This window comes from Drosophila novamexicana, unplaced genomic scaffold (genome assembly GCF_003285875.2).
Source record: "Drosophila novamexicana strain 15010-1031.04,08,12 unplaced genomic scaffold, DnovRS2.1 tig00000121-arrow-pilon, whole genome shotgun sequence".
NCBI lineage: Eukaryota > Metazoa > Arthropoda > Insecta > Diptera > Drosophilidae > Drosophila > Drosophila novamexicana.
This window is the reverse complement of record NW_020824773.1, coordinates 2,757,663-2,890,887: the sequence shown is the minus strand read 5'-3', so window position 1 is coordinate 2,890,887 and position 133,225 is coordinate 2,757,663. Positions and strand designations below refer to the sequence as shown.

At 41.1% G+C, this 133,225-nt stretch overlaps 27 protein-coding genes, 2 long non-coding RNA genes and 1 other non-coding gene across 44 annotated transcripts; 11 read left to right on the top strand and 19 right to left on the bottom strand.

Annotated features, from left to right (window-relative positions):
- The first annotated feature begins 21,173 nt into the window (after positions 1–21,173).
- On the top strand, positions 21,174–23,433 carry LOC115757907. Its single transcript, XR_004017378.1, has 3 exons — positions 21,174–21,897; positions 21,972–22,303; positions 22,865–23,433. It is a non-coding gene; the product is annotated as an uncharacterized LOC115757907 (long non-coding RNA).
- A 12,707-nt stretch (positions 23,434–36,140) lies between these two features.
- Positions 36,141–37,049, top strand: LOC115758013 (zinc finger HIT domain-containing protein 3). Of its 3 annotated transcripts, none has more exons than XM_030698512.1 (3): positions 36,141–36,467; positions 36,520–36,684; positions 36,745–36,826. In XM_030698512.1, exons 1-3 carry the CDS (start codon positions 36,403–36,405, stop codon positions 36,752–36,754), a joined length of 240 nt encoding a protein of 79 aa, XP_030554372.1. In that variant the 5' UTR covers positions 36,141–36,402; the 3' UTR covers positions 36,755–36,826. The 3 variants fall into 3 exon arrangements, with proteins under 3 accessions (XP_030554372.1, XP_030554370.1, XP_030554371.1); XM_030698510.1 differs by having other exon boundaries at positions 36,142–36,467; positions 36,520–36,689; positions 36,745–37,049; XM_030698511.1 differs by lacking the exon at positions 36,141–36,467 and having other exon boundaries at positions 36,602–36,684; positions 36,745–37,049.
- A 3-nt stretch (positions 37,050–37,052) lies between these two features.
- On the bottom strand, positions 37,053–37,534 carry LOC115758014 (COP9 signalosome complex subunit 9 homolog). The gene is made up of 2 exons (XM_030698513.1): positions 37,376–37,534; positions 37,053–37,295 (listed from the first exon to the last, which is right to left on the bottom strand). The coding sequence occupies exons 1-2, from the start codon at positions 37,451–37,453 to the stop codon at positions 37,140–37,142; spliced, it is 234 nt and encodes a 77-aa protein (XP_030554373.1). The 5' UTR covers positions 37,454–37,534; the 3' UTR covers positions 37,053–37,139.
- Positions 37,535–37,599: 65 nt separating this feature from the next.
- On the top strand, positions 37,600–38,238 carry LOC115758012 (UPF0587 protein GA18326). Its single transcript, XM_030698509.1, has 2 exons — positions 37,600–37,889; positions 37,944–38,238. The coding sequence occupies exons 1-2, from the start codon at positions 37,640–37,642 to the stop codon at positions 38,180–38,182; spliced, it is 489 nt and encodes a 162-aa protein (XP_030554369.1). The 5' UTR covers positions 37,600–37,639; the 3' UTR covers positions 38,183–38,238.
- A 52-nt stretch (positions 38,239–38,290) lies between these two features.
- LOC115757816 (sterol regulatory element-binding protein cleavage-activating protein) lies at positions 38,291–49,381 on the bottom strand. The gene is made up of 7 exons (XM_030698239.1): positions 48,220–49,381; positions 44,481–44,843; positions 44,219–44,402; positions 39,928–42,217; positions 39,369–39,571; positions 38,957–39,311; positions 38,291–38,900 (listed from the first exon to the last, which is right to left on the bottom strand). Exons 1-7 carry the CDS (start codon positions 48,489–48,491, stop codon positions 38,722–38,724), a joined length of 3,846 nt encoding a protein of 1,281 aa, XP_030554099.1. The 5' UTR covers positions 48,492–49,381; the 3' UTR covers positions 38,291–38,721.
- Positions 49,382–49,664: 283 nt separating this feature from the next.
- Positions 49,665–55,118, bottom strand: LOC115758030 (transmembrane protein 164). Of its 2 annotated transcripts, none has more exons than XM_030698540.1 (5): positions 55,046–55,118; positions 51,045–51,438; positions 50,794–50,986; positions 50,638–50,738; positions 49,665–50,333 (listed from the first exon to the last, which is right to left on the bottom strand). In XM_030698540.1, the coding sequence occupies exons 2-5, from the start codon at positions 51,372–51,374 to the stop codon at positions 50,019–50,021; spliced, it is 939 nt and encodes a 312-aa protein (XP_030554400.1). In that variant the 5' UTR covers positions 51,375–51,438; positions 55,046–55,118; the 3' UTR covers positions 49,665–50,018. The 2 variants fall into 2 exon arrangements, with proteins under 2 accessions (XP_030554400.1, XP_030554399.1); XM_030698539.1 differs by lacking the exon at positions 55,046–55,118 and adding an exon at positions 53,689–53,947.
- A 769-nt stretch (positions 55,119–55,887) lies between these two features.
- LOC115757829 (facilitated trehalose transporter Tret1-2 homolog) lies at positions 55,888–57,875 on the bottom strand. Of its 2 annotated transcripts, XM_030698255.1 has the most exons (3): positions 57,464–57,532; positions 56,488–57,398; positions 55,889–56,204 (listed from the first exon to the last, which is right to left on the bottom strand). In XM_030698255.1, exon 2 carries the CDS (start codon positions 57,341–57,343, stop codon positions 56,525–56,527), a length of 819 nt encoding a protein of 272 aa, XP_030554115.1. In that variant the 5' UTR covers positions 57,344–57,398; positions 57,464–57,532; the 3' UTR covers positions 55,889–56,204; positions 56,488–56,524. The 2 variants fall into 2 exon arrangements, with proteins under 2 accessions (XP_030554114.1, XP_030554115.1); XM_030698254.1 differs by having other exon boundaries at positions 55,888–56,204; positions 56,488–57,875.
- Positions 57,876–58,663: 788 nt separating this feature from the next.
- LOC115757830 (facilitated trehalose transporter Tret1-2 homolog) lies at positions 58,664–61,427 on the bottom strand. 2 transcript variants are annotated; one of them, XM_030698256.1, is made up of 2 exons: positions 60,908–61,427; positions 58,664–60,808 (listed from the first exon to the last, which is right to left on the bottom strand). In XM_030698256.1, the coding sequence occupies exon 2, from the start codon at positions 60,003–60,005 to the stop codon at positions 58,680–58,682; it is 1,326 nt and encodes a 441-aa protein (XP_030554116.1). In that variant the 5' UTR covers positions 60,006–60,808; positions 60,908–61,427; the 3' UTR covers positions 58,664–58,679. The 2 variants fall into 2 exon arrangements, with proteins under 2 accessions (XP_030554116.1, XP_030554117.1); XM_030698257.1 differs by having other exon boundaries at positions 58,664–61,155; positions 61,234–61,427.
- A 527-nt stretch (positions 61,428–61,954) lies between these two features.
- Positions 61,955–63,473, bottom strand: LOC115757857 (facilitated trehalose transporter Tret1-2 homolog). Its single transcript, XM_030698293.1, has one exon. It carries the CDS (start codon positions 63,332–63,334, stop codon positions 62,009–62,011), a length of 1,326 nt encoding a protein of 441 aa, XP_030554153.1. The 5' UTR covers positions 63,335–63,473; the 3' UTR covers positions 61,955–62,008.
- A 331-nt stretch (positions 63,474–63,804) lies between these two features.
- Positions 63,805–65,329, bottom strand: LOC115757856 (facilitated trehalose transporter Tret1-2 homolog). Its single transcript, XM_030698292.1, has one exon. The coding sequence runs from the start codon at positions 65,230–65,232 to the stop codon at positions 63,850–63,852; it is 1,383 nt and encodes a 460-aa protein (XP_030554152.1). The 5' UTR covers positions 65,233–65,329; the 3' UTR covers positions 63,805–63,849.
- Positions 65,330–65,452: 123 nt separating this feature from the next.
- Positions 65,453–65,959, top strand: LOC115757858 (protein CTLA-2-beta). Its single transcript, XM_030698294.1, has 2 exons — positions 65,453–65,569; positions 65,633–65,959. Exons 1-2 carry the CDS (start codon positions 65,531–65,533, stop codon positions 65,828–65,830), a joined length of 237 nt encoding a protein of 78 aa, XP_030554154.1. The 5' UTR covers positions 65,453–65,530; the 3' UTR covers positions 65,831–65,959.
- A 207-nt stretch (positions 65,960–66,166) lies between these two features.
- LOC115757931 (succinate dehydrogenase [ubiquinone] flavoprotein subunit, mitochondrial) lies at positions 66,167–70,592 on the top strand. 2 transcript variants are annotated; one of them, XM_030698397.1, is made up of 6 exons: positions 66,167–66,246; positions 66,375–66,459; positions 68,035–69,441; positions 69,504–69,706; positions 69,771–69,921; positions 69,995–70,592. In XM_030698397.1, exons 2-6 carry the CDS (start codon positions 66,403–66,405, stop codon positions 70,172–70,174), a joined length of 1,998 nt encoding a protein of 665 aa, XP_030554257.1. In that variant the 5' UTR covers positions 66,167–66,246; positions 66,375–66,402; the 3' UTR covers positions 70,175–70,592. The 2 variants fall into 2 exon arrangements, with proteins under 2 accessions (XP_030554257.1, XP_030554259.1); XM_030698399.1 differs by having other exon boundaries at positions 66,236–66,288.
- On the bottom strand, positions 66,480–68,010 carry LOC115757935. The gene is made up of 3 exons (XR_004017382.1): positions 67,685–68,010; positions 67,218–67,311; positions 66,480–67,158 (listed from the first exon to the last, which is right to left on the bottom strand). It is a non-coding gene; the product is annotated as an uncharacterized LOC115757935 (long non-coding RNA).
- Positions 70,194–72,973, bottom strand: LOC115757932 (cytochrome b5 reductase 4). Its single transcript, XM_030698400.1, has 3 exons — positions 72,906–72,973; positions 71,252–72,607; positions 70,194–71,188 (listed from the first exon to the last, which is right to left on the bottom strand). Exons 2-3 carry the CDS (start codon positions 72,577–72,579, stop codon positions 70,885–70,887), a joined length of 1,632 nt encoding a protein of 543 aa, XP_030554260.1. The 5' UTR covers positions 72,580–72,607; positions 72,906–72,973; the 3' UTR covers positions 70,194–70,884.
- Positions 72,877–78,965, top strand: LOC115757933 (fatty-acid amide hydrolase 2-A). 2 transcript variants are annotated; one of them, XM_030698402.1, is made up of 4 exons: positions 72,877–72,965; positions 76,894–77,201; positions 77,263–77,482; positions 77,550–78,965. In XM_030698402.1, the coding sequence occupies exons 2-4, from the start codon at positions 77,001–77,003 to the stop codon at positions 78,731–78,733; spliced, it is 1,605 nt and encodes a 534-aa protein (XP_030554262.1). In that variant the 5' UTR covers positions 72,877–72,965; positions 76,894–77,000; the 3' UTR covers positions 78,734–78,965. The 2 variants fall into 2 exon arrangements, with proteins under 2 accessions (XP_030554262.1, XP_030554261.1); XM_030698401.1 differs by having other exon boundaries at positions 72,924–72,999.
- A 533-nt stretch (positions 78,966–79,498) lies between these two features.
- LOC115757934 (sentrin-specific protease 8-like) lies at positions 79,499–80,535 on the top strand. The gene is made up of 2 exons (XM_030698403.1): positions 79,499–79,741; positions 79,806–80,535. Exons 1-2 carry the CDS (start codon positions 79,643–79,645, stop codon positions 80,343–80,345), a joined length of 639 nt encoding a protein of 212 aa, XP_030554263.1. The 5' UTR covers positions 79,499–79,642; the 3' UTR covers positions 80,346–80,535.
- Positions 80,536–80,871: 336 nt separating this feature from the next.
- LOC115758075 (putative gustatory receptor 59b) lies at positions 80,872–82,269 on the bottom strand. The gene is given in 3 exon segments (XM_030698589.1): positions 80,872–81,036; positions 81,106–81,901; positions 81,903–82,269. Coding segments are annotated over 3 exon segments (1,116 nt in total). The 5' UTR covers positions 82,058–82,269.
- A 517-nt stretch (positions 82,270–82,786) lies between these two features.
- LOC115757947 (sentrin-specific protease 8) lies at positions 82,787–84,524 on the bottom strand. Of its 2 annotated transcripts, none has more exons than XM_030698420.1 (3): positions 84,399–84,524; positions 83,481–83,694; positions 82,787–83,422 (listed from the first exon to the last, which is right to left on the bottom strand). In XM_030698420.1, the coding sequence occupies exons 2-3, from the start codon at positions 83,577–83,579 to the stop codon at positions 82,883–82,885; spliced, it is 639 nt and encodes a 212-aa protein (XP_030554280.1). In that variant the 5' UTR covers positions 83,580–83,694; positions 84,399–84,524; the 3' UTR covers positions 82,787–82,882. The 2 variants fall into 2 exon arrangements, with proteins under 2 accessions (XP_030554280.1, XP_030554279.1); XM_030698419.1 differs by lacking the exon at positions 84,399–84,524 and adding an exon at positions 83,762–83,861.
- Positions 84,525–84,772: 248 nt separating this feature from the next.
- LOC115757949 lies at positions 84,773–85,387 on the top strand. Its single transcript, XM_030698422.1, has 2 exons — positions 84,773–85,029; positions 85,090–85,387. Exons 1-2 carry the CDS (start codon positions 84,847–84,849, stop codon positions 85,369–85,371), a joined length of 465 nt encoding a protein of 154 aa, XP_030554282.1. The 5' UTR covers positions 84,773–84,846; the 3' UTR covers positions 85,372–85,387.
- Positions 85,388–85,455: 68 nt separating this feature from the next.
- On the bottom strand, positions 85,456–86,176 carry LOC115757948. Its single transcript, XM_030698421.1, has 3 exons — positions 85,912–86,176; positions 85,743–85,859; positions 85,456–85,690 (listed from the first exon to the last, which is right to left on the bottom strand). The coding sequence occupies exons 1-3, from the start codon at positions 86,083–86,085 to the stop codon at positions 85,484–85,486; spliced, it is 498 nt and encodes a 165-aa protein (XP_030554281.1). The 5' UTR covers positions 86,086–86,176; the 3' UTR covers positions 85,456–85,483.
- An 84-nt stretch (positions 86,177–86,260) lies between these two features.
- On the bottom strand, positions 86,261–86,332 carry Trnah-gug. Its single transcript has one exon. It is a non-coding gene; the product is annotated as a tRNA-His (tRNA).
- A 141-nt stretch (positions 86,333–86,473) lies between these two features.
- LOC115757895 lies at positions 86,474–87,299 on the bottom strand. The gene is made up of 2 exons (XM_030698340.1): positions 86,779–87,299; positions 86,474–86,720 (listed from the first exon to the last, which is right to left on the bottom strand). The coding sequence occupies exons 1-2, from the start codon at positions 87,265–87,267 to the stop codon at positions 86,553–86,555; spliced, it is 657 nt and encodes a 218-aa protein (XP_030554200.1). The 5' UTR covers positions 87,268–87,299; the 3' UTR covers positions 86,474–86,552.
- A 320-nt stretch (positions 87,300–87,619) lies between these two features.
- LOC115757959 (protein HID1) lies at positions 87,620–91,450 on the top strand. The gene is made up of 2 exons (XM_030698435.1): positions 87,620–89,132; positions 89,192–91,450. The coding sequence occupies exons 1-2, from the start codon at positions 87,833–87,835 to the stop codon at positions 90,493–90,495; spliced, it is 2,604 nt and encodes an 867-aa protein (XP_030554295.1). The 5' UTR covers positions 87,620–87,832; the 3' UTR covers positions 90,496–91,450.
- A 543-nt stretch (positions 91,451–91,993) lies between these two features.
- Positions 91,994–92,855, bottom strand: LOC115757962 (translation initiation factor IF-3, mitochondrial). Its single transcript, XM_030698442.1, has 2 exons — positions 92,496–92,855; positions 91,994–92,437 (listed from the first exon to the last, which is right to left on the bottom strand). The coding sequence occupies exons 1-2, from the start codon at positions 92,834–92,836 to the stop codon at positions 92,014–92,016; spliced, it is 765 nt and encodes a 254-aa protein (XP_030554302.1). The 5' UTR covers positions 92,837–92,855; the 3' UTR covers positions 91,994–92,013.
- Positions 92,856–93,154: 299 nt separating this feature from the next.
- On the bottom strand, positions 93,155–97,036 carry LOC115757963 (spondin-1). The gene is made up of 6 exons (XM_030698443.1): positions 96,839–97,036; positions 95,647–96,041; positions 95,208–95,420; positions 94,898–95,152; positions 94,671–94,842; positions 93,155–94,608 (listed from the first exon to the last, which is right to left on the bottom strand). The coding sequence occupies exons 1-6, from the start codon at positions 97,005–97,007 to the stop codon at positions 93,269–93,271; spliced, it is 2,544 nt and encodes an 847-aa protein (XP_030554303.1). The 5' UTR covers positions 97,008–97,036; the 3' UTR covers positions 93,155–93,268.
- A 777-nt stretch (positions 97,037–97,813) lies between these two features.
- On the bottom strand, positions 97,814–101,735 carry LOC115758074 (spondin-1). Its single transcript, XM_030698588.1, has 6 exons — positions 100,972–101,735; positions 100,518–100,909; positions 99,817–100,029; positions 99,497–99,754; positions 99,274–99,439; positions 97,814–99,216 (listed from the first exon to the last, which is right to left on the bottom strand). Exons 1-6 carry the CDS (start codon positions 101,279–101,281, stop codon positions 97,814–97,816), a joined length of 2,742 nt encoding a protein of 913 aa, XP_030554448.1. The 5' UTR covers positions 101,282–101,735.
- A 239-nt stretch (positions 101,736–101,974) lies between these two features.
- On the bottom strand, positions 101,975–106,483 carry LOC115757958 (spondin-1). Its single transcript, XM_030698434.1, has 7 exons — positions 106,319–106,483; positions 105,003–105,256; positions 104,555–104,943; positions 104,038–104,499; positions 103,807–103,978; positions 103,627–103,748; positions 101,975–103,557 (listed from the first exon to the last, which is right to left on the bottom strand). The coding sequence occupies exons 2-7, from the start codon at positions 105,178–105,180 to the stop codon at positions 102,244–102,246; spliced, it is 2,637 nt and encodes an 878-aa protein (XP_030554294.1). The 5' UTR covers positions 105,181–105,256; positions 106,319–106,483; the 3' UTR covers positions 101,975–102,243.
- A 1,394-nt stretch (positions 106,484–107,877) lies between these two features.
- On the top strand, positions 107,878–111,436 carry LOC115757961 (putative leucine-rich repeat-containing protein DDB_G0290503). Of its 5 annotated transcripts, none has more exons than XM_030698441.1 (11): positions 107,878–108,044; positions 108,122–108,207; positions 108,275–108,677; positions 108,748–108,755; positions 108,840–109,047; positions 109,114–109,274; positions 109,331–109,647; positions 109,705–110,013; positions 110,067–110,355; positions 110,418–110,620; positions 111,150–111,436. In XM_030698441.1, the coding sequence occupies exons 1-11, from the start codon at positions 108,017–108,019 to the stop codon at positions 111,283–111,285; spliced, it is 2,148 nt and encodes a 715-aa protein (XP_030554301.1). In that variant the 5' UTR covers positions 107,878–108,016; the 3' UTR covers positions 111,286–111,436. The 5 variants fall into 5 exon arrangements, with proteins under 5 accessions (XP_030554301.1, XP_030554297.1, XP_030554296.1 ...); XM_030698439.1 differs by adding an exon at positions 110,959–111,070 and having other exon boundaries at positions 107,879–108,044; positions 108,748–109,047; positions 111,150–111,232; XM_030698438.1 differs by adding an exon at positions 110,935–111,070 and having other exon boundaries at positions 107,879–108,044; positions 108,748–109,047; positions 111,150–111,232.
- A 2,975-nt stretch (positions 111,437–114,411) lies between these two features.
- LOC115758073 (sodium-dependent nutrient amino acid transporter 1) lies at positions 114,412–117,818 on the top strand. The gene is made up of 6 exons (XM_030698587.1): positions 114,412–114,507; positions 114,570–114,876; positions 115,167–115,386; positions 115,813–116,187; positions 116,614–117,352; positions 117,409–117,818. The coding sequence occupies exons 1-6, from the start codon at positions 114,412–114,414 to the stop codon at positions 117,550–117,552; spliced, it is 1,881 nt and encodes a 626-aa protein (XP_030554447.1). The 3' UTR covers positions 117,553–117,818.
- A 1,039-nt stretch (positions 117,819–118,857) lies between these two features.
- Positions 118,858–125,098, bottom strand: LOC115757871. 3 transcript variants are annotated; one of them, XM_030698307.1, is made up of 8 exons: positions 124,510–125,098; positions 122,535–122,888; positions 121,644–121,774; positions 121,341–121,584; positions 121,100–121,214; positions 120,499–120,640; positions 120,344–120,417; positions 118,858–119,843 (listed from the first exon to the last, which is right to left on the bottom strand). In XM_030698307.1, exons 1-8 carry the CDS (start codon positions 124,700–124,702, stop codon positions 119,645–119,647), a joined length of 1,452 nt encoding a protein of 483 aa, XP_030554167.1. In that variant the 5' UTR covers positions 124,703–125,098; the 3' UTR covers positions 118,858–119,644. The 3 variants fall into 3 exon arrangements, with proteins under 3 accessions (XP_030554167.1, XP_030554168.1, XP_030554170.1); XM_030698308.1 differs by having other exon boundaries at positions 122,535–122,876; XM_030698310.1 differs by lacking the exon at positions 122,535–122,888 and having other exon boundaries at positions 124,510–125,096.
- Positions 125,099–133,225: the final 8,127 nt, after the last annotated feature.

Here is a 133,225-nt window from a genome sequence, read left to right as displayed (position 1 = left end):
GCCTCTCTCTCTTTGCTTCTCTTTTTGTTTCTCACATTTCTTCCTACTCCATACCTTGCTTGAAAATTTACTTATCACGTTGCTTATCTCTTAGCTTCTCACGTTGCTTCTCTCTTTGCTTCTTACTTTCTTTCTGCACCCATACCCAACGAGTATCTCTCCATGTCAACTGTGAGATACTCACGAACAAACTTATTTTTGATATGCTTCTTTCTCTACTGCTCACTTTTATCTTCGTTAGATTTTCTCTTTGCTTCTCTGTTCAATTTAGGATTTTTTCTTATTTTCTTAGTTTCTTTCTTTACTTCTCACTGTATTGATTACTGTTGCTCCAGATGCTTTTCTTACGTTTCTCACTTATCTTGTCCCTTTTCATTGGCCTTGTCAAAAAACAGTTTTGTTTTTTATAAGCTGCTCTAGAATTTGCTGCAGCTTTAGTTATGATTTAGAGGGTATCTCTTTGTGGTATCAGGGGATTTGTTTAAAGTTCGACCAAAGCTGTTTGGTTATGTGGCGCTACGCTTGTTGGCAATTTAACAAACATATCCGCATTAAGGTTAAAAACTTTTAATTGTTTGCTTGTTGTGACAGCCAAACACACACACATACACACATACACACACACAACACTTTGGGTCACAGCTGCCGCCTTCTTGGCGGCTTTTCACAGTTTGGCCCTGGCCCGAAAAAGGGCGCACTAATTAAAATTCGCGCGCAATTCGCGTTGGTCAACCAGCAACGACAACAACAACAACAACATCAACACAAAAAAGAAGAAGAAGAACAGGAGAAAAACTTTAGCACAAATGTCATTTCTTTTTGGAATGTTCAGGGGTCAGGGGCAGGGGGCAGGGTCAGAGTTCGGGCAGGGCACTTGTATGCTCTGCAAATGCCCAACAGCGTTTTTCGGCCATTTTACGTACTTGGCTTGTTATTAATTTTGCCATTTTGTCCTTTTATTTTTGGTGTTTTTCTTTTGTCTTCGCCTTTATTTTGTTGTTGTTGTTGTTTTTCCTGCTTTTGTTTGCCATTTGAAAGCGGAGTTCAAAATGGAGCTGGCTCCACTCAACTGGACTTGTATGTCACTTGTGCGAATCCTTTGACTACACTTCCAGCTGTTGTTGTTCTTGTTGTTGTCTTTGTTGTTGTTGCAGCACATTCTAATGAAGTTTACCCACAGCAATTGTTTAGCAAACGTGCCTTGGCCTGCGTTAAAGCGATTTTTTGTCAACGCGCGCACAAAAGTCGACTACGTTTTAGAAATGGGTGGGATCGGGTTAGGATGTGGTGAACACTGCTATACCCTAGATACAAAAAAAGGATACAAAAAAAAGGACAAAGGGTTGCAATCAGGTCAAAGTTAATTAAAGAACTTATTGACCTCTTACCTTAAACAGAATCAAAGTTTTAAAGATCGAATCAATATACGATTATCATATTTATCATAATTCATAGAGCTTTTTACATCTTAGGAAATATATAAATTTTGTTGTATAATTTTGGTGCTGTGCGTTGCTTAGTTTGCTTATCAGTCAGCAAGTCTGTCAGTCAATCAGTCAGCCGTTCACTTAATTCGTCAGTCAACTTTGTCAGTCAGTCAATCCAGCAGTTAATCAATCAATCAGTCGGCCAATCATAAAGTCATTAAGTGAACTTGCCAGTCAGTCAGCAGGTCTATCAGTCAGGCAGCCAGTCGGTCAATTAGTTAGTAAGTTAATCAGTCGCAATCATGGCCATTATCGAGTCAATCAGTCGGTCAATCAATCAGCCAGTAAATTAGCCAAGAGGTGAATCAATCAGTTAATCAAAGAGTCAGCCAACTTTATATGCTCTTCTACGATTACAAAATTGTACGAGCCAATCAGTAAGTCATTGAGATAGTTGATCAGTCAGTCGGTCAGTTAATCAATCAGTCAATCAGTGATTCAATCGGATCGATATAGATTGAACGCTATACTCTTCCGCAACCTCGAACTTCTCAATCATGGTACTTAACGATTTTATATTTCATTGTTGCGATATCCTATGGTTCAATACTTTTAACAGGGAAACTCTCAGTCCAATAAACTCCACCAGATTATTGTTATATGTTTGCTCGTGTTGTTGCTGTTGTTGTTGCTATTGTTGGTGTGCATGTCAGTTGGTTTTTCAGTTTGTTTCTTGTTGTCGTAAGCGTTTTTTGTCATGTTCCTGTGCGCAAAGGATCTACTCGCTGCTCGGCCGTGGCTCGAATTTAATAGAATTTAAAGCTGCCAGTGGGGCGTGGCGAGAAGGGGGAGGGGGTGGTTGGGCGACACATTCTGCCAACTTGGCCGTAAAAATAGTGAATTTAGTTTCTGGTTGTCGTTCGGCTGCTTTATGTGCGACAATAAACATGAGCACAGACATAAATGTGTTTTATTTATATTTCACTCGTATTTCGCTTCCATTTCTCTTTTCTAAAACAAGCGAGAGAAAAAAAAAAATATATATATAATTCTTGGAACGAAAAAAAAAGAAGAAATTATATTGTCTACATGGGCAAGAGTTGAGTATAGAAACATTACATAAACACAACAAACCCAATAAAGTGTAAGTAACGACAATGGCCACAATGAAAGGGGTTAAATGGGCGGGGCTTCCAAGGAGGGGGAAAGGGGTAAAGGGGCTTCAGCGAAAATGTACACAAAATATTGGCAGCTTGTTTAAGCTTTTTGGCCAATTTTGCGCATTTGTTTTGCAGCGGCCAAAGAAATTGCTTGTTGCGGTTAGGATTGTTCAGCGCGGAGGGAGGAAAGGGTGGCGAGAACGGGGTGCTGCAATAAGGGGGGTTTGTTTTGGTAAGCATGGTATTAGCACAAAGTTTCATTTATTAAAAAGTTTGTCACGCGGCCACTTTTCAAATGACTGGGCAATTTTTCACGTGACAATTCGCTAGCTGACCCCCCTACCACCCCATCGCTCTCTCTCTCTCTCTCCCTCTCACACGCTCGCTATGTTTTGCTGATTACTTGTCTCTGTCTCTTATGGAGTTGGCAATTAGCAAGCAGTTTGTTGTTGACTTTTCAGCACAATTTGTCTTGGCGCGCCTGCAAGTAGGCAACAAGCCGCAAAACTTCATAAATGACTTGTGTGAGGGAGAGAGATAAATATTGAAAGAGAGAGAGAGTGAGAAAGCACAGCAGAGAGCTTTAAATTGCTTTGCAAATTTTCGCATTTCGAATTTCGCATTTGGCCCAAAAGCAAACTCGTAGCCAAACAGCAGCCCATCCTCCAGAAAATATCCACCTCCATAGCATGCTTTGTGGCATCGCATCGTCACGCACGATTTATCATAATTTTTGTTGTATGCCACTTTAACAGCAGCAACAGCAGCAGCAGCATCAGTTGCGCCACAAACGGCAGCAGCAGCCGCGCACAATGCGGCGTATGAGCGATATTTGTTATTTATGCAAATGAAGTCTGTTGTCCTCTGCATATTTCATATCGAAAACTGCCTCGCACTGACTTTAAAACGTCTATAAGCAAGGTTTATAAACAATACAAAAAAATATAAAAAAATTGAGCAGCCAATAATATTGATACGTTAGAAAAGGGCTTAATGACATGAACACCTTTAAAATAATATAAATATAAATAATTTGAAAAATATATGGTATAAATTGGCAAAGCTCTAGCTTAAAGGAAACGAATTAAATAAATATTGTTAGGACCTGGAAATTTTCAAAGAACCTTAATCAAAAGCTAAGAAGAGATAGTTTATGGCTGCTCGAATAGCTAACTTTAAGCACTTAAAAACTTTTGCTTACACCAAAGTAATTGCGGCCAAGAGAAAAAGGCTTGGACCGCACGTCTATGAAGCCTTAAAGTAACTCTATAAATTCTATAAATTATCCGCAATTTCTTTCGAGTCCAACTAGAAGAAACTTGGCACGGTCTTTAGATTTTGTTACGCATCAAAATTACAACAGTTAGAATATTTTGTATACAGCTGAATTTATTAATATTTTACACAATGCTCTGTGAATTCCAAGTTAAATAAGTATACTAGTTCACAAATACTCTATTAGAGACACAAATATTTGAAATTTAATTTAATTAATTGATATAAAACGATTATTTTTTCTTAAAAAAACATGAATTGAAGAACATGCAACAAATATTTATAAAAAGTTTTTAAGACTTCTAGACGTACTTGTAACGCATTTTATAGGGAATCTCTGGGGCTCATTTATTCGATCAATTTTTTTGCACAAATTTAACAACAAAAGAGTATGTTAACATTTTTCTATTAAAATTTATATACTCCTTGTTCTAGCTATACGTACTTATCACGAGGTTTATAGGGTATAAAGAACACATATCTGCATTTTAAAATTATTGATGAATCTTTAAAAAATAATTTCAATTAAAAAACTTATAATAAAATAGTTTTCCGAAACTCTATACGTACTTATCACGAGGTTTATAGGGTATCTCAGGGCCTCTCATCTTATCTATTTGTTTTTTTTTTTAGGCAGCCAATCAAAAGGCAAATGCAATAAATTTGCACGAGTGCAAAATGCATTTCCAAAGAAGGGCCCTCGACCGTTGAGCGTTAACTGTTAAGAGGGTCGAGGTTCGGGGTTCGAGGTTCGAGGGTCGTGCAACGGTAAAACTCGAACTGTGAACTGTTGGCCAGTTTATGGGGCAGACGAAACAACAACTGAAACTTTGTGTGTTGTTTTCTTTTTGCATTGTTTTTTTTTTCGTGTTTTTTTGGTTTATATTCTGCCTTCTTGTTTGCGCGTCTTTTTAGTTATGTGCTGCAGATGCACTAAAAACTGGCAAAGCAAGACACGAAACGAATGGTGAAAAGCCTTGCCACTTGCCGCTAAATTTTGCGCCTCTACGTGCGACATGCGCCACGCAAATGGCCCAAGAACAACAACAACAGCAACAACAACTGCAGCAACTGTTTCAACAACAACTGCTGCATGCAAAAATGTTTCGGCATATCTGCAGCGCTAAGTGGGTCGCCAGCAGGACACAACGCAGCCGTTTGCAGTTGCAGGCGAAAAAAAAAAAAAAAACACGAACACGAAGTCTCAGCCCTCTGGCCCAGGCCCAGGCCCAGGCCCAGTTCTAGTCCCAGTCACGTTAACCGGGCCCAATCAGCCGTTAAGATGCGACTCTTGCGTTGTCCATTAGCCAAGAAAAGGAAAAAATATTATAAAAAAATAAGTCAAGCGTGCTTTGGTCGACTAGCAGTTACCCTGTTTTCAGGTTAGCTGCCTTGATTAAGATTATAGGAAGTGCGTTCCTGAATAGCTTCGGCGCTTATTGTCCGATCTTTTTGAAATTCTAAGTGCATAAATATGGCATCCAAATGCACCGAGATAACAGATTAAGGTATCCAAAATATGAAATATGTGGGATCTGTGCTTAATCTACGTCGACTTGCATAGAACCTGATCAAATCGACTGGACTATTGATGGTTACTTCTATGGAGTCCATCTGCCTGTTACACCCTTCTCGGCCATTATCAAGGGGCATAGAAAAAATTGGGAAAATCTGTTTTTGACTTTTTCTGCGACAGCTGCTTTGGCTGTTTCTACTGCCACAGTTGCAGTTAGCCCTACCATTGCCCCCGCTTGCACGCTTGCTTCACTTTTTTGTCATATTCCTTTTGCTTCTTTATCAGTTATTGCCCCAACTTCTTCTGCCCCAATTTGACTTACAGCTTCTCTTGGTGCTGCCCTTGCTGCAGGCACTTTCTATACTTCATCTACTCCTATATCTGTTACTGCTGCTCCGCTCTGTTCTATTGATTGTTTTCCCCCTCTTCTGGATCTGTAAGCTTAACTTGTTTGTTAGCTGGTTAGTTAGGTAATGCTCACCTCTAGCCTACCGCTTGATCTTCAACTGTTGCTTCGGGTTTAAACTGTTCCTGATTCAGCTCCTCCTTTGCTGCATCGCATTTACTGATCTGGAAGCTGTGACAATTCCTAATACCTGACCTCCTTTAGGAGATCTTGCTTCAACTTCCACTCCTGCTCTATCCTCCACAGCTGCTCAAGCTTCTAGTCCCTCCCCAGTCCCTACCCCAGTCCAAACGCCAAGTCATGCTCCAACTTCCAGTCTTTCCCAAAACCCACTCTTTCTCCAACTCCCTCTCCTTCCCCAACTTCCATTCTTGCTCCAACTTCTACTCTTGCTCCACATTCACACCTGCTTCTACTGCTTCTCCAGCTCCGATTCCCTTACCTGCTGCCACACCTCCTACTCTCGTAGCTCCAGCAGCTACTACACTCCTTCGTTCTCTTCGACTTCTTTTGGAAGTGTAGCTTCCTTAGCTTCTACTTGCCTTCTGCTCTCGCTGACATCATCAACGTCTCCTGCTGCTCATGCTACAGCTACTCTTTCATCTAATCTGCCTGCTCCTGATGCTTTTGCTTCTTTTACAATAACTTCTTCTGTTTCCACTGATCTATTAGCTGCAATCGTCAGTTCCTTTACCTTTACTCCTCGTTCGCCTTACCACCGACAGGTATTACACTCCCGTTTGCTTGTTCATCTTTGATTTCTCTTGGACCTATGGCTTAATTAGCTTCTTTAGCTTAGTTCTTCGTGCTCCTCTTGCTGACTTTATCAAAATCTCCTGTTGCTCCTGCTGCACCTGACTCTACCGTTTCATCTGCTTGGTCCTCCTTTCACTCCAAATCCTTTTTTTTCCCTTCACCCTTTACGGCTATTACCACTACATCTCCCTGCGCGGACTCTTGTATCTCCTGCATCTTCGACTCCTTCCGCTGCTGCCGCCATATTCTTCCCCCTTCAAGTCCTTTGCATTCTTGCTCTGCCTGCTCCGACAACTCCTCCTGTTGCTTCTGCTGTCTTGTCCTGGTGCTCCGCTTCCTTTACACCTACTGCTGCTGTTGTCCCGCCTTCCTGCACCTACAACTCCCACTGTTATTGCTGCGCCTACTTTTTGCTGGCGCCACATTTTGAGGCACTTGCCGCAACGATTTATCAAGCGAGACGAAGGCGCAGCGCCGCGCAAATTGATTATGCTAATTTCGCTGTTGTTGTTGCCGTTCGCCTCGTAGTATTTTGACCGCACCTCAGCTACCCTTTTCTCCAGCCCCCATTAGCCACATTAATGACTGTCATTATGTAATGGCAGCGACAAGCGACGCGTCCTTGCAGCTCGCAAAGCCCACCTTCCCCTCTCATTCGTTGCTTCTAGCCCGCCGAAACATTAAATTTGCATACTGAAGTCTGGACAAGTTGCGACAGGTCGGGGACAAGTCGGAGACAAGTCCTGAAATTGTCAGTTCAGTTCGGTTCAATTGCTGTTTCGGCTTGTCACACAACTTGCTGACAGTTTTACAGTCACAAATCGCGACGGCCCGTCAATTGTTTGCTTTTGCCTAGACCAGAACAAACAGACAAACAGCCAAAGCAGACAGCCAGAAAAACGGACGGACAAATAGCGGTTAGGTTGGGGTAGTGGATGGACACACAGACAGCCAAAGATGATGACAGCCAGCATTTTGGTTTAATTCTTTTTGCCAGAGCTAAACGTGCGGAGACCACGCCCAGCGACCATCAAACAGCTGCTTTCAACAACAAATAAAACAATTGGCAAAAAGGCCCAATACAAAACAAAAGGGAGCATACATAAATAAGTAAAACTAGACCAAAGCGGCTAAGCCGCACATTGGGTGCCTTTTAATATATTATAAAGTGCTGCAGAGCCTAGAAAAAACGAAAGCAATGGTTCGGCTCACGGTTCGAATCAATGACGCGCTATTGGGTTTGGTTCATGGGCCTGATCTTTTACGTGCAGCAATTCAAGTTATAATTGCGACTCTTTTTCATAACATTTTTGGCTACTTTCAATTTAAATTAAATTAATTCCAATTTAACATATTATGACCAACAATAAATTTATTGATATCTTTTAATTTGAATGGAATTAACTTATTTTAATATTATACAGAAAACTTTCAGCAATGCTGCTCTAAGATAAAAATGTACATATTTAATTTACTGAATAAAAATTAAAAAAAAAAAATTATGAATATATGTTATTGTATTTTTCAATTTAAGTAAAAATTGTATTAATTTGTAATTTAAATTGAATTTGTTTTATATTTTAATGTTATATAAAATTTATTTAATTTTTCATTTATGAATGAAATTTTCATTTTATGATTATTTAATTTGTTATATTTATTAAATTGTTTTTATATATTTTATAATGGGATATTGAGACGTTGCATATTACACGAAAAGCTTATAAGACCCGCCATGAGAGTATTGAGAGGAAGTACGAGGCCGCCCCCCACAAAATTTGGTCTGGGCAAATTAAAAATTTGTGCACAAATATAAAAATTGCGCAAATGTTCTTTATTTTAATTTTTTTTTGTTTTTTTATATTTTAAATGTCGCTTCTGGTTTTGCTGTTATATTTTGAATGTTGCATGCAACAAAAAATGTTGTCAACTTTTATTACAATTCCGCTTTCTGTTGTTGTTGTTTTTGTTGTTGTTGCCGCGTTGACACTTAATTGATGGTGGCAAGCCGTGATTGGTGCCATCGCGCGCTTAGCGCGTTTAGCCAAATGGCGTGTGGGCAGCGGGGGCAGCGGGGGCAGGGTAGTGATTGGGAGGGAGGGAGGGGGGAGGGAGTTTGGCTGGTAGGAAATTGCAGTTAGCTGCAGCGCTATCAAATGAAATTGACGCGAAAATCGTTTTGCCAATTGCAGTTTTAGTTTTGGTCATTAAATTCAGGCCAAGCGCAAAGAGATAAACTCGTAAAATAATTTCTTTTCACACCCTGTTTACATTGAAAATGGCCCAAATAGGGTATAATGGTTATGTGCGAATGTATGTAACAGGCAAAAGCAGACTATGAATATAATCTTGATAAAAAACGATCTGGGTCGGAAGCTACAAAACCACGACTTCACATTTGAAATATTTATTCCCGCATTCTTCTTAGTTCAATATTTATAGATATGCTGAAAATGGTAGGATTTTTTCCTACCATATCTGTATCAACTTTTCAAGAAAATTAACTCCAAAATTTGAAGTATTGGGCTACCATAACTTTCCAGTAATATCTAAGGCACGAAGTCTCAAGTCGCAACATAGATATTTATCGATATGCCGGAGAATCTCCTAATACAGAATACAGATAAAGAATATTACACCTTTTTTTTTGTATATACCATTTTTTGTATAGAAATAATTTTGAACTTTTGTAACAGGTATCTCCTAGTCGAGCACAGCCAAGTGGCGCACTCTTACTTGCTTTTTTGTCGTGGAGTTATATTTTCCGTTTTTTTTTTTTCAGCACAATTAAAAATGCAGTTGTTTTGGATTCTTGTGTGTGTTTTTTTTGTTTTTAATTACAAGTGTAATAAACCAATGCAGACAGTATTCGGCCTAAAGAAATTTATTTTGTTGCAGCTGCTTTGTAGTCAAAGTTCTTAATAAAATTCCAATATATAAAGTCTGATCTAAGCTAAGACAACATTTTATGATAGTTTATTAAAAAAGACTAATAATTAAACAATAATATTCTAATTATAAGGTGGTTAGAATCGGTAATGAATTAATAAAATGACAAATATTAAATATTTTTAATTAATTCTTAACCAGCTAGAAAAGGGCTATAAATTGGTTATACTTGTGTAATAACCCGTTCAAGATTGGGCTGTGAATTGGCTCAAATCGAATTATGAATCGATTACGAAATGGTGATGAGCTTAAGGGATTAGCAATTTTATAAGAGTTTAGACTCGTTTCTCAACCACTTAAAGAAAATAAGAAAAAAGCTGTGATAGCGAGTACGCAGCAGCTGTGTTTTTGAGGCTATGAAACGGTTTTGACTCAATTCTGTATCGGTTATGTATTGAACACGAGCTAGTTGGTCAATGAGCTGTGAGGCTATGAGGAATCGGTTATGTATATCGGTCCTGGGATGACCTAAACGGTTATGAATTGGGCATAAATCGTTTACAGAACGGTTGAGAATCGGTCTTGAAATATTTTTAAGCCAGTTAAAAAGACAAGTTCAGCTGTGAAACGGTTACAGTTTGAACCAGCTATGAATGGCTGTGGAATCATCTATGAATCGGCTAATAGCTGATTCGACAATAAACGGGAACTGAATCAGCTTAAAAGTATTAATACTTAAAGCGCTTATCATTCGTTAATGATGGATTGATAAAGAAACTTCTTGAATTAAGTTTAAAAAATGGTTTTCAACATTTCAAATACTTAGACAACCTTTCAATCCCTTCCAGAGCATAAAATATGACCCACAACAGCAACGACAACGCAACAGTAGCCCATCTACCAGCTAGAACTTAGCTGAGAGTACAACATTTATTTAACATGTAATTCTATCCGTACAAATCGCACACAGCACTCGATTAAGCCCAGAGCTGAACATGCCACATTACGCATACGCAATGTAAGCCCAGTTGAGTAAAAGCAGGAAATCTTATTTAAAGCCAGAGTTCAGGTGATTCGCTCCGACAAAATGAAACGAAAAGAAATCGTAAATCAATGTATGCGTGACCAGATACGAAAGGGCGGCAGCTCGGTTGCCACGGCTGCCACGACGTGGTCAGGTCTGTTCTGGTCTGGTCGGGCCTGGACTCGCATTTCCGGTTACGCCTTTTAAATTATGTTATCATTGAGCGAAATGCAATTAAGAGCCGATAGCCTACGGTGTGTCAATCAACGGCAAATAAAGGCTGGCAGCAATGCACGGCCCTCAATGTTTAAGCAGATAATAAAACAGAGCTGGCCCGGGCCGAAGCTCAGCCTTGGGAGAGGATGCAAGCCGACACGACCAGGCCCAGGCCCAAGTGCAGAGTTATCATTTTGCGGTAACCAGCGACAAGCATACAGACACACACTCGCACTCACACACACTTAACATATCACTAGCAGGCGGGCAGGCGGGTGTTCAGGAGGCAATCCTGCAATCCCGCAATCCTCAGCCGCCCCGGAGTGCACAAATTGACTTTTGCCTGTGCCAATGCAGTTGCCGTTGTCATTTCCTGGATTGCACATGGCAAGGCGACACATGGCGACAACTTACAAGACAGCAGCAACAGCGGCAGCAGCAGCAGCAGCGGCAGGGGCAGGGGCATGCCACACGCCTCACACGCACTCGACTGTAACGTGATAATTTGTCTGACTTGTCGCACACTCGCTTTCACGTCTCACTCAACAAACTGACGATGTCTCCGCTTGTCGCTCATTGTGGCTTTTGGCCGAGATTGCCAGGCAGTCGGCGGCGGCTTACAGTTTTCTCTGTGGCAGCCACGCCCCCCCCCCCCCCCCCCATTCCTCCCCCAACGCCGCCTTTGCCACCTCCTGCACATATCGTTGACATGCCACGTTCGTCTTCTTCTCGTGCTCGTTCTTTGCTGCCATTTCCATTCAGCAAATCTGTCACCTGAGTAACAATTATAGCTGCTGGCATTTTAAGTGTGCGTTTGTGTGTGTATATGTGTGTATGTGTGCGTATCTGTGTGCGAGCTCTTCGTTAACTGCAACACTTGATGGCACTAACTACAGGCAACTGTCTGTGTGTGTGTGTGTGTGTGTGTACACTCGAATCAATCAGTTCGCAGCAGTCAGTTGACTTTCAATTGCAATTTTTGCCATAAATGAAATTTGCTATTTTTATACACTAAAAAAGGGCATTGTCAATTAGTCATGAAGTTTGTAACGCCTAAAAGCAAACGTCAAGAATATATATTGCTGGTCTGTATCAAAATCAGAGTTTATATAGTTGAGGCAGTCTGTCCTTCTCAGTGCAAAACAGCCTCTCAATTTTCTCTAGGCTTTTATATCGATGGATCTTTAAGTTTTGCCTGCTTGCAGATGTTGACCGGATCGAAACACTATATAGTGGACATAGGAATATTCGGTGCAAAGTGAAGTTCATTTATGAACAACTTCTCGGCTCAAATCGCAAAACTTGTCAACCTCCGGCTACTATATCATACAGCTATATAGGTAGACTAGGTCGAATAAATTTTCTTTATTTTTTTTTTAGACATCTTGATTAAAATCTTAACAAATCGGTCAGTGTCGTATACAGTATATAGCATATGGTTGCTGTTGAAACAATCTCATATATGGCTTTTGTATAAAAACATTTCCCAGCCATTTGTAGAGTATTTAAACTTCGGTGTGTCATAGATAAACGTTCTTTCTTGTTTTTCTAATAAATATTTTCCTGGTTCTCTCCCCCTTCTTCTTTCTCCTAATTTATCTCACTCTCTGTCTCTCTCAGCCACCGTCTCTGTCTCCGACTCGCGCTGTCTCTCTCTCTCTCTCTCGCCCTCTATTTTAATCTCTATCTTTATCGTTCCCCCTCAGCAACTTAACTTGAATACAAATTACATAATGAGCACAACACAATTTTCCAGCAACATAACAGACAGAAATATTTAACCTTAAGCAAACCGAAGCTTAAATACTCTTGCCAAGCACTTGAATTCCGTGGAAGCTTTGAATTCAATGATTGATGGATTGATATTCTTGAAGAATATATATACACCTTATAAGGTCTATGATGTTTCACCCAAGGAGTTAAACATGGCTAAGTCGACTCAGATCATTATGCTGATCGATAATACATAACAAATAAAAGCTCTTTGGAAACGATTATCACGAAACTGAAACAACTGAAACAAAAGGCTATAGAAACCACGAGAACTTGTTTTGAATATAGAGAAAATGTGGAGAAGTCAACAGGCTGGAGGGCGCAGGGCAGCTTGTTGGCAGAGTAAAAGCAAGGGAAGTGAAAGGAGAGTGAGAATGAGAGAGAGGGTTAGAGGGAGAGATAGCATAGATCGTATAGCCATAAATCAATTGGTTTTAATGCCTGGTTGGGCACAACAGCAAATCTGAAACCTGAGTGCAAAACCGCAACCCAAAACGCGTTTTCGATCATAAATTATGATGTGACGATGGTCAGAAGGCGGATGCCGGTGGCTGACGGTGGCTGTCGGTGGCTGGTGGCAAGCAGCAAGTGGCAAGTGGCAAGTGGCGCCTAGCTGAAGGCAACACCTCTTGCAACCAGCCGAAGCCAGCCACTGGCCAGAAAACCTAATTAAGCCAGGACGCAAAGCGCACAACCGGAAGTGATGGGGGTTTTCTGGATGGGGCGCCGCCCCATTGTGCCTGGCGCCAGGAAGCGCTCAAGTGTGGCAACAATGGTTAATGCTTAAGTAATTACAATGCCTCGGCGATTAACTATGCAGGGCAACAGGAGCGGATGGCAGCCGGGCTAATGAAGCTGCGCCAACAGGACACAGCGTGCAGCTAATTATCACACATGCAACGTTGAGCTGTCGCCTAGCCGCATGCCACTTGCCGCATGCCACAGTCAAACTAGCCGCCATCTACCACACAAATTGTGGACTCATTTTATGAAAATTTATGTTATGAGCTCATCGATGAATGGCACTTGTTTAGCTGATTGATTGGTGCGCTGCGTGTGGCACATGCCACACGAAATGCTCGAGCTTGTTGCCACAGCTCTGGCTGACAGAGCGCGTCCAAGGATTTTTGTGGCGCAGACTTTGTGACGCGACTCGCTGCCCTCAAAGTGTTTGGCCCATTATTTGTGGCATGCACAACGCACTTCAGACATTTTTATGCTTTATGCCACAGTCAGAGGCGCGACCAAATGTTATTGTTATACCCTGTACTGAAGGATTTTAAGCAGATGTCGGCGTCTTCGAAATATATTTTTTCTATATTCTAAATGGATCAAAATTACTTTAAATTAGCGATAGTTTCAAACATCCAATATTCTTTGGGAATCAAGATCAGATCAAGAATATGGACATATACCATGGGCAGATCTTATTATTTTTACAAAATCGATTAAATTTGCCCAATATCTAAAAATATCGAAGTATATTATCTCAAATTTGATATGTAAGTTCTCCTTATTCAATTACAATCAAAATATGATCATAGATTTTGATCAGATCAAATTTATTTTAAATTATCAATAAATTCAACCATTCCTATCGATAATAGAGCATGAGCATAATCGAGATCAGATCTATTCATTTTGAATAATCGATTTAACTATTTTTCCAAAATTAAGCAAGCTTTTTGAGCCTATCTGTAATGTGATACACTATTCAAGTCCAATTCATGTCAGACAGATCGGACTATGTATAGAAAAATATTTATATATAGAATACAATTTTTTCAAGTATAAACTAGTTTTAAATGTTTGTTGCTGCAGCTTGTTGCTAAGCGCAGGGTATCTTCTAGTTGTTCACTCTCGACTGGCCCACTCCAACTAGTTGTAATTGTTGTTGGTGTTTTTGCTGGCTTGGTAGCTTGGCCAACGCATAAGCCACTTAAGTTTTTGTGGCACACGCGCCTGGAGCCACCATTTTGCGCCTCGGCAAAGTTTTGGGCGTCATCGATGCCAGCGACGCTGCCAAAACGCATTGGCAGCGACGCGGCGTGGCGCAGCGCGGCTTTCTTAGAGGGGTTAGGAGAGAGGTAGGGAGAGTTTGGGCATAGCTTAAGGCAAGAGTCTTTTCTTCTTGCGTTTTGGCCATGGCACATAAATTGCCGGACTGTAAAGCGGCTTAAACGAATTGCCGCTCTGCTGCAGCAACAACTTGGCAGCTCGCACTTGCAACGGACCCGCCCAAACCCCCCCCCCCCCCCCCCCCCTCACCACTCACGAATTTGTTTTTGTTGCTGCCACAAGTTTTGCACAATTTATAAATAGTTTGCTTGGTTTTAAAGTTTACTCATCTTCTCTGTTTTTGGCTCCGTTTACCCGCTGCTTGCAACCATTATCGGGCGCATTGCCGCAAAGTATGCATTGCAACTTGCAACTTGCCACTTGCTGCATGCTACTTGCAACTTTTTGATAGTTTTGGCTACTTCGTTTTTGGGCAAAATTAACAAAGGAATTTCATTGGCAAATTAGATTTTTGGCGCATTGCACTCAAGTTATTTTAACCAACAGCAAGTTTTATAGACTAACTAACTAAGCAACCCTCGCTGGCCGGCAGACTCCATTTATTTTGAGTTTTTCTCTAACTATTGAGACAGCACTTGCAGCTGGAGCAGCTAGGAGCTTTGCTTAAACTAATTGACTATTTGTTAAGAATTTAACTCCTTTTTAAATATAACTTTTGTATGCTTTATATAAAGTTCTGATACATACAAAATAAGTTAATAACAACTGATTTGAAATTAAATGAAGATATTCAGGATTTGCAATTTCCAGAGGTTTTTTATTTAAAAAGAAAATCATTTTTATACTCTTGTAGAGGGTATTATAATGTTGTCATGAATGTGTAACGCATAGAAGGAGACATCTCCGACCCAATTAAGTATATATATTCTAGATCAGCATCAGCAGACGAGTTGATATAGCCTTGTCTTTCTCTCAGGCCCTATATTCGTGTGTCCATCCATCCGTCTATCTGTACGTCCGTCTCTATGCGTTTCTTGTCTCTCAATTTTAAAGCTATCGTCGTGAAACTTTGCAAAGGTTTGTCTTTTTGTTGCAGGCAGGCAATATGTTGAAACCGAACCACTATATCATATAGCTGCCATAGGAACGATCTGCCGAAAGGTACCTTCTTGTCTGGGAAACTTATTTGTTTATCAAGATTTCTTGACGAAACTCGGTGCTTATAACCTATTGCACTATTTTCACTATGCTCCCCGCATATATGCAAAATCGTATATTATCTTTTCATCGGACGAAAAGCAGGTTCTGGTATGAAAAAGTTTATAATGTCCCAAGCCAAAACTGTATTCAATTTTAGCATTGAATTTGACTAATCGAAAAATAAGTTAAGAATCTTCTTCAATATATTTCAATTAAGAAAGGATTAAAATGTCAAATAAAAACAAAATATTTGTAAAAATTTCTTTATTTATTTTCTAAACAATAAAACAGAAAAAAGTCGCAGGAGTATTTAAATCAAGGCTATGGACAACTCTATTGATTTATTTTTTGCAAAATAAATATTTGTGGTAAGAGCCAATGCGGCAACATTTTGCCACTCAATGCCGAATGTGGCGCATGCCACAGACTGTAGCAAGCGAGTGTTGATGCATTTAAAACATGCCGTTTGCGCTTTTGACATATCTGACATGGCGACAAAGCGTCGCCTTGATGATGCACCACCGCCCCTTTTCCTGACTGCAGGCTGCAGGCAGCAGCAAATGGCATGCTTTTAGCATATTTTACATGCCAATCTCTTGGCTGGCGTTGCGGGGCAGCGCGCGGCATTGCGTGGCAATGGTAGTGGTAAGGCAGAGAAGTTGCAATGACTGCATTTATGCACAAGTTGTAAGTAAAAGTTTTCGCACGCAAAACGCAGCCCGTAAAGTAAACACAGTCGACAACTAACTTTTGCCCGAAGGGCGCGCGCTGCGAACTGCGTGGGGTGAGGGGCTGGGCAAAGGTAGGGGGCGGCGGGAGCTTATGGTTGGCCACACGGCCATCTTTTGGCGCTCGGCTTGCGCTCAATTTGCTCATTTTTTGCGCACAATTACTCAGCGCGACTTAAAGTGCAGCATGCTACGTCTTTTGGGCGCTGGCAGGGTTCCACCAGCGTCCAATGTGGCACGTTGCAAGCTGCTGTGGCTGTTGCTGTAGCAGCTGCTGCTGCCCCCTGGCACTGAGTTGGCTTCTTTGAGCTGCTGACTGGGCCACCCGTAAGCCGTCTAAAAGGTGCAAAGTAACTGCCGTAAGCCGCTTGACGTGGCTGCCACCCTGGCTGCCCCTGACCACGCCTCTGCCACAATCAGTCTTTGAAAGCCAAAGCCAAAAAAAAATTGAAAAAAATATGTCTTAGAAGTCACGAAGATTAAATACCCTTGCGGGCAAGGGTATATATGTGTATCGAGTTAAAAAAAAACGTTTGCTTTCAAAGAGTTTACTTTCGGACAGATCGTACCTTTAGCTATATGATATTGTCTTCTGTTATTATTAAGATTTTGGCATGATATTTTGGATTTAGATGTTATATGCATGATATAGTCTGTAATAAATGATCGCTTGGTGTAACTGATAAATCCCAAGTTTGATCGAGATATCTTCAAGAAAAAGAGGTACTTAGCTTGACGCTAAACTTCTTCTGACATCTAAAGCGATGGAGATATCTAAAGCATAAGGAACTATAGTAATATAATCTCGCTCACATCGACAAAGCAGATTTATGACATCCAATAATGCCAATCCAATGTCCTCAAAGCTGAACCCTGGGCACACAGACGCTGTTGTCTATATCACGTCAGCACGTCGTCCCGATCAGCTATATCTATAAAAATATATACTTAATACATTCGTCGATGTCTCCTTTAGAGCGATAAAAACTAAATACCCTCTGCTGATACATGAAAAAGTTGTTGACACTGGCTTGGCGTGAATTACGTGCATATTGTCATTGTCGCTTTGACTTGGCTCACATTGCGTATGCGTAATTCTGAGACTTTGTCTCTGGCCCTGTCGCCATCTCTGTCTTTCGCCTTGTCTTGACTTTCATTGAGTGGCTTTTAATTGGCTGCCAGCGCTTAACCCTTGCCACATAAATCTTACTCACACATGCCACACACACACACAAACGGCCACGTTTCTGCTTCTGGCCAAACGCTAGTCAAATCGCCTTTTAATCTGCCGCATATGCTCGAGCATCAACTGACCAGAGGGTTTAATTCTGACACCCACATCGGACGGGCAGTTTTTCTTCTTTCTTCTATAGCTAGAATAAAAGCGAGGGAAAGAGAGAGAGGGAGAAAAACAGTGTGAAAGAGGACGTAGCAAGTTTTGTTCAAAGTTTTGTCCGCAAGTTTGCCACGTTAATAGATTCAACTGAAGGGTTGTGCATGTGGCTCCGTCTACTCGTCTAATTGAGCACAGTTTAAATGCTCATTTCGGAAATCTCCGAAAACTTATATCAACCAGAAATATTGCTTTTATTTAGTGCAATTTTTGTGCTCACAAAGAGTTTGCAAGTGCGTAAATCTTTAAAAGTTTCGATAGTTATTTAAAACTAAATCTTACTTAACAAAGTCGATTTTTTTTTTTTGAAAACTTTTAATGAGTCAGAAAAATATTATTCATAATTATATTCAGAAATTGTAGGAAAAAAATGCGATTTTCGTAGCGTTAAAACGTTCAGCTGAAAGTTCAAATGTATAAGAGCTGCCTGCTAAAAGCTTTAGAATACGGCGCAAAGAGTTGAGTTTTAAAAACGAATTATTTGAACAGAACTAAAGCAGTAAAATTCTTGAACACTATTTAATGATTCAGACAGTGAAACGTTTAAGAATAACTGTCAAAGAAGAATTGAAAAAAAAAGGAAGTTTAGACCGGAAATTTGTGTGGTTCTTAATTTCTTTATAGACTAGATTACTGACTACTCAAGTCTTCTTTGTCCGTTTATCGCAATCAATACTGTCGATAGAGTAAACGGGGCACTTGCGTTAGTTTTTTAGACTACCTGCCCAAGATTCAAACGTTCTTGCTTGAGCTAAAAGTAACAAAACTATATGCCCGATATTCTTAAACGTTTTACTGGCTGCGCTGAGTAGAAAACCAACGCAATCGATAAGCATTTTGACTTCCTACCCAAGTTTTCAAAGTTATTTTGCTTGCGTGAAACGTGCTATAAGCATTTTATTTCTATTTCTACTTTACGCCATATTCTTCAACGTTTCACTGGCTTCGCTGAGTAGAAACCCAATGGAGTAAACGAGACCTTTGATTTTCCTAATTTAAACATTTTGGACATTTACTTCTTTTTAACTTGACGCTAAACTTCTTCTGACATCTAAAGCGATTTCCAAGCAGGATCAAAGCACTGTCAATGCCGCTGTCAATATCAACTCGCACAACCCGGCACTCCATTATGCTATCCATTTGGCCATAAGGTCTACGCTTCATGGACCGATCCATTGACGCACTTCATTCCAGTCAATGACAAATGACAGCTGACTAATGGTGCGATGGGCATCGGGGGAATGGGTGTCATAAGAAGCAGCATTACAGGCTACATATTGCAATATTGAAAGGTGGGGGAGCGAACAGCGTGTAGTGTGGCTGGGTTAAATTTATGCGCTTGTTTGTTCAAAGTAGCGCACGGCAATTTCAATGGGGCGCCGCAATTGACAGAGTATGGGGCGTAAGGACAACTATTCATTTATCGTCTTATTTATGGGCGCATTTAAGAGACGACAAAGCGGCCAATGGCCAACCGCCTGTCAAGAGCGGTATAACCAACAGTTTACAGTACGATGGCAATTGGCCACTGCGTCCTGTGTGTGTACGGTATCGTCTTCTGTCTTCTCTGCTCGCTAATGGATTGCGGCACACAAATCTTTAAAATTACCCGGTAAAACTTTGAAATTAGACGTGGACGCAGCCAGCGACACAGGCCAACTGGCGTCAGTCTAGCCCAAAAGTCTTGGCTAATTTGTAGTTTCATATTTGATCAAAGGCCAACAAAATACGAGAAGAAATGCTGCAGGCAAATTGCTTTTGACTAAAGGATACCCTGTAAATTGGTGACAAAGTTATAAAATATATATAGACATTTATCTGACTAAATGATACTTTGTAAATTGCAGTACAAGATAATAGATAAATACGAACAGAAAGGAAATTAAATTCTCCAAAGCTCTAGAGCTTGGGAGTTGATATAACAAAAATCTTAACTTATATAGGAAATCATTCATCTTTAAGGCCAATTTGCCTCTGACTGTTACACATGCTGTCGGAATTGAATGCCACCTTTTATACACACATCTTCATTTACAGGGCATAAGAAAACGAGTTGCTATTAGGAACTGATTGCCCAAGTTGCAAGTTGTGGCCAAAAATTTGCTGCACATGTCGCTGGCAATTTGCTATCTACAAAATTGTTTGTGTCTACATACTTAGAGATGCAGCCCAAAACACTAATTGAAGGCCGCACATAAGGCAATCAAATTCAAAGAAAAGTGGGCGTGGCAGCACGTAATGCGCTTGACAATAGCCCAAAAAAATAAAATAAAATAAAAGCAGCCTAGAGATAAAAGCAAAAAAGTATTATTTGCTTGGCAGTAAAATCAGGCATGCGTACACATATATCGATTTAAATATATATATATATATATATATATAAGTATCGAGTTTATGCGCGGAAGATCCGGACAGATCGGGGCTCAGACTCCATTGGCTGACAGGCTATGGGACTTTGTCGAGAGCTCGCACCAAATCGCAAAATCCCAGGCATGTGAGCGCCTAAAAAACGGCTGCGAATAAGTAAAGCAAAGTCCACACACACACACACACACACCAGTCACACACAAACACACGCACACAGTCACACAGCCATTGAGCTCACATGGCAAATGTAACGTAAAACGTAAAATATTCCTGAATGCAATTCCCATGCATACCAACACACACACACACTCAAACACACTCTCAAACACACTCACACACACACACTGGCACACACACATGCACAGTTTTGTGGAAAAAGTCAAACTACAGCATTGCGGATGTTCAGGACATTCAACTGCACTTTGACCCATATTCCATTCCATTTTGTTGCAAATAGCTGCAGCTGCGGACGCACTGCACAAAAACGACCAGCACCAACAACAACAACAACGTCGCCCAAGGCCTGAACATGGCCAACAACCACCAGCTGCTGGCATCGACTCTAGACTCTAGACTCGGGCAGCCCAAACAGCCAGTAAATCGTTTAGCTGCCGGGCTCACGATTTGGTTTGTGAGAACGCACACCGCCCCCCCCCCTCCCCCCATCACCCCTCACTCTGCGCACTCCCTGCTGCAATCCCTTTAGTGTACATTGTTAACGGCAAATATCTTCTTCTAGCTTTTCGCATGATCTGGCCACACTGCGCTGATAGGCCAGTTTAGCGCAACACACATCCAAAAATATTTCTGTCACATTGCAATCGCCTCGAACGCCTCTCCGGGCACAGCGTACATTTTTTGAGGCCCACCTCTTCCGTTCATTTAATCACTTTTGGGTAACATCTTTTTTTGTTGTGAGCTTAAGCCAAAAAAACAAATATTATTTGATTTATGTTGCTTTTTGGGTCCTCGATTAGATTGTAAAATACCTTGAAAAACATATCAAAATATTTTTGCGAAAATCTTGCTAGGAATTTTAGCATATTCTGCATGTCTAAATATTTTGGGCAAATGTTTTAAAAATGTCAAATAAAAAATATCTTATGGTGCCAAGTACTGCAAAGCTGTCATAAAAGTGGGTGAGAGAAGCGAAGCACGCAGGAACACAAGGCTCACAGGGCGGAGTTGTTTTCTGGATTTTGAAAGAAAGAACCCAGCAAGAAGCAGTGATAGAAACGAAGTGAGAAGCAAAGCTCGAAGTGAAGTAAGGAGCAAAGCGAATACAATAAGCAGCGCGAAAAGCAAACAAGAAGCAAAGTGAGAAGTAAGTTAAAAAGCAAAGCGAGAAACAGCAAGAAGAAATTAAGAAGTAATGCAAGAAGCAATATGAGAAGAAAAGCGAGAAGCAAACTGAAAAGCAAAGGGAAAAGCAAAGCATGAAGAAAGTCGATTAGCAAAGCAGCAAGCAAAGTGAGAAGCGCAACGCTAAGTGTAACTCAAAAAGGAACGTAATAATTAACAAAACAAGAAGTGCAAAGAGAATCAAAGAGGAGCAAAAATAAAATGAAGATCGGCAAGCATAGCGAAAGTTGAAGAAAGAAGTAAAGCAAGAAGTTCAAGCAAATAAATGAGAACAAATTTAAATAAAATAAAAGTAAGCCATCAAGAGAAGTGAACAGAGAAGTAACAAAAAGAGGTAAAGCAGAAATCGAAAGGATTCAAAACAAGATGCCTTGTTAAGAAGCGAAGTGAGAAGCGAAACTTGTATTTTTTTATATTAAAATGAATCTTGAGCTTCAACTAATTTTACTAATACCTTAAGCAAATCCTATGTCAAATTAGTTGTGCTTTTCAACCCTTCAAGCATTGATGTCTCCAGTTAGCTGTGTCGATCAACAATTCCGGGTAAACGCAATTCCTAAAGGACACATCGAACCAACTCAATCATATTTCATCAAACAAAGGGCCAAAACGACAAAATGGACGGCAATAAAATAAACAAAAAAAAAAAAACAAAAAATGTTACAAAACGTGGCTGCCGTTTTTGGCCAATTCTAAGGCCCATTTAAAAGCGTTTGGGGAGTGGTCAGACAATTTGGCCAGGCCAGCTGCAAAAACCCAAGGCACAGGTGTGGGCCGCATCCGCAATGCAAGGTAATAAACCAAAAATACGTCAACAACAAAACCACAAAACCAAAAAACACACACAACCACACAAGCACTAACACACACACACACACGCAGAGGGACAGACACACATGTGTGTAAGTGTGTGTGTTTGTGTATGGCAGGTAAACGAGGTAATTTTAATTATGGCCACAATGGAGCCACCCTCAAAATGATGGCCAAATGCCTGACGCGCGCTACTTGGTTCATCAGCATGCCGCCGGCGTGTAGCAGTAGCAGCAGCAGACATTGCCACAGTTGTAAACGGGGAGAGTTTTATACTCTCTGAGAGGGTACTACAAGCTGTTCAAGTTATATATATATACATATACATATATATCTATATCTATATCTATATATTCATCCTGATCTGTGTGCAAAGTAGACTCTCAGCTTTTCATCGTCTCGAAAGTTGCAGGCTCTCAAAGTAACAATTAATCGATAATGTAGTTACTTTCGTTATTCAAGCTATCTTGACCAGCATTAATTATTATTATTATTATTATAAATTTTACACATAATAACATAGCATAAGTTTTCTGTTTCCAGATATCTTTATCAGCAGTTACAAGCACCGCTTTAGTTCCAGTCTTGAAGCCACATGTCTGGAAGGGTATTTAGCATACGACCGGTCGAAGTTAGCCCTTCTCTCTAGTTTTATTTCATTTGTTGGTAATGTTAACGGTAAAGCTATCGACATCGGATTGGCCTCCCAGTCGCTCGTTATGGATGCGCGCCAATTGCTCCGGTTGGACTGCAGCAGACGCAACGCTTTGCCTCTTAGCCAAATTACATAAATTAGTCGCGAGCTCTTTGCTGCTCTTCTTCTGCTATTTTTTTGTTTTTTTTTGTTCTTGTTTTTGGTCTAAATCAAAGCGCTACGAAAATTTAATGGACTCCTGTGTAAAGTTTGTGTTCAAAAGAAACGCACCCAAAAAAAAGGAAATAAAAACCAGGACAGACAACAACAAATGAAACGAAACGTCGAATACGTGATATTTAGGCGAAGTCAAAATAAAATGCAAGGCAACTATAATCCAGTAGTCGACCGGGCGATACCCTGTGGGCAGGTCTATGCTGAAATGGCATTTACGTACATATATTTATCAAAACTTTATCTAAATACTTTTGGCTGTAATTTCTTTTATATTCGAATAAAGTTCGGATACTATGTTCGTATCACACGATCTAGGAAATTCATCCCTACATTATTTGAGTTCAATTCTTAATATGCTTTTATTAATTTTAAGATCTTAAATCAGCTGAATATTTATTTCGTTTCAATAAATAGTGAGAAAAAATTGTTAAATAACTCAATTTAAATCAATATTTTCTTGAAAATTGTTGAAGCCTTGCTCCTCTTGGAATCATTGCATAAGTGTATCGAAATTATCCCATTCATTAGATTAATTTAGGCATATTTATATATGACGATTATTTGTTTAAATAAACCATTTCTTTGATTTGAAATAGTTTTCATATTAGTAAAATATCTTGAAATGTGGAATAGAGTTTTTTTTGTGTCTTCTTTCCACTGCCTGTTACACAGATTAGTACAGGCTTATCACACCCAGTTGTATGTATTTGTGGTCTACAGGGTATAGAAACGAAAAAAAACTTGGTTTTGGTACATTACTGATTTCATTAGAGGCCATGGAACATCGAATGAGTGGGGTTGTCAATGGGGTGTGTGTGTGGGTTTATTTTATGTTTTTTTTTTCATTGCTGAAGGGTAGCTTTGCTTTGGTTTGTTTGGGTTTGGCTGCTTTTTCGGCGGTGCACCACTGCGTATACGTAATGTTGCATTTTTAGTGCTCGTCGCATTCGTCCTGTTACTCGTTGTCTGCGGCTCTTGTTGTACATTTCTGCTGCAGTTTGGGAATTGCTTTGCCCCAGTCCAGAGGCGACCCAACGTAAAGCCTCGCCCCTGGTTTTGTGCATTTTTGCGCATACCTTTGGCAGTTTTTGGCAAAGTCAAAGGTCTGCGCGCCCCCCTCTTTGAACCGCCCTGGGCCACTCTGACCGCTTTCTTGTTGCGTTTCTTTTGCGGTCATAAAATGTAGCCGGGCCCCAAAACGAAATATGGGCCCAGGTCTCGCACATTGCACATCGAAAGAGGTAATTTAATTTATGATGCAGTAAAATTGAAAATCCTCCCGGGCATTGCACACACACACAAGCTGAAGGGGAACAGATAGAGACAGAGGGAGAGTGCGAGCGAGAGCGTAAGGGTGAGCTACAGAATTGGAACTCTGCTTTTGGTGACATGCTGCGCGTCTGTGTGTCCAACGGCCATGGCTGAGCCTGGCACCAGGTAGGCCTGACCAGGCTGACAGTTACAGATGCACAACTTGTTGGCCAGCTTAGTGAGATGAGCCAAGTTATGCATGCGAACGCGTGCCACAGCCGTTTTGATGAGCTGCATAATGCACTGCGCGAAAATCGGTCGAGGTTATGAAATTATCAAAAGCTAAATGGTGTTCTTATGGATTCTACTAGAGCTGATGGCAGAGTTTATCAAGCAGACTTTATATAAGCACGTATGTTACAATTTTGCCAGCTAGCTAATGACCGCATTTAATAAGTATAAGTTATAAAGGGCTTCGAAGAACCCATGTACCCATTTTGCTAGCCTTAGCTTTTGGAATCTTTCAGATGCTTGGGTTCTTAAAGCCCGATGTTGTGGGTACTGTGTGGGACACAACAGGTCTAGTAAGATCTGAGACTAATTTTTAAGTTAAATAACTGCCCAGAGCATATTATTTGGAATGCTTGTCAACTAAATAAGAAAACAGACCCTGAGAATGTGGAGTAAGCTATACTTCTCGTTAACTTACATAAACGGAGACTTAAACAAGACAATAGCTCTTCAGAATTGAACTGCATTGTACAAACATTTTGTAGTTTTTGATACTTATCCTACATCAAAAATAAAGGATCATTACAAAAATAGTAGCTGTGAAAGGCTTATCCATTAAAAGAAAAACAGATACAGCGTAGACTCGATATTGTGCAAAAAAGTAATATCAATTTGGACCCAAATCTAGCTTGAGAGAAATTGATATAAACGTATTTTGGAATGAAGAGCAGATAGCGTAATAAGATTAAGAGACAATATGAATTTGTGTGTTTATGAAGAAATGCCAAGTTTTATTCAAACTTGAATTTCTCGCAGTGCACATTTTGTCAACGCACGAGCAGGCATCGTGGCAGCAACTGGCAGTAACAATAAGAGCAACAGCAACAGCAACAACAACAGCAACAGAAAAAGCTGCATATCTACATAAAATAGCGACATATAGGCACTATATATACATATATATATATATATATGTGCATATATAGAGTAGCTACCGAAAAACTGATAACACACTGGTGAGCCGCATGGGCTGGACACGAGCCGAGGACCTTTATTTTGTTGCTGTTGTTGTTGTTGTTGCAGCGTCTGCAAGTTCCACACGGCGACGCTTGGCCCATGGCTTTGCATATTAAATATGCAACAGCCGCACGCGCTCAGCGCCGCAGACCAGCCCCTCTCCGCCATCCCCTTACCGCTGCACCGTTCCACGCAGCTCAGCCACAACAAGACCCATAAAGCACCTGGAAATGGCTGCCACAACAAAAGCAACAAAAATGCGCCTATCGCAGCCGCTGCACGAGGCATCCAAAAGAATTTACGAGCTGGCAACGTTGGGCAGGACAAGAGTCGCGCAGGTGCAGCGCGGTGCAGGGTGCGGATTGCAGTCGCAGCAGATATGACGTGCATCCAATCATTTTAACGCAAATAAACCACAACAGATGGCGCTGCGTGCGCCTTGTAAGTTGACGCACGAATGCGCCCCAAATACCAAATGCGAAACGAGTAAGCCGCCCTGCGCTAGTCGAGAGCGTACGAGACTAATAGATACCCTGTAGCTGTCGATTGCGGATCAATTTTAGGTGCTTATGCATACCAAAAATCAAGGCAACACAAGTAAAGATGCCTTCCTTTTTTTTAGATTTTGGCAGAGTATAGAAGTAATCAAAGAAAAATATATTCCGAATGAATGTGAGCTTAAGTACAAACCCAACCCGAAATAATGTGTCTCTAGCTCCTTTACTGCCCAGGAACTGCTCTATAAAACATAGCGGTAAACCGATATTTATCGATTTTGGAGACAAATGAGTTGTTATCGAAAATGCGATAATATTGCTTTGAGTATATTTAAAATGTGGTTCAAATAAAGCAGAAAATGTATATAAATAGTGGGAAAAAGGGCGATGATATTGAAAATAATTTCAATAAGGCACTTTTAATTTTCGAGGTGTGCCCAAATTAAACGAAGCTGGAAGTCGATATTAATCGATGCTGGGAATCTGAGCATGGAAGTTCGTATCGTATCGTATCGTTTCGTATCGAAGTATCAAAGTTAGCTATCATAAGTAGGTGCTGGTAATTGACAATGTGTATTTAATTTTTGAAGTCTGTATAGAAAGTTTCTAAGATAATCCCAATCGACAGACGAACAAATTGTCGTCCTGAACTGTAGTACATAAAGTGGATGCCATTAGAGATGCCCACTTGTCCCTGTTACGTACACTGGCATAACTGGAATATAACTCTACTTTTAACAAGCACAGGGTATTAAGAGGTAGGCGCCACACAAAAACTGACAACTGAAAAAAAGGACCTGCAACCAGGACGCAGCTCAGCTTGCGACACAAAAATGGATGCGTGCGTACCGCGTGGCAGCTTATCACAACTACAACAACAACAACACGAGTAACAACAACAACACGAGCAACAACAACGTGGCCGTAAGATGCTCTGGTTTATGCATGCTGCCTGGACCTGCGGTCACTTGTGGCATGCCACGCCACCAGTTTACTTTTGTTTGCGCTGCGGCCCCATCGCTGGCAATTGGAATTTTTGTCGCATTTACCCAAAGTGCAACGGGACACGCGGCGCCGGCAACAGCAGCAACAGCAACAGCAGCAACAGCAACAGCAGCAGCGGCAGCTTGTGGCCAATGTGCTGCAGATAAATCTCATGAAATAATTACACGTGTTACAGTAAATGCTGTTAAATTGCCAGGGCACAGATCGGCCCGCAACACACCCCCGCTCCCACAACCATCCCGCTTCACCCAACCCGCCACGCGCGCTGTTGTCCATGTTGAATGCATTCATGAATGAGTGGACTGCATAAGTGCCACAAGAGCCGCAGCAGCAGCAGCAGCGGCAACCACGCAATGAAAACTACTTGGCTAAGAGAGAGCCGCGTAACGACTGAGAGTGTTTCAATTTGCACAACACACACTCGCACACACACACACAACGCAGAAAGAAAGACAGAGCGAGCGGGCGGGTGTGCCATGGCAAGCCGCAGGACTTATATGCCCAATTGGGGAAAATGATTTTGTGCCACTGCGGCAAAAGAAATAAAATACAAAATTACAAACAAGAAATGAAAAGAAAATAAAAATTAAAAAAGAAAAATTATAATGATACAAATGCAAAAATAAATAAATGCATGACTAATGTTTACCCTGTAAAAATCAAAAAAATTAAAATTAAATTAAATAATTTAATAAAAAAGAACATGACACGCGCCCATCGTTGATAGAAGTCCGCACCTTGCTGCTACACCTCTAATGACTCTAAAACTGTATTTTTCTAAAAATATGACACAGGTTCAGTGGCTTTCAAGCTGTGACTGTAAAACCTTACTACTATGCACTTTTATCTGTTGATAGAAGTCTTCTTAATAAAACTTTAAAGCTGCTGATCCAAAAGCATAACCCAAATCATTCATATTCAAACTGTGACTCTATAACTGTGCCTACTATGCTTTGAACCTGCGAAGCAAATACTTTTCAAGACAGTGAACTTAAAAACTGTTCTTTTAAGACTTGATAATTAAGCGGTTCCTTGCAAGTGGTATTTCTTAAACTTACACCTAAGCGTTCAAATTCAAAATGTGACTCTTAAACTGTGCCAGCCAATCTGTGATTCTAAAAATGTCAGATGCAGACTAAGACTTCAAAACTGTGATTCTAAAACTCTTAATTCAAGACATAAACAAACAAGACAAGACTTACAAACTCAGTTTCTTAAACTTACACCTAACCGTTTATATTCAAACTGTAACAGCTAAGCTGTGACTCTAAAACTGTCACCGTCACTCTTATGCTTTTATCAGTAGACCTTTCAAACTGTGTTTCTTAATCTTTTAACTAAGACACAATCACAATCATACTGCGACTCCTTGACTTTTCTTTACAACAGTTTTATTCACACTCTTATATAACTGTTACTCTAAAACTGTTTGTGGCTCTAAAACTGTGTCAAATATAAAGTTCGCATAGAACAAACATAAACATATAGTATGTACCGAATTTGAATTGCCTAGCTTTGAATGTGTCTGATTACAGGGTATTTAAAGAGACACATAAAGTATGCGCTTATCCTAGTATATAGCCGGCCCATATAATAAATGCGCGTATTTCGTGTGCTTTAAAATAAATTGAAAATCAACTGCGGGCAACGCGAAGCGTCGCGTCGCGTCGCGTCGCTCATTAGCGGTCGACGGCGGGCAAAAGTGTTGCCTGCTTTTTGGCGCAAGTCAATAAAAGCCATTAAAAATTTTAACAGCTGCATTTTCGAGGCATACTTTCTGGCATTCCACCAGCACCAACACCGACACCAACAAAAATAATAATAAAATGCCATTACATTGAACAACACGTGACGGCATAGACATGCCGAACATATTTATCAGCTGTATGTTTAAATATTTATAAAGGCCATTTATGAAAGTTGTTGCACAATAATTTTACAATTTTTTTTTATCAAATTGCGTGTGCATGGCTGAGCACATAGGATATATATATGAAAATAAAAATCAGCTCAATTAGGCAAATGAGAAGCTATATTACAAATTTCCGCACATTAGCTCCTATAGAACTCGAGTTACTTGGGTAGAATAATCGTATATAAATGTTAATTTCTAGAATTAAAATAATAATAATATTTTCTTATGCACAATAAATAAAATTTAACTCAATTAGACAAACTAGAAGCTACATACCAAATTTCTCGACTCTAGCTGTTATAGAGCTCGAGTTACTTGGGTAAAATAATCGTTGATATGTCTAATAGATAGAACTTAATTTAACACACCAAGTTTTCTTACATCAACATATTCAGAGCCCGAATTGATTGGGTTCGTATATACTTTGTCCTAAATAACAACTAATTCTATGGCCCACAATCTGATTTCTTTTGTAGCGTGCTTGATTGATTCTGATTGAATACTCTATAAATCAAAGTCTTTATATTAGATAGATAAGTTAGTTCCGATTTTCAGCTTTAGGTACAAAGGCAAATACTTAAGCGCACTTTAACGACCAGCTGGCGTCCTCAAAAAAGTAGCAAATAAATAAAGAAAAGCGAAGTTGAGAAAAAATAAGTATGAGAGTAGGCAAATCTAGTGGTTCATAATTTATAACGCAATCACGTGCCGCACTCGCTGCCCCTTGCCGTCGCCTTTTGGCCAAGGCAAAGGCGCCAAAAATATGAATACATATATGAATAGAGAGCGACTAAATAATTTGGAAATGATTTACAATATTGCCAGGCACCAGGCACCAGGCACCAGGCACCAGTCACTAGGCAAGGCGTAAAGGGCTGTTCATAAATCTAACGCCATGACGAAAAGATGCACTGCACTGTCGAGAGTCGGGAGGAGACCAAAAATTACAGGCTAGCAATGATGCATGACCGTCAGACAGAGCTCCGGCAAAAGGCTTACAGCTGCGCGTCTATTTGCCGAGTCCTTGACAAAATTCATCATACATAAAAAGTTTATGCCCCGCGGCGCTAATTCATTTATAGTATATCGCCAGTTGAGCCTAATCTAGCGGCAGAAATGATCAAACACCCTTTCCAGGCATACTGCTACTGCTAGGGTTACTGCTACGGCTACTGCTGCTGTTACTGCTACTGCTACTGCGCTGCGATAATTGCAATGGCTGCCATTTCAATTTGCACGCTGCCAGGCGGCTTTGATAGATGGCGCCCACCCGTTGTCCCTAGTCCGTTGTTGTCAAACATTTCGCGCCTTGGCCATTTGTCTCTTTTTTGCTGTTGTTGTTGCTGTTATTCTTGTTGTGAGACTGTTACACTTACAGCCTGGTTGAGTCGCTTTGACATGCAGTTTAGTAACCGTGTTAAAGCACTTAGAACTTATAACTGTAATAGACTCCCGGGTTCATATCATAGCTAAGAGTGGAATGTTTACCTTTAAACTTTAAACTTTAAAAGTTGTGGCCAGGTTTTAAATGGGCAAAAATTCTTTTACAAACACGATATTTCAATTGTTCAGCCCCACAGGTTGTTCCAAATTAAGGCGAGCCGAAAACAGACCTAAAATAAAATGAATTTGATTCTAGATAAACAACAACAACTCTTGAGCTGCCAGATACAACTACCAAAAGACAAACAATAGCAACAAAGATGCTTTTGCAGATTTTCGAAATGTTTTTAATCGAGTATATTTTTGCATACTTCTTTGCTTTGAACTATTGATTTTTTCAGATGGTTCAACTTAGTTTCTCAGTCGTATTTAAAAACTCAGCGCGTATAAATAAAGCTTCAAAAAAAAGTTACTTATTTTCGAAAGGATGTTTTTGTGTTCACGAATGTGAAAACCCAAGTTTGCAAACCAAACTCTAAGGCTGGACATTGTATTAAACCGTAAAGCACAACACATACAATTTTTTTTTTTTTGCTTCAACGTGCTTTTAAATTCGAATCCGGATTCTCTTAGTAACCAGCGATATTTTAAATATGAGATCGAATCGATCGACCCCATTCATATAACAATATTGATGTTTAAAATAATATAGTTTTCGCTGTCCAATGAGATTTACCCAACCCAAACCGTATTCGAATTCGAATTTCGAACTTTTAAGTAGCCCGGAATATTTTAAAAGTTATAACGAACGTATATCCTATTCTAATAACAATAATGACGCTTAAAATAATACTATTTTCGCTGTACATATTTTAAAAATACATAAGATATAGATTAACTGAAGAAAATGTGTATTTTAAGTTGAAGCTCGAACGTTTTAGTAAACAGGAATATTTTAAAAGTTAGATCGATTCCAAAAACAATTGAATTGAAATAATATTGAGAATTTATATAAAATATTTTGAGCTGACCAAATTGGAATACTTTATAAAGATTTGAAATAACGGCACTTAAGAGTTAAGAGCATTAAAAATTCGTATTGCCCCAGTTGCTCAACACTCTTTCTTGTTGTTTTGCTTGGCAATGCGGCGCCTTAATTAAAAAGCTGCACGCCGTTTTGCAGCACTCAGTGCAGTTGGATCAGTTGGATCATAGAAGGGGTTACGGGTCGAAAACAGGGGGGCTTTGCTGGTGCGAATACCGGCAGTAGTTGTATTTATGACTTGGCACGCAGCGCGCAGGCATGATTTACAGTTTATTGAGAGAAACAAAGCGAGCGCCAAGAATTAGCCGCAATGGCTCATCAATCATTTGCTGCAGCGGGGAAAGGGTAACGGGGTGAGAACAGGACGAGGCCGTCGTCGTCGTCGTCGTCGTCGTGGCCCACCTTTTTAGCTGTGATCCTTTTTGGGGCAACGGCACTTGGGCACTTATGACTCGACTGGCTTTATGGCCATATTATGCTTAATAAAGCTGCCTCTTTGTTGTTGTTGTTTTACTGCTGCCTTTTTTCTCTCTGCTCGTTTTTTTTTTTGCCTTTTTTTTTATCTATGCATCGGTTCAGAGTTTTATCTGCGAGTCGCGTCATAATGGAGCACAGCCATTGAGCAGGCGCTCTGCTCTGCCTTGCTCCTGGAGCCGACCGCGTGATTTATGTGATTACTTCAATGCGGCGGCGTTGCGCCAAAAAAAAAAATAGCCAAAAAGAAACAAACAAACGTCCAAAGAAAAACAGAGCAAGAAACATAAAAGTATCACGCATAGAGAGAGGCCCATAGAAAAGCCATTGAGCCATCGTCCAAAATTTAAGTACATAATAATAAACTGGGCGGCGGCGGCCATAAAATGGACATTGACTGCAAACATTTTGCGGTCGAAAATTGTCGTCTGCCAGCAGTTGAGAAATAAATATGCACTTATGCATAAATATTTTTGTTGCCTCAATTTGCAATTAACACTTGTGCCAGGCGACATATTCGCACTCTCTCTAAAAACTATGCCTCTCTCCCTTTCTCTCTCATTTTATTCTCAATATTTTGCAATAGGTTTCTTTGTATTATGTATGTATACAGTAAGGGCCTCTTAAGTCAGAATTATTTCTTCCTATCCTTCCATCTCTAGCTCTATATGTATTTATCTCCTTCTCTATTGGTATATCTAATTGTATCTCTATCTCCATCGCCATCTCAATCGTTATCTAACGCCCATGCCACAGAAATTTCTCAAAATAAGAAATGGTCTCTCTCTCTCTTTTTTTTTCTATCTATGTCCCTCCTCTATCTTACTCTTTCTCCCTCTCTTTTTGTCTTTCTCTCTCTCTATTTTCTCTATCTCTTTCTGTATATCTCTCTTTTCCTCTCCCTCGATCAACTTCTTTATCAATCTTTGATAATCGTTCTCCCCTTCTCATCGTTTCTCTTTATCTCTCAACGGTTTTCACACAAAACTTATCGTCTTTCTTCGTCTCTCTTTCTCTCTCTCTCTCTTTCTCACTCTCTCTCTCTTTCTCTATCATTTCCTATTCTTCATTCTTAATTCTATTCGATTAATGTCTTTTTCAATCTTGGTCCCCTCTTCTTATCGTTTCGCTTTTCCTCTCAACGTTATTGTCTCCCCTAAAGTTTCTTTTCTTCCATTCAACTAATCCTTTTTCTCCTAACGCCTCTTTTACTCGATCTCTAAGTTTTTCTCACTCTCTCCATATCTTTTTCGTAACATATTTGAGTTTATAAAACGTGGAACCGGACCCAACGACGAAGCACTAGTCCCAGCCTTGAGCCGAACCACATTTGCAGACATTATTCATGTTAGTTCATGATCGATCAGAAAATGAATTTTTATAGTAAAACAACAATATGCTGCCATTAGGTTTGCATGATCTGTCAATCTAGCCAATTGCCGAGGCACGCCCAACGCCAACTCCAAAAAAAAAAAAAAAAAAATACACAAAGAAAAGAAGGCAGTCGGAAAAATTGAGAAAAACAAGAAAAGCAACCAAAGCGCAAAGTGCTGCTATCTATTTATATCGCTTTTGGCTTTTGCCAGGCGGGCGCTAAAAAGAAACGCTGAAAACTACTAACGAACGACACCTGGAGGCGCCTCCAGCTGCGGGACCCGCACCTGGTTGGTGGCACTAGCGTGTGCCGCCTTTTTCGCTTCTTGTTGTTTGCATTTGTTGTCCATTTCTTTATTTTTGTTTCACAGTTACGATACATACACCGAAATTGTTGCTGCTGCTGTTGCACGAATGTTGTAAATCAAAAAGTAGGCGAGTCACACGAAGGCTCCTGCCTCTGCTCCTGCTGCTGCTCGCTCAGGTTAAGGCACAGGATTTCAGCTGCAGCTGCAGCGGCACAGGCTCAGGCTCGCAGCGCCTATTTGACTGGCAGGCCGAGCGGATAACGCTGGCAATTATCGCGCTTGTGCTGCACGAACAGCGGAAGCGGCAGAGGCGCCATCATGTTACTACCACCCGCCCCTCCCCACGTCCAACTCACACCCCGCCAGCCAAGCAGCACCCCCCAAAAAAAATAAAATGAAACCAAGCGAGCGAGCCTAGTGCTGCCTTTGGTTCGCTGGCATCTTTTTGTGCGCTGCAATTGTTAACAACAAAAAATACAAAGAAGTAGCACCACCTAATGCCGAAGTTGAAATACCCTCACAGAGCTAAGATTGAATTATGATGTTAAAATGAAGATTTTTCAATTTTTTTTTAAACGATGTGTTAATGTATTTTTGTCAAACTGTAAGTAGTATAATGAAAATAAAAGAGTTTTTATGCTTTAACTCAATTTATATAACTGAAGTATAAGAGATATAGTAGTTCGATCCTAATCATGACTGTCAATGCAAATTTCATTATTATATTTGATTATTCAAACAATACAATTCTCTTGAGATTTGTGTTTAAAATAAATTGCATTTGTTTGCTTTTTCTCCTCTCTATGTCAACTTTTTGATGAGATAGTTCCAATAAGAAAATTATTGCCAAGATGCTTGAAGTATTATATATACTCTAGACTATAGGACCAGACCTCGACTAGCTCATTAACTAAAAATTAGAAAGCTCGCCAAGCAAACAAAATTGTACCCTAAATGAGTCCATTTTATGAATTTGGATGAGATTTCCTTGAACATTATAATTGCTCCAATGGCAGCTATAATATATAGCTTTATGAATATGATAAGAATTTCTAGATATTTTCTTTCAAAGCGTTACATGCTATGTCTCAGATTTATCATACCCGCTGCATTGCTATGGTTTGTTGCTGTAGTTTGTCCCAAAATATGGCCCAAACACCAGCCCTCGCCCCTCCCCGCAGACCCAGGTCCCAGACCAGGCTGTAGCTAGGCAGTCAGTCAGTCATTGAAGTCATTTATTGCCACCAATGTTGCACGTTGTTTTTGCCGAACAACTGTACTAAGTTTTGTGCGCTGCTGGCCGCTTTTTTGTTGCAAGTGTGTGTGTGTGTGTGTGTGTGTTGATAGCGCCTGGCCGAGAGTCCTGACCGTTTCGTGTGCAGGATGTGTTTGCAATTTGTGGACACGCCGACCGTCATTTGATTGCTATTGTTGTTGTTGTTGTTGTTGTTGCCGGTGTCGCCGCAGCCATTGTCGATTTTCTCTGCATTTTATATATTATATTGTTGTAAAGTTTTTATGTTGATTTCAGTCTCTTTTTTAATTATATGCGAATGGCATATGAAAAAGCTTTGAATAAACAACTGTTTTTTGCAGCCAAATGAAGTGGTTGCCAATGTGTTTGCCCCCCAATTTAAAAGCGCCCTGACCTGAGCTCCAAGATTGTAAGCACCCCAAATCCAAAGTTTTTTGCCCATATTCTATTAGACAGCGGCCGACCGCCCCGTTGATAAGCCAACTGTTTGTTTTCTTAGCACCACGCGATGGTTAACGTGCTGGTATCTCGTGCTGATTTTTTGTGTTTTCTTTTTTTTTGTTTGCAATATCATGACATCCATAAAATGTTCCAAGGCAAACATGCCACCGAACACACACTTGGACACATACATATGTGGGCCATTTTCCCACTGACATTTGAGGCGCGAGGTCTCATGAGACAATCAAAATTAAACGACTTTCGGCGTTGACATGCAAGACGCCAAAACAACAAAACCATGCCAATGTGTTCTGAAAAACTTCCAAAAACTTCGCAATTTATGCCATCTTTTGCTTTAGCAAAGATTTGAACCCGAATTTAGCCGTTACAGCAGCAAAGCCTTGCCATATGCGGCAAGCATATTTCTCGCTGGCTAAATATTACTGACTGGCAACGCAGCACACCTATTATTTGATGGGCAACGCGTAAAATAACAAAGTGGCAGCTCTTTGAAATGAGCGCAATTTCACACGACTTTTCACATTTTATCACATGGTTTTTTTTTACAAATAAAACACGTTATACAATAAAGCTGTTACAACTATACACAGTGCCCTATATAATTAAACACACACAAAAGCTTGTACTTACTTTTAGTTTTCTGAGCCTGGAACTCAACGTAATGACTTGCATCTCTCTGCCTTTGCCTTACTTGACACAATTCCGAAACATTTCAGTCGCTTGTCAACTAATTAAACTAATATACAGTAGCTATGAAGCCCGGACACATTGTACTTTTTGTGTTAATAAATTTAATACACTTTGTCTTTAACTTTATTCGACTTTACCGCCGCAAGCTGGAAACTGATAACGCCAATAAAAATGACGGCCTGGGAACCTAAGCAGTTACTCAAGCCGTCAAATAAAAAAGACGTACAAATTATTGCAGCCCTGGCGCGTGGAACAGCTGTTTAAAATTTGTGGCACACGCTATTTTGTTTTGAAAAAATTAATATGGAGTGCGTAAGTTGTGCAAGTATTACAGATAAATACAAATGCAGCAAGTGCTTAGCACCTTAGTAAGTAGCTTGAACAAGATGCAGCGATTGTTATTTATAATTGCCTTTGCAGCTGCTCTGTTAATTGCTACAAGGAACACAAAACACAGCCAGAGTGTACGGAAATTGCTGCAGTCAAACAAGCACCGCAGCCTGCCAAAAACGTGAACGAAGAGGAGCCCACAATATATGCACCATTTAGCACTGAGGATACTGTGCCGCTCGACCGGCTGGAGCAGTTGAGTAAAGTTCTCGGCTTCAGTTACGTATTTCATAATTCTAATAGATGTGCTTGCAGAGAACTCTGAACCATTGCGGCAACTGCTCCATAATCCACATCTGCGTGCGCTGCTTCAGCAAATCGATGTAGCGTATAATGCTAACCTGGCTATGACCGCTGCCATGCAGGAGCCGCTTTTCGTGGAGTTCGCCAACGCTTGTTTGCAGGTGGTGGAGCCCATGACGGAGGCGGAGCGTGCGGAGCGTGCGGAGCTGGAGCTGTGCAGTTGAAAAGTCTGTTGTGTCCACGTCTCGTACATGTATTTAAAATTATGCCATAATATATGTAGTTAAATTTAAGAAAGCGTGTATGTTGACACTTTAATTTATGCACGCGCGCATTGTGTACTATTAACGCGCATTTATTATATAGTAAAGACTAAGCAAATAGACAAATATATATATTTTTATAATCTACTGTTTGGCATTTTCGGCCGCACGCCTCACTTTGGCCCAGTTGTCGTCGTCGTCAAATAGATCATCGAAATCATTATAAAAATCGGCATGGACATGTTTATCATTTGTGGGTGCGGGCAAATGATCCATCATCATGCCTGTAGCGCTTCCCGACTTTAATTATTTGTATAATAAAAATCACTTAATATTTTTTCGTTCTGCAATGTGTACACCAATTCCTTTTCTGAGCTCACCTCTTCCATGTCCATGTAGCCGGCGCCCTCAGAGAACATCTCATCAACAGCTAGCGATGGTTTCATATTTAAATCCATTTGGTTTTGTGCTGTTTTAATATATTTTACTAAAAATTCTGCCCACAATTGTTTATGCTTTGTGGTGTGACAATTAGCAGCGTTGCCAGATTGGGGTCAGTGCTGCATCTGTTACTGTCATCAAATAACGAATGTCTGGCAGCACTGTACGAAACAGCTGTGCATTTTCCGGCTTTTGTTGAAAAAATGGTCCGCGTTGGCTTACAAATCTCAGCTACTCTCGAAAATATCGAAAAATTGGAAACTCATTCCGATTATGCGTTTTTCTTAAAGCTAACCTGCAGCAATTGCGGCGAAACATCGGAGAAATGGCATGATATCACCGAATCGGAGCGTGTGCAGCAGGATTCTCGCAATGCGGCGGGCTTTAATTTCTATATGAAATGCAAAATGTGCGCACGGGAAAACAGCATCGATGTTGTGGAAAAGTCGAACGGTGAGCGGATACTCCAATAAGAAAACGTTTACTAACATATTGCCTCGGTTACAGTGCCTTACACAGCTGAAGATGCGGGCAAATTCAAGACAATTGTGGTTTTCGACTGCCGCGGCGTGGAACCCGTCGAATTTTCACCGCGGACGGGCTGGAAAGTGGTTTCCTCGGAAAATGGTCAGTCGTTTGAGGATGTGGACCTATCCGAAGACGATTGGGTGGAGTACGATCAGAAAAACAAAAACTCGGTGGGCGTTTACGAATTTGCGTCTAAATTCATAAAACTCAAAAAGTAAAATCCAATTTAAGATTTTCATTTTTATGTTAAACTCTATCAATAAAGCATTTGTTAAAAAATAGAAACATTTTCGTTTGATTTGAGAAGCATTTTTCTTGCAGATTTACTTTTCACATAGAAATTTAAGCGTACGTGAGGTCTAATAAATATAGTATATAAAATATAGATAATTTAATATTTAGTCATTTAATGTTAGGCTGAGGCGCTTTAAGACACTATGTATTATGTTATGCAAAAATATATATAGTATACATATTTCTATATATATATATATATATATATACTCCATTTAGCGATATCGTAGTAATTATCAGACATACATATGTATTGTACAATCATAAAATATATAACTATAGTTATGTAGCATAAAGGAATAAACACAACGCCACTGGTGAATAGAGATACAGATCTAATCCCTAAAGTTATAAATTAAATTAATGAATGCGTCAGTTAGATTACATTTTTAGATTAAATCAAACAGAGAGCAAATTGTAACCTCAACTTTAGGATCTACAAATTTAAATTCTTGTCTTCCCTCTAATGACATTTATCGGCCACAATGGGAAAGCGTACGACGCGTATCTCGTTGCCATAGTCGCAGACAACTGAGTCGCAGGCGAGCATCATGAACTTGGGGCACAGCTGCAAATTGGCAAAGTCCAGCTTGACCTCGCGCGCCGGCTGACCCGTGCGCACATCCCACACAATGAGCGAACCTAATGGACAAAACACGAGTTAGCATAAGTAATAAATAGTTTTGGCATTTTCCTACCCATCTTGCTGGTGACCAGCAGCGATGGAGTCAGCATTAACAAGCTCGAATAGGCATTCGAGATTTTAATGGTGGTCAGCAGGTTGCCCTGAAAGCGTTCCCACACGCAGATGCGCTCATCGGTGCCCAGCGAGATGACATAGCTGGGCGCACAGGCCAGGCAGCTGACAGCTCCGTCATGTGCTTGTATATTGTACATGCAGGCGCCCGTAAAAAGATCCCAGACACACAGCAGGCCATCCTGCGAGCCAGAGCCGCCGGTGCCGGGCTGCCAGCGATCAACGAACAGGCAGGTCACAGGACCACAGTGGCCATGTAGGGTGTATTCCACATCTGATTTGTTTAAGCAATACACCTGTAAGCATTGGATAGACATTAAGCTCAGCTTTCTCTTTGATGTACTTTAACGCACCTTAAGCGTATGATCCTGACTGCCCGTGAAGACCATGTCGTTGACCACCTGCATGCAGGTAATTGGCTGCTGGTGTGCCAAACGCACACCCTCCAGCGTTATCTTCATTTCCTCCTTGGTGGTCTTCTGTGCCGCATCCTGTTGACGCTGCTGTTGCTGCATCATCAGCCCTATGCTGCCTGTGGAGCCGGTGCGCACGTGTGCTGTGAAGGACATGAAAAAAACGCTAAGACTAAATATTTATGAGTTGTAGAGTCTACTTTATACAATTCCTGACAATCCCTTATTATACTCTCCACGGGCATAAAAATAACGGCTACTGTTACATTAACAGAGCTTAAAGGTTACAAAAAATTGCGATGGAAATAGCTTAACAGCGCTTCAACATCTGCTCTTGATTAACAGCGCTAGGAGTTAGCTAGTTGGTTAACAGCGTGCTTCATTTACAGCCCGATAACAGACAGGCTAGATTAACAGCGATAACAAAGCTTAGCTTTGATATATCGATTGCTGCACTTTTAATGTTAACATAAGCGGGCTTTTAAATGTTTAAACTTACTGCGTCTATAGGCGGACGTAAAGCCCCAATCGATCTGCTTGCCCTTGTAGTAAGTTTCCAGGCGATAGAAATCCAGCCGTCCATTCAGGCGGGCCACAATAACACGATCGCCGTTCAAATGAATGTGCGTAATGCCCTGATTACGCTTGGCATCCTCCTGATAGGCACACTTTAGCACACCGGCTGGCACCTCCCACAGCTCGACACGCCCATTGGCACAACCAACGGCAATGAGATTATCAAAGTAGTCCAGACACCAGACCGGCGATGTAGGCAGCTTGCGCAACATCGTCAGGCCATCCTGACGTGGATGCTCTATTTGCATATCGCTGCGTCCAATGTTGGCCAGCTGCTGGCCGGTGCGGCCATCCCAGACGCGTATCTGACCCTTGAGACAGCAGCTAATGATGTAGTTCCCATCGCTGGCCAAACACTCGATGCGATGCTTGTGCCCGGCTATTTTAGTGGGCACACCCTCCAGTATGTGTTCGGTTTGCTTGTAGGGCGCCTCCGATTCGTGCCAGCTGGAACGCCATTCGGCATAGTTGCGAGTGCAGATGCAGCGATAGAAGACAACCATCGTGTAGCAGAGCACAAAGATGCTGATGCAGCACAGCAAAATGGCGAAGAAGATTTCCATGGGACTCTTGGGCACTAACGGCGTCCCGCCAGCCATGACCATGGGCGATTCCCGACGTGCATCGTCATCATTGAAGTCCAGAGGATCCAAGGCTGCAGCCAAAGCTTTCCATTGAAAGTTCTGCTGCAGCTGCTCCTGCGGATTGCGCAAGACCGTGGCCAGCTCCGGGGATATGGCATGCGTCAGCCGTATGGTGGGCAGGAGCGTCACATATTGTCCGCTCAGCGAGACATTGTACTGCTTCATAATGGTCGACCAGTGGAAGTTGGACAGAAAATAGTTTAGCTCAAAGTTGGGATAACGCAGACGCATCATCTCCGCCTCCGTCTCATTGATATCGTGCAACGGCTGCTCTGTTGTTGGGGTCACATAGCTGGCCGAGCTGCCCAGACGCTCGCCCGTCGGCTTGAAGCCCTTGAGGAAGCTGCTGACGGCGCCGCGCGTCGCCTGCAAATGACGCTGCAGCTCGTAGGCGGTGCTCATGGTGCCGTTGCTCTGCATGCTGAACAGCTGCTCCAAGCAGCCCGAATTGTACAAGATTGAGCAGATCCACACGATCATCCAGATCATAAAGGCGCGCTGAAAGAAACGTGTGCGCGCCCAGAAATTCACAATCTTAATGCGTTTGGGTATGCGCGCCTCCTGTCCCACATGCGCGGCATGCCCATTGACCATTTGGGCGCGTTCGCCAGCATCCGCAAAGCACAGCTTGGGATGCGATTGGGATCGTTGAAAGGTGCCCGGCACGAAGGGCAACATGGGCGACGGTGCAGCGCCAAAGAAACGGAAATCCTGGCGACTCAACGAACCGGCGCCAGCCTGTCCATTGCCCAGCGTACAACTGAGCATCATCTTGGGCAAGTGCTTGGCCTCCGTGGTGTATTCCGCACGCTTGATATTCATGGCCAGTATGGTGGAGAACAGCAGCATTTGCAGCATAAAGTCCGAGAGCAAGCCGACAATGGCAAACACGCAAAACTCCTGGATAACCGGCACAAAGGTGGCCAGTCCAATGGTCAGAATGGTGATCTCCGTGAGCAACGTCTTGGATATGTGCCAGCCCTCCTTGCTCAAGGCCTGCGCCACGCGTATTTTCACATCGAATGTCTCATCCATAGACACCACGCTCTTGGTTATAACCAGGCTATTCTCCAGGCCCACCAATATGACCAGATACGGGAATATATCCTTCGACTGCAGCGAGATGGTTAGCCCGAAGAAGAAGCACAAGCCGAGCGACATCGCCAGGCTGCCCAACGTGGTCAGCACGCTGCAAAGCGCCAGCAGCACACGCGAACGGAACACATCGATCTTGCGCACCGAGAAGTACACATAGGCAAAGACCAAAATGAATGCCACGGATAGGGGCAGAAATTCCCAGATTTTCAACTCGCCCGGATAGAAGATGTACGTTATGGTCGAGGGCTCCACATCGGCTGTGGCCGGCGCTGGGCTCAGTGGCGGATAAAAGCGCAACAGTTTCTCCTTCAGCGTTTCCAAATACTCCGGATCATTTTTGTTGAGGATCAGTGTCATGGCGTACTGTATAATGCGAGAGCGGGCACGCAAGGGATAACGCTTGAAGCCAGTATCCTGCATGGGCAGTCCGAATAACATTTCCGCCGTCGAAACTTTCGATTTTTGCAAATTCTGTAAAAGAAAACAAAACAAACGATCTGAGATAATGCTTTATAGATAATTGATCGACCGGCTGCCTCTTATCTTTGGAGTGCCCCCGGGTGTACTTTGGATCCGTAACGATTACTAAACTTTAAATAATGAGGCCTACGACGTGTGAGTCATATTGATTGGTAATGAACAAGTGTTGAGAGGGGATCAATCACTGTTACATGATAAATCATATTTTTTTAGTCTCTAATCAACACTCTCTTCAAAATCCACAAAACTTAAAAACCTCTTCAATAAACACATTTTTGATTTCTTGTTTATTAATCTAAGAGCTACCAGCACTTTTCGACTTATTTTACACAATGTGAAGGATTCACGATAATCATTTATGATTTCCTTATAATTTTTGTTAAATGCAAATCATATTTCTCACTTATCTAACACTTACCAACACTGTTGCCCACTTGCATATTTCCATAAAACTCGTATCAGCCCATATTATAATCAGGCACTCTTAACTCTGACGCTATTTGTTATTATTTTCACGAGGCTTTCATTATCTTATTCATTCTTAACAATTTTGGCTAAAGGCTTGAATTGTTCTCCTTATCATTTCCATTGTAAATATATTTCCATTGACTTATGTATATACTTCTTATCTGCTTATTTTTAGAATGTCTCAAAGAATAGCTTCCTTGTTTGCAAATCAATTCACAGCTTTTATCGGCTGGGGAAACATAAATTGTATATACTCAGGAATTTTCTACAATTGTCTCAAGTTCAAGTGCCTCGGGTTTAAAGAGAAATCATAATATGTTGGAATCAAATTTCACGCTACTGAATAATTGCCAAAACAGTAATCTAATGACTCAGTTTCACAGAGCTAAGGTGCTCGATAGATAAGTATCTATATATAAACAAATATACACACACACACACACACACGCGCGCATATCGGCAGGTGAGTCTCGACTGTGTATACCTTTTCATTAGCACAATCAACAAGTTAGAGTATAGTTGGATTATCGAGAAGAACAAACAAAGAATAGCAAAGGCATGCACCGTTTAAAATCTAGACTTTGAAAGCATTATGCATAATACCCATTGATACGACACGAACACACACAGGCAGACACACAGTTGCTCATCCATAAATATTTACACATGCGAAATTATTGCAGTGCGTTAAGCAAGCGACCCTAATCAGCTTTTCATATGCAGTCTAGCCAAGAGTTTAAATTTGTAAGCGCGTGGCTTCCTACAGTATAGATTCTTAATGTTTTTAAAATACCGAATACGTTATTCTTTAATGTAACTAAGATTTACCTTTTGCCTTAACAGTAAGTTAACTCTAACATGCGTGTTATTTGGTTTTTATCTTAAAATGACTGATACTTAACATGCCTGTTAACTTAACATAATGTTCTCATTAAATTGTAAATAGATGTTAATTGGGAAACGGATATGTCCGTTGGTGAAATGTCATCAAACATGTCTTATCGGGTGTCTGTTCGAAAATGCACAAGCACGAGGATTATTAGACAATAAGAGCTGACGACATGTCATGTAAGGACGACTAAGACATGAAAATGTTGTCAAAGATGTTCAAGTAAACTGAGTAGCTTTCAATAAATAATTACGTTTAACATGCATGTTACGTTAATATGAACTTTTCATGGAGTAGGCAGGCTGACATATATAAAGTTTTAACAGTTACGTTTCGAGCTTTTTATGGCTCATTTGGGACCATGTGGGAATCAATGCCACCTAATCAAAAGTTGACTACCATTTGGAGATATACTTTAGCCATAATGTTCTCCGATAAGGCGTTCAGTTTAAACTACCCAAGTGCCTTTTAGCTAATTAAATGTGTTACAGTCAAAGTGCAGTCCAGATTTTATGGATATAACGTGTGCTTGGGTAAATACAATTAACTGCCACAGAGCAAGATGAAATCCATTAGCTGCACACACACACGCACACACTTAAAGCACTTGAGAAGTGTACAATTTTCGCACTTACATGATACTGAAAGATTGTATTTAGTATATTGGTATCTCTGGTAAAATTCTGTGTATTCTGTGCCCATAGATTCGCTGGCGATAACAATAGGCAGCCATATTCCGGAAAGATCTGATCCAATTGACCCTGGGCGCCGCGCTTCACATTGTCGACATGCAGACAGTTTTGCTCCAGTGTGCGCTGACTGTAAGGGAATTTGATTCAATTAAAGGCAATGTCATATGTGAATATATAAATGTCTATATATATCGTGCCTACTTACTTCTCGCTGCTCTGATGATTGCGCACAATTTCAAGCAATTTAAAAACTTCATGGAGCGGCGCTCGAAACGCATCCATTAGCTGCATCTCATCGGTCCAGGGCAAAACGCTCGCCCGCAGCGTTATCTGTTGCACGTACAGCGCCGGACTGCTCTGCGCCCAGGGCATGCTTCCGCCCCCGCCCCCGCCACTCCCACTACTGCTGCTGCTGCTGCCATTAAATGCTGATGCACTGGCTCCACTTTGGTTATATGCGGCTGTCGTTGCATCCGTTTCGCCAAAGAGCGCCGTGTAGCGTCCCTCGTAGGGCAGCACAATTTTGGTGGGTATGGTGCCAGGTAACGGTATGTTGATCAGTGGATAGCTAGACAAAGGAGAGAAAGAGACAGAGTGAGATAGAGTGTGTGTGCGAAAAAGAACGCATTCGCCTTTAATTGGGCTATTAAATAAATTTAGTTAATTCAGATATTTTGAGCGCATGCGCGTGCCTGACTCCATTATAACCCATAACTTTTAAATTGTTGAAAAAATGTATCAAAATATATTTAAAAATTAAATATAATATATTTTAATAAAATATACAATATCGTCTTAAAATTGATTTCGGTCCCATCTTTGATTTGCTATAATATACGAATTAATTATTTTATATATTTTTTTAATTTTTGTTTTTCTAATTTCTAAATTTATTTCGAATCTATTTTTCTTTGCCTATTGTTATACTGATTCCTGTTCTTCAAAATTCTGGATTTCCAATTTCTATTCCAATTAAATTCGTATTCATATCGAAATCCAATTGGAATACAAACTTCCGTTCGCAGCCCAGTTGGACTTTTACTTTTTGTATCTGCATGTTCTCATTTCTTTTTCTACGCATGTTCCTGTTCCTGTTCCAACTAGTTTAAAATTCTCTTTTAATTCATGTTCTAATTTTTACACCCATTTATGTTATCTTTCTATTATATTTGCCTTAGTATCGGCACACTAATTTTAAGGCGCGAACACCTGTGCGAACAAGACATTTTCACCTTTAGATCTTCAAAACGAATTACAGGGTAACAGCTAGTCAAGCACCACTCAGGTAATTCATTTAAACGCATTGTTGTTGCTGCTATTAGCGATCATTAGTTTTGTCATCTAACGCGTGCGTCCCAAACGATTTCCCGCGACATCTATAATCAATACACATGTATGCGTGTATGTGTATGTGTGAGCGCATTTGATTTATCAACGCTTCGGTTTAGTGCTCAACATTTTATACATTCAAGGTTAGCGGGCCACAGCGACAACAACAACAGCTGGAAGCGAGGCACGACCGAGCCCATCATTTGAAAGGTGAAACATTTGCGGCTGCCAACTGATAAGAGATTAGGCAATACAACCAAAAAATAAAACAAAAACAAAAAACATTAGGCATTACACCCCTGATAAGGCAGACTCAAGGGCTGGTTGGCAACTGAAACGGATGGGGACTTAATTTAGCTTTGAAAAGGTGAGAGGGAAAAAAATTGACCATTTAGAGAAGAATATGAGATTCTTAACATGCATGTCAACTTAACATGCATGTTAACTCGAAATGAGTTAATATTTAAGTTTGCAATTAGTGAAAATATATATTTATAGAGATACAAAGAGATTAAAGCTTTACAGAGATATTTTCTGATTATAAACCATCCGTTTATAGTTATCTTTAACTCTTGCGGGAGTCAATGTTATCTTATCATCAGGTGGTCACCATTTCAAGATAGATTTTAGCCAGCTTTATATAATATACTGTATTATAGATTAAACGTTTTCGTTAGGATTTTCCAAACTTTTAAGAACTTCGTCCTTTTAAAACTTTATTTGAAGTTAAATTAAAGAGTATCAAATCTTATAAAGTCGTATAGCCTCTTAGCAGCTGTCACCAATGCGATTGAAATAAGGAAATGCTCGACAAATAATTGTGTATATTGCGGTTGCCCGTTTGACGCTTATTCATGGGCTGCCTACGAAACGGCTTCTCTATAAGGCCGCATGGAATACTATCTATACAACAAATTCGGGCATAAAATGGAACAAATGCCGCATGTGTTGCTCGCACACATATTAATAATGTATATAGAAATATGTGTGTGTCCGAGCGTATTATTAAGTTATTCAATAATTTCAATTATCTAACGGACACTGTGCCGCAACCTGAGTATTTTGGGGGCAGTCTGGGGTCTAGACATTGTTTATTTATTTGTTCATCGTTTAAAATTGATAAAAATCTTTTGTGCGCGTGGCTCAGCGCAAAATCGGACAAATGTTCACGTACATATAGACAGATGAACATATATAATTGAAATGTTTTTTGCATGAGCTAAAAATAAATGTAAGTTTGATGAATTGAAGAAACGTGCGTTAGCTGAAATGAATCGAACTGCAGTCCACATTTAAATCCATATATTTGATTGAACCTTTCAAAATCAATCGATTTTATAACAATTAAATACACAATATGCATGAATATTTGTGCATTAGCGGCATTGCATGCCAGGCTTATCAGGCACACTTTACGAGACGCAAATTCATATTATGTATTCATTTATATATGTATTTAACATTCATGCTATATAGAATAGCTCGATTGACGCATTGCTCTATGGGTTCAATAATTTGTGCTGATAATAAATATTATTATCTAACTGCAAAGCCAAGCTAATTTCCAATCAGAGTTTTTCTTCAGACTATTCTTAGTAACTTTTCAACTTTGTCAAATTCTCTCAATAGGCTGGATGAAGCAGAAGCCAAAGAAGATATCGAAGAAATACTTATCCAGTTTTTAAAAAATTAATGCATTTACGAGAGTCTTTCACCTCATGCACCTGTAAACTTCTCATAAAAAGCACATTCTATGCCTTGCAGGGTATTCACTTTCGGCGATTCTAAAGTTAACTAATTTTATTTTTATTTTCCTTTTTTTTTTTTAATTTTCTAAAGTGTTAAAACGGCTTTATAGTATACTTTTTTATGATGGAGCTGCGCTGAGTCACGTTGATCAGAATTGCGATAAAAATGAATGTGCATTAGACATGCAAATTCCCACAAGGGTTGTTCATCCTGCAGGACAGTGGGAATAAACACATACGTCACGCACATATATTTTGCATATATATGCATGTGTGCGTGTGTATGTACGTATGGATGTATTGGCCAAACGATTCGTACAAATAAACAACTTGCCAAATTTCTCACTTCTATATATATGTGGTTCTGGACAATTCGCAGAATTCGCTGAACGATTACCCAGACTACAACGAAGCGTTTATAAAATACGGGAAGAAAAGACAAAGTTGACCGATTAGCAGATACCCTGTATGCCAGAATTGTATTACCGAAAATTACATCGCCCTATGTACAACTTTCTCTTAAATATGCCCAAATCGCCTTGCTCAAATTGATCGATATTTGTCGATATTGTTATCAAACTATTAATTAATTGGCAAGCGAAAAAAAAAACAGGACTAAAAAATAAATATTTATCGATCCTAGAAACATTAAAGCTAATTTAAAGTCGGCTTCACCTTGCCTGATACCACATATCGATACCAGCTCAAAGAACACAACTGAATATTCATCGACTTTCCATAAAAAGGACGAATTATCGATCATTTAAAATAATACACGAAAGACTGCAAGTTAAATACCATCAAGCCTTCAACCTTAACCTTCAAGCGAACTCTAACTTACAGGGTATATGAAGAAAATAAACTTACCACGAAAGCAAAATCGCCATTAGAGCAATGCTGGAGGCGCATGTTGGATAGCTGGATAGAAATAGGCCGTGCTTGTAGTAAAAATGCGAAACCGAAGCCGGCAGGCCGGATGAAGTGGACGCCGTTGTTGAAGCGGCTGTGGTGGCCGTCGGTGGTGAATTGATTTTAAGCTTTGGCGATTTACCGTTGCCATTTGCAGTCAATGGCTGCGACGCGGACGCAGCAGCCGCAGCCGCAGCCGTCTTGGCAGAGCCATCTGTTGCGGCTGCCATGCCGCCTGCCTATGCACAGCCTCACACACACGCACACAGATGACGAGAGAAAGAGAGCGCGCGCGACCGGAATTTACAGCAGAGGTAAACACACAAGCAGAGAGATATTGGAGTGAGAGCGAGCGAGTGTGGTGAACTTTAAGCGTTGATTCTAAACGTAAACTTTGAGTTTTGGCTTCTTAAACTTTTCAATGCCAAAAATTACGCAATTTCGCATATGCAACGCATCATTTGCGTAGGCGACGCGTTCACGCTTGTCGCAGCAGCAGCAGCAGCAGCGGCAACGGCAGCAGCGGCAGCTATATTATTTATTAATAGCGTTGATTTTGGCTTTGCCGCTGCCGTCGCTTTGATTTTCACTTGAATTATAATATCGACACATTTTTGCATTCTGCTGTCTATTGATTTTTCTTTTTCTTGCGCTTCATTCGCACCTTTTGGCCCCAGTTTGTTGTTGTTGTTAATTAATTGACATTTTCGCGCATCTTCACTGGCCGCGCGCATACACATACACATACGCACACAGATACACGTTTACATTTGGACGCCCTGCCCGCACATTCAACCTATATGCATATGAGTCGTCTATTTACTATTGTTGCTGTTGCGTATTCTTATCAAATTATCAATCAATAAAATCACACAAGAAATGGCTTTTCAGCATGTATATTGCGAATTGCCATTGGCTCAGCACTTTTCGTTCTAGCTTGCTTTTCCTTTCCGCCCTTTCTGGTATTTTTTTTTATTTTTTGCACGGTTAAGACGCATAAAGTTTTACTGCGCGCTTTTTGTGCCTGGCCCGTTGCTGTTAACTTTTAATAAATTTTTGTGTTGCACTTTATAGTATTCATATATATGTATATATTTTTATCGTAGTTGAATAATTTCATTGTTGTATTAAACACGTTTTTCCTTGCGGCAGGCGCACAAGCTTGTTCGTTACTCACGGCACGATAACTTTGAAAGAACAACATTAAACAGCTGAGCATGCCTAACAGCTAAGCGGCTGTGGGCACCCAAAACTTTTAACATGCGCTCAAATGCTATTAACAGCACGCAGGCAAATATCGATAAATTTTTATATTAACAGCAGCTATTTGAAGGCTGCCATATTGCTGTTAAGGCGGTTGTAATTTCAAAAGTTGTACATTTGTTTTGTACGTTTAAGTTGGATTATTTATTTATTTATTTGGTTTTTGAGCGCTTATGTTTAAAAATGTACACATTATTGTATGCTTTTGATTTTACACCAAAATTAAATGTAAAATAGTCATATAATTGAACAAGAACCTTTCGAACTGTTTCATTAGTTTGAAGTATTACCTCAATGAGCATACATCTTTTTTTAGCCTTATTTTGAATATTATGTACACTATATAATTCGCAACAGGTCTATGGAACTAGCTACAAAATTTTACGGGCTCTACAAGAAATCAAACCTAAGTGTGGCTATCTCAACCAAATTGTGTAATAAATTGACGGTTATAATAGACATAGATATAGCCTGTTCTCCATTATCACGCTATACTAGTCAATCTTTGTCGTGGGCATCGTATACTCTCCCGTCATCGCCTCCGTTGTAACATACTCCTGCTGTGGCGGCAGCTGATGATACAGCACATGCTCCGAGCCCGGCGGCGTATACGTCTCACGGCCCCCAGCGGCATTATTGCCATTCTCATTGCATCGGCTCTTCCCGGAGCCGAACAGCAAAACTGTTCCTTTGCTGAGCAGCGGACAGAGCAGCGCCTGATGGCAACAGGCGAACAGTCTGTAGTTTTGACCCTGAAACGGATCCGACAGTGCCGCGCACAACATATGATCCAGATTGATGCCCGTCAACTGTAAAGGATATGAAAATAGAATATTAGTTGGCAAATATTACCCGCTTTATTCGAATCAAGTTATTGTCCAACTAAAGCTGTGCCCATTCTCACTAGTTACCCTATTCCCCGCATTTTCCACACGAAGAAGTGGATCAAACAAAACGTGTGAAACAAACACATTTTTTATCGAAAGTTTTAAGCAATGCATTTGACTGATTCAATTGAAAACCAAAAATGTTGCCTAGCTCTTACAGTTCGAGCTGTACGTTCATCATCAATCAATCAGACAGTCAGTCAGTCAGTCAGTCAATCAAACTTACGATGGATAGTGGCGAGAGCAGCAAGAAATGATAGAAGAGCATAAAGGCCGTGCCGATTTTGACCCACTTAAAGTCACCCAGGTCCTCGATTGTGTAGGCGCCTAAAAGCAGACTCGATTGATTAGAGATAAATGCAACGAACTCAGGGCCATATACCACTTCTCAAGATGTAAATGGGTATGATGTAGAGCAGCGCATGCTGTATCCAATAGGTGGCCTGCTCGAACGGGTAGGTGCGTCCCTCGACCTCGGGAAACACAAAGGCCAGAAATGGTCCATTCAAATTGCTCATCTGTATGCGAAACAGGGCCGTTGTTGTCTTTGTGGGCTTAGCAGCCAGCAAATAGATCTGGATAAAAACAAAGTGCCATTAGTTAATGCCCTCGCAGACATGAGGCAGATCTTACCTGCAGACACGTTTGCACATGGCAAGGATTCAGTGCGAATATCATCGAACCTCCGGCCAGCTTGAAGCCCATCTCAATGCCAAAGACAAAGGACATGCTGATGAGCAGGAATAGCCGCATCGGACTGTGCGATTTCTGTATCTCATGTGCCGGCGGCAATCGTATGGGCGCCAAGCGCTTCCAGTTTCCGTGCATGATATAGATGAACAAAGCGGAGAGCAGCGCCGTTTCGGTCCATCGGCGTCGATCGGTCATGTAGTTGATGCACTCGGGTCCCGTAGTGCGTGGTATCTCATCCGTAATGCCGCCCACAGCCCAATCCCACTCCATTTTGGCAGTCTGTTCCTTTTACCCTTGGACCGCGACTTCCACTTTACTTCCACGCCTCAAGGAACTGCATTATACAAATGGAATCCTGTATCAAGAGCTTGGCTACAACCCCCGAAAACTTGGCTCTGCCGTTAAATATTAACCGCATTGCGTGTTGCTAACAGCCCGAAATAAAAATTGTTTCAATATTGTTTGTATGGCGTTTAAATAAATTGCCTGCCGCATGCCAACCTTCCCGCTTCCGCCCTGCCGCGGCGGGTAAGACCAATAATACACATAAACGTTATCGAAACAAAAGCACGTGCCGAAGCCCAAGGAAATACAAACACAAAATTTAATTTATAAATGTGCAAGAATATGAAAAAGTCTTGGTAAAGCATAAAACCCAGTCAATTTTGGAGGTTTAAATGTCTATAAGAAGAAAATATTTGGATCTCAATTCTATTTCCCCTAATTTCTTAATACATTAGTATTCTATTTACGGTTTGAACCAGCGCTTTTCCTTGGGGTTACCTGCAGGGAGCTAACTTTGCCTTAACTACAAACGCGTTTTTAAATATAAACTAAACAATTTGATTGATCATATTTTATATTATCATAAAAGTTAAAAAAAAATAAAAAAAATATAGATTCTGTACGATGGCCCTAGGATTACCCATATTAAAAGAGTATACAAAATACGGCATTAACATTTAATTTTGTTTGTTTTTGGGTTGTATTTGTTTTCAGTTTTTGTTTCTCTTTTCTTACGGAAGTCGTGAAACGCTGAGAAGCAAGGGGCACAAGCGTTAAGGCCGAACAGGTTTATTCCACATCGAAATAGTCACCTGGCTCCAATTACCCAACCCCTCACAAGCCGCAGCATGCCCTCATTTTTTGTTGGCCGACTGTCAAATGAGAAGGCATAGCATGTGGGCGTGGCATATGCATTGTGTGGGCCACTTGTTTAATTTGTTGTTAGGGCAGAAAATAGAAAAATACTCGGTTGTGCCCAAACAGAAAAATATTCGAAATCTGTGTATACTTTAGGAAAGCTCTTTTACTACATATGGTGTCTATCGATATCGATATTTATCGATTTCAGAGAAAAGTGCAAGCTATCGAAGATTGGAGACAAGCTTGATCTGCGCGAAAAATGCAAGAATCTCTGTTCTAAATTTGCAAGCCTCCAGCTTTTACTATATGAAGTCACAAAAGCCTTCTTCTGCCTGTCACATAAACTTGCAGAAAACCAGTATACCCATTCTTGCACATGCTCCATAGATTCGGGGTATAAAAACACAAAGAGGCCAGCTAGGCCAGGCTGTGGTGGGGGTGTCTGTGTGGGCTGTGGGGGTGTCGGGCTAAATGCATATATTACAAAACTGCATTGAACACGAATTGTTGTCAACGTTGACATCTGCCGCAGCTGCGTCTAAACTTGGCCAAGTGCCAAGACTGAAGGCTGTGCCAGTTGGTCAGTCACAGTTCCAGTCACAGTCCCACTTCCACACCTTACGGCTTAATTATGAATGGTTTACAGTGAAGGCTTTACTAAAGAACGCCTTCTTAGGGCCGAATAGTATGAATATAGCCAAACTTTATATGATTAATTTTTATTTATTAAGTGGGTTATTTTCGTGTTCTTTCCAGAAACGTACAAAAAACCTTAAGCATGGGGGAGCGTTGACTGTACCTGTGTGTGTATATATATAATCAACATAATAAGCACACTACTAGCCTCATATTTTTTACATTATTTATATATAAATTTCCAAGATATGTTAGTGTGCTCATTATTTTGACCACAAGTGTACATACATATGCATATTGCTTTTACAGGTGCACTTATTTTAAAGCCTACTTTCCAGCATTTTTGTTCTGGTGAATGATAACACACACACACACATACAAGCACACAAACGCATACAGACACAAATTCAGACAGACAATAAACAAACGTTATTGTGGTTTTCATTGTCAAGAACAGGCAAATAGAGGCAAATGCATATGTGCGAGCGAGCAAGAAATAAAGAGAGAGCATCAATGGGAAATGAACAAGCGAAATGTTTACAAGGCTTTTGGCCAGCGGCTGAGGCGGCGGCGGAGGCAGCGACAGCAAAGCTTGGCCGGCCAAGCGCCATTTGTGTCAGCTGTTTGCCAAAAGCGAACAGCAGAGGGCGCCACCAAAAACACTTAAAAACAGCGGCCATTTCCTTATTCGATTTTTCAAGCTGTTTAATTTCCTAAATAACCTGACTTGCCTTTGCTTTCTTTATATAGTTAATGACAAATTAAAAAATTTAAATAATTATTGACATAAACAATTGCTCACTTTGACCGTTGGTTGTTAATACACACGGCCACGTGGTTTCACAGAAAGCTTCACGCGACACTTGAAGCCACTCGCGTATTTTTTTATTTTTACATGGGACACATTTGTTTTATGTGTGCCACACTCTTGATTTATTTATAATTAAGCACATTCTCTATGCTCACTTATGAAATTGCATGGCGAATTGCCTCGAATTGAGCAAAAATTAAATATGCCAATATATGTTGCGAGCGTAAAATAAAACGCGTCGCAACGTCAACTGTGAATGCGGTTGCGACTCTTACTGACTGTCTGTTGACGCTGTGTCTGTATTTATCCCCCAAATGGGGGTTGTTTCCGGCAGTGGTTTGTTAGCGACTCCTTGCAAGGCATTTCAAATCGTAGCCGAGCGTTGTAAACTTGTCTTTTTGACTTGATTTTATGCAGAGAGGAATGTGCTTACAAAAACGACACCTTGCCTAATTTCAAATAAGAAACGTTATTGCACCCGTTACTTTTAAAGCTTTCTTTCGCTTTTAAATTCTAAATATATTTGAAGCTTAAATATGCTTTCTTAGTATTAACTATATCATACTATATTTTACCAAGCTCAACATAAAAAGTATATTTATTTACACATGTTGACTTAGTGCATTGTACGACTTTGAAGTCCTTAGAAATTAGCATATTCACCACATTGCTAGCACTGCCGAATTCACCACAGTTGTCTCGAGAGCGGCCTCACTCACTGAGAGCACAGAGCTTTTACGCGCTCATTTGAGGTTTCGTCGACCAGCGAGGTCTTTGTCAATTTGGCGCCAAAACACGCACACACACACACACACACACATGCAGATACATGTATGCAGATAGATGCACATGCAAGGGCATATGTATGTGTATGTGCATAGCGTACTCACATGACAGTGCGATTGCGACAAATTGGATTAAGAGCAGACATAAAATGCGAACACTAGTGGACACGATAGACTGATCTGCTGAGAGAAGCTTAAGCGATAATTATGAAATAAGTATTTACACATGTACATATAAAAAAAATATGGGTATAATGGGTCAATGAATAATGGGCGTTTCCTAATTTGATGTGAATATTTATATGTATGCATGTATGTATGTACATGCAACACACACAGTTGAACCGCGATTATCCGGGTTGCTCAATACGCAGCTCAGTACGGATAATCCGCAATCCCAATTGAAAGAAGTCACATGTTAACATTTATAAATGTTAAAGGTAGTATAAGGTTTGTCTTTGAGAGGACCGCTTCAATCGAACGCCTATTAGAATTCCGGATAATCAATTTTCAACTGTAGTTTTATCCTTATAAAATACTTAAATTGTGCACCCATTTTTTACCTCCGTTAAATCATGTGACTCTTCGAAATGCGCAGACGTTACCGCTAGCGTCCGGAACAGGCAAATGAGCGCATGTAACTACAATTAAGCGAATACTAACGGAAAACACAACACAAACGGGCGAGCTAACGAATACGAGGAACCACAACATTAACAAAGAATGCTCTTTACGCGAATGCTGCCCGACTAGCAGATACCCAGGCTTGCTTAATAACTATAACATCTTAAGATCAGCTTCAAGTTTCGAAGATTCAAACGCAAGTCTATTCTTAAAACATACATTCGATATTTAACGATCAGCAAGATATTACGTAATGCACTTATTTATACAGTTGGCTATGCCTCATTTTACGCTTTTACAATGGTTACAGGGTAAAACAAATATATGTAACGAAGCTAGGGACAATATCTGGTGGAAATGGAAATGGTTGAACGTGCGAGTAGCACAGCAATGGACACAACCATGTAAATCAAATTAGTCAAATGCAGAAATGATTTATTTACAGACACTGTGCACGTAAATTATCATTCAGCATTCTACATTCGTTTCCATGGCCCTCTGCATGCTCAATACCTATCGCTCGTGCATTGTTGACCCTGAACAGATAATACAGATATGTAAAGGGCAAAAAAAACAACGGGTAGTCTTCGTTAAAAATTAAATTAATCGATAAATCGATTTGACACCTCGCCAATTGAATCGTCTAGGTAAAATAACGGTAGCACAGAGTTGCCATAGACAAAATCGTTGGGCAGCACCACAATCATGCATGTTGCTTGAGTTTGGAGTGTAAGAAAGAAATTATTTATATGCAAATAAGCAAACGATTATTTAATATATAAAAACAAGGATCTTCGGATTTCTTTTCGGATTATTCCTTATTAAATACACAATGGGATGTCAACCAGATTATAAAGCAGATTTCGGTGTTGTTTTTCTTCTCAGTTTAATATTATGGTGGTAAATATTAAAATTTTCTTCTGGTGGAGAATCTACAGCCAAGTTCCTCGCCCAGCTAGTTCACGTTCATCCAATAAATAACAAATCGTACTCCAGGGCGTATACACATGACAGAGGCGCCAAGATTCAACGACCAGGTGTTCCGTCCTTCCAGCAAAGTATTCTTGGCAGACCGTACTAAATATTGCATAAAGATACCTATTAAAAAAAAAAAGGATAACGACTCATTTTTATACAAAAATGTACGGCGGAAATACATGAAGACGTGAATTGTATTCCGCCCAACTTCACATAAAAACAAAGTTTTGTCGAAAAGATACGCACAGACGGACAATGTTTCGTCGATCCAATCCAATAATATTTTGTCTCATGTACAAAGATATTTTCGAATGGTTCTCAAATAGAAAGCATTTAGAAAATAGGATAACACACAAATTCATTTGATTGATCCCTACCCGAATATTATCTAAATTTTATATACCTTTCTTTATCCAACTGTCATATAAAATATTGCTCGTTTATTTGCCTTTGAGCAACTGTTGGATTTCATCCAAGCTCTTGCCCTTCGTCTCCGGCACACAGAAAATGACAAAAATACACGATACAAATGAAATGACAGCGAATCCCCAAAACGTGATCGCCGAGCCGAACTCTAGCACGCATACCGGAAACAATTTGGTGACAGCAAAAGCAAATAACCAAGTAAAGGTGGCCACGATGGCGCCACAAATGGGCTTCACATCCTCCGCGAAGAGCTCGGCCATAACCAGCCACGGCACCGGGCCATAGCCCACGGAGTAGCCAACCTCGTATACGCAAACGGATGTCACAGCCACCCAGCCGACACTCAAATCCTTCATGCCCATATAATAGAAGCCCAATACTAGGGTTGTGATGCCCATCAAGACACCAGAGAATATCAGCAGCATTTTGCGACCAAGTCGATCGATGTACATAGTTGCGGGAATCGTCGATATGACGCTAACAGCGCCAATAATAATGGTGCAGATTCCTGTGGGAATCCCAGTGCCGGCTTCCTCGAATACACTGGCCACATAGAAGGTGATGGCACAGATGCCCGTGAACTCCTGGAACACCATCAGCGTTACGGATATGAAGATGCCCCTGATTGTGGTCTTGCGCGAGAATGCCTGCCCGCAGGTGACCTTCTTCTTTTGGTTATCTGCGATAAGGATGGCCATGTCTGCGCTTAGATCGGCATCGGCGCCACGCAGCCCCCGGAGGACCCTCTGCGCCTTGTCGGGCCGTCGCTGCTGCACCAGATATACGGGCGATTCGGGTACCCAGATTAATAGCACAAATAAAACGATTGACATGACGCTGCACAATATGTTGAAGGTTTCTACTGAACAATAGCTACCGGCTATAAAGCTAAAGAGTGTTCCGTTTACGATCATCAATTGGAAAAAGAATCCCATAATGCCGCGGCTCTTCACCTCGGCTATCTCCGTTGTGTAAATGGGCGCGGCGACGCTGTACGCCCCACTGCAGGCACCCAAAACGAAGCGTCCGATGAACAGCATACACACATGTTGGGCAAATAAAATGCATGCCCATCCCAAGAAGAATGGCACGGCCAGCAGCAGCATAACCAATTTGCGTCCAAATGCAGCTATCAGCACTCCGGAGGGCATACACATGCTGGCGGCGCCCAGATGGAACAGCGAGGCGGTCCAGGTGAAATCATCTAGGGTGGGCGTAAATTTGTATGCGGTGCCGGCCAGGATCGAATGCTGGACGGGACCCGACCAGCCCTCCGAGCTGCCCAAGCAAAAGCCACCAAAGGATGCCGAGAGACCAGCCAGATATTGCTTGAGGATACCCATGTCGTGATATTTATTTTATTTAATATTTAATTTATGAACGAAAACCCCGAATAGAATGAGGCTGCTCGATCTGGAATTGCTTGCGAAAGTTTCGCGTGGAATTGTAACCTCTCGAATTAAGTATACACTAGCTAAAGGTTTATAGAGTAATGATTGGGCCACGCCCACTTCTGCCACCACAAATTGCAAAAAAAAATCTAAATCGAAAAGTTGATACCACATAATTAGAGTATCGCGCAGTCGGTAGCACCCGACGGCCATGCCAAGCTGATGTGTACAATAGTCGAGAATGTCCGACTAGGAGATATCCATCTCTACATGAATATGTGAATGTTATTTTCTTTAATCCTGGTCAAACTGGAGTTCCACTATCAAAAAAGTGTATTGCATAGTCGGTTGCACCCGACTCCAAAAATGGAATGGGCCATATACCAAGAGTACACTGCGACCATTCCTACACGGCATTACAACTTTCAGAGGGTGTGCATCCCAAGGAGGAATACCTCTCCAAATGGAGCAGGGCAGGTAACTCTTGATTTAAATTTCTCTAGTTTTGTGGAAGCAGGAGGAGAGTAAGATGTCCTATAAATAAATCATATATACAAAAAATATGTAATGTAAATAAATTTAAAGATCTGTAAAATGGGTTAAGAAAGCTTGTTAAAGCTTATTAAATTGTTCTGCAATAGGAGTTGTTTAATGGTAATGGTATATTGATACATATCTGTACTGTCAATTTGATATATATACATATACTCTCACATAGCTGATCAGTCGAATATATAAATTCAGATACCTCATAGCCGACTGAATACCTTGGATCTACTTAGCCTTTGAGCAGCTGTTGGATTTCATCTAAGCTCTTGCCCTTGGTCTCCGGCACAACGAAGATGACAAAAATAATCGCTAAAAACGAAATGACACAGAATCCCCAAAATGTCGTTGACGGACCGAGATCTTGCAAGCATAATGGAAATACTTTGGTGACACAAAAGGCAAATAACCAACTACAGGTGGCCACGATGGCGCCACAAATGGGCTTGACATCCTCTGCAAACATCTCGGCCATTATAAGCCACGGCACCGGGCCAAAGCCCATCGAGAGCCCAAAGACGAATATACAAATAGCGGCCATGGGCAGCCAGCCGACCTTTTTCTCCATTAGCCACTTGAAGTAGGCGCCCATTATGAAGGTGGTGAGGAACATTAATATGCCAGATACAATCAGAAATATGCGGCGCCCGGCCATATCGACAAATAGGATGGCCGGTATCAATGCAACAACTCCGACCACGCCAATTAAGATGGTAGAGATCGCCGGTGACATGCCAGTGCCGGCCTCCTCGAAAATGGTGGCCACATAAAAGCAAATGCCATTAATGCCGGAGAATTGTTGGAACAGCAACAGCGTGATTGTAATGCATAAGCCCTTGATTGTGACCTTGCGCGACAATGATTTAAATATATTGGTCTTCTCCTTTTTGCTATCGGCCTCCATTGCAGCCAAGTCAGCGCCAATATCCGAATCTTTTCCACGCAGCCATTTCAATGCCTTTTCGGCCTGCTCCGTTTTGCCCTTCTGCGCCAGAAATACCGGCGATTCGGGCATCCACATGAATGTCAAAAAAAATATGGCCGGAAAGACGCCGCACAGTATGTTAAGTAAAAATACCTTGCATAAACTGCCAACCACGAAACTAAAAAGTATTCCAAGCGCAAACATTAGTTGAAAAAAACAGCCCATTACGCCGCGTGTCTCGACCTCGGCTATCTCTGTCGTGTATATGGGCACCGTTAGGCAGAAGCTGCCAATGGAAGCGCCCAATATAAAACGTCCAATTAATAGCATGAACGGACGTTGTGCTCCAATGATGCAGACCCAGCCCAGTAGACAGGGCAACATCAGCAACAGCATTATCAATTTCCGTCCAAATCGAAATGTCAATATTCCAACGGGTATGCACACACACGCGGCGCCCAGTGTAAAGAGCGAGGCAGCCCAACTCCATTCATCCAGGCTGGGCGCAAACTTAAATGCTTCACCCGAGAGTACCGAGTTTCCCACGGGACCCGACCAGCCAAGGGAAGTGCCCAAGCAGAAGGCACCGAAGGCTGCCACCAAACCGGCGAAATATTGCTTTAGGTGTCCCATTTCTTAACAGTATTTTGATTTTTGAATATATATATTTTAAATGTATATGCTATAAGGCTTCACGTTTCTAAAATAAAGCTAGAATGGCTTTTCATTTCAACTGTCAAAAGTATTTCATTCAAAAGTGCTAGATTCAAAATTGTAAACACAAATAGCGCGAAAAATATCCATTAAATTCCAACGGCATTTAAATTCGATAAGAAAATCTATCGATTCACTATTATCGCGGTTAATGTAATGTAAGCAAATATGGTTTACAGCACATATGCATGACTTCGCACTTTAGCGCCTTGTTAAGCTGCTGCTGTTATGTTATGTTATGTTATGTTATGTTATGTTATTATGTTATGTTATGTTATTATGTTATGTTATGTTATGTTATGTTATGTTATGTTATGCTATGCTCTGTTATGTTAATTTGAGCTCTTGGTGGCAAATGCTTTGCATATATATATATACGTTAAAAAATATATGTATATGCCCCATTGCCTCCTTAAAATATGTACAAATTTGAAGAAATATTTTATGAATAAAAATTAAATTAAACATCCACTGCTTCAAACGGACCACGTATGTATACATATAAATGTTTAAGATCCCTTACTGACCAGGTTCTGTATTCCAGCACATTTAATACGCATTTTGCATACAAACCGTTCAATAAACACAATTGTGGCAAGCTTTCCTCAAATGAATGCTGAATAAGGCATAATCAACAATTATTATGTACGCATCGGGCTGACCGTTCTAGTTGATTAAGATACCCATATTTATGTAGAAATTATTCCATTAACAAACAGAAACTGCAAATAGCAGACCACAATACCCAATTGCATAAATGCTACCAATAAATGCCCAGCGAAAGGCATCCATGACGATTTTCCAATAAGCATCATACATACTTTTTGGGCGTCAATATAGAAAAATGCACCAATCAGTATTCCAAAAGGTTTTGCGTGTTTTCCTGCATTCATTTCCGCCCTCTCAGCGGATCCAGCTCCGGTAGGGTCCTCCTCAGTGGGCCCAAAATCAGTAAGGACCTCATTGTCAGGTATGCATGCTAAGGACCCTCTCCTCAGCAAGCTAAAGCGCAGAGGGATCTTAAGCGGATCCGCAGACAGTAAGGACCTCCATTAGAAGAGGCACCTATCTGGAAACATCCATTGCATCGTCGGCCCCCAATAATCTAGAATCTATTCACAAAATGGAAAGGCGCCGACATTCATACCACATACAAAATGCAGCAAGGACCTTCTCAGGTTCCCCTTCTCCTTCTCAGTGGGCCCAACAGCAAAGAGGACTTCACATTTTCACATTTTTTCACATATTTTAAAATTTGCACATTTCTACAATTTACTAAAAAAACAAAAAAACAAATAGAGCACGGACACTTCTATAGTCAAACAAACTTTTCACAACTGAGCACTTAATACTGACCGAGCGGATGGTTAGAGTAGAACAGTAAAACAATAACTTGACAGCAGAGTCAATGACACTATTCTCAGAAAGACCCCTAAAGGAATTGGTTTTTTCAAAATTCGAATAAACCAATTGTGAAACTTCAAAACCGAATTTTGCCGCATATTGGAAATGATCATTGATATGATACCTTATTGATACTGTCAACCGATGTTAACAATATATAATTAACTTTAAATAAAAGTAAATAGAAAAAATATATATAAAAAATATGAATTACTACAATTAACTTGGGCAAGATACAAAAAAATTGCTCATACAAGTAACCTAAAATTCTTTGGAGACGACCGTAAACATATTTTATGATAAAGGCATCAGAACTGAGAGACACTTTTCCTTGATCAATATACATATACTTTGAGGGGTAGGCCAAGTTCGAGATCGTGTAAGGTACGTGTAAGCCAGACTATACTAAAAAAGAAAGTTACCAGATACAACTCTCGTGTTTAAGCTATAGATAGATTACTTTTGTATATATTTATTTCAAGACAGCGGGATACATGTATTGGTTTTTTTTTGGCCAATTATGCGCCAAGAATACCTTGAATCTCATCGATAGTTTTGCCCTTCGTTTCCGGGACAAAGAAAGCAACAAAAATACAAGCCAAAATTGAGAATACTGTAAATACCCAAAAAGTAACTACCGGACCGAATTGATCTAGGACGAGCGGAAATAATTTGGTGACAGCAAAGGCAAACAACCAACTGCTGGTGCCCACAATTGCGCCGCAAACGGGCTTCACATCCTCCGCAAACAGCTCGGCCATAACCACCCATGGCACCGGACCGAATCCCAGCGAGAAACCGACCATAAACAAGCATATTGCCAGTATGGGTAGCCAGCCAACATTACTGTCCTTAAGCCACTGAAAGTACACGCCCATCACCAAAGTGGTGACGCCCATCACAATTGCCGACACGAGCAGCAAGAGCTTCCTGCCGGCCCGTTCCACAAGCAGAATGGCCACAATTGTGGCGAATACTTGAACAACGCCCACCAGAATCGAGCAGGTGTTCGGCGAGAGGCCGGTGCCCGCCTTCTCGAAGATGGCGTTCACATAGAACAGTATCGCATTGATGCCCGTAAACTGTTGCAGCAGCATCAATGTCATGGCGATGCCGAGTCCCTTCCAGGTCACCTTTTTCGACAGTGCCTGGACAAACGTGGCCTTCTCCTTCTTACTGTCGGCGGCCATGGTGGCCATATCGCCGCTTACATCCGCATCGCCTCCACGCAGCCACTTCAATGCCTTTTCCGCCTGCTCCGTTTTGCCCTTCTGCAACAGAAAGACGGGCGATTCGGGCATCCAGAAGAACAATACCAGGAACACAAGTGGCAAGATTCCGCACAATACGTTGACGAGGAATGGCTCACAATAGGCGCCCACAATAAAACCATAAAGAATGCCATGCACGATAAGCAGCTGGAAAAAGCAGCCCATAACGCCCCGCAATCGGATCTCTGCTATTTCTGTGGTGTAGACGGGCGCCATAACACAAAAGGCGCCACCGCAGGCGCCCACAACGAATCGGCCAATATATAGCATGAAGGTTTTTTGCGCTCCAATAATACAGCCCCAGCCAAGAAAATATGGAATCGTGATTATCAACATGATTAGACGGCGTCCAAATGCACCAATCAATATGCCAACGGGCACGCACATGCAGGCGGCTCCAAAGTTTAACATTGAACTAATCCAACTCCATTCATCACTGCTGGTCCCAAACTTGTAGGCAGCACCCGATGTTACCGGCTGCTCCATGGGCCCGGACCAGCCAATTGAGGCGCCCAAACAAAAGGCACCGAAGGCCGCAGCCAGGCCGGCCAAAAACTGCTTAATGACGCCCATTCTAGTACAGGATATACAGTTTTTAACTTCTGTCTTAAAACCAAGACAATTTTAAAATAAATAGACTAATCTGAAAGACAATTCCCTATGAAAAAACCAAAATACTAACAAATTTTACACTCTACTAGGCATACCATACCAGTTGTGGTATTGGATAAATTCGAAAATGTCGGGCCCAGGTAAAAATGGCATAGAAATAAAAGTCAATATGATGCTCGAAATTTGGTGATGGAACCCCCAACCATACAATATACAGATGCTGCAATTGCTCAAATAAGCGAAACAAGAATTTTTAATGCAGGTGAGCCCCATGAGTGACCAGAGAGACTGCTGAGACTGCTGAGAGTGGGAGTCGAGTATTGAGTAATTTTTTGCTCAATGACGCAATGCTAATGTAGCGCAAGATCTCATGAGTCTCACTCGCATTAAGAACTCATGTTTCGATTATTTTGGCATTTAGCATCTACATATATCAAAAAATTAAAACACAAATCGATTCTGAGCAGAACATATATTTATTGTACAGTCTTAGAATCCAATATACTCTGAATTTCCTCATTTGTCTTGCCCCTAGTCTCGGGCACAAAGAAGAACACAAACAGCAAGGACAAACAGGAAATAGCTACAAAAGACCAAAAGGATATTGCCATGCCCCAGGCCTCCAGTGTTATGGAAAAACTTTTGGTGCTGAGAAAACCAAAAAAATGAGCAATGGTCCACACAATGCCAGAGCCAACAACTTCAGAATGCAGCCTAAACAGATCCCTTATTATGACAAACGGCAGCACGCCCAGCCCCAAGCCAAAGAAGAATGTGAAGCAGCACATGCTGGACAGGGGCAGCCAGGTCAGGGAATGCAAATAGTCCACGTTGTTAGCCTTAAGATTGAAGTACATTGCGTGCAGTGCACAATTGAGTATGACTAAGAACACAGACCAAATCAACAACGGACGACGACCAGCACACTCGAGCAGCGAAAATATGGTTGACAGGAAAAATGCTACACCCACAAAAATAGTGGACAGTTCGACATTCACTTGGGAGCCCACGTCCGCTTCAATGAGAATGAATGCGGCATAGGTGATGATAGCCTTGCTGCCACAAAAGTGCTGGAAAAACATAAGTGCGATGCAAATAAATAATCCCTTTAATGTCGCCTTTTGTCGTAATGTTTGGCAGGTATTTGCATAGTCCTGCCGCATTGTTAAAATATCCTGCTCCATGCGATCAATTTCCAGAAAAGCATTAAAACTGTTTCCGCGCAACCAGCGAAGCGATCGTAACGCCTTCTCCTTCCTATTCTTGAGCAAATAATACACTGGCGACTCCGGCATCCAGATGAAGGTCAGCAGAAATATTGCTGGCAATATGGCGCAACCGTAATTCAAATAACGAAAGTCAACAAATGATCCCATTACATATGCGTAAACGATGCCCAGCACAAAGAAGATCATAAAGAAATTGCCAAGGTATCCTTTTACTTCCACTTGGGCAACTTCTGAACAGTACATGGGTATCGTTATAAAATAGCAACCACCGCAGAATCCTTGCAAGAAGCGCCCTGCCATTAGCATATACAGATTTTTCGATAATATTAAAATTGCCCATCCTGCCAAAAATGGTGGCACCATCAACAACGTAATTAGCTTGCGGCCCATACAATTGGCCAATGGTCCTGCTGGCATTGCCATAAAGCTGGAGCCCAAACTGGACATAGCGCATACCCAGGCGTATTCACTAAGACTCACTGCAAAGCCATATATTTCTTTCTGCGTAACGTCGTACTGTGCCGGCGCTGACCAACCCACCGTGGCTCCTGCACTTAGTGCGCCGAGTGATGCAAAAAATGCAGCTATATATTGATTTTGGGCAAAGGGTCTGTCCCAGAAACTGGACATAATTTAAGTTAAAATTGGAAACAACAAATGCATAACCACCTTTTCAATTTTTAAATCTATATTCACCAAAGCTCGAGCTCGATTTGTAGCTCGAACAGTGCTGCCACATGCTTATAGATTACGCGCAGCCAACTTCACGTGAGACTGGCAGCATTGTTTTGATATTGCATTGTTTTCTTTGTGTCGTATTATATATACATATTTGTATGTGAGTCATCGTAAATTGAATGTATCATCAAAATTAAACTGTATTGCATCGTCATACGACCAGTATACCCTTAAAATCAAAGCTGCAAACATGTCGCTAGTAACTGACGAGGAGTGGGCCCAGTTCAAGGTAATGTTTGTAAACAAAACACGCAAAACGCAATAGCCTACTTGACGCCTCTTTTTATACCAGGCTACCCACAAAAAGAATTACGACGGAGATGAAGAGCAAATGCGTCGATCCCTTTACGAAAAAGCTAAAGCAAAAGTAGAAGAACACAACAAGAAATTTGAAAGCGGCGAGGTAACATGGAAAATGGGCATTAACAACATGTCGGACTTTACTCCGGATGAGTACGCAAATAGGTGTGGCTCAAGGCCATCCAAGTAACTGGATGCATTTAAAAAATCTCATGAATCTAACGTTTAAATGAACAAAAGACATATTTTATAATCATGAACTTATTCTTTTATGTACATTTTACTTACCTTATACAAAATAAACAGCTGTAAACTGCAACTGCTTTTTACTGTACTGGTCACACTGTAAACGGACAGCTGTTGATATTTTTATAAAAATGGTGATGATGGATGACATTTAGTCGCATTTTGTGTGATAAGAATTATAAATTTTACAGGTGGTCTTAATTAGAGCCGCTGAGAATGACGCCTGTTATTGCATTCAACAATTGCCAAAGTATCGATACCAGCAGCTAGACCGACAAAAAGAAGTATGCAGCCCTGGTCTGAGTGTATTTATCAGTTTTCCTAACTCGGGCCACACTGCAGTCGACATAACTTTTAAAAGTTTGTAAACTTTTTCATTTTGGAACACATAGACTCAAACACGTATAGATTTTGTTTTCACTTTTATTAAATAACGTTGGCTTTTTGGTGCGCGTACACATTAAACTAAAGTGAATCTTCCATTGCAGACATAGCGGAGCAGCAGCAACCTCAAAAATGTACCGAATTATGCGTGTGCCATCGATTTTGGCCAAAAATGCAGTCACGTCAATGGTAGGTAGCTGTGGCCCAAACGCACTACAATTCAATTACACAATCAAGAATGCTGCGCATTTACGTGGACAACTAACCAAATCCACATAAAGTTTGCGTTGGCGACATTGTCGGCGCAGGCGAAAAGAAGTGCGAACAAAACGCAGACCTCGCGAGTCTGCGGCGGTGTTATGTAATTTGTTAAATTTTGGCCTAGACGAATGTCTGCACCAAAGTGTTCCCTGGCATTGCGTAAACCTAAAACATGCACCAGTTGGTCGTGATTTCACTGCAGTTGTTATTAGACAAGCCCAATTTGTGAATGCAGCTAATGCACAGAGGTTATGTTGCACGCAGCACCCAACGCCGCCGAACCCCCTCCCCTAGCGTCTAGTTTGGCAACAAAGCGGTATTAAAATTCGGCTTTTTGATAGGCGTCGTCTTGCTTTGAGTTATTTAAGCGCTTTGCCGAGCTGATAAGCCAGCACATTCAATGCCCACATGGGAGAGACGCGCCCACTGTTCTACAGCTGATTATACAATGCAAATTATTGATATGAGCTATACTTTATACACCAATTATTGCATAAGCAACTATAATATCAATCTGTGTGCCATTTCAAGCGCCGCTTCAACTGATGAACATTAGACATTTATCAACACTTGTCATGGGAATCTTCCCAGGCTGCGGCCAATGGCGTGTGCTGCTCTCTTCTTAGTCTGCATAAACAAATACAAATATAAATGTATAATGCATGTGAACGTATATACATACATACATGTGATAATTGGCAGTGTTTTTGCAAAACAAAATAGAAAGTCACCTTATCTCCATTAACACTTTCAGCTTTGATAATGCGCTTATTTTACGAGCTGAAATAGTTGGAAGTTCTATAAGCAGCAATAAATATAAATGTTAAGTGTTGCCCTATGTACATAAAACATATACACTAAAAGTGACTTAAGTATTTGCCCAGACAGGCTTGCCCTTGCCAGTGATGCGTAATACGCTTGCGTCTGTTTAAATCTGGCTTCAAATTTAAAGAGCTAATAGAGGCAATTCTGACTTGCTATTAGAAATGGTATTGTGCAATCAACTAAAATTATATGTATTTTCGTGTATTGCAAAATTGCAATGTGACTATAATCTGGAGACAGCTTCATTATTGGTTAGATGTCTAATTGGATGCTTTTACAGGCTTTTCAGTTTAGAATAGTTTGTTTTCCAATAGTTGGCAACACTGACCATATCTTTGTTACATCTATTTTTTCGTGTTTTTGTTACACGATATTTGTCACGAGCTTATCACCAGCTTGGGGCAACACTTGTTGTTTACCCATTAAATAATGCACATTAAAAACGAATGCGGTCATTAAATTTACAGCTGCCGTTTACCAAACAAATTACAAAATGTAAGGACAGAGGTTATTTATCAAATACCGTTCCGGCTAAACAGCTGATCGTAAATTGCGGCTATTATAATCTTTTGGTTTCATAAATCGTGTGACTAATTGCTCTTATCTCACCGACAATAACAATAATACACGCTTTATTAAATATAATCAATATGCAATTTGTCAATTTGTCAATTGCAGCAGCGTGTGGCAACAGTTGCTGCCGCGTCGCCGCATCAGCGAAGCTATCACATAACGCCAGGGCAGCAGCAGGCGAAATCAGCGAATCCAGATGCCATTTCCAAGCAATATCCGGTCGTAGATCATGCCTACGATGCAATTGTTGTGGGCGCCGGCGGATCTGGACTGCGTGCTGCCTTTGGCCTGGTCGCTGAAGGTTTTCGCACGGCTGTCATCACGAAACTGTTTCCCACACGCTCGCACACGATTGCCGCCCAGGGCGGCATCAACGCGGCGCTAGGCAACATGGAGCAAGATGACTGGAAATGGCACATGTATGATACGATCAAGGGCAGCGATTGGCTGGGCGATCAGGATGCCATACACTATATGACACGCGAGGCACCCAAGGCCGTCATCGAGCTGGAGAACTATGGCATGCCCTTCTCGCGCACCCAGGACGGCAAGATCTATCAGCGCGCCTTCGGCGGCCAGAGTCTGAAGTTTGGCAAGGGTGGTCAGGCGCACAGATGTTGCGCCGTTGCGGATCGTACGGGTCACTCCCTGCTCCACACACTTTACGGACAGTCGTTGAGCTACGATTGCCATTACTTTGTCGAGTACTTTGCGCTGGACCTGATCTTTGAGGATGGCGAGTGTCGTGGTGTGCTGGCCATCAATCTGGAGGACGGCAGCCTGCATCGTTTCCGTGCCCAGAATACGGTTGTGGCTACAGGCGGATATGGACGCGCCTTCTTCTCGTGCACATCAGCGCATACGTGTACCGGGGATGGCACCGCTTTGGTGGCACGCCAGGGTCTGCCCTCACAGGATCTGGAGTTTGTGCAATTCCATCCCACGGGCATCTATGGCGCCGGCTGTCTAATTACCGAGGGTTGCCGCGGCGAGGGTGGTTATCTAATCAATTCCAAAGGCGAACGTTTTATGGAGCGCTATGCGCCCGTCGCCAAGGATTTGGCCTCGCGTGATGTTGTCTCCCGATCCATCACCATTGAGGTAATGGAGGGCCGCGGCGTGGGACCCGAAAAGGATCACGTATTCTTGCAACTGCACCATTTGCCGCCCAAACAGTTGGCCGAAAGGCTGCCTGGCATCTCCGAGACTGCCATGATCTTTGCCGGCGTCGATGTCACACGCGAACCCATCCCCGTGCTGCCCACTGTGCACTACAATATGGGCGGCATTCCAACCAATTATCGTGGCCAGGTGCTGACCATTGATAAAGATGGTAACGATACGATTGTGCCCGGCCTCTATGCGGCTGGTGAAGCGGCCTGCAGTTCGGTTCATGGTGCCAACCGGCTGGGTGCCAACTCTCTGCTGGATCTTGTGGTCTTTGGACGCGCCTGCGCCAAAACCATTGCCGAGGAGAACAATCCAGGTGCACCGGCGCCCACGGTTAAAGATGTGAGTGACCTACAAATATTATCTTAAATCAATATTTTAAATAACTCTTCAATCCCTTTTAGAATGCTGGCGAGTTCTCAGTGGCCAATTTAGATAAGCTGCGCCATGCCAATGGAAATATCACCACCGCCGATCTGCGTCTGAAGATGCAGCGATGCATGCAGAATCATGCGGCTGTATTCCGCGATGGACCCATACTGGAAAAGGGTGTGCGCGAAATGAAGGAGATCTACAAGCTATTCAAGGACGTCAAGGTTATCGACAAGTGCGTAACACCCTTAATACTCTGCCTTAAATTATAATTAATTAATGGTTTTTTTAAACCTCAGATCGCTTGTGTGGAACTCGGATCTGATTGAAACACTGGAGCTGCAGAATCTGCTGGCCAATGCACAGATGACCATTGTGGGCGCCGAGGCGCGCAAGGAATCACGTGGCGCACACGCACGCGAAGATTTCAAAGTGCGCCTTGATGAATACGTAAGTAACAGAATAACAAATAGTATTCTTAACCAAGTTTACATCCATTAATGCTTGTTTATGTATATTACAGGACTACAGCAAGCCCCTGGAAAACCAGGAAAAGAAGCCCATCGAGGAACATTGGCGCAAGCACACGCTCGCCTGGGTGACTTCCGAAGAAGGCGATATCGATCTTAAATACAGACCTGTCATCGATCACACGCTGGACAACGAGGTGGACACAGTGCCACCAGCAATTCGCTCCTACTAGATGAAGACCTTTCATATTCACACACACACACACGAACAGAAAGTGTACACAAAACACTCGCATGTTTACTTAACAGTGAGCTGGCGTACTGTGTTGTTGGTGCAAAAATTCGCGAGTCGCAACTTTCTATAAATTTTATGCTGCTGCTTTCTGCCGTATTTTGCACAGATTTGTTTTAAAACCATGTCAAAATTATATCTTTAATATTGAAAAGCTTTTACTTTTGTACGCTTTACCAGTGCCCTCCACAATAACACAAAATATTTTTATTTGTTTCTTAAATTGAAATTCCTTTTTATTTTAAAAATGTGCAAAACTTTGTCAAAGGAATTTGCGACAATGACGACGACGCCTTTTCTGTAAAAAAAAAATAACAAAAACGTCAGGAATAAAAGTTTTCTAGTATTTGTTAAACTTATTAAATTATTGAAACAAAAATATGTAAAAACAAAAATATATATATAAAAACAAAACAATCTGCTAGAAATAACATTTTTGAACACGAAGTTTGCTTATACATTGGCGGGAAAGCAAAAACCAAAATGTATAAAATCTCAGGCTTATTTAGGAAAGATCATAAAAATTGACAATAAATTTTCTATATTTTGTACAAGTTGGAAAATTTGCCTTAAGCCTGATACTATAAATACAAAGAAAATTAAAAAAAATGAAAGCTTAGTTAAGATTTCTTAAGGGGAATTGCGTCAATGTCAGCCCTGAAAGACATGCACTTGCTCTGGCTTCAGATTCAGTTCCTTCAAGATGTCCAGCGCGGCTGTGTTGAATCCCGTAGGTCCACACACAGCCACGTAGCTGAAGGACTCGGCTTGCTGTTTATTAAACAACGGCGCTAACAGCTCTTGGCAGATGCGGCCGCATTGGACTGGCTGCTCCGCCTGCGATAAAATGTGCTCGCACGTGAAACGCTCATCGGCGTCCTGGAGGGCCTGCAACTTAACCCGCAGCCATATATCCGAGTTTGTCTTATTGAAGTAAAGCAGCTTCAGACGTTCGCTGTGCGTAAAGTAAGAATAAATACATGCATGATGAATAGCTTAAAAAAAACTCGTGACTTACAGGCGATTCGTGTGCCGCCGAAGCAACGGCCGCAGAAGGCTTAAAATGGGTGTGATGCCGCTGCCTGCGGCCAGGAGCAAGATGTTGCGATGTGGCTCCAGCGCGGACAGGGCAAAGCTGCCACGCGGCAAACTCAGTCGAACAGTGGCGCCTGGTTGCAGCTGATGCAAATGGCTGGACACTGCACCATTCTCATAATACTTGACAAGAAAGTCCTGCCTGATGCCTGGACTTGAGTCTGTGTCTATTTGAGCGCTGTTGGAAGGCAGGCAATTGTGGGGCACGGGTGTATAGCTGCGCTCTAGCAGCTGGCCATTATGTGGCACTTCAATGTCCAGATGATAGCCCACTGGCACATGCATGAGCACCGCCTCTTTGACGCTCTGCAGACTCAGCTCAAAGGAGTCATGATTAAAGTTAGCGCACTGTAACACTTCATATTCATAGTGTTCCTCACTTGGTGCATTCAGCTTGTCAACCTTCTGGCTGCCATATGTTGTCCAGGGCTCTGCTACTAGCTTGCTGAGCACCACTTCAATTTTACCTGTTTCATGACCAACACGCACAGCCTTTGGAGGCCAAACGACGGCGTCGCTGAGCTTAAAATCGAAGACATGCCAACTGCTTGCCAATTGGACGCACAGCTCCAGAGCGTCAGCAGCGGCCGTGCGCTTCAGCAGCATCCCAGGATTAGCCATGCGTCGCGTATAGAAGCAGAGTGTCAGTTCGCTACGCTGTTGTATCCAATCAAAGCGCGGCACAAGTTCCGCTGGCGCCGGCGGCGGTCGAATTGTCACAGTTTGCACTTTGGCAGCAACGTTTTCTTTCAGCGGACCCACATAGCATTTGCCGAGCAATTGGGGATAGTTGACCCAGGCGTGCACTTCGTCAAAGAGTTTGGTAGCATCGCGTCCAACACCGCGCATCAGTTCATCCACACCGCCCGGATGAAAGTCCATGTATCGTGTCACATTAAATACCTTGCCCCGTATGGCCATCCAGGCGTCATTGACCTGATTGTGCTTGGCTAGCTCGGCACGGCTAACTGGTACAACGCGTCCGCCGGTGCCAGAGAGATCAGCGCCCGAATTGCATAAGCGTACCCAGCTCATCAAGGAGTAACCAGGCTTGAGGGCGCATTTGTTGCGCGGATTGCCCGTTGCCGAGCCCGTGCCCGAGCCCGAGCCTGTGTTATTGGAGCCTACAGTCAATTTCTGTTGCGCCGAACTTGGCAGCTGCAAATTGCTTATGGATAACGCAGCTACAGCTGGCGGTTTGAGCGGCTCTTTATCCATTGATGTGGGTGGCTTTAACTTTGAGTCGGCCATGGTGCAGTTTAATAATTTGGATCAACAGCTGAAATCGGATTAATCGATATGTAAACTAAATCAGCTGCTGGACATCGATAACATTGGTGTGCTGGGCAGCTGCGATATCGATAACAAAGGTTTACTAAATCACTTAAAATTAAATTGTGCAAACCCAACAATGTCTTTAATTGCATTCAGCATAAAATTCGTTGCCACATCACATTTACATATATTTAAATACATATAAAGGATTAGCTTTCCCACATTGCACATAGCAAAAAGTTTCGTTAACATTGTAACGCAAGCTGTGTACCAGCCTCAATTCTTACTAGTGCACAACAAACCAGATCCGTTTTGTCAGTTTTCAACGAGTCGGTCAGCTGTTCGGATCGTTGTAATTGCGGGTAAAATTCCTGTCGCCTGACCATCTAATTTTGTGTATGCATTTTCAATTGCTATTAACCGAATGCCGTGTTCATTTTCTTCGGAAAAAAATAACGAAAATAAGCAAGTTTTATTTGTGCGACTCAGTACGCATAGGAAGTAATTTAGTTTGTATGTGTGTATGTGCAGTGTTTAATGGAATGACAACTATAAATTGGCGCATTACTTGACGCCTCATTGGCGAACCGGTTCCATGTAAAATGAGTGAAAGACAGTGCAAAAAATAGTTTTTTGTGCAATGCAATGCATAATTATGACAACAACTGTGCATATATGTGTGTAAATACGTGAATGCGTGTTTGTTTGTATTTTGCTTGCAGCAGTTGACATCAACAGGCTGATTGTGGTTTTTGTGCAGCATTACATTACTGCACATTTGAACTTTTAATCCTTTTACAATATATTTTTTGTTGTTAGCATGATGTCATCAAGCGAACGCTTGCCGGTTGTTTCGTTTGCTTTGCCACCCTGACGCACAAATACTCACACACATTTGCACACCCACACAAACAATTGCTCCATTCATATCACTATTGAATCCATTAGCTGTCAACTGCGCCCGCGGATTCTAGAGTTTGACACTTGATTAGTTTTGAGCTCTTATACACTTACTCTCTCTGCTCTCACGCAACAAGTGTTAATAACGTCTTAAAATGTGCCTATCATAAATCAAAATATGACCTGCACGCACGCTTGATGACTCTGGCGGTAATCTTATCGGGCTAATAATCAGGTTTTTTCTTGCTTCATGCTCCATATCGTTGCTTGATAATGTATCAAACTTTGCCCAAATCAATTGCTAAATTTACTATTAATAATTAGCAGTTGATTCATTTGTATGCTCACGTACAAATATGTGTTAAATTTCATTTGTTGCCATGTGTAAATTGAAGCGTGCCCATTCCCAGACTCGGGCAATTCAATTAAACTTATTAAGAAAACAAACATCGCTCGAACAAGTTGCGATATGCTGCCACAACAACAGATGATAAGGAATTGCGACAATAATAATAATAACAACAACAACAGCAATAGTAGACGCTTGTTCAAACTATGGCCATGACAAACAATTACAAAATACCGACGCAATGTGTGAGATAAGAAAGTGGCGAAAACACAGCCGGCGCCCTTCAACTTGACGAAACTTAAACGGAGAGAGAGAGAGAGAGAGAGAGATAGAAAAAGAGACAGACAGGATATGTAGCGGCATACGCTGCCTATGTATACTCTGTGTGTGTATATCTTTGTGGAAATAATGATTGAAACTAAAGCCATTTTAAAACAGTAATTAAAAAAAACAAAAGAATAATTCTTAAGTTAAAAAATTAAATGTTAAAGATTTTGTTTACTTATAATTTTTTGTGCACAAAAAGCAAGTTTCAATTTATAAACAATTAATTCACGTGAATTTGACACTTTAAACCCCATTAAATTTTACAAACGCTGTTAACAGAGCATAACCTAGTTAAGCACTCGCGATTCTAGCATGGCTAGTTCAAGTGTTATCACATTTTCGTTTTAAGTTATGGCTGCAGCTGCGGATAGTGAAATTGTCGCAGCGATGAGTCATTTTTTGTGGTTTCCACATATCGTACATGCAGCTGCGGAGTGGGTGGCTACTCTGTCTCTATATCTCTCTCTCGCTCGCTCTCACTATCACTCGCTCTCTTTCTGGCTGTAGCTTAATTGGAATACGCTTTTATATGCCCATTCTTTGTCTTGTTATTATGTTTGGACATTGCCTTCTTTTCCCTCTATAATCTCTGCTGGTCGGCTATCATTTAAGCCCAAAGTAAACTCCGTCTGCTAATTCGACACCATTCATGGCGAACGATAAGATAATGTGCCTGCAGCAGATATATAATGTCAACTCTACATATGCCAGCAAAATAATAAGCTGTATAGATTTTGTCGTTTGATGAACTTGCTTGAGTCTGCTTTTTTTTCTTCTTTCTATTTATCAGGCAATGCCACTTAACCGATTCCCAATCCTCCAGTACAGTGGTCGCTTCCAAACTAGAAACTTGCGTGTCTAATCTTATTTCTAACTTGACCAAAATTCTCGATTCCGTAAGCTCAATTCCAACACACAAACAAATGGAAACATTGATTTATTTTATATACAATTTCATTAATCCCTTAGACTAGTTACTTACAATAGTCAACGCCCCCTTGTGGGCGCTAAGGGGCGTAGAAAATGAACATAATTAATTAGCTATAGAAAATCTGCCTTAAATCAACTTTAAGTGCTTTTAACAATCCTAAAGTTGTTTTTTTTTTTAATGACTAAAAGGTCGCTTCCTATTTGGAATTATATTGCGACTATACAATTAGCAATATTTTAGTTTGTATAGCTATGTATATATACGTGCTTTACGCTTTATAAATTTTCTGAAAAGTCATTAAAATACGTATGTGCATATGCCGGGCAAATGGAAAATTTTTCGTTCTTCAATTATCCATTGCGTGTTTATATGCATACCCTAAGTTTTTCCCTCAGCTTTTATACCCAACGTTTTTCCCTCAGCTTTTGTATTTGCGTTTGTACATTTTGTAAGTAAAATATATGCCCGTCTTTGTTTCGGAAATGACCAGCTATATATATACTCCCACAAAGTCAATTTATGAGTAAAATAAGTTCCTGTCCTTGTTTCAAGAAATTACCAGGCATACTTAGTTTAAAACTGCTCGAAAAAAGGTCATATAGAGCCTTGTGATCGTTTACTCTTAAAAGAAATAGGCACAATTTTGAGAGAAGATAATTTCGCACTTTTTACAGGGTATTTATCAGGCGTTTTTTGTCAACTGAAGCAAACTTGTTGTTGTTTATTATTGGCACTCTGGGAATCGTTTGCTAGTTCTGTACATTATATCCATAGCTCGTCGGGCATTTAGTCATGTATCATTTCGGATCTGCTGTGTGTAAAGCTTTGTGGTCCCAGACATCGTAAACTTGATAATGCATGACTCACGCCCGATCTGTAGGCTAACGTGGCGATATTTAAGTGGCTGCTTTGACAGTGGCTGGCAATTGATTGCTCAAAACTGTGGATGTTCGGTGCTCACATATAATTTATTAGCACGCAGAATGAATTCAAATTTCGAAATTTCTATTAAATGTGTCCATAAGGAATCAATTGAAATCAATAAATGTAAAGCGTATATTCATATGCAATATTAATGGGCAATAATACGAAATCCAGGCCATAAAATGATCAGAATATTCATTTGCCTTGCTTCTACGGTTCTCTGCTTCAGGCAGTTCTCGCATCCAAGCGAACAGGCTTTAATCAGGAAATAAAAAAGTATCATATCATATTTTTAATACAATTAGCATAAGATTCATGTTCACTTAACTAAAGCAATGAATAATGGCATTCAATTAGTGTGAATATTTATAGTTCTTTGTTGGCTTAGCTTTAATGCCATTATGTGCCAACATTATTATCTTTTGATCTTTTTTTATTTGCCAGAATTGTTATCACTGCGTATTGCAATTGTGGCATTAAAGTTGTTATTGAATTTCATTTAATTAAATTAATGTCGTTTTTGCAAAGATACAATTTATTTATATTAACATTAACACACGCGCTGTTACTAGCACGGCCATGTTAAGCAGCTGTTAACAGACTGTTAAGTTTGTGTACTCGCATATAGACGTTTTTTTATTGCCTAGCTAAACCAATGTACACAGACCCACAGAACTGCATATACTATGTATATTTATTTGCAATTCGATAATAGAATGTGTTTACATAAGATTGTTAAAGAAAATTTTGCCGGGTTATGCCTGAACGCAATCTAGACTCATGTTTATCCGATTAAGATTTCTTGAGTTTTTGCCAAGAATTGTGTTCCTATATTGTTTTCTTTCTTTCCCTTTGGCAGAGAAACAACACATGGGCGAGAGTAGGAACAGGAAAAGGAATACAATCAAAGATACCAATTGCTAACAATATAGAGCTATAGCATCACTTTCCATATCAGACGACGTCATGCCGCAGAAGCAATTGCAGCCGGAGAAGGTGCCGCTAGGACGCACCATTGGCGCCTTCTTGTTTGGCCTGCTGCAGTCCTTCTTTCGTTTCGTCTTCCGTTTGATCTATGGCGTCAGCGGGGATCGCATGCCGGCCATAACGGATCCCATACTCCTCGAATCGGCCACATCGCTGGCAACCAAAATTCGCAACCAAGAGGTGAGACACTTACTGTCCTATTTCTTGCCACTGGCCATTAATGCGCTCGTTCTTTTCACAGCTAAGCAGCGTTCAGGTTCTGGAATCGTTTATACGTCGCGTTAAGGAAGTGAATCCTTTGCTCAATTGCGTGGTGGACGAGCGCTACGATGAGGCTTTAAAGGAAGCCGCCGCAGCCGATGCTCTCATCAAGTCCGGACAGTACACAGTGGATCAATTGGCCGAGCTGAAGCCATTTTTGGGTGTGCCAATTACAACAAAGGACTGCATATCGGTTAAGGGTGAGCCTATAACAATAAATTTCGATATATTAAATGTACTCTACCAATGCTTTAATTTTCCCTCCAGGCATGCTGCATACGGCTGGACTTTATTCGCGTCGCGAGTTGCGCGCCGAGAAGGATGCCGATGCGATGGCATTGATGCGCAAAGCGGGCGCTATTCCCTTTGCGCTGACCAATGTGTCGGAGGTGTGCATGTGGTGGGAGAGCAACAATACAGTGCATGGTAGGACGCGCAATGCCTACGACACGAATCGCATTGTCGGCGGCTCTAGCGGCGGCGAGGGTTGCGTCCAGTCGGCCGCTGCCTCACCCTTTGGCCTGGGCTCAGACATTGGCGGTTCCATACGCATGCCTGCCTTCTTCAACGGCATATTTGGACACAAGCCGAGCAAGCTGATCGTGTCGAATAAGGGCCAGTTCCCAACACCATTCAGTGCGGAGCAGAACTCATTTCTGGGCCTGGGTCCCATGTCACGCTTTGCTGAGGATCTGCGACCCATGCTGCAAATCATGGCCGGCGAGAAAGCGGAGCTGCTACAACTCAACAAGCCCGTGGCGCTGGAGAAAATGAAATTCTTTTATCAGGAGTCCGATGGCGGTGGTCGCATGGTCTCCGCCGTAGATGCTGATCTGCGTCAGGCCATGCGCCGTGTTATCGAGCATTTGAGCAAGAAGTTTGGCGCTGAACAGGTTGAGCGCGTGCAACTGCCACAGATACGACAATCGGCGGCCATTTGGTTTGCCAACATGCGCGATGATTCCGGTCATGGCTTTAGCTTTCAACTGGGCGATCTGCGCTACGATATCAACACCTACTTGGAGCTGCTGAAGTGGCTGGTTGGTGCCTCCAAGCATACGTTCATTGGACTGACAACGGCGCTGATGGACAGTGCACAGTGCCAGCACGGCTCGTCCAAGTACAAGCATCTGGTGGCCAAGCGGGACGAACTGCGCGCCACACTGCAGCAGCTGCTGGGCGACAATGGCGTCCTCATCTATCCCACGCATCCCACTGTGGCTCCCTATCACAATGAGCCCATTCTGCGTCCCATTAACTTTTCCTATACGGGCATTGTGAATGTGCTGGGCTTTCCAGCCACCGCTGTGCCGTTGGGTCTGGGCAGCGAGGGTTTGCCGCTGGGCGTCCAGGTCATAGCCAATTTCAACGAAGATCGGCTATGCCTGGCCGTTGCCGAGGAGCTGGAGCGTGCCTTTGGCGGCTGGCAGCGTCCCGAGGTGCGGCTGTGAAGCCGTTCTGTCTTAACCCAAACACAAACATACACAGCCGAGTGTATAGCTTTTAGTAGTACGAAATTGTATCCTGGGCCCCGCAAATAACCCACCCACCACAAACCATTTACCATCGGCTCGTTAATTAACTTTATATACAGCCCGGTGTACACAATGTTTGTAATTGTTGCACGAATTGTGAAACGAACCATCAGCATGTCCTGTGTCCGCACATTAATATATATATATATATATATATATATATATATATATATATATATATATATATATATTTATATATATATATGTATATATATGTATACGTGCATGTTAGTGCCTCGTAATATCAATATTTCGATGTGGTTTTAATTGCTATTATATTAACTTTGTATACAATATGTTTTTAATCGTAAATTTAGCGGTAATCTAAGCTCACATTTGATTTTGCATTTAAAATAAAATTTGTTAAACAAGTGAAAAGACGGCTCTAACCATTTTCTCTTAATCTGGTTTGGCAAAACTGTGACCAGCGTATTTCGCACGCATTGCAGTTTGTAAGGATCAGCGTACCTGGCATAAAACGTGGCAGATTGGTCGCCCGCTGAATTCGAACGGAAGAATGTTAGTTAACATTAACATAACATAGACTTAACATAAGAACGGTAACTTTGAACTGCAGTTTCGGAGTCGCTGAAAAAGTTCTATTACAAACGAAAAATATCACGTATCCTATACATTTCTTGTAAAATGTTGCCAAATGACAGAAAGATTTTAAGGTTGAACAATTACAAAACACATAAGCAACCAAAACACTAAATTACAAAATTGTAAAACCTTTTCGTACACTTTCAGGCAACACGCACGTCACAATCTAAATCAGACTGTGCGCCGTATACATAATTCAGACTCAACAAACACAATAACAAAATGAACAAAGCAGATCCCATATCGCTCAGTTTCCACGACTCTTGTCTGCGGATGTCCGACGTCCAACTGCTGCATGGCCCACGCTGGCTCAACGATCAGGCACTTAGCTCGATTAGTTAACACCAATATCTATATATATATATATATCTTTATTGATTTGCAGATTTTGAGCTTCTTTTATGAGTATCTGTCGCATGTCAAATACAAGAACAACCATGATCTGTACTTTATAGCGCCGGAGGTAACACAGTGCATGAAGTATATGGACGACTCCGAGCTGGCGCTGCTTCTAAACAAGAATAACGCTGTCTACAAACCATTTATTTTCTTTGCGCTCAACGACAATGGAGCCACTGAGGAGGGAGGCACCCATTGGTCGCTGCTGGTGCTCTCTCGGCCAGAGCAGACGTTCTTTCACTTTGACTCCTATGGGAACAGCAATACGGCAACCTCCATAAAGCTGATGAACAAGGTGAAGGGTATGCTGGGCATGCGTATGGCCCAGTTTCGTCCGATGCGTTGCCTGCAACAGGCCAATGGCTACGACTGTGGCATTCATGTCATCTGCATGACCGATCATATAGCGGGTTATGTGAGTCACTTAGGGATGATCGAGGGCTTGCCCATATTGCACTTTGATACGGTGAGGGCCAAGCGAGCTGATCTGCTTAAGCTGATCTTGTCGTTGGGCGGCAGTTGTTAACTTATCTATTTTGATTGCATTGTTTGAAATGAGCTCTTATAAAAGTAACCTATTGTAATACATACTAAATACCGAATGCAGATGAGTGTGTGTAATATGATCGATATGTTTACGCTTCACGATATTGATAGGGATTATATATATATTTGTTGAAATTATTGACTGCCCGCTCTGGCTGAGAATATGATATTGATATTAATTGTATTCATTTGATTAAATTATTGTTTGCCTGCTGTGGCTGTGAGCATAAGGCTGACATAGATTATACTAATGTTTTAAGATAATCAAATATGTATAAAGATCATATTAGCTTGCCTAATTTATGTACATACGATTCTGGCTTAGATCATATTAATTTGTTTTAATTATTGTTTAAATATTGTTACACTGATGCAAGACGAGCCCTTTCAATTTGTTTATTATGTTTATCAGAATATCTTATTGTATATAGACACATTATATGATAAGAGCGCTCTGTATTTAAGTTCATATAGCTTTAGTATAAATTTTTTATATAATTAGCGCTTCACAAAGAGTATTTATTCAACAGCAGATGAAATTGCAGCAACAATATAGAAAACCCAAAAATGGAGCCTATCATTTGGAACCAGCATCTACGATTCACCTTGTAAAGGCCGCACACCCAAAGGCTCAACTTCGAAGTGCACACATAAAGGACATAGGCATCCAGCTGCAAGGATAATATGGGTTAGCTATTAAATATATAATATTGTATGTCAAAATCATGAATGATATTCACCTCCTTGAACCAATAGCCCTCGCTAAGGACATGATGTGCCGCGCTCTGAAAACGTACTGTCTGATCGCACATGAAGTTCAATAGGTAGAAATCCAGCAGGCGCATATTATAATTGACGGCGCCATACACAAGCATATATATCGGCGATTTTACGCTAAAGGAAAAAAGTACTCCCCAATAACCATAGACTACACAAAATGCCAAATTGTCGAATCGGGTCGTCAGCAATAGCAGTCCATAGATCTTATTGATTCGCATTGTGCAACGTGTCAGCAGGCTGTGCAGTGACCGCAGTCGCTGCAGCTCCTCCAGCTCAGCATTTGTAGGGTATCTGTGGCGCACACAGCTCATAAAGTGCTCCAGCTCTGAATTAAGATACTGATAGCAATAGGCAATGTCCCAAAGGGCGAGAAAATAGCGATAGATGGCCAACAGGGGGATATTCAAAGTATTGCCGAAAAAGAAAGCACAGAAGATAGGCGTCCAGTCATTGATATTCGGCATCATCAGGCAGGATATCATGCCGCTCAGGCACAAATACAGCAAACTGCCAAGTTTTAGCTGAAATAAATAGGCCAGAGAGCCGCAGCTACCCTCTATGTCGAGCACATTATGTACCTTCTGCTGGCCCTTCAATCTGTTCACAATTCTCTCCACTTCCAACAGAGCTTTATCCCGACTACCGCGTGAGACTAGGGTATAGGCAATGGACGCGTAGGATACCGCGTACAGTATGTATGTGGTAAATATTATCAAATTGGGAAACCAATTAATTGACTTTATGTACTGTGTGCAAACCGGGCAGCAGTGTAAGCGTAAGGACATTCAGGACCAACGCATAGGAGCGTGTCAGCCAGGTCTGGCGAAAACTGCCGGCCACCCGACGGTACGAGGTAACACCCACAAGCAGAGCATAATTGTGATAGCACTGTAATAGCCACGACCCGACCATTCTATACGGACTACAACGCAAGACTGAATATTTTATATGGACTTCGTCCTGCCTCGGTTCGCATGGGCTAATTAACAAAATTGATGCTATCTTGGGCAGCGCATCGCCTGATGAAAACTGATGTACATAATAAGCATGCGGATTGTTTTTCCACTACTAACACGAGTATACTAGTTTTAATTATTCGCCTATCCAGGAAAAGCAACTTCTAGTATTAAAAGAGCCTCCTGGAAGTTCTCAGATTGTATTTGTAGCCCTGCCTGCAGACAGCCATTAAAATATCGATTATGGGGATATGTTTTTATATTAAATTTTTATATGTCGAATCTGTTTCCTTCCCAATAGACCTTCCGTCACATGGAAATTTTTTTACACACATCTACAATTCTTGGGCAAACAAACAGAAATATTATGCTGCCGTTTGTCCCCTTGGAGCCATGATAAATATGAGTGCTTTTGCTTGGATAAACAAATATTTATTCGAAATCCAACTAAAAATACATGAGTCGCACTTCTTTCAAATGTGCTGGGATCGGTTTTGTCTCTTTTTCTAGTGCCAAGCACTGGGCCAGAGTAAACATTAAATTATACAAATTATTATTATAATAAATATCGCATTCGCATGGAAGATCAGCTTGCGTTCAACGTTTGCCATCCACCACATAAGGCTTGCGTCGCACGGAACCTCACTCACCCGCTCTTTCACTCTCACAAGTTGGTTTAAGCGTATACGGTTGAATCGTATTCACAGTGCATTTTACAATTAGTAACGTTTTATGAAAGATCACTTAGAGCTACAAACATTATAACAAAGTATTTAATAGTTTAGTCCTTGCCGCCCAGTGAGAGGATCAGCTTCAGCAGCTCTGCTCTCTTGGCCTTCACCGTGTCAATGTGCAATGTGGGTAAGCCCTCGATCAACTCGTAGCGATTCACATAGTCTGCTATATGATCGGTCATGCAGATGACATGAATGCCACAGTCGTAGCCATTGGCCTGTTGCAAGCAACGCATCGGACGAAACTTGGCCTGTCGTACGCCCAACAACTCCTTGACCTTTGTCATCAGTTCCATCGAGGGGCCCGTATTGTTATTGCCATAGGAGTCAAAGTGAAAGAACGTCTTCTCCGGTCGTGAGAGCACCAGCAGCGACCAATGGGTGCCACCTGCTTCAGTGGTTCCATTATCATTGAGCGCAAAGAATATGAATGGCTTGTTGACCGCATCGTGCTCGTCGAAAAGCATCTCCAGCTCAGAGTCATCCATATACTTCATGCACTGTGTCACCTCGGGCGCTATGAAGTACAGATCGTTGTTGTTCTTGTACTTGACATGCGACAGATACTCATAATAGAAGCTCAAAATCTGAAATAACAAATATAAATATGCATAGAAATTGGTATTAACTAATCGAGCTAAGTGCCTGATCGTTCAGCCAGCGTGGTCCGTGCAGCAGCTGGACGTCGGACATCCGCAGACAAGAGTCGTGGAAACTGAGCGATATGGGATCAGCTTTGCTCATCTTGTTGTGATTGCTGCTGTTGTTGTTGTTGTTGTTGTTGTGGTTGAGTCTTCCAGCGTTGAGTCTTTGGATAGGCCGCCGCGCAGTCTGATTTTGATTCTGACGAGCGTGTTGCCTGCGAAAGGTATCAGGAGAAATGGTTGAATTGTTTAATTTCATGCAATCGTATCTTTTTGTTGCACCTCAATATCTTTCTGTCGTTTGGCAACATTTTACAAAAAATTTAATCAGTATGGGTATTTTATTTTTTTTCTCCTTTTTTGTAATGAAACACAACTGAAGCAAACTCCAGCGAAGTACAGACTCCGAACGTCGCCTTTCAAAGCCAACGTTGTTATGTTAGATCTATGTTATGTTAATGTTAGCTGACATGTTCCCTTATGCTTTCGCCGGGCAACCAAGTTGCCACAGTTACTGCACTTGCGAATTTAGGCGTAGTACGGTATAATAGGTATGTATGCTGCTTAATAAAAATGGCTGTAAGGCAAAATTCCCAATATGAAGCGTAACAAATCTTATTATAAAAAACCATTTTTAAACGTTTATTGGCTTAAGTATTATGGCATGATTTAAATTTTGATTACAGATACTGCAAATGTTTTTCCTATATTCCGTGTACTTTGATTATAATTGAAAATTATTGTTCACTGCCTAAGAAATAGTTTTTGCCTTCTAATAAATGTATTTAAAATAAAGAATAGCAAAACAAAACGTAACCTTGTGGCATTATTCGGCAGAATGAGCTTAGCACAACAAAGGCGAACAAGAAATGCGGCGAATTGGCCTCGAAAAAGAATGGGTATAAGAGGCAACACTTACCAATAAAGATGGCAGACTCAAGTTGAAATTTCTGCAGATTTCTTGTGGGTTTGTTGGGCTTTCTGAATTTTAATTGGTTTATCATTTAAGACTTGCAAGTTAATTCGTAAATAATTTGCACTGACAAATACGTCTATAAAATTAATCAATATGAATTTAACACTAATGCGACTTGTACACTGTACTCTTGTTGGGAAATTGGTAGCAGCCAACTTAATGCACATTGAAAATTGCGCGCAGCCAACTTTAAGCAAGTTGAATATTGCGTGCAGCTAACTTCAAGCGAGGTGAATATTGTGCGCGGCGGCATTGTTCAAAAATGTTGCTGAAAGTTTAAAAATCATATATGTTTTTAAAATACATTCGTAAAATTAGAAGCATGCGTTGCAGCATAGACTTTTAAAATTTTATAACAAGTTCGCTACTAAATTATAATTTTTTGTTCATCATGTCCGAGAATGAAGGAAGCCTTACTAGAAGAATTGCATTTGTCAATCCAAATGATTTGGACTTAACCGATTGCTGCCGAATCTGCAAATGTAGAGCAACTGTGGAAAATGGAATCAAATTGCGTCCACTTTTTAATGGCCGTCGTTTAACACGCATTATAGCCAATACGATACATATCGAGGTATTCCAGACAAATACCTAATTTGGCCTACAGTAGTTATAGCTATATTTTAATGCGCAGATTAAAGATGTTCACGGCTTGCCACGTTTTCTGTGCGAGAAGTGTTTGAACATTTTGAAAACCTTTTCCATTTTTCAAGTGGATTTCCGACGTTCCGAAGAGGAATTTAAGATGGCAATCGAGGCACGCAGGACTTATCAGATGGACACCCTAATGGAATTTTCCACTGCCATCGAAATGGAAAAGCAAAGGGAGAACGATCAGAAAAACGCGGCACTCGTTACAAATTTCCTAAAAAAGGCGAAGAAGACTAGCAAAGCGAAATCGAAACTTCAAAATTGAATATTGAGCAACTAGTTAATTTGTTTGGCATTAGTTTTTATGTATTTAATGTTTGTGATTTTACAAACACTTGTAATTTTTTTAATTTTTTATGCAACATTTTTCAATAAATTCAACAACTAGGCTTGAAATTTTCGGGGCACTGATTTTCCATTTGATGCAAGTCACAATCAAAGGCTTCCTTTAAAGGTACCTCACAATCGGATTTCTTCCCATCGAAAGAGCTGCTACTTGTGTCTGGGAACAACATGACCCCATCGGCGGGCGACCATGCGCCGCTGCGAACCTGACTGTTGACCCATTTCAGTTGCTTGTTAATCTGCATAAATAGTCATGTGATTAAATGTTGGAACAACCAACTAAAATCTTACCATTTTTGTCAAAATTTTTTGTTTTTTGGGATTGAACAAATCTGCTGCAAAGGAAAATATATTTTCTGGCCGCTGTTTAATAGCTTCCGTTACAATAACGCGTATTATAGCGCGTATCTGAAGTAGAAAGCATATATACATTTGAGTACCAAAATTAATATATTATTACCTCCGGATGTCGGCCCAAATAGGTCCAATCGCCTTTGCGCAAATTTCTCGATATATTTTGAATGGTTTCATCAATTCGTTTTAAATCTTCTTCATTTGTGGCCTGATCCGGGTCCTCATCAGTTTCAGCCGAACCGGAATCAGCATAGGGCTCTGACGCAAAGCGAATATCCATTATAATTTAGCAAGCAGACAATTTTATACGCATCCAAATTATGTAATGTGTCTAACCAAATTATTTTGTTGCCTGTTAAGCAGCAGCCTACCTAACAATGTAAAAAAAATTTAGTTCTTATTTAATTAGTAAATAAAAAAGAAAACCCAGCCCGTGACAATGCATATTGCAGCATTGCCGTGACCAGGATTCGAACCTGGGTTACCACGGCCACAACGTGGGGTCCTAACCACTAGACGATCACGGCTACGCTGGGTTGTTGTGTGCCACTGACTAAAACGCACTTTTCAGAGACATGCGCCGAAAAGCGTAAACAACTCACAATGAATTCAAAATAAATGGTTTGAAAAAAATAAACAAACGCAGTGCGTGATTTAACATTTATATATATTTAACAGAATTATTAGTTTTTTACGCTCAACTAATTTTCCTTTATGCTTACAATAAAATATGATTGTACTTATCAATTATAGCTTTTCAGAATTCGTTTTCATTGTGACTTGCGGGCTACTTATTGTAGCTGTGTTTGGCGCATTTCCTGTATTTGTGCGCTCCCTGCGCTGCTTGAGACGTTCCTGAAACTGTAACTTGAGCGCTTCTATGGGCGTGTTTAGTGCGAAATTGATGTCAGGCAGCTAAAATGGTTATAATTGAATATTTTACGAAAATACTGCATACTTTGTGCATTCCTACCTGGTAGGTAGCCAGCAAAAAATTACAACGCACTCGCTCATTAGCAATTCGCTGAACAATCGCCTGCACCTCTTCCGTGTTTACCATATTGCCAATGGCAAGTCTTAGGTTCTTGCTATCCTTCAGACGTTTGTCTTCTTGGACAGATTGATTAACACCACTCTCGGTGGCCTCATCATCGAGCGGTATTGTCTCGAATTGTATTTCATTTTCGGCCGCATTGCGAACTGTATGTTGTGTTTTTCTCGATCTATGTCTCACTTGTTTGCTGTTTATATCTATCGGAGGGTAATTGCTAGATGCATCTGACGGTGAAAATCCAGATGTTTTGGTTGTGCTCGTCTCTGCTGAACTGGCTACTGAGATTTTTCTTTGTTTTTCTGGCGTGTGCTCGTTAATTTGACTATCGCGGGTTATTGATTTTGCCATAGCCGTTGCTGGTTCTGGCATATCGTCGTCGGAGTCTGGTATTTCAATGGAATTATACATGTTTTTCCACGTATTGGCGCTTCTTCTTCTTGCCGCGCAGAGCGGGGATGTTCATGTCGTATAGTTATTTGTATCGATTAATCGATACTTTATGCATTAATTGGCGGCTTTATATTTAAAAATATTAGCTCTTGATTTATTTGCAAAATTCAATGTTAATCCAAGATTTTTTTGTGACGATAAGCTTGAATCATTTGTAAAACTTGATACATCTAACACGATTCAGATCATTTTTGACTCGATACATTTAACACAAGCTACAAGTGCTTGCTGTGGCGTCATCGATATTGCTATAGGGCAAGTGCTGCCATACTTTCTGCTAAAAAGCAAAACATATCGATTATGTGACACCACTGCTGGCAACCAACAACAGCACACACAAGACTCACACACATAGCTACGCTATTTTCTTAACGTGCGTAGGCGAATTTCTTAATTTTCGAATTAAGATCGAGGCTAAATTTATGTAAAACTTTATTATTGCAATTGCATACTCTTTGCTTGAGGCAACAGCAGACGCGACAGCTGCAAATAAGGCGTTTTAACACACCAACAGCGACACAATATGGGAAACACCGACTCCAAGCTGAACTTTCGAAAGGCAATCGTCCAGCTGACGCAGAAGAATCAAAAGATTGACAACAATGATGAACAGTTCTGGGAGCAATTCTGGCAGGCTCATCAAACGACGCTTGAGGATGTGTTTGCGCTGGTCACCGCCAGTGAAATACGTCAAATACGCAACGATAATCCCGCCAACTTGGCGACACTCTGCTACAAGGCTGTGGAGAAATTGGCACAAGCCGTAGACAGCAGCTGTCGCACCCAGGCGGACCAACAGTGCGTGCTGAACTGTGTGCGTCTTCTGGTACGCATATTGCCTTACATTTTCGAGGATGATAAGTGGCGTGATTTCTTCTGGAGCAGTCTGCCCGCACAGGAGCAGGCCAATCTTGGCCAGACAGTGCCGCTGGCACAGTCGCTTCTTAATGCCATATGTGATTTACTCTTCTGTCCTGATTTTACGGTAACGGCAACACGTCGTGCTGGGCCAGAGAAGGCCGAAGAGCTGGCTAACATTGACAGCTGCGAATACATCTGGGAGGCAGGAGTCGGATTTGCCCAATCACCGCCGCGCAATGCACACATGGAACGAAGACGCACGGAGCTATTAAAGCTGCTGCTTACCTGCTTCTCGGAACCAATGTATCGTAGCCCACAGCAATCGGAGGAGCCCAACAAATGGATTGCCTACTTTACCTCTGCGGATAACAGGCACGCGCTGCCACTGTTCACCTCGTTTTTAAACACGGTGTGCTCATATGATCCTGTTGGCTTTGGCGTGCCCTACAACCATCTGCTATTTGCGGACACCACGGAGCCGCTAGTGGAGGCCTGTCTGCAGCTGCTGATTGTCACCTTGGATCATGACATGGTTGTGCAGCATCAACAGCAGCTGCAGGAGCAACAACAACAACATCAAGTAGCCCATGCAGGTGGAGTGCTGGTCACGCCCTACGATGAGGGCGGCTGCGGCGATAATCTATTCATAAATTACTTATCACGTGTGCATCGTGATGAGGATTTCCATTTTGTGTTGCGGGGCATAACGCGCCTGCTCAACAATCCGCTGGTGCAAAACTATTTACCCAACTCAACAAAGCGGCTGCATTGCCATCAGGAGCTGCTTATATTGTTCTGGAAGATTTGTGACTACAACAAGAAATTCTTGTATTTCGTACTGAAGAGCTCCGATGTGCTGGACATTCTCATACCCATACTTTATCATCTAAACTACTCGCGTGCAGATCAATCGCGCGTCGGTCTCATGCACATTGGCGTCTTCATACTGCTGCTGCTCTCGGGTGAGAATTGTCCAGCTATGGATGTGCTTTATATATTTTAATCTGTTTCCTTTCGCCAGGTGAGCGCAACTTTGGCGTGCGCCTGAACAAGGCCTACTCGGCCACGGTGCCAATGGACATACCTGTTTTTACCGGCACCCATGCAGATCTGCTCATCACAGTGTTTCACAAAATTATAGCCACAGGCCATCAGCGGTTGCAGCCACTGTTCGATTGCCTGCTGACCATCTTGGTTAATGTGTCGCCTTATCTCAAAACGCTGTCAATGGTGGCCAGCGTGAAGCTGCTGCATTTGCTGGAGGCATTTAGCACACCCTGGTTTCTGCTGTCAGCGCCCAGCAATCATCATTTGGTGTTCTTTCTGCTGGAGATCTTCAACAACATCATACAGTACCAATTCGATGGTAACTCGAATCTAGTCTATACGATAATACGTAAACGTCATGTCTTTCATGCCATGGCCAATTTGCCCACGGATATGGCTGGCATATCCAAGTGTCTCAGTGGACGCAAAACAGGTGGCAAATTCAATTTGCCGCGCGTGCCGCAGCGCAAACAGGCAGCGGCCATGACCAGTCAGGAGCTGCCTTCGGCGCAGGTGCCCGACGAGTATGCCGAGGAGGACGAGGAAGATGACGATGAGGAAGGAGCTGATGTGGACATTGGCCGCACAGATAAGGAGGCGACAGCCGAGGAGGATCTCGAATCGGAAACGGAATCGCATGAACGTTCGCAGCTGGGTGACACACAGCTGGCCCCGGCTGCAGCGCTGACGGCACAACCCGCCGAGCCGGGAACGCTTAAAACCTCGCTGCTTGAAACGCCAGATATTGGTCAAATGACCGAACGCGAACAGGCGCATCCCAATGACAAAACGGACCTGACGCCGTTTGACAAGTCGCCCGTAAGCTCACCGCGCGCAGCTGGCGCCAAATCCACATCGCCGACGCTGTCTCGCGATGATCAGACGCGTCTCTCGGTGTCACATCGCTCCAGCATACGAATGGTGCCAGGCGATGGTGATCGCTGGACGCCCACACCCGAGTGGATTGTTTCGTGGCGCTCAAAGCTGCCGCTGCAGACCATTATGCGTTTGTTGCAAGTGCTCGTGCCACAGGTGGAGAAGATCTGCATTGACAAGGGTCTCACCGACGAATCGGAGATACTGAAATTCTTGCAGCACGGCACTCTGGTAGGTCTGCTGCCCGTGCCGCATCCCATACTAATACGCAAATATCAGGCCAATTCCGGCACCACCGCCTGGTTTCGCACTTACATTTGGGGCGTCATTTATTTGCGTAATGTGGAGCCTGCCATATGGTATGATACGGAGGTCAAGCTCTTTGAGATACAGCGTGTCTAAAACTCTAGTAAGTGGAATACACCAAACAGCAACATTAAACAAACAAACAACAACTACAATAATAGCAGCAAAGAACATCAACAAAAGGAACATAGCTTACCCAAAAAAATACAAAATCGCTTTTGCATTTACTGTAGTTAATTTATTTAATTTATAGTCCATTCCAAAAATGTATGATGCATGCAATATCAATGTTTTAAAGGGTTTTCATGTAGAAAAGAAAAGCATAATGCTGATTCATCAGTTAGGCGGCGGCGTCGTCAGAACAATCCATTAAACATCATTTGAGGCTTTATCAGTTCTGACATAGCGTGAGTTTTTTATTTTGTTTGTTATCAGCTTTTTTAATTTGTTTTTATCAGCATCGTTTTGAAATCGTTCAATGCTTTAAACAATTCAATTATTCAATTATTGTATTTCTATAATAGTTGTATTTTTAATAGACAATGTTCCTTGTGCCGTATTTGTAAAACTTTGCGTAGGTAATTTATTTGCTTGGTCTTAGTTTCTATTTATGTATATTTTAGTTTGGCTTTATTCCAACACAAACTCAACAGCTATTTGAAATAGTCTACAAAATATGTTTAGATTTAGTTAAATCTTAAGATTTAGCTGTCTGATAATTTGCGTACGCCGTGCAATTCTTTTAAACATTGTATTTCTAAACAAATTATATTCCACTATACAAAAACCCGAATTAGTTTATTTTTAATAACCAACATCAAGCTTTATTTATATTTCTTGTGTAATTAGCTTTTATTGTGCAATGTCAAAGGTTCAATTTATACATATATATATTTAAACATGTACTTATTTATTTTAATAATTGGATATAGCCTAAAAGTTTAATTATGTTCAAAATTAGCTGTGCTTTAAATTCAAATACATTTTAAATATATCCTCAATCATCAAAAGTAAAACAAATAATAAATATTACATGTATATTCAAAAGATGTTGCACTATATTATTAAGTGCGTATAAATAAATAAACGATATTTAAAAACCTGTAGAGGTTTGAACTTTATACCTTTGCAGTTTATTAAATTTGTTTTTGTCATAATGCATCTTATCAACGTCGAATTGGGTATAGAAACAATTGGGGAAAAATAAGAATATAAATATTTATTACGAAAATAACGCATGCAGACCCAATCTTGCAATATTTGTTTAGAATTAACAACTTAAATCACACATTGAAGAAATAAGAGTACATTTTATTTATTAATATAATTTATATAACTAAAAAACACAAAAAGGAGGAAGGAAAACTATCAACTGCTGCGATCATTTCTACAAAACGTGCGTATCCAAAAGACGTACTTCAAGCCGAATATGAAGAAGAATGAGACAAAGGCGACCACCACAGGCTTTTTAGAATCCGGGTGGGATTCATCATTGCTGCGCTCCATGGTGGAGTAGTTGTGCTTTGTCTGTGCTATGTCTAGATGTGTGATCATAAAAGGTAGCACCATGAGTATTCTGTATGCGATGACGTGCGTCTTGAACCACAGTGGTTGTCACGATTGTTTTACCGTTGCTGACGGCGGGGATAACGGCGGCGTCGTAGTTGTTGTGCCAGCTTCAGCTGCAGCTGCGACAGGCATTATGCTGAATTTGATAAAGCTGCCCTTTTGACGCTTTTGCACAATTTTGCCAAGGATTTGGGGCTCCTTGATGGTTGCTTCAATTGTCTTCACAATGCGCTCCGCATTGCCCTCATCGGCGCCACTCGCATTGCCCTGTATGAGAATGCGCACCTCGTGACGCTTGTTCAGCCATTTGGTAATGTTCTTCAGCCTGGAGGCCAGATCGTGGTCGGTAATGCGAGCGCCAATGGTTAGCGATTTCTCCGACTTCTTGTTGCCTTTATCTCCAGTAGTTGATTTAGCGGCGCCTTTGCCCTCCGACTCATCTGCTAACATTTCGGCAGACGTGACCAATCTGTAAAGAGCGTATATTTAGTATGTTGCACATATTATTAGTAATTTCGGCAACTAACTTGAACATAATGCGTCCTGTTTTTGCGTCCGGCTGCTGCAAGCGCAGCAAATGTAAATCACGACGCTTTGCCAACTTCTGTGCCTCATCCAATGTGGTGATGCTTATGGACTGGTTTGGTGAAATAAGCGTAATTTTTTGTTGTTGTCGATTTGCTTTCTGCTCATCTGATTTTGTTTTAGTTGTCGTTGCTTGTGTAAGATACCGATGAAACGTTAAGCTTGGCATTTGTTGTGGCTGCATTGTGGAAGCATCAATAAGTTTTGGATATTTTGGTATTTGAAGTGCCAGCGAACGTAGCGCTAGCAAATTGCGTATCATTGTTAAACGATGCTGTTGCATTTCCGTATTGTATTTTGTGCCTGTTCAATTTATTTCGCAAATTTTACTGTTCAATGCGGCAGAGTTGTCAATATATGGCAAAGCTAAAATTTATCGGATTTTAGCTGAAATAGTTTACTGAATGTATTCTTTTTATTAATTTTATTTACCTAACACAAATGTCTTTTGGAATTTAGAAGTAATAGTAATAATAAAATTATAAAGTTAAATTGAAGACTTTTAAATGTTACTTGTAGTGCTTTTGTACTTGAGTACTTATCGAGTATAATTTATTGTTATCGAGCTTTGTGCGATAACTTGCAATCATTTTCAACTTTAACGGTAGTGCATGCATACATACATACATACAACCACATTTGTATTTTGTTTTTTGAGAGTTGAAATTCCTATAAATCTAATTTAAAATACGCAAAAACAAAAATAATTTCTCACTCATCGACCCCACTGCCGATTGCCGTTATGTTGCCTTCTGCTGGAGAAAACACTGTGCTCCACATCCCGATACCTTTGCTGCGCCCGCTGCGAGGCTAAAATAAGTTGGCATTCCTGTGAGATGGACCGTTGCTCTTGTATCTGCTGGAACTCGGGCCGACGGCACTCCTCACACTCCTCCCACTTGTTAAACTTGTTTACGTTGCGATCGCACGGATCGGCCGCAAATAACATACACTCATCGACACAGAAATTGTAGAACCAAAAGTGACCCACAATCGTTTGGTTTTTGCAGCGCGGCTGATTGGTGCGCAGCATTTGGAAGCAACGCATGGACATGTATGTATCCACATCTTCTTCTGCATCAACATTGGTTTGATCCAAGTTTCTTCCTTGGTTGTTTATCATGTTGTTTGGCCTGATCCAAGGCATGCGCTGCTGCTCTGCGTCCTGCTCGGCAATTGGATGCGTTTGGGTCATGAATCTGTTGCCATCATGTTGTCGTTGTCCAGCGTAGCTCAGCTGCTCATCCTCTCTGTAGATGCCACTGGGTCGTCCGCGTTGCCATGGCGCACGTTCCACATCCTCCAGCCTTGGGGTTTGCACATAATTCGCCTGGTTGTTACCCGGCCGATGCAACATTGTTAGCTGTGGCATATTACGATTTGGCGGCCGCTGAGCATCTTGGCCCCACTGTGCTTTGCTGCCCTTCAAATTGCCCACCTCAAAGCCGCTTGCTTTGCGATCATCATCAGTTCGTTCCTCGTCGTAATCTCTATTAAAGTTGTTGTTATTGTTGTTGCCTCTGTCATAGTTTTCCAGCTCGAGCTCTGGCTCTGCTTGGTTGCGTTCCCGTTCCTCGTATGGGGCTTCTATGTCACCACCGGGCAAATTGCCCATGCAAGCTCTGCCCGCACATTTACGCATCTCCTGCAACTCCAGCCTATGTACGCTCTGGCATTTGAGCTCGGCGCTGGGATTAATATATTGCCGCTGGCGCACCTGATAGCCCTCGCCACAGGTGACGCTGCACGTGCTCCAGGAGCTCCAAGCAGTCAACTGGCATTCAGCGCGTCGTTTATAATGATTGGGCTGCAGGCCCATGTTAAGATCGTCGTAGTCGGCGACATTGCGCATGGGCTCGCTCAGTCCGCAGACTTGTCCCTCGCAAGCGTGTTCCTCGTATTGTGGCACATTGCAATTGTTAATCCTGGCCAGCTCTGGCTGTTTGTATACACGTCTTCTATACTGCATGCCCTCGCCGCATTTGGTGGAGCAATCGCTCCAGCCGGACCACGGATGCGTCAAACACTCACGTGGCACATCCGCATCGTTGTTGGCTTGGGTAAGTGTTAATTAATATATTTATTTGCATACAGCCTTAATACATAAAGCTACTCACATTCTTCATCCGCACAGCGCCTCTCGTAGATGCGTTGACGTCGCACCGTTAACACGGCCATGGGTTTCATGGGAGCACCCGAATCATCGTAGAAGGGTGATCGCGGATCATTGGGAAAGTCAGAGCGTATGCGTCTGATGACATCTGGCGGCACCTGTGGTTGATCGGGGGACTAGAACAACCACGAGACGTATTAGTCTTTGTTATAAACGCACTCATTTACATACCGTATAACTGGGTCCCGCATCGGTGCCCACATCCCAGGGATACAAGTTGATCACCTTCGTCTCCAGCCACGTGCAATTGCGCAGACACAACTCCAGCCCGCTAACGCCCACAATCCAGTCTGGAGAGGGCTCAATTTTGGAGGCAAATGACACCATGTGATGCACTGGATCCACACGCACCGATGCTGTCGTTTTGCTGTTCAAGTTCGGAAAGGCGGGCCCACGTGCCTTGATTATGGTGCGTATTTTTTGTTCCTGCAATATGACTTTATTAATATTTCCCACAACTTCTAAGGCTAGTCAGACTCACCCGAAAGTTACTGCTGAATTCGCGCTCGAGCAATCTGGAAGTGCAGTGCTCTGCATATTGCTTGACTCCTTCGCTGGCCAACGCACCTGACTCCCAGAAGCGATAGTCGGAACTATGTGCGGCGCCCACCAGCTCACAGAAGCGCGTCTCCCAGCCGCGCGCTGGAAAGTCTTTTGGATGCAAATTACGCGACCAGACGCCCTCGAATGTTAGCTATAATGGATGTACTTGATTTGGTAAGTTACGCGCCAAGTTATGAATTAAAATAATGCATTCGTGCTGAAGAATAGCCTGTCTCTATACAGTTAAGTGTTTGACCTGACGGACTGACTGATAGCTCACAAATGTAACACAGGGGTGTTCCATTTGACAAGTTCTTAGTTATCTTGGGATCTTAGATGTTTATTTTAAGGATTTCTCAAAAAGTTCTTGAACTCACCTCATATCGCGCCTCATCACAGGCACAGCAAGGACTGTTCAACGAACTGGTCGTGGGTTGACTTTCCACATCATCCACTACCTCCTCGCATATGCGTCGCGTTAGTCCACCATCGTCCATGTGCCAGACGTCGCGATGTTGCAGCACTGTGGCACGAATCAATATGCAGCCGTTGCCGGGCTCACTGGGCGCTACCCAGGTCAAATGCATGTGTGTCTTGGGATTGGTGTTTGTGTTCTCCACCAAGTTGATGCAGTTGGGCCTGAAACGCGTCTCAATCATGTCGTTTAGCTCAAAGCGACCCAAATCGTTCATATAGCTAAAATCACCATTTTCGTTTTCCAGTGCCAGAATGTAGCTTATATAGCGATGTCCATTGAATGCATTGAGCGAAACTGTCGGAAGATACTCATGAAGTAACTAATCGAATTTGGTATAGAAGCGGCTTATCGGCAACCGACCTTGAAAACGTGAGACCTCTCAAATTTGCAATGTTCTGATAAGAAAGCGTACGCCGCGATTTGTTTACAAAACAAAAAAAAAAATGAGAAAAGAAAAAACGAGCATTGCGAAATGTTTGTTTTTGTTTTAATACCCTTTACTGATGGCAAATTCGTGGAAGTCTATGCAACAGGCAGAATGTGACATTTACAGTCCGAAAAAGTAGATACATATATTCGATATCAGGGCGGTCAGCTGAGTCGGTTTAGACGTGTTCGTTTGTCTGATGATTTTCGAGATTATAAATATGATAAGGAGTTTGCATATTAATATTATATTTATATACAAATCGATTTCCAGCCCCATAGATCGTATAGTTTTAGAGCTAGTAAAAATTTCGGTGTTGATGTATGCCATAAGTATTGTATTCATTTTTGTTTTTTATAATGCCAATAAATAACGCTTTCAATATAGTTTCTGTTAAGGCTGGCGATATATTATGCAAATATTAAGAATAATTCGGTACCAACTATCGGACTATAAAGATATTACTTATTTCAGAATGTTTTTTTAAATGTTCGAATGTATGTGACGGTTATTCGAAGCTATGTATAGGGTATCACCTAGTCGGTCTCTCCGTATCCCACTTTTTTCTAGTTGAAACCTTGTTGAGTCGTGCCATAAAGACTGAGAGCAATCGGAAACAGAACTTTGAAGTTCAAGCGCAAGGCCAATGAACTCACGCGCTCACCGTTGTACTCCTGTCCGAGTATATACGTTTCCGGGTTGCCAGTTATGCTTATCACATAGTTCTCATCCACGGGCGATTTGGGCGTGTGCGTATTGGCCGGATGACGTGTGCAGATCAATGCCCAGGCGCAGCCGGGCAACATCACGTACAGCGTTAACAAATGCCACATTGTGAAAAACTCTCGAGTTGAAACTAAGACTAGCTTTATCGTAGGGTCTAACTGCCGTGCTCGTCGTCTTGAGCTGCTGTTTGAAACTGAGCGTCGATTTCGGTTGTGGGTTCGCAAAAAGCCAATTGGGAGACTGATAAGCTTAGCTACCGCTGTGCCCGGCCCGGCAAGAGAACTTTATTTTTCTGACCCAGTGATACACATACAAAATCGCTTATCAGCAGACTCAGCCCACAAACTCAATCAAAAAGCCGGAAAAACAAACTTTATAGAGTGTAAAATCATATTGAAAATAAAGAGTATGCAAGAGCAGAGCTTAAGATTGTGCTCTTAAACGGCAGAGCGAGAAAAGAGTTTATCACTATTGTTCTTAGGAGAATTATTGTACAGCTGCAGCTCGAAGGTATTTCCGAATTGCAAGTTGTGGACTTGAATAATTGATAATCAGGAATTACGACACACAACAGAGAAAATATTCCATTATAAACATAGATAAATATGCAGCTCTGGCTCTAGCGAGTACCTTATATTCCAGTTCCTATATCTTCGACCTATATCTAAGCAGATATTTATATCCTTTACATATGCAATATATGTATATTATCTATAGATTGTATCTTTTGCGTTGATCTGCCTTTTTGGTTTTCGATTGGCTTACCTACAAATTACGAAATTCAGCATGATCCCTAAATTTGAACAATATCTTATGAACAATCAAAAGACCATTTGTATGGATTTGGTTCTTTACGATATTCTCATAAGAAAATCTCCTTGCAATAAGTTTATGCTTTAACTTTATTAAATGATTAGCTGCCATAACGTCCACGCCTGGCATTATTATATTGGTTTCTTGTCTGTGACATGGGCTCCCCAAATCCTTCACCGAAACTTTCACTCGTCTGCATTGCTCCAACGCCATAGGAATTGATGGGCTGCATCGCGCCAGCTTCATAGGGATTGCTCGGCTGCATCGATCCAGCTCCATAGGAGTTGCTGGACTGTATTGGTCCAGCTCTATAGGAGTTGCTGACCTGCATTGCTCTAGATCCATAGGGATTGATAGGCTGCATTGGTCCACCTGCATAGGGATTCACATCGTTATCCTCTGTGCGAGCCAAATTGATTTGTGGCAGAAGACATGTGCCCTCGCATGCCATCAGGGTACGAAAGCGATTGTTGTTCTCGTCGCAATTGTCCGTGGTAAAGATTTTGCATTCGTGATCATCATGATCGTAGAACCAATAGTTGCGCACGATAACCGGATTGGCCAGACAAGGTTGTGTGGAGGCGAATGGTTTCTCGAAGCAGTAGTCCTGCACCACATTGTACTTGTTGCCCGGATTCTGCTGCCGGTCCGAGTAACGTACGGATGGTGCCCGTGTGCTAAAGCCGGGTCTCTGAAGGGTGTTGGTGTAGTCGTTGTTATTGCTAGAGACTGGATCGTAATTCTTGTAGCTATCACCTCTGTAATCATTGTAGCTCTTGCCTCTGTTGCCCTGCAGCTGCTCATTGTGGTAGCTATTGGATGTGGGTCGCTCCAGCTCGTACGGCTGTCGTCGGTTGCTCTCATAGCCACGCGGATTCTCCGCTGGCATGGGCGTAGCTAAATTATTGGCCCTCCAGCCTGCATTGTTTCTGTCCGCTCCAGCATAATCCATGTCCGGCCTTGGGTTGTAGGTATTTAAGCCCCACCCGGGCCTGCTATTTTCAAATCCACCTTCGTTGGTTTCTCCAAACATGTCAGGCTCTGGAAAGCCATCCAGTTCGCCATTGTCGGCTATAGTGCCGCCACAATCTGCGCCGCTGCATTGCCTTGTCTCCTCCAGCGGCAATCGCATCACTGTCTGACAACGTGACCTGGCGAGGGGATTGTAATAGTCACGTGTCCGCGTGGAAGTACCACGTCCACAGGTCTTTGAGCAAGGTGACCAATCGCTCCACATGGTCAGCTCACACTCGGCTATGGTATCCGGACCATTGGGATTATCAATACCTGGCTCGCCAATGGCCAGCTCATCCTCTGTGCCGCATTGCATGCCCTGACACTGTCGCATTTCCTCCAAGCGACGATCGCAGCTGTAGCTGGCCGCAAGCGCTGGATTCTTATAGCTGCGAAAGCGTTGCGAGTAGCCAGGACCGCAGCGCGTGCTGCAGTTGCTCCAATCGTTCCAAGGGTGAGTCGCACACTCTAGCGGACCTTCTTGTGGCACTACAAGATAGAACTTAAGTGGGTTAAAGGTTTTGGTCAGATAATCTAGAGCCATACCCTCCTCACACTCGCGTATGTATAACTTTTTCCTGGTCACGTAGAGTGTGGCTAGGGGCTTCATTGGTGCTCCCGAATCATCAAAGAAAGGCGAACGATGATCGCTGGGATATGAGGAGCTAATGCGACGTATGACATCCGGCGGCACCTGCGGCTGATCGGCTGACTGTTTATAGAAATGGGTTAAGCTTGATTTAAACTTGAAAGAAAGTCACGCGCTCACCATGTATGAAGGACCTGAGTCTGTGCCTATGTCCCAAGGATATAAATTCAAAACCTTACGTTCCAGCCAAGTGCAGTTGCTCAAGCATAATTCCAAGCCCGCCACGCCCACTATCCAATCCGGAGAGGGATCTATTTTGGCGGCCAAGGATATTTGATGATGTTGCGAATCCACACGCGCATTGGCCAATGTGGTGCCAAAGAGATTCTGACGATGTCCTATGCCTGGTGCCTTGATTATGGTACGAACCTCGCCATTCTAGAAGATAAAAAACCTGACATTAAGCAGGAAAAAGGACTTTAGTTAGTGATCTGCCCCACCTGTGTATTATCTCTTATCTCCTGCTCCAGAGTACGCGTGGCTCCATGCTCGGCCAGCTCCCGCATGCCCTGGCTGGCACGTCCACCATACGCCCAGTAGCGATAGCTGTAGCTATGCGAGGCGCCAATTATTTCGCCCAAACGTGTGCGCCAAGCCTCCACCGGAAAGTCCTTGGCATGCGTATTCCTAGCCCACTTGCGCTCCAGAATTATCTGTATCGGAAAAATTATATATATCTCTTTATATAACAAAATATCTTATATCGAAATTTCCCACAACCATAACACTGTCAAAACTCAACCGATTTTCATAAGATTTGTCTCTTTCTTTATGGTTTGGCCTTTAGATCAATTTGCATCTAAATCTGGGATTATTATTTCTAGTCAATATTCATATGAAAATGGTACCCTCAAATATCCTGTATAGACTAAAAATAAGTCAAAATTTCCCGAAGATTAATTAGAGTATACGCAGGGTATACGCGCTAGTATATATATGTGAGTACGAGAATTAAGCTTCAAATCGATATTTATCGATTTTGGTAATATGTGGAGAGCTATCGAACGTAGTGCAAGCTTGTTCTTTGGCATACGTGTCTCTAAGTTAGACAGGTAGACGGACTAGATCGAAATAGCTTCGGGTTCCTTAAACTATACATTAATTCTTAAATTCTAGATCGTGTAGCCAAATGGATACGCACCTCATACTTTGCCTCATCGCAGGCACAGCAATTTTGCAGCGCTGGCGTTAAGCTATTCAGCTCATCGATCTCCTCCGGGCAGATGCGTTTGGTCAGGAAACCATCGTCGATGAACCACACGTCTCGATGCTGCACCACGCCCGCCTTTATCAGCACACAGCCGCTGTCCGGCAACTTGGGCGCCATCCAGGAGACATCAATGCGTGTCTTGGCATTCGTATTAGTGCTCTCGATCATGTTCTCGCAGCCAGTGCTAAATCTTGTCTCGGCATTGCTAAACAGCTCAAAATGTCCAGTCATCTCTTGAGCATTGTAGGCTCCCGCGTGATCTTCGCTTTCCACGACCAGAGTAAAGCTGATGAACTTCATGCTGATCGGACAGGAGAGGGATACTAGGAAAATGTATATAGTTGAAAATTGCATAGTTCTGGCTAGTTCTGTGCTCTCAGTTCACCATTGTACTGATGATCGGGTATATAGGTCGTTGGATTGCCATCGATTAGTATTTTAAAATTATCATCGACTGCCGAACGTTCTCCAGTGGCGCCCTGTGGTATGCGATTGCAGCCACCGCTGACAACCTGAAGGCACGCCTGGCACAGGATAAACATCAACAGAATTCGGCACATTTTCTTCAGGCTTGCTATTCGCAGTTCTAGTCGCAGCCACAGCTCAATGGAAACTGTCGAAATTGGGTGAAGCGCTTCCATAATTGACGTAACGTTATAATTATTTTTCAGACTGCGTCGCGACTGAGAACCCATCTTAATTGACTAGCTCGTCACTTGAAATGTTTTGAGTCGCGCTCTTCAATAAGTCGTCAACGATTCGTGTGTCTTTTGCATCGCTTGGCGCCAATTAATTTATTTTGCTTGGGTTCTTTGAACTTAGAGAGTAGCATATGCTCCAAAATAATAAAGCATCGCAATCCAGAAATTTATGTAGGTCAATGATAAACAGCAGTCAGACAAACATATGGCGAATTCGTTAAAACCAAATTGTGTAGAAAACGTGCCGCGAAACTATTGACCATATAAACAATGGGTATGTACTTTGATATAAGCAATCCTGTGGTTCGTAGTTCGTAAATGATCTTAAAAGTTAGATTTTGTATTCTATTTTTTTCGCTAACTCCTCTAATTTCACCCATAAGAAACTTGCTATAAATCGATCTTTATGGATTTAAGCCAAACCCGAGCATACAAATAGAAAAATCTAGAAAAAAAAAAAAATTATCCTGCATAGTCCGTAAGGTTGACAAACTTGTTCTAGGCTAGATCCTTCCAGTTTTCACAACTTTCTTTTGCTGTTTTTACCACATTTTTTATGGATACAGGACTTAAAAATAAATATTAATATTTAAATAGAATAATTTTAAATATAACATTACATTTAATATGCTATTAGAAAATTTAAACGGCCGTTTGCCGTTAGAGTGTTGCCCCCTTACATTACAATTCACTAGAGTGTTGCCACATCTTTTTGTATTTCAGTTAATTTTGAATGTTGAGTCTAAAGGCATTGGGCTTCCGAAGTGAGGGTTCCCAGAGGGATCTGTTAAACATCGAAAGACACTTAGCTTATTTTGATACAACTTTGTTGTTTATTAATACGAGTACATAATGAGTTCGGTAGCCATTGCCCCAATATACATGCAAAAAAAGAGCAGCTAATACTTGAAGCTAGAGTAATTGATAAGTATTATCAGAAGGGTATTCTCGGCTCCTCACCATTTTTCGCTCTCGTCATTGCTACTGAGCATGCACGGCATCATGACGCATTTCTCGATGCGTACCCGGTCCTTGCACTTGTAGCTCAGATCGGTGTTGAGCAGCGTGCGTGTACGCTGGCGCACAGAGTTCTCGCCGCAGCTGGCGGTGCAGGGCGTCCAGGCGGACCACTCAGAGTAGTTGCATTCATCCCGTGGCTCCAGGGGCTGCAGCTTGGCGGGCATGTGACGCCGTTCGCCAAAGGCGCCGCTCACCGAGTACATGTCGTCGCAGCGCTGATAGCAGCGATCCAGGCGCACCAGGTGCTTGGGACACTGTTTGCCACCGTATTTGGGTGTGCGGAGCACGCGACGCGTTCTCAACTGGACGCCATCGCCGCAGCTGGCATTGCAGCTGTGCGCGATCCACTCGGACACCAGACAGTCGACGCGTTGCGGCTGTTCCGAGCTGAGGCGTTCGTGCTGCAGCTCCATTTTGTGTCGGGGCAGGCGACAGGTCTCATCACACTGCTCCTTTGACTTGAATTTGTTCTGGTTGGTGTCACAGCGATCCGACCAGTAAATGGCGCACTGATCGCTCACATGATCATAGTACCAATAGTTGGCCACGTCGCTGTCCCGGCAGTGGCTCTCGCGTAGCGTTTCGTAACAGAAGGAGGGCACAATGGTGTCACAGCTGGGATTCGTGCAGTTGACCTCCTCGAGCAGCTTGATATGCCGACAGGGATCGCTGCCATCGTCGTTGGGATCGCGTACGCCGTACACCTCATTGTTGTTCCACACTTTACGCATGCGCTGACGTTTGCCCGTGCCGCCGCAGGGTCCCAGGCAGGGCGAGAAGTCCGACCATGGTGACACCCCGCACACTGGCGGTATATAGTCCTCTCTGCGTTGGCTGTAGCTTTGGAAGTTTCGAAATAGCGAACGCTTCTCTGCAGAGCCAGTCTCACCATCGGCTGCCTCGGGCTGATCATCCTCCTGCTCGGCATCGCCGCCCGCCCCATTGCCAATGTCGCCGCCACAGTCGCTGGCCTCGCAGGGCTTACTCTCCTGTAGTCGCGCCTTGCTTGCCTTCTGGCATTTCTTCTTGGCTCGCCGATTGAGATAGTGGCGGCTGCGTATCATCTCACCCGTGCCACAGGTCACCGTGCATGAGGACCACTCGGTCCACTCGGATAGCCCGCACTCGGGATCGGTGCCGGGCAGTTCCGCTTCAGGCTGTGTACCTTCCGGCATCTCCTCGTTAAACGAAGCGCACTTGCGACCCATGCAGTGCTTCTCCTCACGTAGAGCATTGTTGCATCTGTGACGCTATAAAATTGTTGGGTTAGTTAGGTACAGGTAGCTGAGAGGTACAGGTAATTGAGAGGTTGCACTTACCATGGCCATCGTAGGATTCTTAAACTCGCGCGTTCGGTACTGTTTGCCAGGCCCACACTTGGCGCTGCACTCATCCCAGCGAGTCCAAGCGGTTGTGCCGCATTCCGGAGGCAGCTGCTCCGCTATGGAATAACAAAATTAGTTGCTAAAATTGCAAATATTTTGGTCAAGAAAGCCTACTGTCAGCTGCTTCGCAATTCTTCTCATATAGACGGCGCCTGTTTATGTGTAAAGTGGCCAGCGGCTTCATCTCTGCGCCCGTGGGATCATAGAAGGGCGAGCGTGGATCATTGGGATAGTTGGACTTGATGCGACGCACCACGTCGGGTGGCACTTGAGGCTGATCCGCAGACTGTGCAAGAAAAGTACCGTAAATAAACAGAATGCAGGAGTTCGTAAGGTATAACTGACCATATAGGAAGGACCGCTATCCGTGCCCGCATCCCAGGGATACAGATTATGCACCTTGTTCTCTACCCAAGAACAATTGGGTAAACACAGCTCCAGTCCAGAGACGCCCACAATCCAATCGGGCGATGGATCCACCATGGAGACCAACGATATTAGATGATGATGCGAGTCCACGCGAAAGACGGCAAATGTCTTGCCCGTCACATTTGGATAGGCAATGCCGCGCGCCTTAATAATCGTCCTGATGTGTTCGCTTTGATCCTTCAGCTCACTCTCCAAAGTCCGCGTGGAGCCATGTTCGGCCACCTCGCGCAAACCCTCGCTGGCCAGCTCACCATACTGCCAGAAGCGATAGTCAATGGTGTGGGAGGCGCCAATAATATCGCTGAATCTTGTGCGCCAGCTGTTGGCAGGAAAGTCCTTGGGATGCGTGTGACGCGACCATTTACCCTCGAAGGTTAGCTGAAAGCAAATCTCATCTTATGGCTGTTATGTTTTTGAATATCTGAAATGCCACCTCATATTTGGCCTCATCGCAGGCACAGCAGGGATCCACAATGCTGGGCTGTGTATTGATATCATCCACCTCCTCCTCACACATGCGTTTGGTCAGCAAACCATCATCCATGAACCAAACATCGCGATGCTGCACGACTGTCGCACGGAGCAGCACACAACCTTGACCCGGCATAGTGGGAGCTGCCCAGACGATCTCGACGTGTGTCTTCAGATTCGTATTTGTGTTCTCCACGACATTGGCACAGCGCGGACTGAAGCGTGTCTCCGACAAATCGCTTATCTCAAAGGCGCCCATGGCATTGGGCTCATTCTCAGCGTCGCCAGACTCCATTTCCAGTGCGAGCATAAAGCTCACAAACGACAGACCCGAGTAGGCGCTCAGCGTGACTGGCAAGTGGAAAATGTACATCTCTCTCCACTTGAAATTTCTTTGTTGGTTCACTTACCATTATATTTCTGGCCGGGCACATAGCTCTGTGCGTTTCCCGCCACGGAAAGCACAAAGTTCTCATCCACTGGCGACTTGGCAGCGGTGACGCCCTGTGGCACACGACTGCACGCTTGGATCAGGGGCAAGCAGCAGGTGGTTGCCAATAAAACGATGATGCATGTAAATCTCAACATTGCGCTTGTGTGGAGGGTTTGGGTCTCCCTCTCTCTCTCTCTCGCGTTTACTCTCTGTTTCTTCAGCTTCTGGGAACTGCAATTAAAACGCCATTAATTATGTGCTCTATATTTAGAATGGAACGGAGAGGTTCTTATACCCTATACATTTCGTTATAACCTTCCATTTTCATAATTTGGGCATAACTCGAACTTATTATGTAGGCTATATAGTACTTATATATAGATTACAAATATTTTACTTTGCGGATATCTTGCCCTAATCCACTTACAATTTTAAAAGTTTGCTTTCTGGGAAGTAGAATCTTTCGCTTTGGTATATACACACTTTTGAATGACAAATATCATAAATATCGGGATAGAAGCACCAAAATTAATCAGGAATTTATTTGCCCTAGTGTGTGTGGTTCAAAGTGAAGGGAGGGAAGCTATAAGGAAGGTTTAGGGTATCGCGTATTCGGCTACTTCCGACTAGAGCACTCTGGTCCACAAATGCGGAAACCATTTTTCCATATTTCCATAGCTTGTTTAGCTATTTAATTGCTTTGCATAGTATCTGTTGTATCGAATGTCAGAGTGGCACACACACAAGCAGATCTGGTTGGGAACGTTGATTGATTGCAATTGCTCTTGACATTGCAAGACTTGCTGGACGCAATACTATCTGGATATATAAATAGTATAAATATTTAAAATAAATTCCAACTCAATTAATATACATGTATTAAGCTAAAAGTAAAGCTTGTTAGTTGGTTAAACAAAAGGGGAAATACGAAAAAGCCGAAAATTATAGGCTTAGGGTGAAAGTTCTGAGAGGGACTATCAGACTATATCTTTAAGCACGCTGCAAGTAAACCTCCCCGTAAATGTTTTCATGCGCTTTCTCGCTCGCCCGTCCATTGCGGAGCGGAAGAGAGAGGTCTCTCGGAATAAGCACATGCCAAAATAAGAGGTACATCAGCGAATACGTCACTGATTAAATTCAATTGGAAAATTGCAAAATAAAAAGGCAAATGTGTTAGCGGGCAGCGACAGCGAGGAAATCAATTTCAATAGAAAAACTAATCATTAAAATCACTTTTAGGGTTTCGTCGGTGGCATTACGACCTCTCTAGATCCCAGACGCTTGGCAACTTACGTTCTATCGGTTGTAAATCGGAATTGTGACGAAACTGTTTACAAAATCTTTATACTGATATACTTTTCATATATATATCAGCTAGAAACTGTGATTGTCTTTTTTCACTAATTCCAAATGCACTCAAAATCCAAACTATTCACGAATGTATTATATTCACGACCGTCTCGTCTGGCGCTCGAAACGCAACTGAAATGCAAATTGCACGAGCTGCCTTAAACGACTCAATTTTCAAATTTTTTCCCCGATGTGCAGCAATTCGTGAGAGGTGGCAGCCGGGAGGCCATTGAGTGGGTGCCCAACAGAGCAACGTTTGGCTGTGCCCCTTTTGTTGCTCTGCTTTAGCGGCCATTTGCCAATTTCGCATTTGTTGATGTTTTGATTGTCGGACTTTTTGTTTTCATCCCGCTATTCTAAACAAACTCGTGCAGAACGTGGCGCAACTCATCCTCAAGCGAAGGAAAGAACATGTCGACTGGCGCGATGCCAGCACAGTGGTTCAAGATAGCGAGAACTAGCATCTGTTGCGGTGCAGGGTCTGCGAAAAGTTTGGTCACTTGAAATGATAAACAAGAGACTGGATTTGATTCTCGTTAAGCATATACAGAGCTTAGCTTAACTTAATTAAGAGTGCTCCAGTCGGAAGTGTTCGCAGGGCAGGGTGTGGGCCTTATCCCACACTATGTGTAGGAAATGCATTCTAGATTAACTAGGATGGTTATAGAAAGATCTCGATGAATTTTCAGACCTTAAATATAGCATAGCATAGCATAGAAGTGTGCCTATGTCTTACGAGTAATTATTTGTTAATTTTTGGAATTTGATAAATTCTTTATTGGCAAATGTGTTTTTGAAAATCGATTCCTCCTTATTCCTCCTCTTTGAAAATTATATAATTATATCATCAAACATGTAACGCATAGAAGATAATAATATATATGTTCATAAAAAAAAATGTATATATATATATATAGTTGATCAATATCCATTGCCGAGTTGGCTTTCAGACTTTAATCTTCGGGACACTTTAGAAACAATTGATTGGGAAAATCATCCTAATGATATTTTTTAACAGGAAAACCTAAATGCCTTGCTAGAGAACTTACTCACTTTTTTCAAATTAACCTTAGGGATTCCAAAAAGTGGTAAAACGCGCTTGTTGGAGAAAGTATTATGAACGGATTATCTGCATTAAGATTCTTAAATATCTAAGCTTTGGTTAAAGCCCTTGCCCCTGTGCTGTTTTTCATTGTTTGTCTGTTAACGCCAAGGAGTTTTCTTTGTTCTATTTTCTGAAATTGAAGACCCTGAAGAGTCGCTTATCAACACAGAAGACATTCTTCTAATAGTTTTGTTGTACTGGTTTTCAGAAGACTTTCCTATTCCTCACCTTCAATTTTCGGCAACAACAGGAATAAGCCTGTTCAATCAATTAGGGATTAGTTATGCTCATGCTGACATTTCTTCTTAGTTCTACTTACAGCAAGCAGGCTATCCAGTCAGTTGTCATTTAGCTGTCTAAAGTAATTGTAAGACATTTTTTTATTCATTCAACATCAAACAGTACACCGCTGCGTTTCGTATTTCGAAATTGTATATTTTTATTTCTAGATCTTAGCAGATTTATGAAGTCAGTCGGTTATTTTTTGGAACCATAATATATAGATAAGACTAAAGATCATCAGGGTTATAGCTAAAATGCAAAATTCCGCTGTTGTATCACGTGGTAAGCAGACAGAACAGCACCCCCTACTAAAGATTTGGATTAACTAAGACTTACATTTGTTACCCTTCTTGTTGCAGTGCCGCATAAAGTTAACGGCAAAAATGTAGCAAATAGGACTGTTGCGTCCGAAGCCAAAAAGCAAGAAGCAACAAAAGCTCAGCACGTGAGTTAACCAGTTCCGAGAGTATTACATATTCGGCTAATTGCTAATTATTTTGTTCTATTCACAGCCAAAGCCGCCGATCAAGCGAATGCCAATCAATGAAAGGAAAACTGCAGGCGTTCTAGGCTCCAACAATAACAGCAACAAGGTCAACAATCCGATTACCTCATCGGCTACTCCATCTGTGACTCCTTCGGCGACTCTTTCGGTGGCGCCATCGCAAGCTCCATCGCGCGCTCCCTCGCGGCCCTCCTCGCGGCCTTCCTCGCGGCCTTCCTCGCCACCTCCCTCGCCGGCGCCCGTGACTTGCTTAGAGGTTGTTAAGTCCACAACAAGTATGATCTCTCGCCGCACGGACGCCGACTCGGAGGAGGTGTTACCCAAGCTGAAGAACAAATTTACAAAGCCTCGATTGAATCAACTTACAGAGCAGAGAATAAGTCGCTGTCACGCAGAAAATGGAGAAAACGGTGGGTGGCTTCAAATTCCAATTTAAATGTTGCTTAAGACGTTCTCCCGCCATCTCGCCGACTGAAATAGCTGCCCAGGTGAGCTCGCCCACGCCAGCACCCTTGTCGCGAACGAGAAAGAAAGAACTCAGCCTCACATCGATGAGTCTTCATTCACCACAGGAGGCGATTGAGCTGACACCATGTCCACAGCCGCTGGAGGCGCTGCAAAAGCAATTGGAGGACATGCAGTCAGAGTTTATGCAGAAAGCGGCCAGCTTTCGTGAGAAGGGCTATGGATATGCCTACAAGCTGGTTACCATAGTGCACAATGATAATTGCAAGGTGCTGGTGCACAATGATGACTTGCTTGCCCTGCCCAAAAATCTACGTGAGAGCTGTGATTCAGTTCATTTGATTTTGTCAGCCTAAAAGACTTTTCCTCCCTCCGCTTTAGCTGTTCAATCGGTGAATGATTTCAAGCATCTGTGCCATGATGTATTCAAGGCTGGCTTCAAATTCATTTTCGAACAGTTCGCATCCGTGCAGCTGTCCAAAGATGAGGCGACAGTGGCCGCTTGTCGCGAAGAGCTGCGCATTAAGTTGAATGGAGAGCTGGTAAATGATTCAAATACCCATTTCAGTTATATTCGCAACAAAATCACTCCTGGCAGAACAATAAGCTGGTTGCCGTCGACAATGAGCTGATGCAAATGTGCAGCGCCGCTGGCAAGGAGGACAACTCGAGTCTGGTACGCCAGGTTTGCGAGTTAAGCGCAGCAAATACCCAGCTAAAATGTACTAATGCCAAGCTGGACTTGGATATTGCTGATGTGCGCAAAAATCGAGAGGATCTGAAAAAAATGCTCGAGTCTTCGCAAAAGCGCAACAATGATCTTGCTCTGGAGCTGGCCGACAAGAATATCTCGCTGGTGGAGCAGACCAGCGTCATTGATGAACTGCGCAGCGATTTGAAGCAAATGAAGAAAGTGTAAGCCATGTGAAAAGTTTTGATGAAAAATCGGTTAAAATCTTATTTATCATCAAGTAATGCCAACAGCACAAAGGTATTGAATCAACGTCTGAAGGAGAACGATGCCGGCATGGATGGTTTGAGGCAGACGATCAACACGCAGTTGGAGCGCATTGAGGACTTGCAGGCGCAACTTTATCAGGCAGACGCGGATCGTTTATTCCTGAAAAAGAAAACGGAGGAATTGACACTAATTGTGGCCGACAAGGATCGGCAAATAGCTGAACAGAGGCGACAGCTGCACGAGCTGGAGCAACATAAGGATTGGCAGGAGGGGCAAACGGAGTCAACAATGAGCAACGGGCAGGAAGCGGCGCAAATAAGGTTGGTGAAACTTTAGATATTTTATAGTACAAATTCCTAATCCCAGTCCGCAGTGAGTTGCAGTCGGAGCTGAAGCGCCAACAGGCATGTCTGACAACACAGGAGCAGACGGAGCAAACGCTGCGCAATGAATTGGAGCTTAAGCAGGAAGCGCTGCGCAAGGCGGAGCTTAAGATTGGGCGACTCGAGGAACAGATCGAACATCATCGGCAAGTGCTGGCCGTGCGCGGCGAGCGCATTAATTATCTGGATCAGGAGATGAAGCAACGCGAACAGGAGAGCAATCGCAAGATTAATGAAATTATGTCTCAAACAAGCGATAAAAATACGCTCATTACCCAGGTTAATAGCAAGCATATTTATAAATGTATATAACTAAATTTTAACGGCTTTTCTGTCGGCAGATATCGAACGAGCTGGCATCCACGAATGAGCAGTTCCAGAATCTATGCTCGACGCTCAGTACCAAGCAAACCAAATTGCATAGCCAGGAGCACGTCATCAAGCTGCTGGAGGAGAGCAATGCGCGCAGCGTCAAACTACACACAAAACTGGGCGAAAAGAATGCGCTGCTCAAGGACGAACTCGACCATTTACGGCGTACCGTGTAAGTAGAGTAGTGAGTAGCTTGAAGAACCTGCTCAACTCGTAACAAGTACGCTAGATACCCAATCAAAATTTTCATTTATTTCTGTTAATGGTTCGAGCATGGTTTACCACATTTATGAATCCTACAATATGTTCCTTCCGTTTTCTGGGCTTAAATTACCTTCTGGCAAATATGCTTAATGCTAACATGTTTTAAGCAGTAAGCATTTCAGTTATGGTTTAAATTCAGTTTAAATGGAATACCGGGTTCGAGCTTGTGCGGTTCAGAGCCGGATTGCAGCCTTGATTATGAGTAACCATTTTAATTTACAGTTCTTCAATACTGTCTCATCGCAGAAATAACCTAATGTTAGGCAGTGAAGTCAGCGATGCGGAAGTTGCAGACATTCTGCTGGAATAAACCAAAATAAGACAATACAATTAACAAAATTAACAATGTATTATTATGGTAAGCGGCACTTGTTACGAGTAATCATAGTACAATATATTATATAAATATATCATATATTCTTCTCTTTTATTTGCAGTCACATATATGTCAAAATTCTAATTGGCAACAATGGGCAAAACATATTTGAGCCAGTGCCACCTCATGAGGTGTTAAGTCTACGTTCTAAACGCAACAAAAAGCATAAACAACCGCAACTTCTACTAGAAGAATAATATTATATTATATATATATTTAGCGACTAGCAGCAATTAATGCGCCACAATCGATAGACTTTTTCTTTAGTTATTAAAAGTTTTCCCTACATACATATAAAACATACATATATATTTATATATATATATATATATCCCTAAATTATTGTCTTTGTAAACCTAGATTTTCATGTTTTTGTAATTACCAATAGATCGGCTTTATATTTTTGTATGTAAATAAGTACATTTAATGGGTCGGCGGCACATAAAACGCAATTTTTAAATTGAAATGATTTTCCATTTTGAGCTCAGGGTCGCGTCGAGCATGAAAATCAACTAGATCTAACTGGATATATATGCACAATTCTGACTGGAAAAATATGCAAAACTCTTAGCATAATCTTTAACGAGCCTACGTGTAGATTTCTTTATGGCTTATCACCTATGTTTCGGTTTAGTCGCGAAACGCAGCTCGTCTCTGGCGGTTGAAAGTAACTCGTCACCGAAGTGGAACCCAATTTTGACTAGCTCAAAAAATAAAAAACACGTGCATATGAGCATTTATTTAAAGATGGGTGACCGCGTGTTTCTCTTTTAATTCAAGTGGTTCGCAAATATTTACTTAGCCTTTATGAAGTGTTTCAGCTTATATTGATTTCTTTGTGACACACTCAATGGGTTAAATTAAATTAAGATTAACAAAAGGCACACTTATAGATGTGTTATTATTTCTGATCGGGTTATTCTGCGTTCATTCCGTCAGTTTAAAGGTTCATAAAAGTGAAGTGCTTGTTAAAAGTTCTGAGGCTATCAAAATTTGTAAATATCGCTCCAAAATATAACATTTATGTAAACAAAAACCAAACTTTTCAGATGTGATCTTTGTTGAGTATCATCACCTCGACGAACTGCTACATACATAGTACAAATAAGAGGTACTAGAAGTAATCTAAGGTGTTTTAGATGCCAAAACTTTTGGGATGTCTTTTTATCTGTGTTTGTCAAAGATTAATTAAACAAAATCCCTTGATAAAAAGTTGGAATAATGTTAGAATTGGGTTAAATAAAAGAAGCTTCAGTTTATTATGCGTAGCATGTTGATTATCTTATCCAGTTAATTATAGCCTAAATAACCTAATCCTGTTTAAAGACTGGTTTGTTTTTGAAAATATCTGTTTATATCAAGTGAAACATTATCCATAGACCTTAGGAACTGATCGCTACACAACTTCACAAACAAATTCGGAAAAAATTACAATTTGTGATAAGAGCTTGTTGCCCAAAACACAAAGCTGTTGCTCTCGGTTTGTCTATCAGCAATGTGACGAAATGATCAATGTTGTCTGCTTTCGAGCTTATTTTATATCTCTATATATACGACTGTTTGTCCTGATTGACTGACTGAGGGACCGACTGACTGACTGATTGGTGGTCAGCGCTCAGCGCAAACCGTCATAACTAATTTTCACTGAAGTTACCATATATGATGTAGGTTCACGTTAAGTCGGGGCTTCGGGAAATTCCACGTGCAGGTGTGAAAAAATCTCGGAAAAAGGTTGTATGAAACTTTTTTGCTTACCATCCGATCGGTTGGATGGCAATTGATAGTCGGGACCCGTACAAGTAGAAAGAGGTACCGTGTTTAACGGATATATTTGAAATATGTACCTAACGAGCACTCTGCGTATTTCCCTTTCGGTACTCGAAAGAATCTGTTCAATTCATTGCAAATAAAGTTGAAATGTTGGAAATGTGTATTTTTATATGATTTTTTTTTATTAGTGTAGCATTCTTGATCACTTCATTATACCCTTGCAGAGGGTATTATAATTTTGTCTTGAAATGTGTAACGCATAGAAGGAGACATCTCCGACCCCATAAATTATATATATTCTTGATCAGCATCAACAGCCGAGTCGATATAGCCATGTCCGTCTGTCCGTCTGTCTGTTTCAATGCGAACTAGTCTCTCAGTTTTAAAGCTATCTTAATGAATTTTTGCAGAATTCCATCTTTCTGTTGCACGCAGCACATATGTGAAAAACAGCTGGATCGGACCACTATATCATATAGCTGCCATAGGAACGATCGGTCGAAAATTAAGTTGTTGTATGAAAAAACATTTTGTTTATCAAGATATCTTGACCAAACTCGGCATTTATTAGTTTTACTATGCTCCTCATATATATGCAAAATCCTATTAAGATCGGACCACTATATCATATAGCTGCCATAGGAACGATCGATCGAAAATTAAGTTGTTGTATGAAAAAACATTTTGTTTATCAAGATATCTTGCCCAAACTCGGCATTTATTAGTTTTACTATGCTCCTCATATATATGCAAAATCCTATTAAGATCGGACCACTATATCATATAGCTGCCATAGGAACGATCGATCGAAAATTAAGTTGTTGTATGAAAAAACATTTTGTTTATCAAGATATCTTGACCAAACTCGGCATTTATTAGTTTTACTATGCTCCTCATATATATGCAAAATCCTATTAAGATCGGACCACTATATCATATAGCTGCCATAGGAACGATCGATCGAAAATTAAGTTGTTGTATGAAAAAACATTTTGTTTATCAAGATATCTTGCCCAAACTCGGCATTAACTATTTTCCCTAAGCTTCTTAGATACGGGCAAAGCAGTATAAGTATTATGAAATGGTTGGGCCTGCAAAGGTATTAGAGCTTCGGCGTGCCGAAGATAGCCTTTCTTTCTCGTTTTATTATTCTCTTGAACTCATAATTACTTATTAAATTGATATTTGCTTTTCCAAAGATTCATCCTGGTTGTTAGATGCGTTAGCCTTGCCTTGCCAGGGAGTTGAGCTTGTGTGCTTGTGGAGCCTCTGCAGATAGTTAGAGAATAAAGTGTTGTTATTCCGCTTTCCATATCAATTGTTTATGAAAAGATATTTGAGACCATTCATCATTCACAATTTTACAATCAGTGCTAGTCATAACTGCAGGCTTATCATCTTTAACTAAATCTCTAACGATATTAACAATGCATCTATCTGTTGTTATCGCAAGCCCTACATTATAATCTACAGGCGTGTGTGGCCTATAAAAATCTCATTCATTCTATCAGATGCACTTCACTTCTTGCATCGCTTGACGCTTCAATCCAAATATGGATAACACACAATTCGCCAAACTTAATAAATGTTTAGATGGAAATATAAAGTTGTCGAACGAAAAGGATTGCGTGGTCTACACTAGCGAATTGGTGAGTAATAGCTCAAGGAATTGAGACCCCCAGGATGAATCATATACCCAATCGATTCACAGTTGACCATGGACAGCAGCAGCAGCGAGGAGGGACGCGAGCAGCTAACGGAGGGGCATGCCACCATGCGGGACACTTGGGGCAAGGGTGTTGAGTTTCTGTTTTCCTGCATAGCCTTGAGTGTGGGCTTGGGCAATGTTTGGCGTTTTCCTTTTATAGCGTTGGAAAATGGTGGCGGTGCCTTTCTTATACCCTATTTGGTGGTGCTGTTGCTGGTGGGTCGACCGATCTACTATCTGGAGGTTATCATTGGACAGTTCTGCAGTCGAGGCTGCATTGGCGCTTTTGATATGGCGCCCATTTTTAAAGGTACACTAAATTTGATATAGATATAATTGTACAATAAATGTATGGCTATAAAAAAACTGATTGACAGACTGACTGGTTGATTGACTGCTTGATTGATATTTAAGACACAGCCGAGGAAACTACAATTTTCTCCCTGTGAGCCTTAAACCTTTAATTAATTAACAAACTTTTCAAACTTTAAATCAAAATTATTTTACCCGAGCAAGGCCGGGTAATGTTTGCTAGCAATTTTTTGTATTCTTACTCAGCACTTGCATCTACTTCTTATCTAGACTTTTTCTAACTTCCAGGTGTGGCCTATGGTCAGGTGTACTCAACCGCATTGGCTACCACGTACTATGCCTGCATCATGGCCCTGACTATACGCTATTTGGTGGTCTCCTTTTCCGATGTGCTGCCCTGGACGTACTGCCTCATAGAGTGGGGCAGTCAGTGTGTAGCGACCGGAGCGGCTGGCAACAACAGCAGCACTCCAGTCCACGGTATATCCTCAGCGGAGCTATATTTTACGTAAGCATTATTTAAACGTATATTGAAGCATCTCCTATATAAGTTATATATATTCACGATAAGGATCTGTCTGTTCATTTGCATTATCTCCAGGATTAGAAGAGCTAAAGAGTTTATTATTTATCGATAACTCATATTCGATAATTATCAATTTTTAGCCTTGGCTCCCGAGATTATTCGACCTAGATGCGTCAAATATATAACTTGTTGGCCATCTTCTTATAAAAATTTAAAAGTTGACAACTCTATGGCCCTGACTTTTGCTATATAGGCAAGTTTTGATACCATCTTTAAGCCCTTAAATTTTAAAACAATTGAAAAATCAAGAGCTATTCATGAATTAAAAAATAATGAATGCGTAGCTGGATATAGGCTATCTTCTAGTCGGAAGGCTACCAGATAACACTTACTTGTATCCACTTGCAGGCGCACAGTGCTGCGTGAGCCAGAAAGCTTGGATGAGGGCCTCGGCACGCCCAGCTGGGAGATGGTCATCTGCTTGCTGGTCACCTGGATCATCATTGCCCTCACCTTGTTCAAGGGTATACGCAGCTCGGGCAAAGCATCCTACTTCTTGGCACTCTTTCCCTATGCCATCATGCTGATCCTGCTGATCAGAGCGGTAACCTTGCCGGGCGCCTGGCAGGGCATTGCCTATTTCATACAGCCACAGTGGAGGCAGCTGCTCAATCCGCATGTCTGGTATGCGGCCATAACGCAGATGTTCTTCTCCCTGGCCATTTGCTTTGGCACACTGATCATGTATGCCTCCTTTAATGAGTTCAATAAGCGTGTGCACAAGTAAGTACTAGCTATAATAATATATATACAATTTTTCTGACAGACTGATTGATTGAATGACTGATTGATGACTAACTTAAAGCTCCAGCCGTAAGAGCTTGGCTACCAAATTTTTATTAAGACGGGGTTTAGTTAAATTATTGGTAAAAAATAGGTGGAAATTTATAACAAGATATATTTAATCATATTGCATCCGTTGGACTTAAAAAAAGGATTTTCCAAGTTAAATTTAATGGGAGACGTGTTTCACCTTTATCGGAAAATCCATCTCTCTGGGTGGAAAATGGTTATTCCAGTTAAATGTGTATTCCAGTGTATGGCCAAAAATTAAATTTTTGTCCGAGCTGTACAAAAGAAACGGAAGTTAATAAATAATAATACATACTAAAGCTTTACTCCCCCCTTTTCCGTAACTCTTCAACACAGAGACGTCATCATTATCACAACTATAGATTCGTTTACCTCCATTTTGGCCGGCTGCATCATCTTTGGTATTCTGGGCAATTTGGCGCACGAGACAAACACCACGGACATATCGCAGGTGGTCAAGGGCGGCGCTGGCTTGGCCTTTATCTCGTATCCGGAGGCTATAGCCAAGTTTAAGTATTTGCCGCAACTGTTTGCCGTGCTCTTCTTCTTCATGCTGCTGGTGCTGGGCATTGGCAGTAATATAGGCATGGCCACCTGTGTGATCAATGTGGTCAAGGATCGCTTTCCCCAACTGCCACACTGGCAGCTGGCCATTGGCGCCTCAGTGATTGGTTTTGTGTGCGGCCTGGTCTACATGACGCCTGGCGGGCAGTTTATACTGAATCTGGTGGATTTCTATGGTTGCACATTCATTGCCCTGGTGCTGGCCATTGTTGAGCTGCTGGCTGTGTCCTGGATTTACGGCGTAAAGCGCCTGTGCAGCGACATAGAGTTTATGCTGAATGTGAAGACCAGTTTCTATTGGCGCATCTGCTGGGCCATTGTGGCGCCCGGTTTGATGTTCCTCGTGCTAATCTATATGCTGGTCAGCTATGAGCCGCTCACATACAAAGGCGTCGCCTATCCACAGGCAGCCTATATGACTGGCTGGCTAATCTGGGGCCTGGGCGTGGCGCAGCTGCCCTTCTGGGCGCTCTACATGATTTACCAACAGCCCGGCCAGAGCTTTCGCAGCGTAAGTCTTACAGATTAAGTTGCTTGTATTTTGCATTAAGCTTTGCCTGCCCGCAGAAACTCCAACTTGCCCTGCAGCCCACGGCGGATTGGGGTCCACGTCAACCGCAGCAGCTGCAGGCTTACCTGATGCATCGCCAGCGCGTGGTGGAGTCTAAGCTGCAACGCGGCGGCTTCTTTTTTGACAACATCTTTGGTTAGTTGTAGAGCTCGTCAGTATTTCAATTTATTTCAAAAACTAATTTCTCAGCATTTTGAAAATACTTTTGTACGCTTTATTTCTTGAAATGACCGAAAAAACAAACCGCACAAATTTAAATGATTTTCGTTTGTTTAGAGCGTTTTTAGCTTTTTAGGTATGAAAAGAATTTAAAAACTAACATTTTTTGCAGATTTCTGTTTTGCAATTGTTTAATTATGTTAATAATAGGCTTTAGCATTTTAGCAGCAATTTTCAACTATTTTATCTTAGTAAAGCTAAGTACAAAACTAAATTATAATATAATCAAATAAAATACATTTATTTAAATGTACACAAAATTATAAAAAAAGTAAATTTATACAAAGCTTGCAAATTGGTTTTGCAGTAAGTTTTGTAAATATTCATAGAAAATAAAGTTGGTTTAAATAAAACAAAAAACCAAATTTCTAATATTATTTTCCTTTTGGTTATGTTGGGTTTGGACAGGCGGAAAGAAAAATTCTTACAAAATTAATTCTAAGTAAGGTTATTTTTTATAGCATAAATATATAATTATTTTAAAGTCCCATTTTTTTTTATAAGAAATACTTTTAAATTGCTTTTTGTAACGTTTGAACAAATAGCAAATAATTTGTTAGTTTTTAGAAAGAAAAAATGTTTGTTAAATTAATGATTTATATTTCCTTTTTAATTTAGCAAGGTTCCGTGAAAATGTTTGAGAGACTTTTTGATTAAATTCTTAAGTTATGCTTGACGAGAAAAAATTTTAAATATAGCATCTATAGCATTTGATATAGTGCAGTTAGATTTAAAAATTGTAGGCAAATGTGAAAAGCAAGCATGTTTACGGATAAATTATTTTTTGTTAGGCACTTTGCCAAGCTTCTTCAAGCATAAAGCGATTAGTTCGGAAAGTAGTAAAGGCTAACGAGAAATCGATAATTAATTTAAATGATATTTAAAATAAAAACTGAAGTTCCTTAACAAAAATTTCTTAGTAACAAACAATAAAAGACATACAGAGAATTGTTATTATTATTTATGCATCTGCTGTAATTCGAATGCACTCGAATTCATTTAATTACAATAAATTTCTGATTAATTATCACAGCACTTTTTGATTTTTATATTCTTTTTGTTATTATTGTGCAAAATTAGATATATGCCAAACAGAATTGAATAAGTTTCAAACTCAAGTATTTACAGCTCCTAACTTATGCATAAGAACTAAGCTACTTATTGTTTTTTATTTTATTATAATTATTATTATTAATATTATATTTTATGTTCAGCTGCAGCTAAGCAATTTATTTAAATTGTCGAATAAAATGATTATTTTAAAAAGTTCTTATTTGGCTTGCTTTGAAATATCTTTTGAGCTGTTTGTCTTATTCGTCTTGAAAATTTTTTTGGTTTTGTTTTTATTTATTTTTGTATTTATTTTCATCATTTTGTTGGCAGATTTTTGTTAGATTTGGGCAATGTTTTCACATTTTCATGTAGCACTTTTTGATTAGTTGGTGAAACCCATTAAAATGTGATTTCGATATACTATATATAAGAGCGTAATATATAATTGTATATATGTATATATATCTATCGGTATACAAACTAATCAACACTAATGAATTAAGAATTGACTTGTAATTTCATAGCCTACATTTCAGCGCAAAGATTTTTTCAGTTATAATTAAAATTCAGCGTAACTTGGCTATACATATATATTTATATAGTATACTTAATTAGAATCGAAAATCTATATGCACTGGCTAAAAAATGGAAGTTGTATTTAACGTTTTGTTCACACTAGATATGGTCCTATTTGTGTTGCGTCTATATATATAGAAAAGTTAACAGATATACGATATGAGTTACCTTGAGTATATTGTCTACTTGCTAATGATATTGCCTGTACGTGTGTGTGTTTGTTTGGGTGTGTGTGTGTGCCTATTAGAATTTAAAAGTTGCTTGTCTCGGGTTCATATATCCCGTTCATATTTAGTTAAAATTTGAATCACTTAACAATTGCCTTTTAGTTTTCACTTTTCTAAACATCTCTATTTACAGCATAGAAAAATAGTAGTATTTGCTCTAGAAAGTCTGTATTGGTCGATAGAGTCCTGTATAGCCACACAGACGGGCACGCAGTGCCGGTATCAAAAAGGCAGCCAACGATATATCCTTCAAAAGCTCTGCACACTCACAGACCAACAGATACATTTTGTCCCCCTTCTGTGAGGTGCTCTTATGCAGGGCTATGCGACGGAGGCCCGCAGCGCGTGGTAAGTATCTGTGAATATAGATATAGATGTAGATTTAGATATAGATATAGATATAGATATAGATATAGATATAGATATAGATATAGATATAGATATAGATATAGATATAGATATAGATATAGATATAGATATAGATATAGATATAGATATAGATATAGATATAGATATAGATATAGATATAGATATAGATATAGATATAGATATAGATATAGATATAGATATAGATATAGATATAGATATAGATATAGATATAGATATAGATATAGATATAGATATAGATATAGATATAGATATAGATATAGATATAGATATAGATATAGATATAGATATAGATATAGATATAGATATAGATATAGATATAGATATAGATATAGATATAGATATAGATATAGATATAGATATAGATATAGATATAGATATAGATATAGATATAGATATAGATATAGATATAGATATAGATATAGATATAGATATAGATAGAGATAGAGATAGAATAAACGCTGCTTGCCTATAGAGCATCCGCGCGCCCGTCCAATATAGCCAATTCTTTTCGAAGCGCTCGCCGTCGTCACCCTCGAAAACCTGAAATTAAATTTTGCATTTTACATTTTACATTTAAATATCAGATGGTCCAGGCTAATCTTGGCCAGAGCTTGCACTTGCCTTGAACACGCTGATTATGTAGCCTGTAGCCGCTGTCTGGGACTTCTTGAAGCTGCCGGCTTCGTTGGAGGGCAGCACCAGCGGGGGTCGGCAAATGGCAGCCACCTCGCTGTACAGGTCTAGCGTGTGGGCGGCAGTGTATCTGAAGGGGATGTTAACAACTTAGTTCAATGGCAAAGCGAAGCAAGTTTGCTGATGGAATTTAAAATACCCTGTAACATTCATTTATCTTAAAGACTTAAAGCTTCCCTTAATAAAGTGAAACTTCAAGAGAGATAATAAGCTTGTGTTTCTACAACATGATTGACTAATATATACCCTAAACTTCTGCTTTTGTGAATGTTTAGGTGTCTGTTAACTCATCGAAATCATGATATTAGGCTTGATTAAATTGATAGGTATAGATGGTTACCTCATTCTTAAAAAAGACAATAAGTACAAATTAAAAAACAGAGACTGTTAGAATATGTTATGTAGAATTTGAGTCCACACAGAATATCTAAGACTAAGTCTAACATCTCTTTCAAAAATATAAATTACAGGGTATTAGAACAGCACAAATTCGCATAAAAAATGTGCTGATTGCTGTTGATTATCTTACTTGAGTGCTTTTGGCTCGAATTTGGAGAGCGATGAGACACGCAGGTTGGAATAGAAATTCGATGGATCCGTTTGCATCGTGTTGATCAGATAATACGAAATAAAAGGAAATTCAGCTAAAGTAAAATGACGAAAGTGAAAGCATGATAAAATTGCAGAGAATTTTAATTGTTAGCGAAAGGAACGCTAGCTCTCGAATATTTATTAAATTTGTTTTTTTTTCCAATTTCTCATACACTTACAGCTTTTCTCCATATTGGCTAGTATCATGCCGCCGACGGCTGTGTTCGCCTGCTGCACCTCCGTTAAGAGCTCCGAGGCAATGGCGCGTTGCTTGAGCAGCGGATGGGAGAGCGGCGATTCCATAACTGGATCTATGGCCTCAAGTGGACTCATGAGATGCACAAGTATGCACAACTTGGGATCGGAGACCTCCAAAACGCTGAGCGGGCTGCTGGCCTTGCCATCGGCGCTCAGAGCAGGTAACTAAAGTAATGCGAATAAGCTTTAAGCTCCTGACTAAAGAATTAAATAGAGCTTTTTACCGGTATGCCGGCTGGCAGAAAGCGATCAACACTGTGCACCGGAATAATGAAACAGTCGCGATCCAAGGTAGCCAAAGAGATGGGCTCCGCACGTGTCGTTCCCGCGTTGCCACCACCCCCACCAAAGTTGCCTGAAAATTGAAAAGTGATGGTAACGTTAGCTTATCGAAAGTTTGAAAAGTGAAGATAGTTAAATATACACAACAATGTTACGATAGGTACCATTAGGAAAAGCTTACAAATGTGTCTAGCTGTTTTGAGCTTTTGTCGATCGCATTTAAAAGCAACACAAAAAGCTTTTGCTGCAGATCCTTTAGCTTAAAGTGCCAGCGAGCTTAAAGCTTTAAGCAGAAGACTTGCCAGTACAAGTTGCCACAACTAAAAAGCTTTGCCGAGCTTTTGTTAGGTTATTAAAGCTTCTGCTGTGCTTCCGTTAGCAAGTTGGCTAGAAATACTGAAAACTTAACATTTTCAAAACTTTTGCTGAATGTCAAATATTAAATTAAAGGCAATAGAGCGCAATAGCTTTCAAGCGTGTACAAAACATGTCTAGCTTTCAGTATTCAATCAACACAACAAAGAACTTGCACTAACAACAACAAGATGAGAAAGAACACGAGGAAGTGTACAAATTAAAGTACACTAAAATAGGCTTCGTTTTGTTTTGTTTTTTTTTTTTTTGTTTGGTTAAGGAAAACGTGTGTATATTATTGTGTTTGTGTGTGTGCGTTTAGGGAGTGAATGCAACATACGTAGGCACAACAGATGCTGGTTGTGAGCTTTTATTGTGATTAGTTTGATATTTTCTTGCAGTGTATATATATGCATTCGCTTTGGATGTAGTAGTGGCAGCAACCACAACAACAAGTTTCACAAGTCGTTGGCTCAAACCTTGCCGCGTCGCCGCTGCGGCAGCTGTTAGCAGCGTGCTCGTCGCACTCAGCGTCTGTGGCAGTTGCTGTTGTTGATACGAGTAGCCGGCATGTTGTTGTTGCTGCTGTTGTAGCTGCTGCTGCTGCTGTTGTTGTTGCGGCTGCAACTGTTGCTGCAGCCTGATGAGACTGTTATTTGTGCTGTTGCCGCCGCCAGGGCTGCTGCCGTTCCAACGCATCAACGAGACGGACCGATCGACCAGCGGCTGCGGCAGGTCCACTTCATAGGGATTGGATGGCTGTGTAAAGGACGTGGACGTGGTCGGGGTACTGGGTATGCCCGATAGTGCGCTACATCGTTCTGCAATGGATGCTGTTGATATTTTATATGGACACACAACACAAAAACAAAAAAAAAAAACAAAAAAAATCATAATAGAGAGAGAGCATTTAGAAAATTGAATTCTTGTCAGGATTTGGGGAAAAGGCTTGTTGGGATATAGTGCTCGATGAGAGTTTGATTTTCAGTTTTCTTTGTTTTCTGTTGTTGCAGTTAGGCACATATTACGGATATTTTTATTTACACAAAACTAGACATATTCAACTCATGTTTTTTGGTATTAGTAGGCGACGCATTGTTGCAATTAATTGTTAGCTGGATATATAGATATTATATACATACGCTATTTAAGTGCACAATTCCATTCGCTTGACCTTTTCAATATAAATGAAATAATCTGTGCTCTTTAAACATTCAAGGACATTACCATTGCCAAAAAAAAGAAAAAAAAAACAGAAGAAGAATCGCAGCTTACATATACTTCTCTTGCCCTAAAAGCCAAGCCAACTGGAAATTCGTAGATAAGCGGAACATGTGAGCATTTCGATAACGCTTGAGCTTAAGTCTGGCCAACTAAAATATTTATGTAGAGCATAAAGTGAGAGTAATACGCATCGTTGTTATTTATTGCAACGTTTCCTGCATGCGCGCCTAAGAAAGCCAGCTAATTTTCATTGGCAAATGTGAAGAAAATTGCATTAGCCTGTGATGTGTAGGAAAATGAAGTGTTTGACAGATACAATGGGACTGATACAAGACAATATCAGCCTGGAACTAACCATAGAGTAGTTTATCGTTACTTCTTATGGGCTGTAAATCTATAGCATGACATAAGTATGTATTTAAACTAACCATAAAGTAGTTAATTGTTACTTCTTATGGGCTGTAAATCTATAGCATGACATAAGTATGTATTAAATTTCCTTGACATTTCTATATATTCATATATATATATTTTTATATATTATATTAACATTAAGATGTTCAGTTGTCGTTCATGATAAATTTAATTTCAAATTTGTTTGACTCAACGTTGTATTTGAGAAAGCATTTTCTCATAAAAATGAATTTTAATGTTGACTAAAACAGAGAATAAAATAATGCCTATATATTCTAATGCATACATAAAAATAAACCTTTTTATAAATCGATTAGCTCTCTGAATTCCGATAACGAACAGGAACACGCAGCTGATTGTCTAAATGCAATAATGTTGTGGCGCATGCTGCGTATGCGTGATATGCGCACATATTACGTATACGCCGCATATGCTGCTGGCTAATTGAATATGTTCAACGATTATCTGCCATGAGCGCTTAACCGCGCCTGAATAACAATCGGCAGCTGGCGAATCCTTTTCGCTGTCTCTATTTGGAAAATTGATGCAAACATTTGAATGTGAATGGGAATGAAATGTAAAAATGAATTGGGGGCGAGTTAATGGGTTAATGGAGCGCAAATAACTGAGCCGAGGGCTAAAGCAGAACACAAAAGCGCAACAGAGATGGAAAGACAGAGTAAGAAAGAGATAGACATATATGGAGAGAGAGAGAGAAAGATAGAGCGACAGAGACAGACAGTTATAGAGAGAGAGAAAGAAAGAGAGTGTGCAATGGTATTCATGTAGCTATTGAATTGCTTGGCGAAAATTTACCTTCGCCCACATCATAGCCGGGTCGATTGGGCGAGAAAAACAGATGGGTGCGATAATGTATTTCCTCCGGCTGCTGCACCAGGCCCATATCCCGCGAACGTTTCGTGCGATTTGCCTTCGACTGAAGCTTGCCGCCGCCGCCGCCGGATTTGCTGGCACCCTCGCGAAAATTCTTGCGAAACATTAAATTCATGTTGTTGTTGTTGTTGTTGTTGTTGTTGCAGTTATACAATGATGTCTATGAGTGTCCTGTGTGGCTGATTGGTGCTATTGAATGGGCTGCTGATGGTGGTTCGATGCAGGTGCAGGTGCTGCTGTCGCTGCCGTTGTCCGCACACTTGATTAATTTCGTGTATATTCGTTATGTTGCCTTTTGAGCCTGGCCGTGTATACGAATTGCAGGGTATACGTGTGTGTGTGTGTGAGTGTGTGGTTACCATCCAGCTTATTTGTATTTACTTTAGTCTCGGTGAATGTGTGCGTTTGCTTGGGTTTTCAGTTTGTTTTGTTTGCTTTTTTATTTACTTTGTTATTGAGTTAAATTCATTTGCCCGCTTTGAGGTCAGACAATTTAATTTATTTGCTTTTGACCTGCCCAACATAATGAAGTGCTTCAATTTTAAGCTTAATTGAAACTTGTAGTAACACGTTTAAGTAAAAAGAAGAGAAAACAAAAAAAAACAGAGAAGTTCCCTTGCAACAGGTAGAGACAACTTTTCACCGGTTCGAAGCAAATTTGTGTCAAATGCTTTTTGCGCACTGCGCTTCAGCGAATTTTCTGAATTTATTTATTTTTTTTTTGTCATTTTCTTGGGTCTATTTTTAGCTGCGTGCGTATTTGCTCAGCATTTTGTTGGCATTTGGTTTTTATAAATTAATTGCTAGCAAAGATTTAATTAGTCATCCAAAACATAGCCACGGCAGTGGTAAACGCACCTTTCAATTTCATTTAGTTCTAAGAGAATTTGTAATATTTACAGCTGGTTTTTGAGGCATTTTTAATTGGAGTAAGATATTTTAATCTGCTTTAAGAATAGAATATGTATCTTTAACATATCTTTAAAAGTTCATTATAGAAAAAACATGTAATAGCAAAGCAAGCTGCAAAGTTCATCCAAGGAGCTGCTTATAAAAACGATGCTGACGCCCATCTGGACCTAGCGATTGCCAGGATCTTGGCTGATTCCATCACAGAGAGGCACCCAAAAGGGTTCACGCCTGCGACCAACCTACGAGGCGAACTATCTAAACACCCTTCAGTTCCTGTCGTTAATCTCCTTCATTTTAGGCTGGCAGATAAAGGGCTAACAATATTCAAAATAAGTCAAGGATATTACTGTATTCAAATTCTTTAATGGAAACATATAAAACTGATGAAAAATTGCCAAGTATCTGTTAGTCTATCAATATGTATAACGTTTTATAATTGACTTCCCTAATGCTCAGCTTGTCGCAAATTTGGCAGCAATTTTCCGTTTTTCTCTTGGAACAAAAAGCCAATCAAAAAGTCAAAAGCGCTTAACTTGCAACATAAACACACACACATGAGTGTGTGTGTGCGTGTACTATAGTTTGTTGTTGTTTTTTTTTTTTGTGGCAGCAGCTGCGGAAATAACCCATTTCCGCTGCTAAACATTTGAAAATTACTCAACACACTTACGAAGGAAACGGGAGCATGAGCCTTAAGTTTCTTGTGTGTAAGTAGCTCAAATATACCCTGTTACTGATTGCACAGTGGATATATTGTGCATATGCATGTTTATGTAACATGTAGATATATATATGGCAGAGATATTAAATATTACAGAGAACTGAGATCTATTCAAGCTCTGAAATCAAGGACATTCTTTTTAGATAAGTTTCATTCAATGAGTTAACGATATGTTGAAAACAGTTTGTGGGGTATATAAAAGTCGACTAACTGCAGATAGTAGCCGTAGCTTATATTTTTCTTTGGGCACGCGAACAGCCAAAACGGAAAGTCAAGCTGTAAAGGGCCAGCAATTAGCTGCTGCCAAAAAGGGGTTTAGCCCACAAGAGAGACAGTCAGACAGAGGAAGAGAAAGAGAAGGCACGAGAGAGATTTGTATATCAGTGTGAGTTTAATTAGTTCAAGACACGACGCAATTAGTTCTACTGCCACTTATTGATTGCCATTGAGCGATAAATTTCAACAACAGCATCGGAATCGCAGCAGCCAAAATCGCTGAGCCGAGCAAATTGAAAAGTTCTTGAAAAGTCATTTATAACAATCGTTTTGGCTGTTGGGCATTAAAGCGCAACCATCAAAATGGATTAATGGTAAGTATATAAGAAAGCAAACTCATGAAAGCCAACGTAAAAGTTATAGGGAAACGGAAATTAAGAGGAAGTTTCACAAAAAGTTTAATATTGAAAGAGAAAATTTGCCAATATTAAGAAAACAGTTTCCGGTTGATAATTTTTATATGCTCACAGGCATGGGAAAATCAGAAGGTAATAATGCTTCTGGGCAAATTTATTTCACATTTTTATTTAGATTTTAACAAACAAGCAAATTAAGCCTTCAAACTTTCATGCCAGCCATCTCTCAAGTATGGTCCATCTTCCCAATTAAGTCTAATCCAACATAATCTGACATGTTCTAACTTCACCCAATGTATTTTAACATAATTTAGTTTAACTTCAGACTTTAAACAAAGCGTTTTGCCACACAAAATCTTCCCATTCGACTATATAATACAGCAGTAAGTAGCGTAGCCGGGTTTTTCCAAGAAATCTTGATTAACAAAGAAGTTTTCCATACAAGAACTTATATGCTAGTTCCCACATATGTATGTACTGCCTGCAAAATAAAGACCGACCTATGCAAAGTTCGCATAGAAACAGACAGAAGAGGATGTTGAAGCTGATCTAGAATATATATACCCCATAGGGTCAAAAATGTCTCTTTCTATGCGTAACACATTTCTATGACAAAATTATAAAAATGTTAACCATTATAATCTAACATAATCGAACACATATCATGATCTTTTTTATACCCTACAAACAGAACAACCAAGCTTAAGTATGATTTTCAAATAAACTATGCTTCCCCTTTATTGCCACACATTTTCATTTCAAACTCACAGATTTTAGCCTGATGTGGAATCGAAGAAAGTAACATATGACGCCTTACCGTTAGCTTCCACCATAACACCATAGTGAAATGCTTAATGCCTTATCTTATTAAATACTTCTAGCTTTTACGACACACGCAACTAACAAAAGCTTGAGGCCCTCAAAACAACTCAGTTTAATAGAGCTCATCATTATAAGATTACCGAGTATTAATAGCTTAAAGTATTTGGAAGATATCTTGTGCTGGGAATGGCTCATAAATTGCGTATGAGTGATATTATGAGATTGCACATGCAAAATCAACAGCTAAATGCTGCTTGTCAGCACACACTTAAACTGTCCATACACACGCACACACACACACACACACACACGCACACATATACAAAACACAACCCCGCAGAACCCCAACGATCTAATAAGCAATGGGTCATAAAGTTTTTACAGCATTCCATTGTCAAGTGCCTGGTGCGATGAAAATTGCGCTTGGCCAACGATGTTGGCTATAATTAAATATATTTACGACAAAAGTTACAACAATAGTGCTCATCGTTAAGTCACACACACACTCGCACACACACACGCGCACACACGCACAGCCAAGCAATCAAAACAAACAACAATGAAACAATCAAGCGACCAAATAGAAAACTCTCAAGAATGAGTGATAATAACCATAAAAATTAAATTTCGCTCGTTCCTCAATTTCATTTCGTGCCAGCGCCAAAAATAAACAGCGAAATCATATATAACCGACACATACATAAGTAGTATATATATATATATATATATATATATATATATTTCTATATGTGTGCGGATCTCATTTGCTAGCTGCTTAAGTAGGCTAAGATGGCAGAGTGGGCCGAAAGCTACCCTGTACGAAAACAAATAAAAATTTATTGCAGCTTCTGACTGAACTTTTACGTTTAATAAGTGATTGAATGAAATTGTGATTGGGGACAAGCGGAAATGGGGTCTTTATGTTTAAGGACTTTATTGGTTGCACAAGTGTAATCTTTAAGATAAGCTGAGCGATAAACCTAATCAGGAATTTATATTTAAATATGCCTTATACGGAAGCACATCGCTGCCTCCTTTGAGCATATCTCTTTGCTCCCCTTTTTACAGGGTATCCAAAAAGAAAGCACAACCAGCGCGCAAGAAGTAAATTTGAATATTCGTGAGGGTTGCATTTAAGTTGTACTCGTACATGACCTAGGCAGAGGCAGACGGCCCTTGACCTTGTGGGCGTGTACTACCAAACCAATGTGTGTGTGCTTGAGTGGCGTGTGTATGTGTGTCAGTGTGTGTGTGTGGGTGGATGATTGTGGCTGCGGCTATGCCCATGTGTTAGTCTTGTTGAATGATTCGGCAGGTTAGCATTTAATGCGTTGACACAATTTATCGTGTGTTTTGCCGCAATTTACACAAAGCATTCTGTGTAAATGTTTGGCATGTGATTTGTAAATATTACTTAACTATATAGATATATATATATAGCTGATACTTGTACCTACATATAGATACATATGCTTAGCTGTTGAATTAAGCCAATTAATAGCTGAAAAAAGGGGGTTGGGCTCTTAAGTTATCTGAAATATTTGTAATGCTTTTAAAAATTCTATTAATTTTTTAATTTTTATATTTTACTTAAATTTGAGCATATTTTAATTTGATTATGTTATTCTTTATTATTACAACTTTTTTATGAATATTTATTTAAAATTTTTTTTATGATTTAATATATAAAATGCATAAATATTGTGCATTAAATAAACGGAAGACCGAATTTATTTAAAATCGTTCTCACAATTCAAAGTGCAATTGCAATGCATGCAATTATATAGCCGATTGATATTTTTTCTGTTTTTTAGTAAATATTAAATATTAATATTAATCACTTTGTGCAGATTATTCCATTTGAAATCAATATTGTTATATTTTATATAAATATTACGAAATGGCGAATTTTAATTAACGTATCCCGTTTAGTCTTTCTTTATAATTAATATATATGTAGTTTATTGTTATTATTATTGTCTAAATATTTCTTGATCTTTTGCATTGTTGTTATTAAGTTCATGCACATAGAATTTATGATAAAGGAAAAGTTTCCTTTAAATATTTCACTTTTACACTTAGTATTCAAATGATTTTGCACCTTTGCACGTGACCCACGTCGTATACTTAATTTGGCTATACTTTATATGATGTACCATTTCTGTATAAAATGTTGTATATAAAGCCCGCACAAGGCTTCTTCTCTTTGCTTTAGCTAATCCCGCCGCAGGACAAAAGAGCCGCAGCTTTTGCGCGACCTTAATGCGAAATTCAGTGTCAGCCGTGTCGGCTACGTAATATTCGTGGGTTTGCACAGTAATTAGACAACAGTTGAGCATTTGCTTGGCACACAAAAAGAAATCAATAGAATTTTGTAGCCAAGTAAAAGCAAATTTCTACATTCAATTCATTTAAATTGTAGAAAATATATAGATGGGAAAAACACCTTTTATAAATAAAACACACACGCGTCAGGCTTTTCACAAACAATTTTTAGACGCCACATTTTGTCACATGGACATAAGGCCATGCCCCTTTCTCTATATACAAATTTTGTATTTATATATAAATTTTAATTTCTGTTTTTTTTTTTTCGTATTTATTTTCTTTTCGCTTACAACTCGAACGCAAGACGAATATTAATATGAATACGAATACGTTTCGACTGCGTTGTTTTGCGTTAAATATTCAACTGACAGTTGGGGCAAGCTTTTCGCAACATTTTTGGGTTCGAAACGCTTTTCATTAGCTCAGATATGTATGACGGCATCAAAAATATTCAAAACTTGCTCTTAGTACAAATGAAAAATGATGGCAAAAGCTTTCCTCACTTGTTGCGCATACGCCGTGCGGGCCCGATAGACACACACACACACATATGTGCGGGTACGCACAAAACGCTTCGGCATTTATCGTCGCTGATATTTTGAGTAATTAATTATTTATTATACAATTTACGTTATGGATTTTTCATACGCCGCGTCAAACTAGCGCACGTCGCAGCAAATTAACGTCAAATGAAATGGAATTGTATAGGTTCAATAATATATATATGCCAGGTGTATACAGCGCGTGATACGTCCACCCACAGCAAAGGCAAATGGAAGCGGAAAACGTAACTAACACAATGAATGTATTTGATAACGTGGGCCCGACTTGGATTTACCTAAGCCATTTGTAAAAACAACGCTTTAAAGGTCATAAAGAACTCTTTTCTCCACATTTGAAATTATGAGTTAGAGAAGCACAAGTTGAAATAGCTCACGAGCTCGAGATAATATTTTAAAATCTGACAAAAGGCCACTTTGGAGAAGCTTAAGAGCGGAAAAGTAAATGGAAGCTGCGAATTTGTGTTTAACATTCGATAAGCTTAGGACTCAGTTTCTAAGACCTTTTGGAACGTGCCGGTCGAACTTTGTATGCAAGATATTGCAGCTTTTGTTCCAAATTTATATAAATATAAAAAATAACCCTTATAAATTGCATAAGGAATTTATATATATATCTTTTTGTGTAGTCTGTGAACTACCTGGGCGTACTCACGATAAAGCCGGGCATAGCCCTTAGTAATATCTCAAGTGCGGGTATTGCAGCAAACAACTTTTTGTTGTTTTTATTTATCGTTTTTTTTTGTTTCTATTTTTTTGTCTGCGTTTATCCTGCGTGCTTTTCCTAGCGTGTTATTGATTATGTTCTGCCGCCTGGCCAACTGACAATTCCCGCAGCTCCTGACCTCGGCAAGGCACAAGTTAGGGAGCGCGGAAGTCATTTGCCGTTTTCCGGTGCTTTGATCGACTTTCTTTTACTACTTTTATTTATTTGTTTCTGTTTTATGCTTGCTTTGCGGTTTCTGGCTAATTTGCAGCCATTAAACCGCTGTACTTTGTTTTGGCCATTTTCCTAGCTAATTGTAATGACAATTATAAATGTCTTTTGACCAATCGGAAAATCTGCATACAACTGATGAGCCTGCCATTATAGTGCATTGTTTTTTGCGCAGAATTATAGATGCTCTAAGAGCTTGTTGTATAGACGTGCAAGATACTACGTAGTCAGCTAAATGGGTATTTTAGCGCTATCAAGTGATTTGAAAAGCGTTCAAAATCAGCCGTGGAAACGTTTTTGCTGGGGACATATACTTGCAAAATGCATCCCCCACCTTTCCAAACAATTTATTGCTGTCTGAAGTATTTATATAAACTTCTTAGTGTTTACATAAGAGTATACATATTTATTTATATTTTAATTAAAATGCTCTCTCTTTTCTACTTAAAATTTGACTTGTCTTACTGGTTTCTAATCCCACTCATTCGCTTTTGTCTGCTACTAAGCCCCCAACATGTGTGCCCTGAAATACTCAAATGCAGCTTTGGTTTTCTATTGCCTTGAGAGAACACGTGATTTACATGTGTCTAAGCTGCAGCTGAGCAGAAAGTGTTGCAGCTCGAAACGAAATCCTGGCACACTTGCATACTGAGCCTGCCCTGGTGGCCATGAGGGAGCGGGAGCTCAGAGGCTAAAATTAAAGCTGATCCAATGCTATGCTGCCTGGCACAAAACAACTGCATTTCGTTTATTATTTTTTGCTATTTGCCACAAAAGTTTTGCAGCCCAGTTGCAGAAGGCAACAGAAACAACTGGCAACACGCAACTGCGACATGCAACAACGGGTGTCTGCCGGAGAGCAAGTAAAGACAGTCGCAGGACAACTGCAACTGCTATATGCGACTTTTAAGATACACTTTTATTATAGCCGAACAAACATGCCAGAGAAATACTTTACATAAAAATAACTATGCTATACATGCCAGAGAAATACTTTACATAAAAATTACTATGCGAGTGCTAAGAAAATAAAACCCAGTGAGAGTTCTCCGATCGGGAGTGGCCGACTTAGAGATACTCTGAACCCAGCGTCATACTGTAAATGGCAGGAGTTAACAGTATTCTGTTAATTAACATATATCTATTAACAAATATCTAACTGCGATCTATCGATGAGATGCGCATTCGTTCGTTGTCGCGACATTGTTCGGGTTTTGTCTGCAGCAAAGTTAGGTTAAAATTACCTGGCTAAGACTCTATCTTGAAGAGAAAATGAAGTTTATTAAATATTTGGGGAATACAGAGACATATCCAAAGAGTATAACAATTGTAGTTCGTATATACGGTGTATCTAGCTCTAATAATTTTCAAGTTATGCCTTAAAATGTATGACATGGCTAGCTTAACTCGCAATTCTGATTACGAATGAAAGAATCACAGATGCGTTCTTAAGTCTGTTACAAACATTGGCAATAAACATGTATACCCTTTTAAGGAATGTACTAACATTCATAATATTTAAATAACAAAAACTTGAAAATTGATCAAGTAACAAACCAATCAAAGAATCTAGTTTTATTTAATAATATTCTCAAGGCACACACTTTAGCTTTATGCTTTTTAAGTGAATGCTAGAAGATGAGAACCCATTGTTTACACAAGATGGCAAACAAGATATAAATACTTAAGCCAGTTGCTCGGCAACCAGTTGTAAGCGTTATTCCAG

Excerpts from the sequence above, each read along its gene's own strand:
- LOC115758073 (XM_030698587.1), top strand. The coding sequence starts at position 114,412 with ATGGATAACACACAATTCGCCAAACTTAATAAATGTTTAGATGGAAAT. Across the intron at positions 114,877-115,166 it reads TATGGCGCCCATTTTTAAAG|GTGTGGCCTATGGTCAGGTG; the intron begins GTACACTAAATT and ends TCTAACTTCCAG. Across the intron at positions 115,387-115,812 it reads TCAGCGGAGCTATATTTTAC|GCGCACAGTGCTGCGTGAGC; the intron begins GTAAGCATTATT and ends ATCCACTTGCAG.
- LOC115757948 (XM_030698421.1), bottom strand. The coding sequence starts at position 86,085 with ATGGATATTCGCTTTGCGTCAGAGCCCTATGCTGATTCCGGTTCGGCT. Across the intron at positions 85,860-85,911 it reads ATTTGGGCCGACATCCGGAG|ATACGCGCTATAATACGCGT; the intron begins GTAATAATATAT and ends TTTCTACTTCAG. Across the intron at positions 85,691-85,742 it reads AAAAAATTTTGACAAAAATG|ATTAACAAGCAACTGAAATG; the intron begins GTAAGATTTTAG and ends CTATTTATGCAG.
- LOC115757933 (XM_030698402.1), top strand. The coding sequence starts at position 77,001 with ATGCCGCAGAAGCAATTGCAGCCGGAGAAGGTGCCGCTAGGACGCACC. Across the intron at positions 77,202-77,262 it reads CCAAAATTCGCAACCAAGAG|CTAAGCAGCGTTCAGGTTCT; the intron begins GTGAGACACTTA and ends TTCTTTTCACAG. Across the intron at positions 77,483-77,549 it reads GGACTGCATATCGGTTAAGG|GCATGCTGCATACGGCTGGA; the intron begins GTGAGCCTATAA and ends TTTTCCCTCCAG.
- LOC115757830 (XM_030698256.1), bottom strand. The coding sequence starts at position 60,005 with ATGGGACACCTAAAGCAATATTTCGCCGGTTTGGTGGCAGCCTTCGGT.
- LOC115757947 (XM_030698419.1), bottom strand. The coding sequence starts at position 83,790 with ATGTTGCCAAACGACAGAAAGATATTGAG. Across the intron at positions 83,695-83,761 it reads AACGACAGAAAGATATTGAG|GCAACACGCTCGTCAGAATC; the intron begins GTGCAACAAAAA and ends TACCTTTCGCAG. Across the intron at positions 83,423-83,480 it reads CACGCTGGCTGAACGATCAG|ATTTTGAGCTTCTATTATGA; the intron begins GCACTTAGCTCG and ends TTGTTATTTCAG.
- LOC115757856 (XM_030698292.1), bottom strand. The coding sequence starts at position 65,232 with ATGTCCAGTTTCTGGGACAGACCCTTTGCCCAAAATCAATATATAGCT.
- LOC115757931 (XM_030698397.1), top strand. The coding sequence starts at position 66,403 with ATGTACCGAATTATGCGTGTGCCATCGATTTTGGCCAAAAATGCAGTC. Across the intron at positions 69,442-69,503 it reads CGGCGCCCACGGTTAAAGAT|AATGCTGGCGAGTTCTCAGT; the intron begins GTGAGTGACCTA and ends AATCCCTTTTAG. Across the intron at positions 69,922-69,994 it reads AAGTGCGCCTTGATGAATAC|GACTACAGCAAGCCCCTGGA; the intron begins GTAAGTAACAGA and ends TGTATATTACAG.
- LOC115757961 (XM_030698436.1), top strand. The coding sequence starts at position 108,017 with ATGCAAAATTCCGCTGTTGTATCACGTG. Across the intron at positions 109,048-109,113 it reads TGCCCTGCCCAAAAATCTAC|CTGTTCAATCGGTGAATGAT; the intron begins GTGAGAGCTGTG and ends CCTCCGCTTTAG. Across the intron at positions 109,648-109,704 it reads TTGAAGCAAATGAAGAAAGT|TAATGCCAACAGCACAAAGG; the intron begins GTAAGCCATGTG and ends TTTATCATCAAG.
- LOC115758074 (XM_030698588.1), bottom strand. The coding sequence starts at position 101,281 with ATGGGTTCTCAGTCGCGACGCAGTCTGAAAAATAATTATAACGTTACG. Across the intron at positions 100,910-100,971 it reads ACCCGATCATCAGTACAATG|TATCCCTCTCCTGTCCGATC; the intron begins GTGAACTGAGAG and ends ACATTTTCCTAG. Across the intron at positions 99,440-99,496 it reads ACTCAGGTCCTTCATACATG|TCAGCCGATCAGCCGCAGGT; the intron begins GTGAGCGCGTGA and ends TTCTATAAACAG.
- LOC115758012 (XM_030698509.1), top strand. The coding sequence starts at position 37,640 with ATGGTCCGCGTTGGCTTACAAATCTCAGCTACTCTCGAAAATATCGAA. Across the intron at positions 37,890-37,943 it reads TGTTGTGGAAAAGTCGAACG|TGCCTTACACAGCTGAAGAT; the intron begins GTGAGCGGATAC and ends CCTCGGTTACAG.
- LOC115757958 (XM_030698434.1), bottom strand. The coding sequence starts at position 105,180 with ATGTTGAGATTTACATGCATCATCGTTTTATTGGCAACCACCTGCTGC. Across the intron at positions 104,500-104,554 it reads GCGATGAGGCCAAATATGAG|CTAACCTTCGAGGGTAAATG; the intron begins GTGGCATTTCAG and ends ATTTGCTTTCAG. Across the intron at positions 103,979-104,037 it reads ATAGCGGTCCTTCCTATATG|TCTGCGGATCAGCCTCAAGT; the intron begins GTCAGTTATACC and ends TTTCTTGCACAG.
- LOC115758014 (XM_030698513.1), bottom strand. The coding sequence starts at position 37,453 with ATGGATTTAAATATGAAACCATCGCTAGCTGTTGATGAGATGTTCTCT. Across the intron at positions 37,296-37,375 it reads GCTACATGGACATGGAAGAG|TCGGGAAGCGCTACAGGCAT; the intron begins GTGAGCTCAGAA and ends AAATAATTAAAG.
- LOC115758030 (XM_030698540.1), bottom strand. The coding sequence starts at position 51,374 with ATGGAGTGGGATTGGGCTGTGGGCGGCATTACGGATGAGATACCACGC. Across the intron at positions 50,987-51,044 it reads ATGTGCAAACGTGTCTGCAG|ATCTATTTGCTGGCTGCTAA; the intron begins GTAAGATCTGCC and ends GTTTTTATCCAG. Across the intron at positions 50,739-50,793 it reads CATTTACATCTTGAGAAGTG|GCGCCTACACAATCGAGGAC; the intron begins GTATATGGCCCT and ends GTCTGCTTTTAG.
- LOC115757932 (XM_030698400.1), bottom strand. The coding sequence starts at position 72,579 with ATGGCCGACTCAAAGTTAAAGCCACCCACATCAATGGATAAAGAGCCG. Across the intron at positions 71,189-71,251 it reads CGGCGGCACACGAATCGCCT|CGAACGTCTGAAGCTGCTTT; the intron begins GTAAGTCACGAG and ends CTTTACGCACAG.
- LOC115757829 (XM_030698254.1), bottom strand. The coding sequence starts at position 57,853 with ATGGGTATCCTCAAGCAATATCTGGCTGGTCTCTCGGCATCCTTTGGT.
- LOC115757857 (XM_030698293.1), bottom strand. The coding sequence starts at position 63,334 with ATGGGCGTCATTAAGCAGTTTTTGGCCGGCCTGGCTGCGGCCTTCGGT.
- LOC115757816 (XM_030698239.1), bottom strand. The coding sequence starts at position 48,491 with ATGGCAGCCGCAACAGATGGCTCTGCCAAGACGGCTGCGGCTGCGGCT. Across the intron at positions 44,403-44,480 it reads AATCATCAGAGCAGCGAGAA|TCAGCGCACACTGGAGCAAA; the intron begins GTAAGTAGGCAC and ends ATTCCCTTACAG. Across the intron at positions 42,218-44,218 it reads ATACAATCTTTCAGTATCAT|AATTTGCAAAAATCGAAAGT; the intron begins GTAAGTGCGAAA and ends TTTCTTTTACAG.
- LOC115757858 (XM_030698294.1), top strand. The coding sequence starts at position 65,531 with ATGTCGCTAGTAACTGACGAGGAGTGGGCCCAGTTCAAG. Across the intron at positions 65,570-65,632 it reads AGGAGTGGGCCCAGTTCAAG|GCTACCCACAAAAAGAATTA; the intron begins GTAATGTTTGTA and ends TTTTTATACCAG.
- LOC115757959 (XM_030698435.1), top strand. The coding sequence starts at position 87,833 with ATGGGAAACACCGACTCCAAGCTGAACTTTCGAAAGGCAATCGTCCAG. Across the intron at positions 89,133-89,191 it reads CATACTGCTGCTGCTCTCGG|GTGAGCGCAACTTTGGCGTG; the intron begins GTGAGAATTGTC and ends TCCTTTCGCCAG.
- LOC115757895 (XM_030698340.1), bottom strand. The coding sequence starts at position 87,267 with ATGTATAATTCCATTGAAATACCAGACTCCGACGACGATATGCCAGAA. Across the intron at positions 86,721-86,778 it reads TTTTGCTGGCTACCTACCAG|CTGCCTGACATCAATTTCGC; the intron begins GTAGGAATGCAC and ends TAACCATTTTAG.
- LOC115757871 (XM_030698307.1), bottom strand. The coding sequence starts at position 124,702 with ATGAATTTAATGTTTCGCAAGAATTTTCGCGAGGGTGCCAGCAAATCC. Across the intron at positions 121,775-122,534 it reads CGCAGCGGCGACGCGGCAAG|GCAACTTTGGTGGGGGTGGT; the intron begins GTTTGAGCCAAC and ends TTCAATTTTCAG. Across the intron at positions 120,641-121,099 it reads TTCGAGCCAAAAGCACTCAA|ATACACTGCCGCCCACACGC; the intron begins GTAAGATAATCA and ends CATCCCCTTCAG.
- LOC115757963 (XM_030698443.1), bottom strand. The coding sequence starts at position 97,007 with ATGTGGCATTTGTTAACGCTGTACGTGATGTTGCCCGGCTGCGCCTGG. Across the intron at positions 94,843-94,897 it reads ATGCGGGACCCAGTTATACG|TCCCCCGATCAACCACAGGT; the intron begins GTATGTAAATGA and ends TGGTTGTTCTAG. Across the intron at positions 94,609-94,670 it reads GCGCTGTGCGGATGAAGAAT|CCAACAACGATGCGGATGTG; the intron begins GTGAGTAGCTTT and ends CACTTACCCAAG.
- LOC115757949 (XM_030698422.1), top strand. The coding sequence starts at position 84,847 with ATGTCCGAGAATGAAGGAAGCCTTACTAGAAGAATTGCATTTGTCAAT. Across the intron at positions 85,030-85,089 it reads CCAATACGATACATATCGAG|ATTAAAGATGTTCACGGCTT; the intron begins GTATTCCAGACA and ends TTTAATGCGCAG.
- LOC115757962 (XM_030698442.1), bottom strand. The coding sequence starts at position 92,836 with ATGCAACAGCATCGTTTAACAATGATACGCAATTTGCTAGCGCTACGT. Across the intron at positions 92,438-92,495 it reads ACAGGACGCATTATGTTCAA|ATTGGTCACGTCTGCCGAAA; the intron begins GTTAGTTGCCGA and ends CGCTCTTTACAG.
- LOC115758013 (XM_030698510.1), top strand. The coding sequence starts at position 36,403 with ATGGAGTGCGTAAGTTGTGCAAGTATTACAGATAAATACAAATGCAGC. Across the intron at positions 36,468-36,519 it reads AGCAAGTGCTTAGCACCTTA|CTGCTCTGTTAATTGCTACA; the intron begins GTAAGTAGCTTG and ends TTGCCTTTGCAG. Across the intron at positions 36,690-36,744 it reads CGACCGGCTGGAGCAGTTGA|AGAACTCTGAACCATTGCGG; the intron begins GTAAAGTTCTCG and ends ATGTGCTTGCAG.
- LOC115757934 (XM_030698403.1), top strand. The coding sequence starts at position 79,643 with ATGAACAAAGCAGATCCCATATCGCTCAGTTTCCACGACTCTTGTCTG. Across the intron at positions 79,742-79,805 it reads CACGCTGGCTCAACGATCAG|ATTTTGAGCTTCTTTTATGA; the intron begins GCACTTAGCTCG and ends ATTGATTTGCAG.